This window comes from Ahaetulla prasina, chromosome 2 (assembly GCF_028640845.1).
Source record: "Ahaetulla prasina isolate Xishuangbanna chromosome 2, ASM2864084v1, whole genome shotgun sequence".
Lineage (NCBI taxonomy): Eukaryota > Metazoa > Chordata > Lepidosauria > Squamata > Colubridae > Ahaetulla > Ahaetulla prasina.
The window spans coordinates 19394613-19533040 of record NC_080540.1 but is presented as its reverse complement, the minus strand read 5'-3'; the positions used below and the strand labels follow the sequence as shown (position 1 = coordinate 19533040).

The following is a 138428-nucleotide window of genomic DNA, read 5'->3' as shown; positions in this document are numbered from 1 at the left end:
GAATTCGGGGCGCAGACAGCAAGAAGGCGAGTCCATCAGCGCATACATGGCCGCCCTGAGGAAAGCCTCAAAACATTGCGAGTACCGAGACTTGGATGAGGCATTGCTGGAGCAACTCATCCAGCGGGGTCAGGGACATCCGTTTGCGGGCGGCTGCTGTCTAAAAGCAACCTAACGCTGGCAAACGCCTTGGGCGAAGCCAGGGCTCACGAGATGTCTACCCAAGCGGCGGAAACCCTACAAAAGCAGGTCACACCAACGGCTGGTGCGAAATCAACCCGGTCCACAATGAAGAGGTCCAGGCCGAATCGGACGGTGAGGAGGAGGAAGAGTCTTCCACACGGGAGGCGGAGAAAGGCGACCGAGGTGACTGCGCGAGTTGCGGAGGGCAACACCAACGACAACAATGCAGATTTAAGGATGCAACTTGTCGGCGATGCGAAAGGAAGGGCACCTAGCACAGGTCTGTCGAGCTCCCCAACCTTCCGCCAAAAATTCAAACCGGCCAATCAGAGCGCGGGGAGCGGCTAAGCGGCCCGAGTGGTCAGTTTAAAAAGGCGCGGTTGAATCAGACTGTCGTGAGAGTGGGTCACGCATCAACACGCCTAGAAAAAAATCTTTACAAAGGCAAAGATTGAGGGGTGCCGTGCCGATTGGAGGTGGACACGGCTCATCGATCACGATCATGTCCTGGGACACTCTCGTGAGAGCCTTACCCGCCATCGCAAAGCGCAAGCTGCAACCACAGAAATTAAAGGTACAAGACTACCAAGGGAATCGCATCCCTGTTCGAGGGTAACGTCCGTCCACGTCAGTATGGACAATACAAGAAAACTCTGCCCATCACCATCGTCGATGGGACCCTGCCAAGCTTGTTGGGACTGGACTGGTTCCGAGCATTGGGCATGGGAGTGACTGGAATCTTCAGAAAGCGAAGTCGACCTCAAAGATGCACTCGTGAAAGAATTTGGGGACGTTTTCAGAGACTGCCTGGGCAAGTACACGGGACCCCTATCTCTTTAACTTAGACCCCAAGTTGCCCCTATCCGCCTAAAGGCTAGGAGGGTCCCGTTAGCCCTAAAGCCCAGGATTGACCGGGAACTGGACAAGCTAGTAAACCAGGAATTCTAGTGCCAGTTGACCATGCTAAGTGGGAGACCCTATAGTCACCCCAGTCAAACCGGACGGGTCGGTCCGGTTGCGCTGACTACAAGGCAACGCTTAACAAAGCGTTGCAAAGAGTGCTTACCCGTCCCAGTGGTACAGCACTTACTGCACTCAATGGGGCAAGGGCAAGTTTTGCCAAGCTAGACTTGGCCCAAGCCTATCAACAGCTGCCCGTAGATAGCAGCACAGCGAGCGCAGACAATTGTGACTCACAGAGGGGCTTTTAAGTGTACCCGATTACAGTTTGGGGTTAGTGTGGCTCCAGGGTTATTTCAGAACCTAATGGGCGGCTATTGCAGGGCCTACCAGGGTGGTACCATACTTTGACGATGTACTGGTATCCGCTGAAAACCTAGAGGAATTAGGGGTAAGGCTGCGAAAAGTTTTGGGCATTTTCCGGTCTGCGGTCTCACGGTTAAACTAAACAAATGCCAGATCGGGGTTGAGTCTGTGGAATTCCTGGGCTACGGATAGACAGGAAGGATTCACCCACTGAGAGCAAGGTTCGGGCCATCAGGAAGGCCCCGGTTCCAAAGAACAAAGCGGAGTTACAGGCATTCTTAGGTCTGGTCAACTTCTCGCAGTATTCTTAAGGAATAAGGCAACCGTAGCCGAGCCGCTGCATAAATTACTAGCAAAGACGGCTGCATGGTCTTGGGGAAAGGCGGAAGCTAGGGCATTCGAAGGGGTAAAGAATCTCCTAACGAGTGATAGCCTCCTTATCCAATACAATGGCACGCTGCCATTAGTGTTAAGCTGCGATGCATCTCCCTATGGGGTGGGGGCTGTGCTCAGCCACCGGTTACCAAATGGCACAGAAGCCCCTATTGCATACTACTCCCGAACCATGTCATCAACTGAAAGGAATTATAGCCAGCTTGATAAGGAAGCCTTGGCTATAGTCTCAGGAGTAAAGAAATTCCATGAGTATGTATTTGGTCGTGATTTTGAAATCATCACGGACCATAGACCTTTGCTAGGTCTGCTGGCAGGCGACCGCCCAACGCCTGTGGCACTTTCGCCAAGACTGACCCGATGGACTATCTTCCTGGCAGCGTATTCTTACAAACTACTACACCGGCCAGGAAAGGAATTAGGGCATGCAGACGCCCTGAGCAGATGCCCGTTACCAGAGACTATCGAAGACCCCACTCCGGGGATACCAGTTCTGCTAATTGACTCTTTGGACTCTGGCCCAGTCACATCCAAAGAGGTGGCTCGGGCTTCGTATAAGGACATTACAATAAGAACTGTGATTGGTTGGGTACAAAGAGGTTGGCCCGCTGCGAGCGGTTTAAAGAGTTTGTAAAAACCGTGGGCAACTCGCGGGCCAAGGGGGGGGCCTGCTAGGGGGGGATCGAGTGGTGATCCCAGAGAAATTGAGAAAAAAGGTATTGGATCTCCTTCACGAAGGCCACCCAGGGATCGTGAGAATGAAGGGTCTAGCGAGAAGCTATGTGTGGTGGCCCTTAATGGACTCGGAGATTGCTGAAAGGGTAGGAAATGCCAGGCCTGCCAGGAGTCAGACCGCTACTAGCGGCCCGATTCGGGAATGGGAGAGACCCCAGGGCCCTGGTCTAGGATCCATATCGATTTTGCGGCCCTTCCACGGCCAAACCTTTCTGGTAGTAGTCGATGCCTACTCCAAATGGCTGGAAATCATTCTCATGAGATCCATGACAGCCGAGGCCGTGATTTCAGTCCTCGGCACCTATTTGTAACCCACGGGTTGCCCGACACGTTAGTCTCCGATAACGGCCCGCAATTCACGGCAACCCAGTTTGAGGGTACTTGGCAGAGGAGGGCATCCGACATGTCCTCTCGGCGCCTTTCCACCCTGCGACGACGGCCTTGCAGAGCGTTTCGTTCGGGCGCAAAGAAGCATTGTCCAGAATCAGGCCAGGCGATTGGCAAACAAAAATTGATACATATTTAGCAGTCCAACACAGAACCCCCTGTGTCACAACTGGCCGCAGCCCGGCCGAGCTATTAATGGGTCGGAAGCTTAGGTGCCCATTAGACCGTTTAAACCCAAACTACACACCAGACGGTTACAAAGGGGCACACAGTAAAACAAGAGGTATGGCAACAGGCGACCTAGTGTGGGCACACAACTACAGCGAGGGCCCAACCTGGTTAGCAGGAACAATCCTAGAAATAACAGGACCAAAGTCATATCTAATAGAGTTGGAAGACGGCCGGGTATGGAAGCGCCACATAGACCAGATAAGAAAGCGCATAACAAGCAATACAGAATCAGGCGAAACATGCCCTGACTATTCATTGTTAGAATCCGCAACTAACACAAACCCGGGGCTAACGCAGGACTTATCTGAATTCCAGGAGGTCCAGCGACGCCAACCGGTGCCTCCTGAAGACAGCAGGGAAAACTCCACAAATAATCCAGGGCCGGATGGCCTAGAGGAGGAGCTGAGAGGAACGAACAGTCCCTTCGGCCAGCTCGACTCACTCCCAGAGAATGAATTGCGCAGGTCTGAAAGAGTCAGGAGACGCCCAGTCTACTTGCGTGATTACGTTGAGAAATAACATGTAAAAATTATGTAAATATTGGCAAAGTGTTTTCTGGGAGGGAAGGAGTGTAATGTATCTTTAAAAGTTTTGGCGGGAAAATAGCACGTTGCTGATTGGTTGAAGCCACCGGCTGTACTGTATATAAGGAGAGGTTTTTCCCAGCCCGGGTTGCTGGGTTCACCATATAGTAAAGAGCTGTTGTCACTATCCTGGTCTCCTGCCTCGTTATTGCCCGAATCTAACATCAAGGACTACCCATACACACATCAAAGTATTAGAATATCTCTTCCAAACCTTTCGTGGCTGTTCTATCGCGGCTAGTCTGTTTCTTCACTGTTTGTTCCTTTGCTGTTGATGATTGATCCTAAAAAGCAGAAGTTATCTCTCACTTTGATGCCTTCACTGTCAGAAATTGAGTTGCTGTGTTCCTTAAGGTGAACACAATTTCTCCCACCAAAATTATTTGTTGCGTGAAACTCAGTTGATTACATGTAACATTAGGCAACTGAGCAGTGGTGGGATTCAAATAATTTAACAACCGGTTCTCTGCCCTAATGACCGCTGGTTGGGCATGGCCATGGTGGGCGTGGGCATGGCCAGGGGTGTGAGAGGCAGCACTCGGCCTCCTGCACCCCCCTGGGAGCAAAACTGGGCTGCCCCCCCTGTGCCCCGTTTTGGGCCTAGGAGGCCTCCCTGAAGCCTCCTGGAAGCGAAAACGGGCCGTGGGGGGGGCACCGCACCTCTCCCCATGCCCCATTTTGGGCCCAGTAGGCTTCCCTGGAGTTACCTGGGAGCCAAAATCGGGCACATGGGGACTCCTGGAAGGAGTGGGGAGGGGAGGGGCCAGCGAGCCTTTGCCCATTTAACTGTCAAGGTTCCAGAAAAACCTCTTCTGCATAAAAAAAACTCAGAAGCCATTGTTTTCCAGAGTTCTTTACTAGCATGAGGAAACTGGCACACGATGAGTGAAATTCCAAAACTGAATTTCCGGATTCTTTTCCCAGTTATACAAACCCCAAGAGTCCCACCCCCCTGACCCCTTTGATGGTCACATGGTCCCACGTTCTCCCAGTTCATTCGAATATCTTCTCGCCACTCTTCCTGCAGATGTGAACACCATCCGACCTTGACCGCTTGAAGAATGTTACCATACCCCTCAGCCCCCCTTCCTCCCCTCAGGGGAAAAATGTGGCAGCGTCTGGAACCCTAAAGTCAAATATGGTTTCCAGGCCTGACATTAACTTTACCTTTGCCTTCAGTTGCAGTGGTGGGATTCAGCCAGTTCAGGCAATTTAACTAGGTCTAGCCGTTCGGAAGCTGATCGGACACTAGTGAAGTCCTATACTAGGACTTACCTAGTGGCACTGAGGGAAGCGAGGCGTAGCTACGCCTCCTCCCTCATTGCATCGGCAGATAACCGCCCAGCCGCCCTGTTCCGGGTGACTCGCTCCCTCCTACATCAGGGGGAGCGGGATGACCCGTTGCAGGGACGTGCTGAGGAGTTTAACGGTTATCTATCGATAAAATCGTTCAACCGGGATGGTCTGGACCAAGATTGCGGTGACGGGTGAGATGCTCGAGGTGGTCTTGGCGATATTGTTTGGGATGAGTTTGACCCTGTGGCTCCGAGGACATGGACAGGTTGTTGGGTAGGCTGAATGCCACCACGTGTTTACTGGACCCGTGCCCTCCTGGCTGGTGCTGGCCACTCGGGAGGTGACACGAGGCTGGCTCCAGGCGATTACGATCGCTTCTTTGGTGGAGGTGTCTTCCGGCCGCCTTGAAAGAGGCGGTGGTGAGGCCCCTCCTTAAGCCTTCCTGGACCCGGCTGTTTTAGGTAATTATCGTCCGGTCTCAACCTTAAGCGGCGAAGGTTGTAGAGAGTATGGTGGCATATCAGTTTCCCTTACACCTGGATGAAACTGTCTATCTAGACCCGTTCCAGTCCGGTTTCCGGCCCGGTTACAGCACGGAGACGGCTTTGGTCGCGTTGGTGGATGATCTCTGGGGGGCCAGGGATAGGGGTTGTTCCTCTGCCCTGGTCCTATTAGACCTCTCAGCGGCTTTCGATACCATCGACCATGGTATCCTGCTGCGCCGGTTGGAGGGATTGGGAGTGGGAGGCACCGTTTATCGGTGGTTCTCCTCCTATCTCTCCGACCGGTCGCAGTCGGTGTTGACAGGGGGGCAGAGGTCGGCCCCGAGGCGCCTCACTTGTGGGGTGCCGCAGGGGTCGATCCTCTCGCCCCTACTGTTTAACATCTACATGAAGCCGCTGGGTGAGATCATCAGTGGTTTCGGTGTGAAGTACCAGCTGTATGCGGATGACACCCAGCTGTACTTTTCTACGCACCACCCCAACGAAGCTATCGAAGTGCTGTCCCGGTGTCTGGAGGCCGTACGGGTCTGGATGGGGAGAAACAGGCTCAAGCTCAATCCCGCCAAGACAGAGTGGCTGTGGATGCCGGCATCCCGGTACAGTCAGCTAAATCCGCGGCTGACCATCGGTGGCGAGTCAGTGGCCCCGATGGAGAGGGTTCGCAACTTAGGCGTCCTCCTGGATGAACGGCTGTCTCTAGAAGATCATTTGACGGCCGTCTCCAGGAGAGCGTTCTACCAGGTTCGCCTGGTACGCCAGTTGCGCCTTTCTGGACCGGGATGCCTATGCACGGTCACCCACGCACTCGTGACGTCTCGCCTGGATTACTGCAATGCTCTCTACATGGGGCTCCTTGAAGGGCATCCGAGGCTGCAGTTAGTCCAGAATGCGGCTGCGCGGTGATAGATGGAGCCCTCGTGGCTCCGTATAACACCCATCCTGCAGACTGCACTGGCTGCCTGTGGCCTTCGGGTGCGCTTCAAGGTTTTGGTGACCACCTTTAAAGCGCTCCATGGCATAGGGCCGGGTTATTCACGGGACCGCCTGCTGCTACCGAATACCTCTCACCGACCCGTGCGCTCTCACAGAGAGGGACTCCTCAGGGTGCCGTCAGCGAGGCAATGTCGCCCAGGGGAAGGGCCTTCTCTGTGGGGGCTCCCACCCTCTGGAATGAACTGCCCCCAGGACTTCGACAGCTTTCGGACCTTCGGACCTTCCGCCGCGAGCTTAAAACATATCTATTTAATTGCGCAGGACTGAGTTAGATTTTAGTTTGTGGGTTTTATCTTGGGTTTTAATTTTTATATTTTTAATTAAGGCTCTTGAATAAGTTTTTTAATTGTTTTTAGAATTGTATTTATTGTATTTTTTGTTTTTTAAATGCCTGTAAACCGCCCTGAGTCCTTTGGGAGATAGGGCGGTATATAAATATAAACAATAAATAAATAAATAAATAAATAAATAAATAAACTGACCTGAACTGGCTGAATCCCACCACTGCAACTGAAGGCAAAGGTAGTGACTTTGTAAGGCAAGAAGTGAGAGATGCATGGTATGGCCCCAACACTGCAGAAGTCTCCAATACGTCTTTGTTTCACCCACCCCCTGGGGTCTGGGAGGTGGCCGGAGTCAGGCAAGTATTATCCTAGGATTGCTTTTCTCACACGTCTTTTGTCTTGCCAGTTGGTAGCACCTTTTTGCTGAGAGTCTTTGTGGGTAAAAACAAAACAAAACATGAAACAGCCAAATGAATTTTCTGATACTAATCAAATTGAAAAAGAACTTGAATTTCTGTTCAATTTGATGTTTGATGTTTTTAAAAAGCCAATCTGATATTCTGTTTTTCTTTCACAAACATTTGTGGTTTTTTTTTATATACACGAGCATATGCTTTAAATAAAAATAAGCATTAACCAGAATGCCATTTTGCCGTCTTTGAAAACAAACCATGCTGTGTGCTCAGATATGAGAGAAAGCGTACAGTACAACGAAAGATGTATTTTAATAAGCCATGTGACTCAAAAGTCAAACTGTTCTCACTGTTTGCATGATGGAGCGGATCCAGTTGCAGAAGCTGCCAATAAAAAGCTCCTTGAAGTCTGGCAAGCGCCAGCAAATTAGCAAACACAACAGTTTATCTGAATCCAAGATTGTAAACCAGAGACTTAAATGAGATCCAATAAAATCAAGTAAAATACAGCATGTAGACGCCATACAAACTAAGCAGCAGCAAACCAGTCATCAGAGTTGGAAATAGTGTGAATTAATATATAATTAGAATGCAACTCAATGCAATTGAAAAGCCTGGGAAAATAAAAAGATCTTGTTGTTGTCGCGAAGTCATGTCCGACCCATCGCAACCGCATGGACAACGTTCCTCCAGGCTTTCCTGTCCTCTACCATCCTCTGGAGTCCATTTAAACTCATGCCTACTGCTTCAGTGACTCCATCCAGCCACCTTGTTCTCTGTCGTCCCCTTCTTCTTTTGCCCTCAATCTTTCCCAGCATTAGGCTCTTCTCCAGTGAGTCCTTCTTTCTCATTAGGTGGCCAAAGTATTTCAGTTTCATCTTCAGGATCTGGCCTTCTAAAGAGCAGTCAGGGTTGATCTCCTCTAGGACTGACTTGTTTGTTCGCCTTGCAGTCCAAGGGACTCGCAGGAGTCTTCTCCAGCACCAGAGTTCAAAGGCCTCAATTCTTTGGCGCTCAGCCTTTCTTATGGTCCAACCTTTACAGCCATACATTGCAACTGGGAAAACCATAGCTTTGACTATACGCACTTTGGTTGGCAGGGTGATGTCTCTGCTTTTTAATACGCTGTCTAGATTTGCCATAGCTTTCCTCCCCAGGAGCAAGCGTCTTTTAATTTCTTGGCTGCAGTCCCCATGTGTGATGATCTTGGAGCCCAGGAAAATAAAATCTGTCACTACCTCCATTTCTTCACCATCTATCTGCCAGGAATTGAGAGGGCCGGATGCCATGATCTTAGTTTTCTTAATGTTGAGTTTCAAGCCAACTTTTGCACTCTCCTCCTTCAAGATCTTGACTTGATGCCAAAATGATGCTAATATTGGTGCCAGTCATGCCTGACAGGGGAAGGAATTCCATAAATGACAAGTTTATTCTGGCTTCTGTTTATCTAGGGCAGGGGTGTCAAACTTGATTTCATTGAGGGCCGCATCAGGGTTGTGTTTGACCTTGGAGGCCCAGGATGGGCATGGCCAGGGTGACCATGGCCAGCTCGATGTCACTCATGAAGGGGGCGCTTGTGGTGGCCGAAGAGCAATAACGGGCTCCCGAGCTCTATTTTCAGCTGCAACTGCCTCCTACAATCCTCTACCAATAAAAACAGAGCGGGGGGGTGGGGGTGTGCACATGTTTTTCCTGGCAGAGGCACCGCATGCTGGTCCTTTGCTATTTCCAGGACAGCACTGCAGGCCAGATCTAAGCACCCCGCGGGCCGGATCCTCTTAGAGTCAGACAGCATAGCAATATTTGTAATAAATTAGTAACATCAAACAGGCAGCAAGTAGTCAAGATCATTTGGCGGCCACCTCCAAGAGGGCCTTCCACCAAGTGCGCTTGGTGCGCCAGTTGCGCCCCTTTCTTGACCGGGATGCCTTATGCACGGTCACTCATGCCCTTGTCACTTCCCGCTTGGACTATTGCAATGCTCTCTACATGGGGCTGCCCTTGAAGTGCACCCGGAGGCTGCAGCTAGTCCAGAATGCAGCTGCGCGGGTAATAGTGGGGGCAACTCGTTGCTCCCATGTAACACCACTCCTGCGCAGTCTGCACTGGCTTCCTGTGGTCTTTCGGGTGCGCTTCAAGATTTTGGTTACCACCTTTAAAGCGCTCCATGGCTTAGGACCCGGGTACTTACGGGACCGCCTGCTGTTACCTTGTGCCTCCCACCGACCCGTACGCTCACACAGAGAGGGTCTTCTCAGGGTGCCGTCCGCCAAGCAATGTCGGCTGGCGGCCCCCAGGGGAAGGGCCTTCTCTGTTGGAGCTCCTACGCTCTGGAATGAACTTCCCCCCGGTTTACGTCAAGTGCCTGATCTTCGGACCTTTCGGCGTGAGCTGAAAACGCACCTATTTATTCAAGCGGGACTGGATTGAAATTTTATTGGGGTATTTATGTTTTAATATTTTAAATGGTTTTAAAATTTCGGCCACATTATAATATTTCTTTTTAACTTCTTTTTAATGTTTATATATTGAATTTTTACTTGGCTGTACACCGCCCTGAGTCCTCTGGGAGAAGGGCGGTATAAAAATCGAAATAAATAAATAAATAAATAAATAAATAAAATAGGGAACACCTTATCTAACACTGCACCTGTTAACAGCGGTGTCCTCCAAGGCAGCATTTTAGCACCCACACTTTTTATACTTTATATAAATGACCTATGCGATCATATTATAAGCAACTGCGTTCTCTTTGCGGATGATGTTAAACTATTCAACACCACTGACAATGCTGCTACTCTACAAAAAGACCTTGACTATGTGTCAGAATGGTCAAACAATTGGCAACTCCAAATCTCAGCCAACAAATGCTCTGTTTTACAGATTGGCAAAAAAAATTCAGAACACAAAATACAAGCTGGACGGATACGACCTAACAGATGACTCTCACTCTGTCAAAGACCTTGGAGAACTAATCTCAAATGATCTAAGTGCCAGAGCTCACTGTAACAGCATTGCTAAAAAAGTATTGAGTTGTTAATCTAATCTTGCGAAGCTTCTTTTCCGGGAATATTGAACTGCAAACCAGGGCATACAAAACTCTTGCCAGACCAATTCTTGAATACAGCTCATCTGTCTGGAACCCACACTGCATTTTGGACATTAATACAATTGAACAAGTCCAGAGATATTTCACAAGAAGAGTCCTCCACTCCTCTGCTTGCAACAAAATACCTTATGGCATCAGATTTGAAATTTTGGGCTTAGAGAACTTAGAACTTTGCCGTCTTCGGTCTGACCTAAGCATAGTACATAAAATCATCGGCCACAATGTCCTACCAGCCAATGAATACTTCAGCTTCAACCAAAACAATACAAGAGCACACAATAGATACAAACTCATGGTAAACTGATCCAAACTAGACTGCAGAAAATACAACTTCAGTAACAGAGTTGCCAACGCCTGGAATGCACTACCTGACTCTGTGGTTTCTTCACCAAACCCCCAAAACTTTAACCTGAGACTGTCTACTGTTGACCTCACCCCATTCGTAAGAGGTCTGTAAGAGGCATGCATAAGCACACCAGCTTGTGCCTACTGTCCCCGTCCTAATGTTTTCTTTTATTCGTATCCTTTACATGTATTTATAATTATGTTTACCTGTATCTTTCATAAAATACATACAGATGGACTGCCATCTGTCAAAAATGGTTTAGGGTCTGCTTGGGCAGGGGGTTGGACTAGATGATCTGTAAGGTCCCTTCCAACTCTGTTAATCTGTATCTATTGAATATTATTTGACATACCTTGCATATATTATCTCTTAATTTAAATGCACATGTGATGTATGATTTAGTATGTAGCAGGAAATATGTAGAAGGTGAAGGAAAGGGTGTAACCTCATTGTACCTTAGCCAATGGGGAATGAGGAGGCACATGGCGGCCGGGGCAAGGTTGTATAAAGAAGGAATAGTTTTGATTTGGAACTCTGGAGAAAACAAAGCTTTGATAGCTTCTCTCCCCACTTGTTGCAATAAATGAAACAAAAGGACTCCACTTGGCTGGTTATTAGTCAGGCGAGCTTGCCTCCGGTCACAAAAGAAAGTGGCCAGGAGCACATAATAATACTGAGATTTATAGAATGATACAAAATGTTATAATTTCAGAAATATTAAAGGAACTCTTTGAAAAATAGCAGCTGAAATTGGTAACTAAAATATCAACAGAAATCCTTTTTTAATTTCATCCCCCTTTTCCCCTTTGGTCACTGGGATGATGAAGTTTTCCATCTAGGTGGCTGTTAAAATAGTCCTTGATTGGTGAATTCAGCTGCTTTCTTTCCCATCCCAGCCTCACCAAGAAAACAAGCACCTTTGGTGGAGATGTTCTTTGAGGTCTGGTAGGAAAGAAAGATAAGGATTTTGCAGCTCTTCCAGTCAGTGGGACATCTGACTCCATTACTGTCATTTCTGATGATCAAACTAAATGATGGATTGTTGATTTCTTACTCAAGGCACCATCATCCAAGAGATACCCTCATATCCTACCATATCCACTGCGTCCTGTTTAAAGGGTGGTTCCCCCTTACCAGAAATTTGCATTATAATAACCACCCCAATGAAGCTATTGAAGTGCTGTCCCGGTGTTTGGAAGCCGTATGGGTCTGGATGGGGAGAAACAGGCTCAAGCTCAATCCTTCCAAGACAGAGTGGCTGTGGATGCCGGCATCCCGGTACAGTCAGCTGAGTCCTCGGCTGACTGTTGGGGGCGAGTCACTGGCCCCGATGGAGAGGGTGCGCAATCTGGGCGTTCTCCTGGATGAACGGCTATCTTTTGAAGACCATTTGACGGCCGTCTCCAGGAGAGCTTTCCACCAGGTTCGCCTGGTGCGCCAGTTGCGCCCCTTTCTAGACCGGGATGCCTTATGCACGGTCACTCACGCCCTCGTGACGTCTCGCCTGGATTACTGCAATGCTCTCTACATGGGGCTCCCCTTGAGGGGCATCCGGAGGCTTCAGTTAGTCCAGAATGCGGCTGCGTGGGTGATAGAGGGAGCCCCTCGTGGCTCCCGTGTTACACCTATCCTGCGCAGACTGCACTGGCTACCTGTGGCCTTCCGGGTGCGCTTCAAGGTGCTGGTGACAATCTTTAAAGCGCTCCATGGCATAGGGCCGGGCTATTTACGGGACCGCCTACTGCTACCAAATACCTCTCACCGACCCGTGCGCTCTCACAGAGAGGGACTCCTCAGGGTGCCGTCAGCTAGGCAGTGCCGTCTGGCGACACCCAGGGGAAGGGCCTTCTCTGTGGGGTGTTCCACCCTCTGGAACGAACTCCCTCCAGGACTTCGTCAACTTCCGGACCTCCGAACCTTTCGTCGCGAGCTTAAAACACACTTATTCATCTGCGCGGGACTGGATTAGATTTTAAAGTTATGGGTTTTAAGGGGTTTTTATTATTTATACTATTTTAAATTTGGGCAATAGAATAAGTTTTTTAATTGTTGTTTTTAATTTGTATTTTTATGTATTTTAACTGCCTGTGAACTGCCCTGAGTCCTTAGGGAGATAGGGCGGTATATAAATTTGAAAAATAAATAAATAAATAAATAAATAATAAGAATCCCACAAAGCCTGAAATAAGTGGGAGAAAGTTGCGGCAGCTTTTGCATAGGATAACGTTATATACCAAACTCGATTGCAAAAAATATGACTTCAGCAACAGAGTGGTCAATGCCTGGAACTGGAACAATCTGGACAACCTTCAGTTGTGGGGACCCCAACTCCCAGAATTCCCCAGCCAGCAGGGAAATCCTCCAGACATGTCCTTCTTTTGCTGAACATTTAGTGACCTTCCCCAGGATGGATGGGATACTTTGCTCATTCTGCTCCACCACTCTACAGTGTCTGTCTCACGTATCCAGTCCCCAGGCCTTGCGAACGCAGAAACGAACAAGCTCTGCAAACGGTTGGTACTTTTTTATTCAAGCCTGAGGCCTGGTGCACATGAATGTTTGACAGTTGCAAAGTGAGCGCTGAGAGCTAACAGCTCCCAGCACTCTATTTATAGGCAAGACCATGTCCCGCCTCACCTCCCAGGTACTGGCGTCAGCATTATTTCTTCTCAGCAGTCCATCATCTGGTGTCTGCACTTCCGGACTCCTTCCGCCAATCAGTTGGGCTTCAGAGGGCCGCCAGTCAGCTGTGTGGGTAGCTGGGAAAATTTATTTATTTATTTATTTATTATTTAGATTTTTATAACGCCCTTCTCCCGAAGGACTCAGTGCGGTGTACAGCCAGATTAAAACAATAATATACAAAATTAAAATAACAATTAAAATACATATTCAAAAGATGGCCAAAAATTAAAACCGTCGAATTGACCTATACTAAAATACCCCAATTTAAAATTATTAAAAATTCAGAAATTTGAAAATTTAAAAATCAAGCCAGTCCCGCTTGGATAAACAGATATGTTTTCAATTCATGGCGAAAGGTCCAAAGGTCAGGTAATTGGCGTAAACCAGGGGGAAGTTCGTTCCAGAGGGTAGGTGCTCCAACAGAGAAGCCGATGCTACCCCAGCCGAGCACTTCGTCACTGGTCAGGTTGTTGCTGTGCCGTTATTCCCTCTATTGCGGTGGCTTATGCTTTCCCCCCTCTCCCCCCGCCAGGTATGGCAAGCCATTTGGGGCTTGACAGTCTGTTTATGTCTCACTATTCCTGAATGGACTCTTCCGTTTTCTCTTAATGCTACTGAAGCCAGGAACACACATCACCTGAAGGCATGTTGAGTCTCACTTCTTTCAAGTCCTCTTCAGAACTCACCCTTTCTGTGAAGTCTTTGGCACAATCCTTTCATCCATTCTGGAGCCTCACCAAACAATTTGTGCATTCAATTAGATCCTGCCCGGGAGGCAAGTAGGAAAATCCAGTTGGAGACTATCTAGGCTGGGAAAATGAAAGGCCTCTGAAATGATGTGGTGACAAACTACTTCCATCTCATTGCCAAGAAAATAGCTTGAATGTGTCCAAGAATTTCCCAGTGTCAAGTTTGACATGAAAACTTTACTTAATTTTTTTTCTAGCAAAAGGCACTTTGGAATATTCCCTTTTTTTTCTCCTCCCCATTTTATTTCTCTTCTTTTTAATCATTTTAATTTTTTACCTACATCAATTATAGCTGGAGCTTTCCTCTTGTTCTTTGTAAAGACTTAACTTACCTTCCTCCTCCTATTTTCCCTACAATAACAACCCCAGGAAGTTGAAAAATTGGGCTGAGAGATAGTGACTGGCCCAAGATCATGGCTAAGGGAAAACTAGAACTCACTGTCTCCCAGTTTCTAGCCTAGTGCCCTAACCACTGGCTAATAGTACTATTCAAACAAAGTTTGCTGCTGAATGTAAAACCCTAGTTATAAAGTTATAAATCCCTATTTGTAAAGTTACCAGGCCCATAATTATTTCTGTTGGATACTTAGTGACATTCTTAGTATCAAAACTACCCTGAGCCAGTGGTGGGTTTCAAATTTTTTTACTACCGGTTCTGTGAGTGTGGCTTGGTGTGCGTGGCATGGCTTGGTGTGCATGGCAGGGGAAGGATACTGTAAAATTTCCATTCCCAGCCCACTCCAAGGGAAAGGTACTGTAAAATCTCCATTCCCTCCCCACTCCAGGGGAAGGTTACTGCAAAATCCTCATTTCCTCTCGATGAGCTGGAACTCGGGAGGCAGAGAATAGATAGGGGTGGGGCCAGTCAGAGGTGGTATTTACCAGTTTTCTAAACTACTCAGAATTTCTGCTACCGGTTCTCCAGAGCTGGTCAGAACCTGCTGAAACCCACCTCTGCCCTGAGCCTAGTTTGCTTAAACTCAGTTCAAAATAGGTCTAGGTAAAATTCTGGGAGATAAAATTTGCAAAAGCTTCATGAGCTTCTGAAGAATGGTTGAGGTGGATAGAATTATCCCCACCTTCTTCCTTTTCCACATGATTATATACCTTTAGGGTTGCATGCAGTGGTGAAATCCAAATTTTTTTACTACCAGTTCTGTGGGTGTGGCTTGGTGGGCGTGATATGGCTTGGTGGGTGTGGCAGGGGAAAGCTACTACAAAATCTCCATTCCCTCCCCACTCCAAGGGAAGGATACTGCAAAATCCCCATTCCCACTCCACTCCTGGGGGAAGGATATTGCAAAATCTCCATTCCCACCCCACTTTGGGGCCAGCCAGAGGTGGTATTTGCCAGTTCTCCAAACTATTCAAAATTTCCACTACCGGTTCTCTGAATTGCTCAAAATTTCCACTACTGGTTCTCCAGAACCTGTCAGAACCTGCTGGATTTCACAGCTGGATTTCAGTTTGCTAGGTGAGTTTTCTCCTCTTCATTGCCTCTCTGTCCGGTTCATTTTCTGCCTGTCTTAAACCTATACATTGCACAGGAGTAGTGCTAGAAAATGCATAGAGTGATAATTCTCAGAATAGGATCCATCAATCTGGTGCTCTCCAGATATGTGCTACTCTAGATCAGGGGTCTCCAACCTTGGCAACTTTAAGTCTTGTAGACTTCAACTCCCAGAATACCTCAGCCAGCAAAGCTGGCTGAGGAATTCTGGGAATTGAAGTCCACAAGTCTTAAAGTTGCCAAGGTTGGAGACCCTTGATCTAGATCAGCAGCCCCAATCTTTTTGGCACCAGGGACCAGTTTCATGGAAGACAATTTTCCCATGGACTAGGGTTGGGGGAGGAGGAGTGTGCAACCTAGATCCCTTGCATGCACAGTTTACAGTAGGGTTTGCACTTCTATGCGAATATAATGCCTGATGATCTGAGGTACAGCTACTGCTGGGGAGCGGTACTCACCACCACTCACCTCCAGCTGTGCAACCAAGTTACTAACAGGCCACGGGACTGGTACCCATCCATGGCCCGGCGGTTGGGGACCCCTGCTCTAGATTGAATTCCAAGCTAGTGTTATTTTGTAGGATTCCTGGAGTTGAGATCCTGATGTATCTGGAGAGTACCCATTTAGAGAAGCCTGCCTGAAAGGTTCTCTGAGGATTACAGTATCTCATTAAAACTTTTTCAAAACACTCTGTGGTTAGACACTGTTTGCAACTCATTTGGGACTCATCAAGAAACTTTCTGCCATTAAAAATTTGAAGATATTTTTGTGGTTCTATAATTGTGGTTCTATAATTGCCAATAACTATCAGTGTTAATATAAAACACGGCCCCCTTCAGGTACCATTTCCCAGCAGAGAAAAACTAATGAGAGCCATTGTGCCAGGATAAAACATTTAAAACAATTGAGATATAATGATGACTGGGGATCAGACCTCCTTAGATGATACTTCTCTCCTTAGTCATTCAAATTTTCTATGAACACAAATTGCCAAAAAAAAAGAAATAGCTCAGGAGATTCAACATAGGGTATTTCGGAATTTCAAACCTAATCAACACAAATGGCTGCATATTTAACAGAAGAAAATTTATTCATGGCTTCCATGACAGCCTTGGACCTGACCCAGTTAGTTAATGGTTCCACTCACATCGGGGGAAACACTCTGGATCTGATTTTTGTCTCTGGACAGTGGTTGAATGATCTAGAATTAGGGGAGTTAGTCATCAAACCCCTGTCATGGTCAGATCATTCGCTCCTTCAACTCAACATTCGAACTGCCAACCCCCACCGCAGGGAGATGGAGCCGACTAGTTGGTTCCGTCCCAGGCACCAGATGGACCCGGAAAGGTTTCTCATGGAGCCATTTCCTGAGGAGTTAGCTCACGGCTCGACTGAAGAACTAGTGGCTGCCTGGGAAAGAGCGGCCGCTGAGGCTTTGGATTGCATTGTGCCTTTGCGGCCTCTGACCCGGCGCCAATCTCGACTGGCTCCTTGGTATTCTGAGGAGCTGAGAGGGATGAAGTGCTGGAAAAGATGCCTAGAGAGCAGTTGGAGGGCCAGTCGTTCCGAATCCGACCGGACACTAGTAAGGTCTCATATTCAGACCTACTTAATGGCGATAAGAGCGGCAAAACGTGAGTATTTTTCCGCTCTTATTGCATCGGCAGAGAATCGCCCAGCCGCCCTGTTTAGGGTGACCCGCTCCCTCCTCCATCTGAGAGCACAGGAGGACCCCTTGCAAGGGTGTGCTGAGGATTTTGGACAATATCTGCACGATAAAATCGCTCAGATTCGGGATGGTCTGGACTCTGACTGGGTGGATTTGGGCGGGGGCTGTGCGGGTCTGGATGGAGAGAAACAGGCTTCAACTCAACCCTTCCAAGTCTGAGTGGCTATGGATGCCGGCGTCCCGATATAGCCAGCTAACGCCATCGCTGGCTGTTGGGGGTGAGTCATTGGGAGTCAGTCATTGGCAATCTAGGCGTCCTCCTGGATGTACGGCTGTCTTTAGAAGAGCATATGATGGCCATTGCCAGGGGGGCTTTTTATCAGGTTCGCCTGATACGCCAGTTGCTTCCCTTTCTGGACTGGGATTCTTTATGCATGGTCACTCACGCTCTCGTCACTTCCCGCCTGGACTACTGTAACGCTCTCTACATGGGGCTCCCCTTGAAGAGCACCCAGAGGCTCCAACTGGTTCAGAATGCGGCTGCGCGGGTAATAGTGGGAACAACCCGAGGCTCCCATGTAACACCTGTCCTGCGCGAGCTGCACTGGCTTCCGGTGGTCTTCCGGGTGCAATTCAAGGTGTTGGTTATCACCTTTAAAGCACTCCATGGCATAGGACCGGGTTATTTACGAGACTGCCTGCTACTACCAATAGCCTCCCATCAACCCGTGCGCTCCCATAGAGGGGGTCTCCTGAGGGTGCCATCGGTCAAACAATGTAGACTGGCACCCCCCCAGGGGGAGACCCTTCTCTGTGGGGGCTCCTGCCCTTTGGAATGAGCTGCCTCCGAGGATATGTCAACTGCCTGATCTCCGGACCTTTCGCCGCAAGCTAAAGACCTTTCTATTTTATTTATTTATTTATTATTTAAACTTTTATACTGCCCTTCTCCCGAAGGACTCAGGGCGGTGTACAGCCTACATTAAAACAGTTAAATATACAAACTTAAAATAACAATTAAAAAACTTATTCAATAAAGGCCGAAATTAAAACCGTCAAATTGACCATATTAAAATACCCAATAAAATTATTAAAATTGAAAAAAATTTAAAAATTTAAAAATTTAAAATTCAGGCCAGTCCCGCTTGGATAAATAGATAGGTTTTCAATTCCCGGCGAAAGGTCCGAAGGTCGGGTAATTGGCGTAAACCGGGGGGAAGTTTGTTCCAGAGAGTAGGTGCTCCCACAGAGAAGGCCCTTCCTCTGGGGGCCGCCAGCCGACATTGCTTGGTGGACGGCACCCTGAGAAGACCCTCTCTGTGAGAGCGCACGGGTCGGTGGGAGGCATGAGGGAACAGCAGGCGGTCCCGTAAGTACCCGGGCCCTAAGCCATGGAGCGCTTTAAAGGTAGTAACCAGCACCTTTATTTTATCGTGCAGGGCTGGCTTAATGAAGTTTTTGTTGGAGTTTTATTATAGTCTTATATTCCTTCAGTTTTTAATTTAAGTAGTTTTTATATGTTTTTTAACTTTTCTGAGTTGTGTTTTTACCCTGGTTGTAAACCGCCCTGAGTCCTTCGGGAGAAGGGCAGTATATAAATAAAATTAAATAAATAAATAAATAAATAAATAAATAAATTTGAGGTGAGCTGAAGTTAGTCCTTTCTCCCTGTGCTGTTCCTTGGAGCCCTTCCTTGAAGTTGCTGGGAGTTTTTTCCCATCTCTCAGAGGGGTTAGCCACAGCTTTATGAGCTGACCAATTGAATGGCATCATCCGTCTAATTTCCTGAATCAAAATAAGGGAAACTTTGAAAACAAACCTATTGCAAAATCCCCATTCCCACCCCACTCTGAGGCCAGCTAGAGGTGGTATTTGCCTGTTCTCCGAACTGCTCAAAATTTCCGCTACCGGTTCTCCAGAACCTGTCAGAACCTACTGGATTTCACCCCTGATCCTAACTCCATCTCTGATCAGCCCACCTTCTTCAGCCCAGCATCTTAGCTCTTCCAGGTCAGCAGTGCTCCAGAAGATTTAAGGACACTCATGCAATTATAGCCAATCTGAGAAGGCAACAATGGATCAGGATAGTAGATTATATATGCATTTTCAGTGAGGAGAAAGTGGACAAATAAAGGAATATTCCTGCCTATTTCTCACCCTGTGATGAAAGTTGCTATAGAGTAAAGTTGTCATAGATTCCCAGGGCACTAGGACTCAACATGAACAATTAGCAACAAACTAGACATTTCCCTCCAGAGTCCAGTAGAGCCCTTGAAACTGTTTGCAAAGCCTCACCCAGGAAGGATAGTGTGTGTGTGTGGGTGTGTGTCAGAAAAATGACAGGAACAATGATTAAACAGTAGAAGGAAATGATGTGCAAAAGTTTGGATCAGCAAACAAAGGAGTACATTTCAAACGGTATCAGAAAATTGCTATTGAACTGTATGATGGAACAAATTTCTGTACAGCCTTTTGCAGCACAAGATGCAAGGTTAAGGATGGTAGGCAACCCTCACACACAAACACTTCATTTGTTTGCTTCTCTTCTTATTAAAGGTCTACACACACAACTGCACTCAATTCTGGATAAAATGTTTAAAATGTTTTTGGCCACCACACCCAATTTAGACCAACCCCGAGAGGACTGGGGCATTTTTGTCCTCTTATGGACTTTCTATCCAGTCTACTTTCCTTTACCATAAATTTTATTCCAAACATTGGCGCACAAAAAAACAACAACCACCTACAAGTGAACCCAACAGGCCTATGTAATCCTGCTCCATTGCTCAGAAGTATTATCCCTCTTTATCTCTCAATTGAAGTGCCACCATGGAGTGACTGTAGCATTGCCAATATATGGTAGGTAACCCACCCACTGCCCAGAAGCTTTCCTGCTTCATCTGAACAAAGTAGTCTTGGATTTGGCATTCAGGACTTTCAGTACATTAGAATCATAGGGCTGGAAGAGTCCTTAGAGGTTTTCTAGTAGTTAGGGAAGAGTTCAGCACTCCTGCTGGGATTGCCTTGGTTGAGTCTGCTAAGGGGCTCATGGTGAACATGTTCATAGTACCTGCATCTCAACTTCTTATGGCCCCAAACACATGGTAGGTCACTGTCTGAATTTTGTTCCGACCTAGGATCCCTTAAAAAGCAGGAAGCAGAGTCTTGATCCGGGCAAAACCTCTTTTACTGTCATTCAAGGGGGCTCCCCTTGAAGAGCACCCGGAGACTTCAGCTAGTCCAGAATGCGGCTGCGTGGGTTATTGAGGGAGCGGTTCGGAGCTCCCACGTAACACCTATCCTGTGCAGACTGCACTGGCTACCTGTTGTTTTCCGGGTGCGCTTCAAGGTATTGAAGGTATTTAAAGCACTCCATGGCTTAGGACCGGGCTACTTACGGGACCGTCTACTGCCGGCCTCTATCTCCCAGCGTCCGGTGCGTTCCCACAGAGAGGGACTCCTCAGGGTGCCGTCAGCCAGCAAAGCAGGAAGTCAAAGCAAGCTTTTTTTTTTCTTCAGTAGCTGAAGAAAGCATAGTGTTGCCAGACCGAAAAAGCAGTAATTATAGATAAGTGAGGAGGGGGCATTGGGTGGGCATGGGTGGGGGCTCTTGTAAGTGGGGGCTGTTAAAAAGGGAGTTTAAAAGCCTGCTAGGATCAGGAAACTCCTCTGGGATTGCCAGAGGAAAAAAAGTTTTAAAGTCAGCTCCTCTGACGATCTCAGCTGAAGTTCCCTCATAGCAGCCCAGAACCTCTTAAAATAATTGTTTTAACATGTAGAAAACATGTTTTTTTTAAGGTTCTGGTGATGAGGAACTCAGCTGGGATGGCCAGAGGAGCCTTTTAAAGCCCCCGCTTTCCTTTTTTTCCCCTTCGGCTGAAGAGGTTTTTTTTAAAAAAAACTTTTAAAGTGTTCTGATGATCTCTGCTCAGCCCCGCGATCATCAGAGGGTTGTTTTTTTTTTTTTTACTTTTAAAGGTATATTTTCGGCTGAAGAAAAACTTTTAAAAGTAAAAAAAAACAAACCACAACCTCTGCTGATGGTGCGGCTCAGCAGAGGCAGGAGGGCGGGGCCAGGGATTTTTGCTACCGGTCCTCCGAACCAGCAGCTCCCATCGCTACCTAATCGGGAGAGCCAGTGCGAACCGGGAGCATTTCACCCCTGGTATGTCCTCTTGATCAAATTAGATTTCTTTCTGCTACCTGTAAAATTTAGGATATCAGTCACTATTCCCCTCTATAGAAGGGTGGACTAATTAGACTGGTCCTGTGCCAAGTACTGGAGGATTCCAATAAGTTTCAGGAATCCCTGGAAAGGAGAACTTTCCAGTCAGTATGGCTGATACTCAGGGTGAGCATTTGGCTTCTAGCGATCTACATAGCAGATGAAATTGTTGTTTAACTGTCTTTATGCCTTCAGCTCCTTCCAACGATGGTCTTCTTCGTCTTCCAACAGAACAGAACAGAATAACAGGATTGGAAGACTTTGGAGGTCTTCTAGTCTAACCCCCTGCTTAGGCAGGAAACCCTATATCATTTCAGACAAATGGTTATCTAATCTCTTCTTAAAAACTTCCAGTGTTGGAGCAACCACAACTTCTGCAGGCAAGTTGTTCCACTGATTAATTGTTCTAACTGTCAGGAAATTTCTCCTTAGTTCTAAATTGCTTCTTTCCTTGATCAGTTTCCACCCATTGCTTTTTGTTCTACTCTCAGGTGCTTTGGAGAATAGTTTGACTCCCTCTTCTTTGTGGCAACCCCTGAGATATTGGAACACTGCTATCATGTCTCCCCTAGTCCTTCTTTTTATTAAACTAGACATACTGAGTTCCTGCAACCATTCTTCATATGTTTTAGCCTCCAGTCCCCTAATCATCTTTGTTGCTCTTCTCTGCACTTTTTCTAAGGTCTCCACATTTTTTTTACATCGTGGTGACCAAAACTGAATGCAATATTCCAAGTGTGGCCTTACCAAGGCATTATAAAGTGGTATTATTCCCTTCCTTTTCACCCATTTACTATCACTTTATATATTTCTTTAACACTTTCTTTGTGTGAATCAATTGCTTCAATGTTCTTCTTCTATACTGATCACTCAATTTATATTCAGCCCAGATTGATCCTATCACTTGTACCACAGACATTTCTGATGTTCTCTATTTGCAGCACAATACATTTTTTTGTGCATACTGTATATATTTATATTATAAGCAAAAGTGTGCAACAACTATATTATTTGATATAATGAAAGGGAACAATAGGACAGGAACGGTAGGCACTTTTGTGCTCTTATGCACGCCCCTTATAGTCCTCTTAGGAATGGGGTGAGATCAATAGTAGACAGTTTTTGGTTGAAGTTTTTGGGATTTTGAGAAGAGACCACAGAGTCAGGTAGTGCGTTCCAAGCGTTAACAACTCTGTTACAGAAGTCATATTTGCTACAATCAAGATTGAAGCAGTTAACATTAAGTTTGAATCTATTGTTTGCTCTTGTATTATTGCGATTGAAGCTGAAGTAGTCTTTAACAGGAAGGACATTGCAATAGATGATTCTGTGTGTTAAACACAGGTCTTGTCGGAGTCGGCAGAGTTCTAAGTTTTCTAATCCCAGGATTTCAAGTCTGGTGGCATAAGGTATTTTGTTGTTTTCAGAGGAGCGGAGAACTCTTCTTGTAAAATATTTCTGGACGTGTTCAATTGTATTAATGTCAGAGATGTGGTATGGGTTCCAGACAGGTGAGCTGTATTCAAGAATAGGTCTAGCAAATGTTTTGTATGCTCTGGTTAGTAGTGTAGAGTTTTTGGAAAAGAAGCTGCGTAAAATTAGGTTTACAACTCTTAGAGCCTTTTTTGCTATGTAGTTGCATAGCCCTCATTTCCATCTACAAACAGGTCTTCTCATTAGTAGCCCTATAAATTTGGGATGCTCCCTCCAATGAACTATAATTAGTGCTCTCTTCATTGTTTTGTAATACCAAAGATATATTATTCTCCTGAGCATTTTAATAGTATATACATCTGATGCTGTAGATTTTTTTTACATTTTATTGCTACTTTTATATTTTTCATTAATTGCTTACATTGGGCAACAAAGATTGTACTTCTTGAACACTGTTGGGAGTATCTTGTAGATTTTTGGCTGCTAAGCATAAAAATACGTAACCTGTCATGGACCATTTTATAAAAATCTAAAAATCATATGGGAACCAAATATCTGAGATATCAAGAGACACCGTCGACACATGATGGAAGTGTGTTGTCCACAATAATTACTGCAGGTTCGAGCCCGGCCCAAGGTTGACTCAGCCTTCCACCCTTTATAAGGTAGGTAAAATGAGGACCCAGATTGTTGGGGGGGCAATAAGTTGACTTTGTAAAAAAAAATATACAAATAGAATGAGACTATTGCACTGTATACACTGTAAGCCGCCCTGAGTCTTTGGAGAAGGGCGGGGTATAAATGTAAACAAAAATAAAAATAAAAAAAATAAGCTAAGCTAAGCAGATTTCAGAAAGTAAATTCTTACTGTCGGTTTTAGGGACTTATATACTCTTTCATTTACACAGTCATGTGTAGTGCTGTGATATCTAGATATGTTAAAATTTTATTATGAAGAAAGAGAAAGAGAGGTGGACTCAAAACTGCTGGAAGAATAACAGATAAAGAGTCCAAATCCACCTTTGAATTATGTATTTATTTCTTCTTGATTAGTCTTTGGAGAGCTTTATGTACCTCTTTGTTCCTTAGACTGTAGATCAATGGGTTAAGCATGGTGGTGACAAAGATATAGAAAAGGGATATCAGCTTGACTTCAACACTGGAGGAAGTAGAGCGAGGCTGCATTAAACTGAAGATGGCTGTGCCGAAGAAGAGCCAGACCACCATCAAGTGGGAGGAACAAGTGTTGAAGGCCCTCTTCCTGCCCTCAGCCGAGCGAATCCTGAGCACTGCAGTGACTATATAGCCATAAGAGACCGTGATGAGACTAACTGGTACTATAAGCAACACCACACTGCCAGAAAGCACCAAAGCCTCATTAAGCGAAGTGTCAACACAAGCCAATTTAAGAAAGGCAGGGAGCTCACAGAAAAAATGATCCACTCGATTTCGCCCACACAATGGAAGCCTAAGACTCATCACTGTATGAATTAGTGAATGGCTGAAGCCGCTTATCCAGGAGACAGCAGCCATTGTGAAACACACAGAGTGGCTCATAGTGGTAGTGTAGCACAGTGGGTGACAGATGGCAGCATAGCGATCATAGGCCATGACAGACAACAAAATGCACTCCACGGAGCCCAGAGCAACACCAATGTATAACTCAGCCACACAGGCAGCATAAGGGATGGTCTTCCTTGCTCTCCAGAAGTTCACCAGCATCTGTGGCCCAACGCTGGTGGTGAAGCAGATGTCAAGGAAGGAAAGGTTGCTGAGGAAGAAATACATGGGGGTATGGAGCCCTGGATCTAGTCTTGATACCACAATGATGGTCGTGTTTCCAAAAAGTGTCATCAGGTAGAATGCCAGGATTAAGACAAATAGCAACATCTCCATGCGTGGCCGGTCTCCCACTCCCAGCAAGATGAATTCTCCTTCATAGCTTTGGTTACTATTTTCCCATGAGGTTTCCATGTTGACTGTCTATACACATTAGAACAAGTAATGACACACAGAAGAAATTCAGTTCAAACAACTGACTGAATCTATCATGATCAATTGATTCCCATGTTTGAAGTGCTGCTTGAATTTTGTCCCCAATAATCTAAACTAAATCTTAATTAGTGTGCTCTATGAAAATGATTGGAGGTCCATATCCATTGGCACTTCTTTCTCTTCAACTCATGCCTTAGACCAGGGGTGTCCAAACTTGACAACTTTAAGACTTCTGGACTTCAAGTCCCAGAATTCCTCAGCCAGCTTTGCTTTCAGAATTCCTCAGCCAGCTTTGAATTCTAGGAGTTGAAGTCCATAAGTCTTAAAGTTGCCAAGTTTGGACACCCCTGCCTTAGACCACAAGGAAATAATACCCTATAGAATGGAGACTTAATTTTTTTAACCCCATCTAGGTTTTTTTGTCTATTCCCTGCTCTTTATCTAAAAGATTGATAATATAAGGTCATTCCTTCTGTACATTCTGCCCAGCTCTCCTGATTAGATCTAGTTAAAGATAAAGGTTTTTCCTGTCCAAAGGTTCCCCTGTCATGTATGACTCTAGGGGGCAGTGTTCATTTCTGTTTCTTAACCGAGGGAGCCAGCGGTTGTCCAAAGACATTTCTGTGATCATATGACCACCATGACTGTATGCCGAGACACACAGAATGCTGTTACCTTCCCACTGCAATGGTACCTGTTCATTTACTCGCATTTGCATTCTTTCAGACTGCTAGGTGGGAAGGAGCTGGGGCAAGGATGGGAGTTCAACTCATCATGCAGCGCTTGGTCTTGAACCTCGGCTGTCAGCTTTCCAGCTGACAATTTCAGTGTCTTTAACCACTGAGCCATCATGCCCACCACAGGATGTAGTTAGGAAGATGCCAATCTTTCCCTTTTCATATAATGAATTTCCTGTTAGTACATTTCCTTCCTTTACTAATGATACAAAACCTGCTCCTCTAATCCTTGTTCAGTTAGTAGCCACTGTCAAAGACCATCAGCAACATTATATACCAAACAACATTATCAATATCAATATCAGCAACATTATATACCAAACTCGATTGCAAAAAATATGACTTCAGCAACAGAGTGGTCAATGCCTGGAACGCACTACCTGACTCTAGTTTCATCCCAAAACCCCCCAAATTTTAACCTTAGACTGGCTCCTGTTGACCTCATCCCATTCCTAAGAGGTCTGTAAGGGGTGTGCCTACTGTCCCTGTCCTAATTTTCCCTTTAATTGTATACATTTTTTGTATTCAATTTCATGCTTATACTTATATATATTATCCAATACGTACTAGACAAATAAATAAATAAATAAATAAATAAAATAAATAAATAATACCTCCGTTAACCCCAAAAAGGATATTATATTTGTGAATGTAAAACAGAATCCTACTCTGTGCAAAGTCAATATTATAATTATAGGCAGAAAATCTTAATTCTGGCTACAGAAACATTGGACAGCATAACACAACGAATAGTCAATGAACATCAAACACTGCCTGCAGCCTGCCAGAATCCTTTTACCAGTCCCAGAATGGGTAGGGTCCAATATTTTGGCTACGGAAAGACAGAAAACTGCAGCAAAATTTAGTGTGTAGGAGAGGAGAAATGCAAGAACACTCCAGTCTCCCTCTCTGCCCTTTTCTCTTGACTATTCAACATCCTTGCCTGTCCAATGTCTGACAAATCTCTATTCATATTCTTTATGCGTTTAGAATATTTACAGACCCCTCACATCCTGGACATAAACTGTTTCAACTCCTACTCTCAAAATAATGCTATAGGGCACTGCACACCAGAACAACTAGACACAAGAACAGTTTTTCCCCGAACGCCATCATTCTGCTAAACAAATAAGTCCCTCAACTGTCAATCTAAATCTGCACTAATATTAATCTTCTCATTGTTCCCATCACCCATCTCCTTCCATTTATGACTGTATGACTGTAACTTTGTTGGTTGTATCTTTACGATTTATATTGATATTGATTGTTTCCTGATTCACATTCATATTTCACCTCCTGTTCAGGAGTTCAAATCCCTTGTATGTAGTGTCCCTTCCTCCTTTCTTTCCCACAAGAAGCAACCAGTGAAGTAAGTTGACCTGAAAGAGAAAGAGAGAGAGAGGAAGAGGGACAGATTTGACAACAAGCAGTGGGACACAGCTAATCAAATCTTATTTTTCCATATAGAGAAACCCCACATAATTAAGATATAGTTGAATCTGTTTGGAGATTGGCATTGCAGTCAATTTAACCAAGTATAAATCTTACTGACTATCTTATTTAGTAATTACATATTAATCCCCCCCCACCAACCCTGCACACTTAAATAAAACAACAGAAGCCAGATCGATGATTTTAGGCAATTGGTTTATATGTCGGGGAACTCTGGAAAAATATTAATTAGGAAGGAATGATTCGTACGATAGGTATGATTTGATTGTGATTAAATTCTAATTAACTTTTTGGTTGGTCCTTTCCCCTTTTGATATTAATGCATAATTTTTGAAATAAAAAATTGACACAGTTTAATCTGAATATTTCTTAGCTTCTATGTTTTTGTGCACACTTCCTACATACAAAGTTTTCCACAATAAAATAATTTTCACTATACAGATTTTTGAAATATATATTTTTATACACACATCCCCTTAGAATGATGTCTCTGTATTGTTCTCTGTGTATATGTGTAATTATGCATGAGTAAAAACCGTATCACAGTATATGGATTTTATTGTTTAGCTGCATTCCAGCTTGCATACAAGTTGGGAACTATAAATTCCCCAATTTTATATTAAAATACAAATCAAATTAACTTCTTCCTTATTACTAGCACAAATGTTAGTGTTTGTAAAGAAATATGCCCCAAAAGGTAATATTTTATAATGAGCAAACTCAAAAATCATGTTGAAAATTTGGATCAGATGACCCACATTAAGAACTGAGAGATTTTTACTGTAGCTTAGGCTCACCTTTGGTGAAGTCAGCTGTAATCAATGAAAACCTAGGTTACAATATATTTCCTAATCAACATTCACTTACTTCATATATATACATATATAACAAGGACTCCTTCACGGATTACTACCTTGTCTATGAGGCAATGAGCTATGCCATGCAGGGACACCCAAAATGGACAGGTCATAGCAGAGAGTTCTGACAAAACGTGATCCACTGGAGAAGGAAATGGCAACCCACTCCAGTATCTTTGCCATGAAAACCCCATGGACAGTACAAAAAGGAAAAAGAGGAACGTTGTCCATGGGGTCACAATGGGTCGGACATGACTTCGCAACTAACAACAAAATGTAACAGGGAAGGATCGTATCAAATATATCTATTCATCTATAGAGATATAGATATAGATACACACACACATACTATATAAGAAGTTGTAACCCCAAAGCACTCTACTATCTAACCTCACCTGTGTCTGGGTAAGAGAAATGTTGTTACCGCTTGACTCATCCAGATGTGTTGGCTTGGAGCATTTTGGATACCTGTATGATCTCAGGTAAGAATCTCTCATTCTTACTTTTTCTATTTATGAAGAATCAGCCTCTATTCAAGGAGTAGATAACATATTTTCAGACCAAAATAGTTCTATTGGAGAATCTGTGAATGGACTTTTGTACTCTAGAGGTTGGGCTGAAAGGTGGGAACAGGTGACAGATTAATGGGGAGGGGAAACCCCCAAAAAGGAGACCAGAAAGAGACACCCCGGAAACTAGATGCAAGTTAAGAGAAATATTTTGATAGGAACAGAGTCCGAGGAAGTAAGTAAGACATGAAATGGGTTGACATGAATGCAGGTTGAGGCAATGAGCAACATGAAAATAGTCAGACTGAATAGTCCATAGAATCCCACAGGGCTTAATCTCAGGCAAATGGAGATAGCATTGCAACAATAATTTCAGAACGATTTTACACTTGATCCTGTAGGGAAAGAAAGCTAAATGCAAAGATGAATGCATTTTTCTGTTTAAAGGAAAAGGGAGATAAATTACAGCGGAGAGACAGCAATAAAAAGGAAGGGAAACCTTGCTGGTTGAGTATTGGGTGTGTGTATGTGTTGGGAATCCAAAGAGATGGAAAAGAAAGAAGGCAAAGTCTCCCTCCACCCAAATGCTTGTCAGCTCACCTTCTTCAGACAGGCATTTTGGCTCATCCAGGTGTTCCAAAATATTTAGATATCATGCAGACACACAATAATCAATCTGTGAAGGCAAGAAATGGAGCAGGATGATAGATTTTATAGGCATTTTCTGGGAGGGAGAGGAGAAAGGGAGGACTATTCCTGGCCTATTTCTCACCATTTATTGTAAAATGCTATAGAGTAAAGTTGTCATAGCTTCCCAGGGCACCAGGACTCAAGATGAACAATTAGCGGCAAGCAAGACATTTCTCTCCAGAGTCCAGCAAAACCCTTGAAACCATTTGCAAGGCTCACCCAGGAAGGATAGAGGGGGGGTCAGAAAAGTGACAGGAGCAAAGATGCAGGAGTGGGAGGAAGTGATGTGCAAAAGTTTGGATCAGCAAGCAAAGGAGTAACTTTCAAATAGTGTCAGGAATGTTTGTTTGATATTGCAGGAAATGTGGAATGGAACAAATTTATGTGCAGCCTTTAGAGCACAAGATGCCAGGTTAAGGATGATGGGCTAAATACACACACAGAGAGACAGACAGACAGACAGACAGACAGACAGACGGATATACATAGAGAGAGAGAGACACACACACTTAAATTGTTTGCTTCTGTTTTTATTAATGTTGTACATACACATCTATATGTGATTCCGGATAGAACATCTAGAAGTCTTTGGCCATCACACCCAATCTAGACCAATCATGAGGGGATCAGGGCACCTATGTCCTCTCCATGGACTCTCCATCCAGTCTACATTCTTTTGCCACAAATTGTATTCCAAATGTTGGCAGCATTGCAAAAAAACCGCAAGTGAACCCAGTGGGCCTATATACCGTATATACTCGAGTATAAGCCGAGTTTTTCAGCACGTTTTTTGTGCTGAAAAGCGCCCCCTCGGCTTATACTCGAGTCTACGTCTTGATGTACTTCGGGAACCCCGCACAGGAGACGCCAAAGAGGCGGCGAGATCGTCCGGCGGGATTTGCCCAAGGCTGAGCAGTTCGCCGCGCGGACCTGAGCCAAGCCGGTCCCAGTCCAGCCGAACGGTGAAAGCGACATGCCGAGCGCCGCTCCGCTTTCACCGTTCGCTGACTGGGACCGCTTGGCTCGGTCCGCAGTAACTCCGCCAGGCTGTGCCGCGAAGAAACCATTTAAAAGCCCCGCCAGGGCTTTCTTCCTCCGTGCTTCAAGTTGGGCTTTTAAATGGTTTCTTCGCGGCACAGCCTGGCGGGAGTTACTGCGGACCCGAGCTGCCGGTCGCAGTCCAGCCGAACGGTGAAAGCGACATGCCGGCGCCGCTCCGCTTTCACCGCTCGCTGACTGGGACCGCTTGGCTCGGTCCGCAGTAACTCCGCCAGGCTGTGCCGCGAAGAAACCATTTAAAAGCCCCGCCAGGGCTTTCTTCTTCCTCCGTGCTTCAGAAGTTGGGCTTTTAAATGGTTTCTTCGGCACAGCCTGGCGGGAGTTACTGCGACCCGAGCCAAGCGGTCGCAGTCCAGCCGAACGGTGAAAGCGACATGCCGGCGCCGCTCCGCTTTCACCGTTCGCTGACTGGGACCGCTTGGCTCGGTCCGCAGTAACTCCGCCAGGCTGTGCGCGAAGAAACCATTTAAAAGCCCCGCCAGGGCTTTCTTTCTTCCTCCGTGCTTCAGAAGTTGGGCTTTTAAATGGTTTCTTCGGCACAGCCTGGCGGGAGTTACTGCGGACCCGAGCCAAGCCGGTCGCAGTCCAGCCGAACGGTGAAAGCGGAGTGGCGCCGGCATGTCGCTTTCACCGTTCGGCTGGACTGCGACGCTTGGCTCGCGGGCGGGCGGGGAGCCGACTTTGGCCCTTTAGCAAGGAGGAAGGTGGGAGGAAGCGGAGCTGCCGGCTGTGGCGCTCCGCTCGGAGCCGCCGCCGCCGCCGCCTGGAAGAGAGGAGGTGACCTTCACGCGGAGAGGGTGGGGATGGGGGTTGAGGCGTGCAAGAGGAGCGGCGTGGAGGAAGAGGAGGAGGCGACGCCCGCCGACAGCGCGGCTTCTAAGATCAGCCCACGCTCCGAAGAGGAAAGGAGCGAGTGGGTGGGTGGCTGGGACGAGACCCCACCACAAACACACACACAGCCGGTCGGACGGCGGTTCCTTTCTCTGCTCTCTCGCTCTGCGTCAAGGCGCTGGAAGGGGCGGAGAGCGAAACAGCAGCAGGAGCAGCCGGCGCTTGCCGCTTCCTCCTCCTCCTCCTCCTCCTCCTTTGTGGCGGGCTGCTTCCAAGTCTGGAAATCTGTTTTGGGAAGTGGTGGTGCAGCGGCAGTTCAGCCCTGTCGGCCGGGGAAGGAGGCGGTGGATCAGATTCTCGCGCCACACCGAAGTCGGCTGGAAAGCTTGCTGCTTCTTCTTCTTTTTTGCTTCCCTCCCCCCCCCACCCCTCTTTTCGGCTCTCTTGCAACGTTGCTGCAGCTCCTCGGCTCCTTTTCCCGGCGCCCCAGAAGGCTCGAGCCTCTGCTGCCGATTGAATACTAAAATAAAATAAAAGCGGAGAAGAGCAGGCGCCGCTTTTGGTGTCCGCGTCCCTGTCGCCGCCCGGCAGGGCAGCGTTTAAAAAGGCGGGGAGTTGAAAAGAGGCTGCCTCTTGGGTTACCTCAACATCCATTCCAGAGCCGCTAAAGGCGGCTGCTTGGCCCGCCCTGGTTGAGGCAGGCACAAAAAAGGTCCCTGGTGACCCAGAATTCATCCTAGCCCCATTGACTGGCCTTTGACTCGATAGGATTTAGCTGGCGGATTGTTAAACAGCGCACCTTTCTTCTGGGGAGAAGTCACTCTAATAAATATTGGGAGGTGTTTTCAAGGAAACATAGGGTCCACCTTCTGCCCACAAGAAATGTAGGAAATGCCACCATTCCCAGCCTTCTGAGCACATCAGCTTATCCTGGCAGAGGATGAGGAAAGTCGCATTTCAAAGCCTTTGGAAATCACCAGCTTGGAAAAAGCTAAATTATGTAGGGCTATTCAGCTACAACTTCGTGTTTAGGTTTTGTCTTTTGAAGCGAGATAATGATAGCTAGCTAGCTAGCTAATTAGATAGATAGATAGATAGATAGATAGATAGATAGATAGATAGATAGATAGATAGATAGATAGATAGATAGATAGATAGATTAGAAAGAAAACAGAACAAAAAAACAGAATAATAGAGTTGGAAGGGACCTTGGAGGTCTTCTAGTCTAACCCCTGCTTACGCAGGAAACCTTATACCACTTCAAATGCTTATCCAATATCTTCTTAAAAACTTCCAGTGTTAGAGCATTCACAACTTCTGGAGGCAAGTTGTTCCACTGGTTAATTGTTCTAACTGTCAGGAAATTTCTCCTTAGTTCTAGGTTGCTTCTCTCCTTGATTAGTTTCCACCCATGCTTCTTGTCCTGCCCTCAGGTGCTTTGGAGAATAGTTTGATTCCCCCTTCTTTGTGGCAGCCCTGAGATATTGGAATGTTCCTATCATGTCACCCCTAAACTAGACATACCCAGTTCACATGCCCGTGAGGCGTCTTGCTTGCATGTCACACACACGCACCGCTCGCTGGGAAAAAAAAAGGATGGAAGGAAGGAAGGAAGGAAGGATGGATTGATGGATGGGCGACCGCTTTGAGCGCAACCCTTCTCCCGCAACTAAGGGGGTCAATGTTTTCCCCAATCCTAGGGTGTGGGAAACAGTCATTCTTTCTTCCCCTAGTCTCTCCGAGATCGCACTGCAGCGCCCATCATCCCCAGCCGGCAATCTGAGCTCGTGCCATCGATGTGGTCCTTGAACTTCCCCCTCCTTGTTTCTAACCCAGCCTAGGATGGCCGGCGTGGAGGGTATGGTGGTGGTAAAACGACCAGGAGAAAGCTTTCGCTCTTTTTGAGAGGTCCTCTTGGAAGGCTGCCTTGGAAAGGGAAAGTGGGGAGGGGGCAGAGATTTCTCCCTCAAAGGTCCCCTTGGAAGGCTGGGTTGGAAAGGGAAAGTGGGGAGGGGGCAGAGATTTCTTCCTCTCGGGTCCCCTTGGAAGGCTGGGTTGGAAAGGGAAAGTGGGGAGGGGGCAGAGATTTCTTCCTCGGGTCCTTCTAGAGTCCTTGAGAAACTGATATCATACAAGGTTAATAAATTATACTCCTCCTCCTCATTGATGAGTTTTTCATCCTGAAATTGATTGAAACATTGTACCATCATATGCTGCCATAGTATAGTGTTAACAACATCTGTAAAGATGATATATGAGCATGACACTAAGTTTTTTCTATATTTCCCCCTTTATTGAAAAACTTCCATCATGCTTCTTTCTGAAAACAAAGGTCATTATAATATACCTCATTATATATTTGATTTGATGATATTTCAGTTAATAAATACCATTTAAGGTGTTAAGCTTCCTTTCTTTTTCAGCAGCAAAGTGAATTACAACTTTAAAGAACTTTATTACTTTATATTCATTTATTTTAAGTATAGATTTTAGATTTTTAAACAAATATGTTTAGAGCTTTTATATCTTTCAAGTTATTCAAATTATCCCTCAGCAGGTATATAATGGCATCCAATTCCAATATCATGTTGGGGCTTTTGAGCAAGGGAGGAGGAGGCGAGCACCACCTTCGCTGGCATTCCGGGATTTCCCTTTGTTTAGAGCTGGGAATCCTCCTTCTTACTTTTCTATTTATGAAGAATCAGCCTCTATTCAAGGAGTAGATAACATATTTTCAGACCAAAATAGTTCTATTGGAGAATCTGTGAATGGACTTTTGTACTCTAGAGGTTGGGCTGAAAGGTGGGAACAGGTGACAGATTAATGGGGAGGGGAAACCCCCAAAAAGGAGACCAGAAAGAGACACCCCGGAAACTAGATGCAAGTTAAGAGAAATATTTTGATAGGAACAGAGTCCGAGGAAGTAAGTAAGACATGAAATGGGTTGACATGAATGCAGGTTGAGGCAATGAGCAACATGAAAATAGTCAGACTGAATAGTCCATAGAATCCCACAGGGCTTAATCTCAGGCAAATGGAGATAGCATTGCAACAATAATTTCAGAACCATTTTACACTTGATCCTGTAGGGAAAGAAAGCTAAATGCAAAGATGAATGCATTTTTCTGTTTAAAGGAAAAGGGAGATAAATTACAGCGGAGAGACAGCAATAAAAAGGAAGGGAAACCTTGCTGGTTGAGTATTGGGTGTGTGTATGTGTTGGGAATCCAAAGAGATGGAAAAGAAAGAAGGCAAAGTCTCCCTCCACCCAAATGCTTGTCAGCTCACCTTCTTCAGACAGGCATTTTGGCTCATCCAGGTGTTCCAAAATATTTAGATATCATGCAGACACACAATAATCAATCTGTGAAGGCAAGAAATGGAGCAGGATGATAGATTTTATAGGCATTTTCTGGGAGGGAGACTATTCCTGGCCTATTTCTCACCATTTATTGTAAAATGCTATACAGTAAAGTTGTCATAGCTTCCCAGGGCACCAGGACTCAAGATGAACAATTAGCGGCAAGCAAGACATTTCTCTCCAGAGTCCAGCAAAACCCTTGAAACCATTTGCAAGGCTCACCCAGGAAGGATAGAGGGGGGGGGGGTCAGAAAAGTGACAGGAGCAAAGATGCAGGAGTGGGAGGAAGTGATGTGCAAAAGTTTGGATCAGCAAGCAAAGGAGTAACTTTCAAATAGTGTCAGGAATGTTTGTTTGATATTGCAGGAAATGTGGAATGGAACAAATTTATGTGCAGCCTTTAGAGCACAAGATGCCAGGTTAAGGATGATGGGCTAAATACACACACAGAGAGACAGACAGACAGACAGACAGACAGACAGACATAGAGAGAGAGAGAGAGAGACACACACACACACACACACACACACACTTAAATTGTTTGCTTCTGTTTTTATTAATGTTGTACATACACATCTATATGTGATTCCGGATAGAACATCTAGAAGTCTTTGGCCATCACACCCAATCTAGACCAATCATGAGGGGATCAGGGCACCTATGTCCTCTCCATGGACTCTCCATCCAGTCTACATTCTTTTGCCACAAATTGTATTCCAAATGTTGGCAGCATTGCAAAAAAACCGCAAGTGAACCCAGTGGGCCTATATAATCCTGCTCCATTGCTCAGAAGTATTGTCCCTCTTTCTATTTACATTGGCCCCTCAACTGCCTTGGTTGAGTCTGCTAAAGGGTTCATGGCTGCCATGTCATAGTATCTATATCTCAACTTGTTAGGGACCCAAATCCATGGGAGGTCACTCTCTGGATTTGGATTCTTCTACTACATAAGAATATAATTTTAATATTGTGGGTTTTTAATGGGCTTTTAACAGGGGTTTTTATCTTTTTGTAATTTTCTTATTTAATATTTTTAATCATACAGCATTTAAATTAGATTTTTAAACTTGGTATTGTATTTTAAAATTTTTTGGATTATTGTTGTTTTATCTGCTGTACACCGCCCTGAGTCTTCAGAGAAGGGCGGTATAAAAATGTGAATAAATAAATAAATAAATAATATTCTATATATTATATTTTCCATCTCAGGATATTATCTCCTTGGGAAAAAGAGGGAAGATTCTGAACATCATGTTGCTACTCATTTATATATCTCTTTCACAGTTATCTTTACACACCCTCTTTGTGTGAATAAATTGCCTAAATGTTCTTCCTATAAATGGTCACCCAATTTATATTCAGTCTAGGTTGATCCTATCAATTGTTTTACCACAGACATTTCTGGCGTTCTGCATTTGCACCACATTCAACTTTGTGTTTATAGTGTAGTGTTTTTGGAAAAGAAGCTACGCAAGATTAGGTTTACAACTCTTAAGAGTCTTTTTTGCTATGTAGTTGCAGTGGGCTTTGGCACTTAGATCATTTGATATGAAAACTCCAAGGTCTTTAACAGGGTGGGGGTCATCTATAAGGTAATGTCCATCAAGCATGTACTTAGTGTTTGGGTTCTTTTTTCCAATATGTAAGACTGAGCATTTGCTGGTTGAGATTTGGAGTTGCCAAGTTTTAGACCAAGCGGTTAGAAGATCAAGGTCTTTTTGAATGGTAGATGTATTGCCGGTGGTGTTAAATAGTTTGACATCATCAGCAAAGAGAACACAATTAGTTGAGATATGGGCACAAAGATCATTTATGTATAGCATGAAGAGTGTTGGTCCAAGAATGCTACCTTGAGGAACGCCACTCTTGACAGGAACAGGATTTGATAGAGCATTGCCTATTTTAACCACTTGTTGTCTGTTAGACAGAAAAGCAGATATCCAATTGTGAAATCCAATTTCATAAAATATTTCATGAAGTGTTAAAATCAATACATTTAATTTCAAAACATCCCCAGCTTCATTTTCTAATAGCAAGTAGGATAGTCCTGCTTTATGTCAAATAAATGTCAAGTGTTAAATTTTTGGAGCCTACAGACACCATGGAAGGGCTTTTATATATATATATAGGAATCCTCAAAGCTATGGATTTTATAATAGTCCTCAAAAACCCATGATGGGAATGTCATGGTCTACCTAAAGGGAAAGTTTGGGAACTGTTCTTGTATGGGGAGAAAATCATGAACAAATTGTTCTTTTAGATTCAGGATATAGAAATTCAGGATACAGAAATTGCATTCTTTGACAAAGTGACAAAATTAGTAGACCAGAGGAATACTGTCGATATAATTTACTTGGACTTCAGTAAAGCATTTGATAAAGTAGATCATAACCTACTACTAGATAAAGTAGAAAAATGTGGGTTAGACAGCACCACCATCAGATGGATTCGTAACTGGCTGACCAACCGCACTCAACGTGTAGTCCTCAACGGAACTACATCCACATGGAGGGAAGTATGCAGTGGAATACCCCAAGGCTCTGTTTTAGGCCCAGTACTCTTCAATATCTTCATCAATGATTTGGACGAGGGGATAGATGGGGAACTCATCAAATTTGCAGATGACACCAAGCTGGCAGGAATAGCCAACACTCCAGAAGATAGGCTCAAATTACAGAAAGATCTTGATAGACTTGAACATTGGGCGCTATCTAACAAAATGAAATTCAACAGCGAAAAAAGTAAGGTTCTACATTTAGGCAAAAAACCCAAAATGCACAGGTACCGTATATGTGGTACCTTGCTCAATAGTAGTACCTGTGAGAGGGATCTTGGAGTCCTAATGGACAACCATTTAGATATGAGCCAGCAGTGTGCAGCAGCTGCTAAAAAAGCCAACACAGTTCTGGGCTGCATAAACAGAGGGATAGAATCAAGAGCATGTGAAGTGTTAGAGCCATTTTATAATGCCTTGGTAAGGCCACACTTGGAATAATGCATTCAGTTTTGGTCGCCACGATGTAAAAAAGATGCTGAGACTCTAGAAAGAGTGCAGAGAAGAGCAACAAAGATGATTAGGGGACTGGAGGCTAAAACATATGAAGAACGATTGCAGGAACTGGGTATGTCTAGTTTAATGAAAAGAAGGACTAAGGGAGACATGATAGCAGTGTTCCAATATCTCAGGGGCTGCCACAGAGAAGTGGGAGTCGGGCTGTTCTCCAAAGCACCTGAGGGTAGAACAAGAAGCAATGGGTGGAAACTGATCAAGGAAAGAAGCAACTTAGAACTAAGGAGAAATTTCCTGACAGTTAGAACAATTAATAAGTGGAACGACTTGCCTGCAGAAGTTGTGAATGCTCCAACACTGGAAATTTTTAAGAAAATGTTGGATAACCATCTGTCTGAGATGATGTAGGGTTTCCTGCCTGGGCAGGGGGTTGGACTAGAAGGCCTCCAAGGTCCCTTCCAACTCTGTTGTTATTATAAATATTCTAGAAGGATGGAAAAATCATAATGCATAGAGCATTTGCAAGGGTGGAATAATATCAATTCAAATTCTCTTTAAAAGAAAACAGTAAGAACTTCAGAAGATGCCTTTTCCACAGAAGCAAAAAAACTCTGAGATATCAAGGGACACAGTTGACACAAGGTGGAAGTGTACTCTTTAATTTACAGTCTTGTGGTATCACTATATGTTACAATTGTATCATGACAAAAAGAAAGGTACAATCAAAACCACTTAAAGAATAACAAATAAGGAGTATTCCCGTTGAACCGTCAAAGGCAGCTTCGAATTGTGTGTTTATTTCTTCTTGATTAGTCTTTTGAGAGCTTTATGTACCTCTTTGTTCCTCAGAGTGTAGATCAGTGGATTAAGCATGGTGGTGACAAAGGTCTAGAAAAGGGAAATCATCTTGCCTTCATCACGGGAGGCGGAAGAGTGAAGCAGCAGATAATCAAAGGTGGCTGTTCCATAGAAGAGCCAGACCACCAACAAGTGGGAGGAACAAGTGTTGAAGGCATTCTTCCTGCCCTCAGCCGAAGGGATCCTAATCACTGCAGCTGCTGTATAGCCATAAGAGATTGTGATGAGACTAACCGGTGTTAGAAGAAACACCACACTACCAGACAGCATCAAAGTTTCATTAAGTGAAGTGTTAACACAGGCCAGTTTAAGAAAGGCAGGGAGCTCACAAAAGAAATGATCCACTTGATTCTGCCCACACAATGGAAGCCTAAGAATCATTACCATATGAACTAAACAAACTAACGCTTGGTCTAAAACTTGGCAACTCCAAATCTCAATCAGCAAATGCTCAGTCTTACATATTGGAAAAAAGAACCCAAACACTAAGTACATGCTTGATGGACATGACCCACACCCTGTTAAAGACCTTGGAGTTTTCATATCAAATGATCTAAGTGCCAAAGTCCACTGCAACTACATAGCAAAAAAGGCTCTAAGAGTTGTAAACCTAATCTTGCGTAGCTTCTTTTCCAAAAACTCTATACTACTAACAAGAGCTTATAAAACATTTGCTAGGCCAATCCTTGAATACAGCTTGCCTGTCTGGAACCCATACCACATTTCTGACATCAATGAATGTGTCCAGAAATATTTTAAAAGAAGAGTTTTCCACTCCTCTGAAAACAACAAAATACCTTATGCCACCAGACTTGTAATCCTAGGCTTAGAAAATTTAGAACTCCGTTGCCTTCGACAAGACCTATGTTTAACTCATAGAATCATCTACTGTAATGTCCTTCCTGTTAAAGACTATTTCAGCTTTAATTGCAATAATACAAGAGCAACCAATAGATTTAAACTCAATGTTAACCGCTTTAATCTAAATTGCAGAAAATATGACTTCTGTAACAGAATCATCAGTGCTTGGAACATTTTACCTGACACTCTGGTCTCTTCCCATAATCCCAAAAGCTTTAACCAAAAACTTTCTACTATTGACCTCACCCCATTCCTAAGACGACCATAAGGGGCGTGCATAAGCGCACAAATGTGCCTACCGTTCCTGTCCTATTGTTTCTCTTTTTCTTCATATATATATATATATATATATATATATATATATATATATATATATATATATATATATATATATATATATATATATATATATATATGTTTATATACTATATAATCTTTTGTGTGATGCTTATGTATATTGTTGTGACAAATAAATAAATAAATAATGAGACACTGAAGCCACTTATCCAGGAGACAGCAGTCATCATGAAACACAGAGAGTGGCTCATAATGGTAGTGTAGCACAGTGGATTATAGATGGCGGCATAGCGGTCATAGGCCATGGCAGACAACAAAATACTCTCCGTTTCACTCCCTGGCTTGTTACATCTTCTTCCTGTTAAAGACTATTTCAGCTTTAATTGCAATAATACAAGAGCAACCAATAGATTTAAACTCAATGTTAACTGCTTTAATCTAAATTGCAGAAAATATGACTTCTGTAACAGAATCATCTACTGTAATGTCCTTCCTGTTAAAGACTATTTCAGCTTTAATTGCAATAATACAAGAGCAACCAATAGATTTAAACTCAATGTTAACTGCTTTAATCTAAATTGCAGAAAATATGACTTCTGTAACAGAATCATCTACTGTAATGTCCTTCCTGTTAAAGACTATTTCAGCTTTAATTGCAATAATACAAGAGCAACCAATAGATTTAAACTCAATGTTAACTGCTTTAATCTAAATTGCAGAAAATATGACTTCTGTAACAGAATCATCTACTGTAATGTCCTTCCTGTTAAAGACTATTTCAGCTTTAATTGCAATAATACAAGAGCAACCAATAGATTTAAACTCAATGTTAACTGCTTTAATCTAAATTGCAGAAAATATGACTTCTGTAACAGAATCATCAGTGCTTGGAACATTTTACCTGTCACTCTGGTCTCTTCCCATAATCCCAAAAGCTTTAACCAAAAACTTTCTACTATTGACCTCACCTCATTCCTAAGACGACCATAAGGGGCGTGCATAAGCGCACAAATGTGCCTACCGTTCCTGTCCTATTGTTTCTCTTTTTCTTCATATATATATATATATATATATATATATATATATATATATATATATATATATATATATATATATATATATATATATATATATATATGTTTATATACTATATAATCTTTTGTGTGATGCTTATGTATATTGTTGTGACAAATAAAAATAAATAAAAATAAATAAATAATGAGACACTGAAGCCACTTATCCAGGAGACAGCAGTCATCATGAAACACAGAGAGTGGCTCATAATGGTAGTGTAGCACAGTGGATGATAGATGGCGGCATAGCGGTCATAGGCCACGGCAGACAACAAAATACTCTCCGTTTCACTCCCTGGCTTGTTACATCTTCTTCCTGATATTTCTCAACCAGTTAAAAAAGGCAGTTTGTAACATGTCATGGAGAAAATTTATGTGATCACTAAGGGTGAGAATGCCTTGATGGTACATTATCAATTAGCCAGTTGATTAATTAGGGCATTCATCCTTTAGAATGGTATGGAATAGAATAGAATAGAATAGAATAGAATAGAATAGAATAGAATAGAATAGAATAGAATAGAATAGAATAGAATAGAATAGAATAGAATAGAATAGAATAGAATAGAATAGAATAGAATAGAACTTTTTATTGGCCAAGTGTGATTGGACACACAAGGAATTTGTCTTGGTGCATATGCCCTCAGTGTACATAAAAGAAAAGATACCTTCATCAAGAATCATAAGGTACAACACTTAATGATAGTCATAGGGTACAAATAAGCAATCAGGAAAAAATATGAATATAAATCATTAGGATACAAGCAACAAAGTTACAGTCATACAGTCCTAAGTGGAAGGAGATAGGTGATGGGAACGATGAGAAGATTAATAGTAGTGCAGATTTAGTAAATGGTTTGACAATGTTGAGGGAATTATTTGTTTATCAGAGTGATGGAGTTCGGGAAGAAACTGTTCTTGTGTCTAGTTGTACTGTTGTGCAGTGCTCTGTAGCGTCGTTTTCAGAGTAGGAATTGAAACAGTTTATGTCCAGGATGTGAGGAGTCTGTAAATATTTTCACAGCCCTCTTTTTGACTCGTGCATTAAACAGGTTCTCAATGGAAGGCAGGTTAGTACCAATTGTTTTTCCTGAAGTTCTAATTATTCTCTGAAGTCTATGTCTGTGTCAGCCTGCCCCAGATCAGTGTTTGAGAAAATAAAGACCCAACTCCATCATGTCTAGTTTAACAAAAAGAAGGACTAGGGGAGACATGATAGCTGTGTTCCAATATCTCAGGGGCTGCCACAAAGAAGAGGGAGTCGGGCTGTTCTCCAAAGCACCTGAGGGTAGAACAAGAAGCAATGGGTGGAAACTGATCAAAGAAAGAAGCAACTTAGAACTAAGGAGAAATTTCCTGACAGTTAGAACAATTAATAAGTGGAACGACTTGCCTTCAGAAGTTGTGAATGCTCCAACACTGGACATTTTTAAGAAAATGTTGGATAACCATCTGACTGAGATGGTGTAGGGTTTCCTGCCTGGGCAGGGGGTTGGACTAGAAGGCCTCCAAGGTCCCTTCCAACTCTGATGTTATGTTATATTATGTTATGTTATGTTATGTTATGTTATGTTATGTTATGTTATGTTATGTTATGTTATGTTATGTTATGTTATATTATATTATGTTATGTTATGTTATGTTATGTTATGTTATATTATGTTATGTTATATGTTATGTTATGTTATGTTATGTTATGTTATATTATATTATGTTATATTATGTTATATTATGTTATGTTATGTTATGTTATATTATGTTATGTTATATTATGTTATGTTATATTATGTTATGTTATATTATATTATGTTATATTATGTTATGTTATGTTATATTATATTATGTTATATTATGTTATGTTATATTATATTATGTTATGTTATGTTATGTTATGTTATATTATGTTATGTTATATTATATTATGTTATATTATATTATGTTATGTTATATTATATTATGTTATATTATGTTATGTTATATTATATTATGTTATATTATATTATGTTATGTTATATTATGTTATGTTATGTTATGTTATGTTATGTTATGTTATGTTATGTTATATTATATTATGTTATGTTATGTTATGTTATATTATATTATGTTATATTATGTTATATTATATTATGTTATATTATGTTATGTTATATTATATTATGTTATATTATGTTATGTTATATTATGTTATATGTTATGTGATGTGATGTTATGTTATGTTATATTATGTTATATTATGTTATATTATGTTATATTATGTTATATTATGTTATATTATGTTATATTATGTTATATTATGTTATGTTATGTTATGTTATATTATGTTATAGAATAGAATAGAATAGAATAGAATAGAATAGAATAGAATAGAATAGAACTTTTTATTGGCCAAGTGTGATTGGACACACAAGGAATTTGTCTTGGTGCATATGCCCTCAGTGTACATAAAAGAAAAGAAAAGATACCTTCATCAAGAATCATAAGGTACAACACTTAATGATAGTCATAGGGTACAAATAAGCAATCAGGAAACAATATGAATATAAATCATTAGGATACAAGCAACAAAGTTACAGTCATACAGTCCTAAGTGGAAGGAGATGGGTGATGGGAACGATGAGAAGATTAATAGTAGTGCAGATTTAGTAAATGGTTTGACAGTGTTGAGGGAATTATTTGTTTATCAGAGTGATGGAGTTCGGGAAGAAACTGTTCTTGTGTCTAGTTGTACTGTTGTGCAGTGCTCTGTAGCGTCGTTTTCAGAGTAGGAATTGAAACAGTTTATGTCCAGGATGTGAGGAGTCTGTAAATATTTTCACAGCCCTCTTTTTGACTCGTGCATTAAACGGGTTCTCAATGGAAGGCAGGTTAGTACCAATTGTTTTTCCTGAAGTTCTAATTATTCTCTGAAGTCTGTGTCTGTGTCAGCCTGCCCCAGATCAGTGTTTGAGAAAATAAAGACCCAACTCCATCATGTGTAGTTTAACAAAAAGAAGGACTAGGGGAGACATGATAGCAGTGTTCCAATATCTCAGGGGCTGCCACAAAGAAGAGGGAGTCGGGCTGTTCTCCAAAGCACCTGAGGGTAGAACAAGAAGCAATGGGTGGAAACTGATCAAAGAAAGAAGCAACTTAGAACTAAGGAGAAATTTCCTGACAGTTAGAACAATTAATAAGTGGAACGACTTGCCTTCAGAAGTTGTGAATGCTCCAACACTGGACATTTTTAAGAAAATGTTGGATAACCATCTGACTGAGATGGTGTAGGGTTTCCTGCCTGGGCAGGGGGTTGGACTAGAAGGCCTCCAAGGTCCCTTCCAACTCTGATGTTATGTTATGTTATGTTATGTTATGTTATGTTATGTTATGTTATGTTATGTTATGTTATGTTATGTTATGTTATGTTATGTTATGTTATGTTATGTTATGTTATGTTATGTTATGTTATGTTATGTTATGTTATGTTATGTTGAAGAAATTGGTAATTTATACCAGACAAGTCTGTATGCAGTACAAGCAAAGCTGGAACTGGAAGTAAATCAAAACCACAGAGTCATATTCTCTCCTGAACCCTCCCCCTACTAGAGGTCAATACAGTAATAGTCCAATGTCTTCTTCCTCCTCGGCCACGTGTAGTTTCACTTCTGATATTCTCCCTCTGTCAATCTTCTGGATGGAATGTGGAGCCAGCAGCTGCCGTTACATTCACGCGCCAAAACAATTCAAACATCTATTTTAAAAAGGCTTTTTCCCTCTCCCACACATGCAATGTCAGCCGACGCTGGAAACAGTGAAAAACCTCCCCCCTCCTCCATAAAGCATGTAAGACACTCAGTAGAGCAAACTTTTAACAAGGTAATAAAACAGTCAGATAATCTAGTAGGAGAAATACACTTAATTAAAGCGGAGGCTGACAGTCTGTCTTGTTGGGTTGCAGAACCAAACCAGACAGTTATAGAGGTGCAGATGGCAGACTCAATAATTCCTCTGTAGAACTGGATCAGTAGCTCCTTGGGCAGTTTGAGCTTTCTGAGTTGGCGCCAAACACATCATATCTCTTCAGCTCCATCCATTTACAATACTCAGCACAGATGGACCTTATTACTTCTTGTACCAATTTCTGACGTTCTCCATCTGCACCACATTCAATTTATCAGTATGTGTCTCTTGATGTAACCAACTCTCATTTCCATATCAGTATCTACAAACAGGCCTTCTCAACAGTATCCCATAAATTTGGGGTGTTCCCTCCAGTGAACTATAATTAGCGTTATCTTCATAGTCTTTTGATGCCGGACAAAGATATATTATTCTCATGGTCATTTTAATAGTATGCTAATTTTGCTGTGATTTTTTACCTTTTATTGCTACTTTCACTATTTTCATTGATTGCTTACAGTGGGCCACAAAGATTTTTTTTCTTGAATACTTTGGGATGTTTCTTATTGATTTCTGGCTGCTAATCATGAAAACAATCTGTAATTTAACCTATCATGTACCATTTCATATACATCTTCTGTTTTTACAGAATAGCAATGTACAATCTTTCATAGCTGTTGGCTATGCTGCTCACATGCCAGAAACATATGAAAACATGGAACTTTTCTTTTTTTTTTTTTCCCCCACTGGTTGACTGTCTTTTTTTTTTTTAATATTCAAAAAGTTTTACAGAAAATTTTTTCCCCCTTTCCCCCCCCTCCCCCCTCCCTTCACAACCCCCCTCCCCCCCCGACTTCCCGGAACGAGCACAAGGTATAGTTAAAAATAAAACAAACATATGCTAAAAAATTTTCGTCCCAACTTAATTATACCCCTACAATCATCAATTCCTAACTTCCCCCAAAAACAATCAAAAATAATACATCATAATCATTCAAAAACAGTCTGATAACTCTTAGTCTGATATCTACGTTGAATATAGTCAATCCATTTTTTCCATTCCTTTAAGTATCTTTCTTGCGTATTGTCTTTCAAAAAGGCTGATATCTTCGCCATCTCAGCCAAATTGGCAACTTTCAATATCCATTCTTCTATTGTAGGTACTTCTTTTTTATTCCAATATTGTCCTATTAGTAATCTTGCTGAACATGGAACTTTTCTTGAAGTGCATCCATTACACCTTGTAAAACTAGAATTTCTGTGAAGTTCTAAAAACGATGGTTCTGCTGCTTGGATCACAGCTTATATGTACCTAGTATTGTTGTTACATTTGCGAATGGGACAGCCATGCAAAAGAGTTGCATTACATTAAAAAGACAAAAATTGTTGTCCAGTGTTATTTCATTCTGTATTTTATTTATAATTGTTACAAACAACGCATGTAATTTCAAAGCACTTCCAGTTTTATTTTCTAATGCAAGCAGCGTAGACATAGTTCATATCAAATAAATTAAATGTCAATTGTTTACTTTTGGGGTCCTGTAGACACCACGGAAGAGCCATTATATACATATAGAATTCCCTAACAAGCCATTGCTGATTCTGGATTATATTAGATTCTATTACAGTCTTCAAAAACCGATTATGACAATCTCAGGGTTTACACAAAGGGAAAGTTTGGGAACTGGCCTCATGAGGGAAGAAAATCATAAGCAAACTCTTCTTCTTAGCTCAGGTATTTGTAGTAATATATATAATATAATAACAGAGTTGGAAGGGACCTTGGAGGCCTTCTAGTCCAACCCCCTGCCCAGGCAGGAAACCCTACACCATCTCAGACAGATGGTTATCCAACATTTTCTTAAAAATTTCCAGTGTTGGAGCATTCACAACTTCTGCAGGCAAGTGTCCAAGAAGGAAGGAAATGCAGACAGGATTTGGCCTAGCAAAGCCACAATGAAAATTTCAAGAACTTCAGAAGATGCCTTTTTCACAGGGAAATATCAAGGGACAGAGTTGAAAGAAGATGATAGTATATTATCCACAACATCCACAATTATCTGAAACCCATTTCAGAAAGTGATTTCTTATGGTTGGTTTTAGGGGTTGGCATACTTTTAATTTATTAGTCTTGCATAGTGTTATAGTATCAAGATAAATGGCATATTTATTTCGAAAAAAGAGAGAAAAGAAAGGAAGGTACATCCTCTAACCCTCACAGCTTCAACCTTAAGCTGTCTACTGCGGACCTCACCCCATTCCTAAGAGGTCCGTAAAGGGGGCGTGCATAAGTGCACCAGTGTGCCTACCGTCCCTGTCCTACTGTTCCCATTTATTTGTATTCATTTCTTTCGTTCATATCCATGTTTATATTTATATCTGCTATCTTGTACATGTTTGACAAACTAATAAATATTAAAAATCAAAAATACTGCAAAAAAAATTAACAAAGACCATTTCTGTGGAATCTTGAAATGCAGCTTTGAATGAGGTTTATTTCTTCTTGATTAGTCTTTCGAGAGCTTTATGTACTTCTTTGTTCCTCAGAGTGTAGATCAGTGGATTAAGCATGGTGGTGACAAAGGTATAGAAAAGGGAAATCATCTTGCGTCGATCACGGGAGGAGATGGACAGAGGCTGGAAATAATTGAAAATGGCTGTGCCATAGAAGAGCCAGACCACCATCAAGTGGGAGGAACAAGTGTTGAAGGCCTTCTTCCTGCCCTCAGCTGAACGGATTCTCACAACCGCAGCAGCTATATAGCCATAAGAGACCATGATGAGACTAACTGGAATTAGAAGAAACAATACGCTAGTAGAAAATATCACAACCTCATTCAGGGAAGTGTCAACACAAGCCAATTGAAGAAAGGCAGGGAGCTCACAAAAGAAATGATCTACCCGATTCTGTCCACACAGAGGAAGTCTAAGAGTCATCACTGTATGAAGTAGTGAGACACTGAAGCCGCTTACCCAGGAGACAGCAGCCATCATGAAGCACAGAGAGTGGCTCATAATCATAATGTAGCGCAGTGGATGACAGATGGCGGCATAGCGATCATAGGCCATGACAGCTAACAAAGTACACTCCGTGGATCCCAGAGCAAGAGAATTGTACAACTCAGCCACACAGCCACCATAAGTGATAGTCTTGCTTTTTCTCCAGAAGTTTATCAGCATGTGGGGCCCAAGGCTGGTTGTGAAGCAAAGATCAATGAAGGAAAGATTACTGAGGAAGAAATACATGGGGGTATGGAGCCCTGGATCTAGTCTTGACACAACGATGATAGTAGTGTTGCCCAGAAGTGTCATCATGTAGCAGACAAGAACAAGGGCAAAGAGCAACATCTCCAAGCATGGCCGGTCAGCCACTCCCAGCAAAATAAATTCTCCTTGGTAGCTTTGGTTACTGCTTTCCCACGAGGTTGCCATGTTCATTGTCTATACACGTTAGAACAAATAATGACATAAAAAAGAAATTCAGTACAGAATAGAACAGAGAGGAATCCAGAATCCAGATGAAAATGTTTGGAGGTGCACAATCTATAACCACAAGGGAGTAATTGTGTACAGATGACAAGTTAGAGATTTACCTGATCTACTTTGTTTATTAGTTAGTTTTATTTATTTATTAATTTTTTATGCTGCCCATCTCCCCTACAAGGTGGACAGCTTACAAGTTTCTCAGTTTTGTGCACTCTTTATCTAAAAAATTGATAAAACAAGGTAATTTCTTTTTGTATAACTGGTCTAACTCTCCAGATACAATGTAGTTAGGTAGGTGCTCTGCTTTCCCTTTTCATTCAATGAATTTCCTGCACATTAATTTACTTCCTTTTCTAACTACAAAAAATCCTGCTCTCCTAATCCTTGTTCAGTTAGATAGCCACAAATATTTCCACCTCCATTAAATTTAAAAAGCTTGTTATATCTGTGAATATAAAGAAGAATCCTACTGTGCAAGAAGTGAATATGCTCTTTATAGGGCAGAACACCTTCCCTCATTAGGTGGTATAATACAAATGAATAGTTTCTGGAACAGTTTCAACATATACCAATTCTCAAATACAGCTCATCTGTCTGGAACCCACACTGCGTATCGAACATTAATACAATTGAACAAGTCCAGAGATATTTCACAAGAAGAGTCCTCCACACCTCTGCTAACAACAGAATACCTTATGCCACCAGACATGAAATTTTGGTCTTAGAAAATTTAGAACTTCACCATCTTTGGTCTGACCTAAGCATAGTACATAAGCCCTGAGTCTTCGGAGAAGGGCGGTATAAAAATTTGAAAAATAAATAAATAAATAAAGTTATCTGCTACAATGTCCTACTTGTCAAGAATACTTCAGCTTCAACCACAACAATACACGAGCAAACAATAGATACAAACTCAAGGTAAACTGCTCTAAACTGGATTGCAGAAAATCTGACTTCAGCAACAGAGTGGTCAATGCCCGGAATGCACTACCTGACTCTGTGGTTTCTTCCCTAAACCCCAAAAACTTGAACATAGACTGTCTACTGTTGACCTCACCCCATTCCTAAGATGTCTGTAAGGGGCATGCATAAGAGCACCAACGTGCCTACCGCCCCTGTCCTACTGTCCCTATTTATTCATATCCATTTCATATGTTCATAATCATGTTTATATTTATATCTGTTATCCTATACATGCTTGACAAATAAATAAAAATAAAAAATAAAATATCTGTTATATCTAAGAGGTCGAAAAGAGACACGCTTGTAGCAGAAATCATGTGCAATCAGTAAAAATGACGAACATCAAAGACTGCCCACAATCTGCCAGAATCCTTTTTCCAGCCCCAGAATTGGTGGAGTCAAAAATTTTGGCTATAATTTTTATAGACTTTTTTAAAAAAGATAAGTGACAAACTGTCATCTCAATCCATGGATCTTTGGTTTACCTTATCTTAAAGGACCCAGATCATTGGGTGGGTGGGTGTCATATGTTGACTCTGTAAACCAGCTAGAAAGGGTTATAAAGCACTGTGAAGCGGTATATAAGTCTAAGTGCTATTGCTATCTTAAACAAAAAGCCCTTAAACTGGGGCCACAGTTATCATTTTGCCTCTAAAAGATCATCCTGATTGTGCATGATCTCCAACTAAACAACATTTAGCTTAGAACGTTCTTTGGGAACAACTCCCTCTATGCAGGAAAATTATACTGGACATACTAAAACGTATGTCCTTTGTTTCTCTCATGGATACAGTCTATGAATTCCCAGATAGTTGGAGTCCACTAGGCAGTGCAGAATTTGTTTGTGGCAAGACTAAAAAGTAAGGCAAGACTGGTTGACATAGGTGTCCAATTTTGTGCAAAGGGGTGAACTTTTGTGGAAGGTCACAAAAGTTTGACCCTGACCCAAGCTCAAGAACTATATGCAGTCTAGAGTGATGGATGTTGCCCATCTCTGTCTTTTAACTGAGAATGAGCAAGGATGAATGTCCTGATTAATCAATTGACAGCTTGATTATGTGCCATCAAGGCATTCCTACTCTTAGCAATCATTTGACAACTTGGAACAGAGTCTAGCAGACATTAAGACCCAGAAGAATTAAAACATTTATTGTAGCTTCAGCTGACATTTGGTGAAGTCAGCTGTAATCAACAAAAAGCTAAGTTTCAGTATATTTTATTGTCAATATTCATTCATTTTTAGAAAATATTCAAATATTCTAAAATGAAGAAATTCTATACCTTAAAAAAGGAGTAATCATCATAGATGATTAAATAGATAGGAGAGAGAGAGACAGAATAGCTATCTAGCTATCTAGCTAGATACATAGATACATAGATACATAGGTAGCTAGCTAGCTAGCTAGATAACATATAATCTTCTTCCCTGTTAACTATACACACACACACACACACACACACACACACATATTTTATAACTAACTACAGCCCCCAAACACTCCATTCCACAACCTTACCTGTGTCTGTGTAAGAGAAATGTTGCTACGTCTTGGCTCATCCTCATGTATGGCTTGGAGGGTCTTAGATGGACATATGATTTGAAGTAAGAATTTCTGTAACTCTTTTTCTACTACATAGGAAGAACCAGCCTTTATTCAAAGAGCAGATGACACCTTTTCAGGCCAAAATAGTTCTCATTGGAGCATCTCAGAATGGATATTTCTATTCCAGAGACTAGAGGTTGGGCTGAAAGATGGGGACAGAAGATCAATTAGTGGGGACTTGAAAGTTGAAACCCTATGAAACTGAATGCAAGCTGAGAACAGTGTATGAGGAAGAAAGGAAGATATAAAAAGAAAGGTTGGGGCAATGAGCAATATGAAAATAGTCAGTCTGAATAGTCCACAGGGCTTAATCTCAAGCAAATGGAGCTAACATTGCAGCAACAATTTCAGGACTATTTTTCACTTGATCTTGTAAAGAAAGTTAAAAGCAAAGTTAATGCGTCTTTCTGTTGAAAGAAAAAGGGAGAGAAATTACAGTGGAGAGACGGTAATAAGAAGGAAGCAGAAACTGTGCTATTGAACATTTGGAGTGCTCATCTTGGCATCTTGGCTCTTCCAAGTCAGCAGTGCTCCAGAATACTTACATATGTCACACAGACAACACAAAATAATCAACCTGAGAAAGCAAGGAGTGAAGCAGCACAGTAGATTTTTTTTAGGCGGAGAGTGAGAAGAAGGAGAAATTCTTGCCAATTTATTATCTGTTGGTGAAAATTGCTATAGAATAAAGTTGTTACAGATTCCCAGGGCACCAGGACTCAAGATGAACAATTAGTGGCAAAGAAAATACTTCCCTCCAGAGTCCAGCAAAACCCTTGAAACCATTTCCAATGACTCACCCAGGAAGAATAGAAGGAGTCAGATAAGTGTCAGGAGATGCAGGAATGGGAGGAAGAGATGTGCAAAAAGTCTGGATCAGTAAATTTCAAGTGGGGTCAGAAATTATTTTTGCTATTAAAGGAAGTTACGATAGAACAAATTTCTGTTTAGCCTTTATAGCACAATGTGTCAGGTCAATGTGGTGGGCAACATACACATACACAGACACACACACAAACACACATTTCAGTGGTTTGCTTCTGTTTTCATTAATGTTGTATGCACAAACCCACATGAAATTCCAGATAGAGCTTCTTGAACATCTTTGGCTACCACACCCAATCTAGACCAACCACAAGGGGATCAGAGCATCTAAAAAAAAAATCTAAAAAAAGCATCTCAACCAGAAAATGCTCAGTCTTACATATTGGGAAAAAGAACCCAAACACTAAGTACAAGCTTGATGGACATTACCTTACAGATGACCCCCATCCTGTTAAAGACCTTGGAGTTTTCATATCAAATGATCTAAGTGCCAAAGCCCACTGCACCTACATAGCAAAAAAAGGCTCTAAGAGTTGTAAACCTAATTTTGCGTAGCTTCTTTTCCAAAAACTCTACACTACTAACCAGAGCATACAAAACATTTGCTAGACCTATTCTTGAATACAGCTCACCTGTCTGGAACCCATACCACATCTCTGACATTAATACAATTGAACGCGTCCAGAAATATTTTACAAGAGTTCTCCGCTCCTCTGAAAACAACAAAATACCTTATGCCACCAGACTTGAAATCCTGGGATTAGAAAACTTAGAACTCCGCCGACTCCGAGAAGACCTGTGTTTAACATACAGAATCATCTATTGCAATGTCCTTCCTGTAAAAGACTACTTCAGCTTCAATCGCAATAATACAAGAGCAAACAATAGATTCAAACTTAATGTTAACTGCTTCAATCTTGATTGCAGAAAATTTGACTTCTGTAACAGAGTTGTTAACGCTTGGAATTCACTACCTGACTCTGTAGTCTCTTCTCAAAATCCCAAAAACCTCAACCAAAAACTGTCTACTATTGAGCTCACCCCATTCCTAAGAGGACTATAAGGGGCGTGCATAAGAGCACAAAAGTGCCTACCGTTCCTGTCCTATTGTTCCCTTTCATTATATCAAATTAATATAGTTGTTGCATACTTTTGCTTATATATATGTTCATATGGTGTGTTGTTGTTTTATGTCAATGTTTGCATATACTGTTGTGACAAAATAAAATAAATAAATAAAAAATCTCCTCAATGGACTTTCCATCCAGTCTGCATTCCTCTACCCCACATTTTATTTCAAATGTTGGCAGCATTGCAAAAAAACACTTTCTCTCTCCATTCAAGTGTCACTATGGAGTGACTGTATCTTTAGCATTGCCAAGAAATGGTAGGCAACTCACTAAGAGCCAGCTGCTTTCTTACTTTATCTGATCAAAGAGATCTTGGATTTGGCATTGGGGGATCCTAAAATTTTAATTCTGGAAGTCTTCAGCACCCATGTTCAATACATTTGTGTGTGTGTGTGTGTGTGTGTGTGTGTGTGTGTGTGTGTGTGTGTGTAGCAGTCATTATTATTCTCTGCAGAGTGGTGGACCAATACTGGTCACTCAATTTATGTTCAGTCCAGGTGTCAGGGTTCCAAGTAACACCCCCAACCAATGATGACTCCCAGACCAGAAGTTCCTCAAAGTTCCATTTTATTAGAGATGTCATATTAGCACATCTGGGAAAACCTGAATCTGAAAGCTCCCAGGTTTTCCCCACCCAAAGGAAAGTCGAAGTCCCTTCCCCTGCACCCACATGTCCATCACATGATCCAATCAATCCACCGTCCCAACTAGAGATGTCTCCCAGTCACGCCACTCCAGGTGCAGGCTGAACGTCCTTGACTCTCAGAGAAAATAATGTTGTTATGGCTAAATACTTCTACCAACTCCATTCAAAGCCTCCTCCCAGTTTCTGCCACTAAGTGTGGCAGCCCTGAAGACCCAAAAGAAAAGGTGGCCTCCAGGGCTGACACCAGATTGATTCTGTCACTTGTTGTACCCCACCAATCCTGACATTCTCCATCCCCACCACATTCAATTTATCTGTGTGTATTTCTTGACATAACCAACTTCCTTTCCACATCACTGTCTACAAACAGGCCTTCTCATTGGTAGCCCCATAAATTTGGATGCTCTCTCCAGTGTACTATAGCTAGTGCTCTCTTCATTGTTTTTTTTTTAAATTCCAGACAATAGTCTCCTTAGTATTTTAATATTATACTGGTGTTGCTGTGATTTTTTAATTCTTTATTGCTGCTTTCACTTTTTTCATTGGTTGCAGATTTCATTCTATATTTTTTCTGCATTTCAAAAAATATTTCATTAAGGGTTATAACCAACAGATGTAATTTCAAAACATTTCTAATTTTATTTTCTAATGGCAAACAGCACAGACATGTTTTACTTCAAATCAATTAAAATGTCAACTGTTTATGCTCTGTAGACATCATGGAAGGGCATTTGCAGGGGTGAAATCCAGCAGGTTCTGACAGGTTCTGACAACTGGTAGCGGAAATTTTGAGTAGTTCAGAGAACTGGCAAATACCACCTCTGGCTGGCCTCAGAGTGGGGTGGGAATGGAGATTTTGCAATATCCTTCCCCTGCCATGCCCACCAAGCCATGGCCACAGAACCAGTAGGAAAAAAAAATAGATTTGACCACTGGGCATTTGTATATATGGAATCCCCAAAAACTGTGTTGCTGACTCTGAATTGTAATATTGTCCTCAAATACTCATGATAATAATGTGATGTGATGAAGAAAATCATGATCAAATTCTTCTTTTATGTTCACGTATTAGGAGTGTCCAAAAAGAATGGAAAAGTCACAATGTGACAGTTAACATCTGTTCAAATTCTCATTAAAAGAAAACAGTAAGAACTTCAGAAGAAGCCTTTTTCATAGGGTAACAAAACCTCTGACATATTAAGGGACAGAGTTGACACAAGATCTGTGTTAGCCAAGACAGGTTAATCACATTTGAGAAAATAAGTTATGATTATTGGTTGGGGGGGGTTATACTCTTTAATTTACAGTCTTGTGTATTACTGTGGCACCAAGACATGTTACATGTTTATTATGAAAAAGAGAGAGAAAAGAAAATACAATAAAAAGTCCCATAAGAATAACAAATAAAGAGCATTTCTGTTGAATCTTGAAATGCAGCTTCCAACCATGGGTTAGTTCTTCTTCATTAGTCTGTGGAGAGCTTTATGCACCTCTTTGTTCCTCAGAGTATAAATCAATGGATTAAGCATGGTGGTGACAAAGGTATAGAACAGGGAAATCATCTTGCGTCTATCATGGGAAGAAGTGGACAAAGGCTGGAGATAACTGAAGATGGCTGTGCCATAGAAGAGCCAGACCACCGTCAAGTGGGAGGAACAAGTGTTGAAGGCCCTCTTCCTGCCCTCAGCCGAGCGGATCCTCAGTACCGCAGCAGCTATATAGCCATAAGAGACTGTGATGAGAATAACTGGTACTAGGAGGAACACCACACTAGTACAAAACATCACAATTTCATTAAGTGAAGTGTCAACACAAGGCAGTTTAAGAAAGGCAGGGAGCTCACAAAACAAATGATCCACTTGATTCCGTCCACACAATGGAAGCCTAAGAATCATCACGGTATGAACTAGTGAGTTGCTGAAGCCGCTTACCCAGGAGACAGCAGCCATCGTGAGAACGACTCATAATGGTAGTGTAGCGCAGTGGATGACAGATGGCAGCATAGCGATCATAGGCCATGGCAGCCAACAAAATACACTCTATGGAGCCCAGAGCAAGGGAGATGTAGAGCTCAGCCACACAGCCACTGTAAGTGATAGTTTTGTTTTTTCTCCAGAAATTCACCAGCATGTGGGGCCCAAGGCTGGTGGTGAAGCAGAGGTCAAGGAAGGAAAGGTTGCTGAGGAAGAAATACATGGGGGTATGGAGCCCTGGATCTAGTCTCGAGACCACAATGATGGTTGTATTGCCCAGGAGGGTCATCAAGTAGCAGGCCAGGACAAGGGCAAACAAGGACATCTCTAACCGTGGCCGGTCAGCCACTCCCAGTAAGATGAATTCTCCTTGGAAGCTTTCGTTTTCCCATGAGATTTCCCTGTTCATTGTCTATACACATTATAACAAGTAAAGGCACACAAAGGAATCTGGTTCTAAAAACTGACAGCAATCCATCATGATCAATTGATTCCCATATTTGAAGTGGAGCTTGAATTTTGTCCTTAGTAATCTGCATTAAAGTTAATTAGTGCACTCTATGAAAATGATTGGTGGCCCACATTCATTGTTACTGCTTTCTCAACCATCTCATGCCTCAACAACAACAAAGGAATTATAGTATATGGATGGAAACTTAAAGGTTTACTCCATTGACTTTCTTGATTATTGCTTGCTTTTTATTGAAAAGACAGCTAAAATAAGGTCATACCTGACAGTTGCTACGGTTGTATCAGAAACAACATATAATCAATATAAATGCTGAACATCAAACAGTCTGCTGGAATTCCTTTTCCAGTCCCAGATTGGATATGGTCAAAAAAAATGGTGATTATTTTTAAAGGCTATTTTGAATGATAAGACTCTAATTGTCACCTCAAGTAATTGATCTTATGCCTAAGTCTCCCTCGTCATAAGATCAGTGGCTTAAAGCAATTTATCATTTAAAAAAGCCCTTAAAATTAAAATATAAATAAGACAACAGTACCCTAGTTTGTGAACTTAGGAATTTCATCAATGGAGAAGATGAAGAAAGTTTATCTCATCCCTACTATTTGCAAGATTTGTAAGATTTTTGCAGTTGCTGTTTTGCCTTTAAATGATCATCCTGATCATGCACATTCCCCAACTGCATAAAGGACTATAACAATATTTAGACCTTTCTTTGAAAACAATCTCCCCTGCCCAGGAAAATTAAGGATTGTATTGTGAATAGACTAGACTAGACTAGACTAGACTAGACTAGACTAGACTAGACTAGACTAGAATAGAATAGAATAGAATAACAGAGTTGGAAGGGACCTTGGAGGTCTTCTAGTCCAATCCCCTGCTAAGGCAGGAAACCCTACACCACTTCAGACAAATGGTTATCCAACATCTTCTTAAAAACTTCCAGTGTTGGAGCATTCACAACTTATGCAGGCAAGTTGTTCCATTGATTAATTGTTCTAACTGAAAGAAAATTTCTCCAGAAATTTCTCCTTCTAAAAAGTCCTTCCATTGCCCACCATCCAGTCAGAGCCAAAAAAGCTTCTTGAATGAGAAGCAAAACATCTTCAAAGAAAAACAAGAAAGTCCCATTGTCTCTTTTAAAAGCAATTTATATCCCCTGTTCTTCTCGTGGATACAGTCTATGAATTCCCAGATAATAAGTAACATTGAGCAGTGCTGATCCTTTTTGGGACACGACTAAACAGATTGGCCAAGTCTGGTTGACTTGGGAGTCCAATTTTGTGCAATGGAGCTGGGATTTCTTGAGATGGTGGAAGATCAAAACTCTAAGCCTTACTCTGACCTACCCTCAAGAATCTAGGGTTGATGGAAGTTGCCCATCTCTGTCTTCTAACTGAACGGGCAAGGATGAATATCCTGATTAATCAATTGGTTGATTGATAATGTGCTCAGTATAGATTTTGTACTCAGTATGCTACAAATACCTTTTTTAAAATTGATTGAAAAGACCAAGAAGAAGGTGTAATAAGTCAGGGAAGGGAATGCTTTCCAACCATTTCAGATGACTCCAAGACTACAAACAAACATATAAATTTCTACCTGCCTTTTGTTCAGCAAAGGAAAGGGACATGATCCTCAATTCTGGAAGCCACAGATAAATCTCAGCACCCGATAATTTTATTAGGATTTCAGGCATTAAATATACAAAGCTCTGTGAGTCAACCACATCCTTCATTTCCATCACCATTTCCAAGACACCGTCATCTGTCTTGTACACGTAGGTTTTTCTAGAAGCCTCCTTCAAGTTTCTATATAATAGTGAAAAAAGATGTCCCAATTAGGTCTGTTCTGCTGGATTTTCTCCCCATCTGCAACACAGCTATTCCTTTATTCAGGTATTCCTTTATTTAATCACATTTATACCCCACTAAAATCTGGAGAAGCAAAAACGCTTACTGAAGTGCTTCTTGGCAAATGAAGGAAAGTTTCAGGAAAAGAGGAGAAAAAATGTCATCTCCTATCCCACAATAATTACATCCACAAGGAATTAAGGAAGACAGGAGCAAAAGAAAATCAAGTTCCTGCAGGTTTAACAGTGAAGGAGTTCCAGCAGATATAGAATCAAAGAAAGAGAAAATAAGAATAAGATACAGATCAGATGCATAGTTTAATAAAGTGTGGAGACTGGCAATGTACTGTGTAGATGCCTTAAATCAGGTACATCCTATAGTATTTTATATTTTTTGCAGAAAGAACATCTAATTCTGCTTCATAATCCTATCATCTTAATAAAAAAGAAAATAAACCTCCTTAAACCTTAAATGATAGCTGTGTTCCAATATCTCAGGGGCTCCCACGAAGAAGAGGGAGTCAAGCTATTCTCCAAAGCATCTGAGGGTAGGAGAAGAAGCAATGGGTGGAAATTAATCAAGGAGAGAAGCAACCTAGAACTAAGGAATTTGTAGGGTTTCCTGCCTAAACAGGGGGTTGGACTAGAAGACCTCCAAGGTTCCTTCCAACTCTGTTATTCTATCCTATCCTATCCTATCCTATCCTATCCTAAACTAAACTAAACTAAACTAAACTAAACTAAACTAAACTAAACTAAACTAAACTAAACTAAACTAAACTAAACTAAACTAAACTAAACTGGAAAAACAGCACTGAGGTTAATAAATATAGGCAAGCAGTTTATACTGAGGAAACATTGGAATTGTATTCATTAGAAATGGATGTGTGGGTCAGGTTCAGCTATGATCAATTTCTCATTAACTCTTAAAGTTTGTCCCTTTCCAATTTGATATCACTTTCTCATTCTGGTAAAATCCAAATTATAAAAAAATTACACTTTTTAGTATTTCTTATACTTGCAATTCTGTGCTCATTTTCTATAATTTTCCATCATACAATTGTAAGTATTAACATTTTTTTACAAAATATATATTCCTATACAAGTTTCCCCTTAAAATTGATATTTATATAAACATGCTTATGTATGTATGTGCATAGTTAGAAACCACTTCACAGTTTGTGGATTTCATTATGTAACTGCATTCTATTTTGTATATTAATTTGAGATTAGTATTTCCCAAATCAATACAAATTAAACAAACGTCTTCTTTATTTTTAGGACTACTATCAAGGCTTGTCAGGAAATATGTCTAACGTAAAGTGACATTTCACGATGAACAGATACCTTCAACAATCACTTTAGCAACTTTGAGTGGATTCTAGCAGAGATTAGGATACAGGCCTCTGACTGAAGAACTAGGATGTTTAATAAATTTGGCTATAACCAGTGGTGGGATTCCGCCAGTTCGCACCACTTTGGGAGAACCGGTTGTTAGCTTTCTGAGCAGTTTGGCAAACTGGTTGTTAGAAGAAATCATTAGGGCAGAGAACCGGTTGATAAATGACTTGAATCCCACCACTGGCTATAACCAATGAATATTTATATGCAACACACAGTATTTCATGATCAAATGAAACAATGAAAAACATTCAAGGGAGTTCTAAAAAGAATAAAATCTATACCTTCATCTTGGTTCTTCCAGATCAGTGGTGTTCCAGAATATTTACAGATATCTCACAAACACATGCCGTAATAATCAATCTGATAAGAGAAGTGGAGCAGGATGATAGAATCATAGAACTGGAAAGGATTTTGGAGGTCTTCTCATCCAACCTCCTGCCCAAGACAGGAGTCCTTTTCCCATCCCAGACAAACAGTTGTCCAATTTGTTCTTGAAAACCTCCAGCAACAGAGCACTCCCAACTTCAGGAGGCAAGCTGTTCATTGATTCATTGTTCTCACTGTTTTATAAATATTTTCAAGGACAAGGAGGAAGAAGAAGACGACAGATTATTCCTGCCTACCTCTAACCACTTGGTGAAAGTTGTTGTAATGTTGTCACAGACAGATGGAACAATTAGGAGCAAACAAGACATCACTCCCCAGAGTCCAGCAAAGCCCAAGAGCTCCTTTTTTTTGCAAAGCTCACCCAAGAAAGGATAGATAACATCAGAGAAGTGGTAGGAGCAATGATGTTGGAATGGAAGGAAAAGACCTGCAAATCTTTGGTTTGGATCACAGCGGAGGACTTCTCAAATGGCATCAGAAAATTGTATTTGCTATTCACAGAAATATTATGATGGGGTAAATGTGTATGCAGCCTTCGTAGCACAAGGTGCTACGTCAACAGTTGTAAACAACACACCCCCATAGACATTTTAATTGCTCTCTTATGTTTGTATTAAATTTATGCCCACATATTTACATGCAATTATGGGTAGCACATTTCTAGAAGCATATTGACACAGTAATTCGAAAGATGGTGCAAGAAATCGAAGGCAAGCTAAAGGAATTTGGTTGTTCGGCCTGGGAAAAAGAAACCCAAGACTTAGAGGAGACCAGACCAGATTCATATACATTAATATAATATATAATATAACAACAGAGTTGGAAGGGACCTTGGAGGCCTTCTAGTCCAACCCCCTGCCCAGGCTGGAAACCCTGCACCATCTCAGTCAGATGGTTATCCAACATTTTCTTAAAAATTTCCAGTGTTGGAGCATTCACAACTTCTGCAGGCAAGTCGTTCCACTTATTAATTGTTCTAACTGTCAGGAAATTTCTCCTTAGTTCTAAATTGCTTCTTTCCTTGATCAGTTTCCACCCATTGCTTCTTGTTCTACCTTCAGGTGCTTTGGAGAACAGCCCGACTCCCTCTTCTTCGTGGCAACTCCTGAGATATTGGAACACTGCTATCATGTCTCCCCTAGTCCTTCTTTTTATTAAACTAGACATACCTAGTTCCTGCAACTGTTCTTCATATGTTCTAGCCTCCAGTCCCCTAATCATCTTTGTTGCTCTTCTCTGCACTCTTTCTAGAGTCTCAACATCTTTTTTACATCAAAACTGGCGACCAAAACTGGATGCAATATTCCAAGTGTGGCCTTACCAAGGCATTATAAAGTGGCACTAACACTTCATGTGATCTTGATTCTATCCCTCTGTTTATGCAGCCCAGAATTGTGTTGGCTTTTTTAGCAGCTGCTGCACACTGCTGGCTCATATCTAAATGGTTATCCACTAGGACTCCTAGATCCCTCTCACAGGTACTACTATTGAGCAAGGTACCACATATACGGTACCTGTGCATTTTTTTTTTTTTTGCTAAATGTAGAACCTTACTTTTTTCACTGTTGAATTTCATTTTGTTAGATAGCGCCCAATGCTCTAGTCTGTCAAGATCTTTCTGTAACTTGAGCCTATCTTCTGGAGTGTTGGCTATTCCTGCCAGCTTGGTGTCATCTGCAAATTTGATGAGTTCCCCATCTATAGGGAGCCCTATGGAAGATTGCCAATAACTATTTTCCAATGCCACAAAAACTAAAACTTTGTTGCTTAATGTTATGTTTGGGTATTGACGAGGCAGGAGACCAGGTTAGTGACAACAGCTCTTTAATATAGTGTGACCCAGCAAAACTCTGGAGAAAAACCTCTCCTTATATACACTTCAGCCTGGGGCTGCATCCAATCAGAAACGAGATATTTCCCGCCTAAAACTCCCGCCAAAACTTACAGTAATACATTACACTCCTTCCCTCCCAGAAGGCACTTTGCCAATATTTGCATATTACTTCTCTACGTAGTCCTGCAGGTACGTGGGGCGTCTCCTGACTCTCCCGGACCTGCGCAGTTCACTTTCTGGAGTTGAGTCGAGCTTGCCGGAGGGACTTTTTGTTCCTCTGAGCTCCTCCTCCCGGCCATCCGGCCCTGGATTATTCGCCGGCTCGGACCTGCTGTCCTCTAGAGGGACCGGAGGGTGTCGCTGGACCTCGCCTGACTCAGATAAGTCTCTGTTTGGTTCTTTGCTTACGCTTTCTGTTTGTTCTTGGCGCGGTCAGCTGTGGGGTTAATTAAATCATAGTCAGGGCTGTTCTCGCCTAATTCTGCCTTATCGCTCAATCTGTTTCTTAATTGATCTATGTGGCGCCTCCAGATTCTGCCATCGTCTAGTTCCACTAGATAAGATTTGGGGCCCGTTTGTCTATGACTATCCCCTCTTCCAGTTAGGGCCGTCGCTGTAATTATGTGCCCACACTGAGTCTCCTATGTTTAACTCTCGGATTCTATCTGGTTTTGTTTTGAACCCGTCCTGTACGTAGTTGGTGTAGCCGGTCTAGCGGGCACCGTAGCTTCCGCCCATTAATAGCTCGGCTGGGCTGCGGCGGTGGCCACACAGGGGTCCTGTGTTGGACGGTTAGGAATGCGTCGATTTGTGCCTGCCAATCGCCGGGCCGCTTCGTGATAGCGCTTCTTTCGCACTCGGACAAAGCGTTCAGCAAGGCCGTTCGGCGCAGGGTGGAACGGCGCTGAGAGGGCATGTCGGATGCCCTCTTCAGCCAGGTACCCTTCAAATAATGCTGCGGTGAACTGTGGGCGTTATCGGACACGAGGGTGTCCGGTAGCCCGTCGTGGCGAAAAGGTGTTTTAGTGCTGATATGACAGCTCCCGCGGTTGTGGATTTCATTAGGATGATCTCCAGCCATTTGGAGAATGCATCCACCACAATTAGAAATGTTTGGCCGTGGAAGGGGCCGGCAAAATCAATGTGTATGCGGGACCAAGGGCCTTGGGGTTTCTCCCACTCCAACACTGGGGCCGTGGTGGTAGTGGTCTGGATTCCTGACATACTTGGCATCGGCCAACCCTGTCACTGATTTCCCTGTCCATTAGGGGCCACCAGACATAGCTCCTAGCCAAACCCTTCATCCTCACAATTCCTGGGTGACCCTCATGCAGGAGTTCCAGAACTTTTCCCCTCAGTTTCTCGGGGACTACCACCCTATCCCCCCAGAGCAGGCACCCCTTGCACAGACAATTCCCTTTTTCTTTACAAATTCCTTGAAGCGTTAAGCCCGCGCAGCGGCCATCCCTTGAACCCAACTGATTACAGTTCTTAAAACAACGTCCCGGTAGGAGGCCGAGCCACTTCCTGCGATGTGACTGGCCCCGAGTCCAAGAGTCAATTAGTAGAACGGGTGTGCCGGGGGTGGGGTCCTCGATTTCCCCTGGCCATGGGCATCCGCTCAATGCGCCCGCATGCCCCAGCTCCTTTCCAGGCCGATGCTGCAGCTTGTAGGAGTATGCGGTCAAAAAAATAGTCCATCTGGTCAGTCTGGGTGAGAGTGCTACTGGCGTTGGGCGGTCGCCAGCCAGTAACCCCAATAGCGGTCTGTGATCAGTGACAATTTCAAATCTCTCCCAAAAACGTATTCGTGAAATTTTTCACCCCTGACACTATTGCGAGCCTCCTATCTAGCTGGCTGTAATTCCTCTCAGCCGGGACATCGTTCGTGAATAGAACGCTATAGGGGCTTCAGTGCCGTTTGGGAGTCTGTGGCTAAGTACAGCTCCTACTCCATAGGGGACGCATCACAAACCAATACTAACGGCAGTCTGTTGTTGTATTGTATTAACAGGCTATCGCTTGATAGCAAACTTTTACTGCCTCAAATGCCCTATTCTCTGACTTCCCCACGACCAAGCAGTGTTTTTCCAAGCAATTTATGCAGCGGTTCAGCAACGGTTGCCTTGTCTTTTAAAAACACGGCGTAAAGTTTACCAGACCCAGGAAAGCCTGGAGTTCTGTCTTGTTTTTGGGTGCTGGGGCTCTCTTTATCGCCTTGACTTTGCTCTCAGTGGGGTGAATCCTTTTTGTCTATTCTATAGCCCAAAATTCAACAGATTCGACCCCTATCTGACACTTGCTTGCTTTGACTTTTAATCCTGCCGACCTAAAATGGCCAAAACTTTCCTTAATCGCTTCCCAGTTCTCTTAAATCTTCCCTGATACCAACACATCATCGAAATAGTACGACTCCGGTAACCCTTGTAGGAGCCGCTCCATCAAATTTTGGAATAGCCCGGGCCACACTCACCCGAACTGTAACGGGTGCACTTAAAGGCACCCGTGCGTTACAATGGTCTGGGCCTCAGCTGTGCTAGCATCTACGGGTAGCTGTTGGTACGCTTGTGCCAAGTCTAATTTGGCGAAAACTTGTCCGTGCCTAGTGAGTGCAATAAGTGTTGCACTACTGGAACTGGGTAGGCGCTCTTTGCAATGCTTTGTTCAAGGTAGCCTTGTAATCAGCGCAAATTCTTATGGACCCGTCTGGTTTTATAGGGTGACGATTGGCGTCTCCCATTTGGCATGGTCAACTGGCACTAGTATCCCCTGGCTGACTAATTTATCTAACTCTTTGTCGATTTTAGGTTTGAGTGCAAAGGAACCCTCCTTGCCTTTAACCTAATGGGAGCTATTTGGGGGTCTAAATTGAAGGAGATAGGGGTCCCCTTGTACTTGCCTAAGCGGTCCTCGAATCGTCTGCAATTCCTCCAGTAGGCGTTTGCAGGTTGCATCCGCTCCGGTGGACGCCAGTCACCCCCATTCCCAACGCCCGGAACCAGTCTAGCCCCAGCAAGCTTGGCAAGGTTCCCTCGACTAACGTGATGGGCAGGGTCTTTTCGTATGTCCCGTACTTGACCTCGACGGTCGTTGTCCCTCGAACAGGGATGCGGTTGCCCTGGTAATCCTGCACCCGGAGCCGTTGTTTCTGTAGCTTGCGCTTTGCGATGTGCGGCAAGGCTTTCACAAAAGTGTCCCAGGACATGATTGTGATAGCTGATCCTGTGTCTACTTCCAGTCGGCACGGTACGCCTTCAATTGTCGGGTTTGTGAAGATCTTTTCTTCGATGCGGGTAGCTGCGTGGTCTATGGTAACAGTCATTCGGTTTGACTTCGCGCTCTTTCTTTCCTGGCCAATCGCGGGTCGCCTCGCCGATCTCGCGCTCTGATTGGCTGGTTTGAAATTTCGGCGGGAATGTGGGGTTTGCATCTCTGACTCAGAGCCGCTCTGATTGGCCGATTTGAATTTTCGGCGGGAAGGTTGGGGTGCTCGGCAGACTTGAGCCAGGTGCCCCTTCCTTTCACACCGCCGGCAAATGGCGTCCCTGAACTTACATCTTTGGCGCTGATGTCGCCCCCCGCAACTTCCGCATTCCTCCGGGTCTTCCCTTGTCGATTTTCCGGTGTAGTGGACTTCTTCCTCCTCTTCGCTGGTTGACTCACGATAGGTTTCTTCGTGGTGGACTGTGCTCGGCTTTGCGCCCGCCATCGGCGTGAGTCGCTTTTGTAAGGTGTCTGCTGCATGGTTGGACATCTCATGGGCTCTGGCTTCGTCCAGGGCGTTTGCCAATGTCAGGTTGCTCTTGGCTAGCAACCGTCTCCTCAAACGGATGTCTCTGACCCCCCGTATAAGTTGTTCCAGCAGCTCTTCGTCCAGATCGCGGTACTCGCAATGCTTGGAGGCTTGTCTCAGGGCTGCCATGTAGTCGCTGATAGACTCGCCTTCTTGTTGCCTGCCCTCCCCAAACTCGTACCGTCGATCGTATTTGGACGGGGCTGGTGCGTAGTGATTCTTCAGGAGGGTCTGAAGGGTCTGCCACGATACGGAGTGTAGCGGTGTTGGCTCCGCTAGGGCTTCTGCGACGGCGATGACTGCTGACCCACAGTGGCTTATGAAGTAAGCCCGTTTGCGGTTGTCGGAGACTCCCTGTAGCTCGTTTGCCTCCAGGAAACTTTCGAAACGGGTCATATATATTCCCCATGTCTCCTGGGCAGGGTCAAACGGAGTGGGTGGCGTGTAGCCGGTCATCGCTGCATTCGCCGTCACCTTGCTGGGTTTGATTCTCGTAGTGAGTTCAGCTCTGTTCTGGTGCTCTGCCTCAAGATCCCACCTTCGTCGCCAATGTTATGTTTGGGTATTGACGAGGCAGGAGACCAGGTTAGTGACAACAGCTCTTTAATATAGTGTGACCCAGCAAAACTCTGGAGAAAAACCTCTCCTTATATACACTTCAGCCTGAGGCTGCATCCAATCAGAAACGAGATATTTCCCGCCTAAAACTCCCGCCAAAACTTACAGTAATACATTACACTTTTATCCTTATGATTTATGTTCATATTGTTTCCTGATTGCTTATTTGTACCCGATGACTATCATTAAGTGTTGTACCTTAGAATTCTTGATGAATGTATTTTTTCTTTTATGTACACTGAGAGCATATGCACCAAAGAAAAATTCCTTGTGTGTCCAATCACACTTGGCCAATAAAAAATTCTATTCTATTCTAAAACCAGAAACAATGGGTACAAATTGCAACTGTAGATTTCATTCAAATACAAGTCTCTCTTTTCCCAGACAGTTATTTTGAGGCATGCTATCATTATGAGCCACTCTCTTTGTATCACAATGGCTGCTCTCTCCTGAGGAAGTGGCTTCAGCAATTCAGTAGTACGAACAATGTTGACTCTTAGTCTTCCATGTTGTGGGCAGAACCAGATAGACAAGGGGTCTCAACCTTGGCAACTTTAAGCCTGGAGGACTTCAACTCCCAGAATTCCCCAGCCAGCAAAGCTGGCTGGGGCATTCTGGGAGTTGAAGTCCTCCAGGCTTAAAGTTGTCAAGGTTGGAAACCCCTGAGATAGACCACTTTTTCTGTGAGGTACCAGCCTTAATCAAATTGGCCTATGTGGACACCTCTTGTTAACAAGGCAGAGCTCTTCGCCTCAAGTGTCAACTAAATGTCAACCGCTTCAAACTTGATTGCAGAAAATATGACTTCTGTAACAGAGTTGTTAATGCTTGGAACTCATTACCTGACTCCATAGTCTCTTCTCAAAATCCCAAAATCTTCAACCAAAAATTGTCTACTATTGACCTCACCCCATTCCTAAGAGGACTATAAGGGGCGTGCATAAGAGCACAATAGTGCCTACCATTCCTGTCCTATTGTTCCCTTCATTATATCAAATTAATATAGTTGATGCATATTTTTTTGCTTATATATATATATATATATATATTTTCTTCAAGATATGTTGTTTTATCTATGACAATTGTTTGTGTATACTGTTGTGACAAAAAGAAATTTAAAAAAAAAGTGTGATGTTCCTTCTACCACTTCTGGGTCTGATCACAATTTCTTATAGCTATATTGTGGCTGCTCTGCTGAGGATTCAGTCAGCTGAATGGACACAGAAGGCTTTCAACACCTGTGTCTCCCACTTGATGGTGGGGTCACTCTTCTATGGCTCAGCCATCTCTAGTTATCTCCAACCTGTGTCCAAGTACTCCAGTGATGCAGGCAAGATGATTTCCCTCTTCTATATCTTTGCAACCAGCATGCTTAATCCACTGATCTACACTCTGAGGAACAAAGTGGTACATAAAGCCACCTGAAGAATAATGAAGTTCAAGAATAGAGAAGATCAATAATGAAAGTGAAAGACTAATGAAGGTCATTTATTAGTTATTCAACAGACCAAGAACAATACTTTTAACAAAAGCTCATTCTTTGTACTGGTGCATTTTGTTTAGGCCAAAAAAACAAAATGCACCAGTACCGTATATGTGGTACCTTGCTCAATAGTAGTACCTGTGAGAGGGATCTTGGAGTCCTAGTGGATAACCATCTAGATACGAGCCAGCAGTGTGCAGCAGCTGTTAAAAAAGCCAACACAGTTCTGGGCTGCATAAACAGAGGGATAGAATCAAGATCACGTGAAGTGCTAGTACCACTTTATAATGCCTTGGTAAGGCCACACTTGGAATATTGCATCCAGTTTTGGTCGCCACGATGTAAAAAAGATGTTGAGACTCTAGAAAGAGTGCAGAGAAGAGCAACAAAGATGATTAGGGGACTGGAGGATAAAACATATGAAGAACGGTTGCAGGAACTGGGTATGTCTAGTTTAACAAAAAGAAGGACTAGGGGAGACATGATAGCAATGTTCCAATATCTCAGGGGCTGCCACAGAGAAGTGGGAGTTGGGCTGTTCTCCAGAGCACCTGAGGGTAGAACAAGAAGCAATGGGTGGAAACTGATCAAGGAAAGAAGCAACTTAGAACTAAGGAGAAAGTATGTATATTGAAAGAATGTATATTGGTGACAGAAGGTCTTTGAGTGGAATATCCTCTCCAAGATAATGAACTCAGCAATTCATGCTATTGCTGCTGGTAGTGCTTTAAATTGAATGCTGTAAAAGAATAAAATAGACAGGTTATTGTTGGAAAGGTACTTAGTTTAATAAACCCTACCTTTAGCAATGTTTGATTAGTGAAAAGATGAGACATAAGTAAAAAAAATATATCTAGAGTTTATGCATGGAAATAAAATAAATTTGTGCAATCCTTTGGAAGAAGTGTATTAAAACACACTAGAGTGCAAATGCAGCACACATCTGCAACTCATGTATTTTTCAAACAGCTGTTGGGAGGTTTCCATTATACTTTTTCAGATCCATACTCCTTTTTTACATTTCTTAAAAATTAAATCCAAACAACAACAGAGAGAATACACACAATTAGTCTTTGGATATTGATAATGGGGATCTTTAGTTTACTATTTGTAGTAGACATACTCAAAATGAATGTAATACCCATACTACTTTGTATTTTGCCTGGAATTTGCATGGATTACTGAGGGAGATGGGGGTTATGAAATAAGAAAATAGATAGATAGATAGATAGATAGATAGATAGATAGATAGATAGATAGATAGATAGATAGATAGATAGATAGATAGATAGATAGCACTATATTGTTTTGTTCATTTCTAAGGGATTCTTCAGTTCTGAAGATATCTTTGAAAAAGATGCAGAGGTTGGTTTCCTGAATCTCGAATTGTGCTATTGTGCATAGAATAGAATAGAATAGAATAGAATAGAATAGAATAGAATAGAATAGAATAGAATTTTTTATTGGCCAAGTGTGATTGGACACACAAGGAATTTGTCTTGGTGCATATGCTCTCAGTGTACATAAAAGAAAAGATACGTTCATCAAGGTGCAACATTTACAACACAAATGATGGTCAATATATCAATATAAATCATAAGGATTGCCAGCAACATAGTTACAGTCATAAGTGGAAAGAGATTGGTGATGGGAATGATGAGAAGATTAATAGTAGTGCAGATTTAGTAAATAGTTTGACAGTGTTGAGGGAATTAATTGTTTAGCAGAGTGATGGCCTTCGGGAAAAAATACTATTCTGACCAATAACAACTTTTGGAAAGTTTCACGATGTAAATTGTCTTTACAATAAATGGTGCGCCATACACCTATGAAAAATGTAGGATAGGGTATTCTCTGCATTATGGGCTCCAATCTGACCCCTTTATCTTCATTTTGTTGCCCCGTTCAAACGTCTCTGGTTCTCGGAGACTGCTTAGACAAGTCCCTGCATGGGGTTTTTTGGAGCAAGCTTTTTCAGATACTTGATTGGAAACAAACTTTGCAGGCTTATATATGAACGCAGCCCCTATCAGGAAAAAAAAATGAGTAGAAAACTCATCACTAGAGGAAAAGGGAATTCTTGTATGGACAGTCTAGCCCTTTTTTCTTTTTCTACTGCTCTTGAAAGCAGTAGAAAAGCCGCTCTGCGCTTCCGAGCTTGTCTCCCCAGGAAATCAATGGTGCATTCTTTCTGAGACCGCACGTGGAGTTACATTTAGAAGGCGGCGACACTTTATAAATGGGTAGAGAGCAAAGGTATTATTATGATTTTTATTATCGATTATAATGATTATGATTCGAGCGTTTGGACTTTATAAGGTACAATCACGAGCTCCTCCGCTGAACTGTTAACATACATTACACCTAAGTTTGCAGGGTAGAAAGTGCATGAAAACTTAAATTGCTCGATTTTTTTCAGCTCAAAGCGACCCTAGTGAGAATTCGCATTCGCAGGAATCCTGTTCTTTTCAAAAACTCAACCTTTCTTCACGTGTCAACTTTTCTTCACGTGTCTCTTACTGCTGGACTTGGAGGGAATTGGATCCCAATCCCCATTATTCTCAGGCGGTGGAGCCACATTAATGTGCTGGCCAGAAATGACGCGGATCGTCACCCAGCACAGGGGTCTCCAACCTTGGCAACTTTAAGATTTGTGGACTTCAATTCTGGGAGTTGAAGTCCACAAGTCTTAAAATTGCCAAGGTTGGAGACCCCTGATCCAGCACACCGAAGAGCTTCCAAACTGGAGAAAACTGAAGTAGATCGTGTGCTTCTTTTGGTGACTAAGACCGCGAAATGCCAAGGCAGACACCCCTTTTCGTCACATTGATAAGAAACTTCATCGAGAGGCTAGTTCGCATTTTTATTTTTCTGCGGACGAATTAAGCAGCGTTTGTCCAAGTTTAGTATATGGAAAAAAGAGTGGAATGTATGACTCTGGAATGGTGGTTGAATTTCAACTTCTATTAGTCCTGGTCACTATGGCCAATGGTGATCTATCATTTGGGAACGTTTTTATTTGTTTCTGCCTTAAATTATATGTCAAAATGTCTTTATTCCAGTACAGTATTAAAGTTTTGGAAAAGTAAGACAGATCCATGTTAAACTAGTTAGGATTAAACAGCACCTTGGAATATTTTTTTGAAAAAGGGCTAACAGAGTTCATATAACTGCATTGTATACAGTAATTCTCCCACTATTTACTCCAGTTTTTCTCTCTCTACACTTTTTGGGTTTAAAGTTATATAGAAAGAGAGCCATCCCTATTTATTTGACAAAAAAGCAGACCCAAAATTAATTATTTTAATATTAGAGCTGATAATGAATGATTGATTAGGAAAAGTGGCTTTTCCATGTAAGGTGAAAAAACACCAGCTTGTCAATCAGAAAAAGATCAAATATTTCAAGTGGCTCTCAAAAGCTTTTATTCTTAAGGCAAGGGATGAGTAATTATTCTGGGATCACTTTTGATTTTTATGATCATGTGTATGTATTTTTTTTCCCTATATAGCCTCTGCTTTACAGAATTTAATTATGGAACAAGGAAGTTCCTGCTTTGAGTCAGAACTTGATTTTTGTCCTGAGTGTGGTACTGTCCTGCCCCTGCCAGGTATCCAAGATAAGGTGATATGTCCCTGTTGCTCTTTCAACATTGATGTGAAAGGTAAGTTCTGTTTTGTAAGTGTATATTTTACAGGAGAATTCCAATTCATAGGTATCAAATTCTAAACATACTTTTCATTGCTCTTTTATTAGAAGAAATTGGTAATTACTTCTATCTTTCCCATCTGAGTTCAGTTATTTAATACTATTGGAAGAAATATGCAGGTTCAGTTCCAAGCCGGGAGAAAGGCACTGGAAATAAGATGGAGGCTGATTGGAAAGAAAGGTTCCCTTTATTGATGAAGCAGAACCACAAGCTACACATGATTCTGGGACAGCTGATAAAATGGACTTTAGAGTGGGTGGGTTTTATACCTTCTGGATTCCTATGGGGTCATGTAGGGGTCATGGCTGGCTCTAGAGGCAAAAGGGGAAATGTAAATCCTAGGTGTTTGTCTGAGTTAATTTTGTCAACCTGATTGTGTTGCTTATTGTGTTGCTTATCTGAAGTTTCTGCCTGACCCTGTCTTTCTGAATGGGTTACCAGTTCTGCATTTCTATAAGCTGACCTCAGTTTCTGCTTGGGGCAGGGAAACTGGGACTGGTTTCTGCTTCCCTTAAGGTTTTTTCCGTTTCTCCTTTAGGGGAAATATTCTAGCCTGCCTTTTTAATATTCCCCAAAATATTGCATTCTTGGGGGAGGGGCCTTCCCGCAATACTTTCACCATATATTTCTGCACTTGAAGCAATGAATGGAATCTCAGTTTAATGCACCATTAGTGGGTGGGGTGTCTATTACTGTAATGTATTACATTTAAATTGGACAAGTGTATCCTTTATAACTAGAGTATGTCATTTCATAAAGAACCCAATCTTTGAAAACAACAAAAAAAGGTACAAAAAGTGGTACCCTTGATTTAGAAAATTAATTGTCAGAGAAAAGTCGTAATTTAATCCCTTTCCTGACATGCTAGAGTTGTTTGAAATAACAAAGCTTTAGTGAACATGTGTTCCATTCCAAATTGTGAGAATATAAGGAACATTAGATGAAATATAAAACCAGTTTGGTATAGAGCTTAAGGCACCAGGCTAAAAATCGGGAGACTGTGAGTTCTAGTCCTGCCTTAGGCATGATGCCAGCTTAGTGACCTCAGTCCACTCCCTTTTTCTCAGCCTTAGGAAGAAGACAAAGGCAACACTGAAATCTTGCCTTAAAAAATTGCAGAGACTTGTCTAGGTAATTACCAAGAGTCAACAATGACTTAAAAGCACAAAAAAGAAAAAAAGAAATTGACAAGGTTGAATTAATGAGCACTTTAATCATTCTTCATACATCTTTTTTTCTTTGCACAGATTTTGAAAAGAGAATCATCCGTACATCAATCACATTCAACAAGATAGATTCCTCTTCTTTGACTGCAGAAGAAGGAAAAGAAGTGAAGGGTCCACTGGTGAGTGAATGAGAAGACTAGTTATTGGTTCCATTAAGCATCGTAGGCATGATGGTGTCAATAGGCAAATGATGTAAATTGCATAATTTGTGACAGTTTGCTTTATTTGCATAATTATGTCACCTTTGCATATGCCATCTGGGTCACCTTGTGGTGACATCGCAAATAACAGACACCGCTGGGCCCCCATCAAACATTTAAAATAGGCTTTGACTATATTTTCTGGAAACAGTTTTGGAAATAGTCGATCAATCTGGAATAGCTGCAGAGAAGGAAAATGAACACAAAAGTAGAAATGAATTCCTTTGTGAAGAAGTCAAGTGAGGTTCACATGTTTACCCTTGAGGAAAGACTAACTTTGTTCTTAGATTTTTAAAAATTGCATGCAGGACAGGAGTGAAATGCTCTCAGTTCGGATCAGATCACCTGATCTGGTAGTGATGGCAGCGGGTGGTTTGGAGACCTGGTAGCAAAAATCCCTGCCCCAACTCCATGCCCAGCTGAGCCGCGTGATCATCAGAGGTTGTGTTTTTTTACTTTTAAAAGCATTTTTTCTTTGGCGGAAAAAATGCTTTTAAAAGTAAAAAAAAAAAGCCTCTGACAATCGCACAGCTCAGCTGGGATCGTCAGAGCTTTTAAAAGCATTTTGTTTACCTCTTCAGCCGAAGAAGGTTTAGAAAAAATGCTTTTAAAAGTAAAAAAAAAAGTTGGCCATGCCCACCCAGTCACATTACCCCCCCCACCAAGCCACACCCATAGAACCGGTAGTAACAAATTTTACATTTCACCACTGATGCAGGATATATAAATTAGATATAAACTTGTATAAGGGCATCTGCAGCTTGTACTCCTAGCCAAGGACTTACAGGCATAAGTCCTCAATTACATTTTAAGGATTCTGCCATACCAACTTTAGAAGGTTTACTGAAGGCTTATTTTGTTCATTTCAATCTTTTCAGATTGACAGAAAATGTCCTCAGTGTGGGCATGAGGGCATGGCCTACCATACCCGACAGATGAGATCTGCAGATGAAGGACAGACAGTTTTCTACACCTGCATCCAATGCAAGTAAGAGCTTGTATATTGCCCCTCTCCATCTGCTTATGGTGATGAGATGTTTTACATTACGTCGCATTTGTTTTGTCCCAGCTATATTGTTTTCTTGTTACAGGACCAGAGGTAGGTTTCAGCAGGTTCTGACCAGTTCTGGAGAACCGGTAGTGGAAATTTTGAGTAGTTCGGAGAACTGGTAGCAAAAATTCTGACTGGCCCAGCCCCCGTCTATTCTCTGCCTCCCAAGTCCCAGCTGATCGGGAGGAAATGGGGATTTTGCAGTAACTTTCCCCTGGAGTGGGGTGGGAATGGAGATTTTACAGTATCCTTTTCAAACCACACCCACCAAGCCATGCCATGCCCACCAAGCCATGCCACGCCCACCAAGCCACGCCCACAGAACCGGTAGTAAAAAAATTTGAAACCCACCCCTGTACAGGACTCAACATTAAATGTTAGGATTAGCCCTTAAGACCATACTCTATTTAGGATTTGTGTATTTTACTATTTTTATTCAGGGGTTATCTAAATCTATACAAGTCTCCCCAAGAATGTGAAACCGTCTTTTCTGGACTACCAGCAGAAGCTGTGATTGTGGTACTAAAGGCAGAGGTTTTTCTGTGGTAGCCTCACACCTGATGATACTCTGTGAGGGAAATATATCTGAGTTCCAGGAGGACTTTAAAGACTTGATTTAATTTACAATTCATTTTAGCACATGTAGTCCTCACTTAATGACAGTAAAGCAGCCGTAAAGCGCAATGTCATATGACCATGACCCTTAGTCAGAGGTGCTAAACTCAATTTTAATGAGGGCCGCATCAGGGTTCTGTTTGACTTCTGGGGGCTGGGGTGGGCGTGGCCAGGATGGGCGTGGTCAGCTCGATGTCACTAGTGTCGGGGGCGCCTGTGGCGGCCTGAGCACTCTGCCAACAAAAATGGAGGTGAGGAAGGCCGCATGCAGCCCTCACAAACTTCGTTTTTGCTGGCAGAGGCACCACAGGCTGGTCCTTTGCTGTTTCCAGTGGGCCAGATCCAGCCCCCGGGCCTTGAGTTTGACACCCCTGCTTTTAGTGATGGAAATTCCAGCACTCCTTGTTGCTGTCATTAAGCAAATCATTGCAGATAATATAGCAGGAGCTTCAAGAGGTTGCCATTTGCAACCTCCTGCTGGCTTTCCCATCAACTATGCTTGTAGGAAGCCAGCAAAAAAAGATTGCAAATGGTGATCAGGTGACCGTGGGATGCTGGGATATCATAATTGGAGCTGAGCACCAAGACCCACATTTGCAGCACCACCATAGGAAGATTGCATACACCGCAAGTATGATGACTGATCGTAACTACCATTCTTGTTCATCTCCAGTACCCATCTGAGTTCTTTTCAAAGATAAGTATTAGGGATACCATTTGATGATGGCTCCAGATTTTTCTGTAAAATAGGTCTCAGATGAGTCTTCATTCTCTTGCCTATTCTGCTTCCGGGTTCATCTAACTTGTCAGGTTATTTAGATTACGTATAAAACAAGTGGGAGAGTTATACCGATGTTACAACATTAATTGCTGTCTGTAAAATGACTGTACATGAGTCAGTAATTGATCCAGCATACGTTTTTAATCCGGTGTCAGCAATTCCATGGACCTATAATACAACTCAGAGTATTTACGCTGTTTATTCTTTAAATTCTAGGTTCCAGGAGAAAGAAGACTCTTAATTACCTTTGTCAAAACGTGTGGAAGACAGTACTTAAAACTCCAGTCGTGACAGAAAAGCCTTTTTGGATTTTTATGAAGAGACTGTAACGTTCTTAGGTCCTTTAGAAGCATCCTGTTTAAATTGGATGACTGGCAACTGGTGACCAATTTGCACAGTTCAAATGAAAATGGAAAAAGCAAAAAGATAAATGGCCTTGCAGAACTTCAAAATTCCTTTTTCTCAACTGTTTGGATGAGTGAAAGAACAGTAATCAAAACATGTGCTGAGTTCCAAGGTTCTCTTTATTGCTGCTGTTATGTGTATTTATTTCCCTATAAATTTATGTTTTTATTGAATTTTACTGGTTCCTCCTACTACTATAAGCTTCTGAGTTTTTCACAGGACAAGACACAAGAGAGATCTTCCTCTCTCCTTTGAATATGTTATGATTTTATTCATGCAGCTGTGAATTCTGTTTCAAAATGGAGTAAGAGGAGTCTGTGTGGGTGGTTGCTTAGCAATGCAATTATATGAATTCCTCATAATTCTATATTTTGCAAAATGATCTAATTCTTCTGCTTTGGGAAATTGATGTGAGACTACATTAGCAAGCAAGTGATCATGATAAGAATAATTTGTAGTCTTTCTTGGGTTCCTTTTGGCCCTGCCACCAGACATGATGAAGAAGCTATGCAAATTTTCTGATTTTTGTTAATGTGGGTCTCAACACTACCTCCCCTTCAAAGAGATGCGGCTGCTTGTATAGTTTTTAGATATTGTACTAACTATAGAGGAATAGGAGGCACTATTCAATCACTTTTGCCTTTATTGGGGCTTTTCAGGCAGTCTGTATCCTACATACTCGATGTTTGAAGTCCAATCTTTTAATAGGATTTGAACCCATAGGCTTTGTGACTTAAGTTATCTTGGCCTGGCTGTCAGTAGCCTACAGGAAAGGTAATTTTATAGAAGCCATTCAATTAATGCCTTCCTTTTCTTACATGCCTTCATATTAGCAAGTTTTCTGATTTGGGACATGTAGGTTCAAATCCTGTTAAGCAGTTGAACATAGCCCGTAGAACAGGGGTCACCAACCTTTCAGACCTCAGGGACCACCAAATTCATAATTTTAAATCCCGCGGACCACTAATATGATTTTTTTAAAAAGATAAATAGTATTTAGTGCAGTATAAAAAATGCAAATAATCTTTCTGTGGACCACCAAAAATTTCTTGTGGACCACCAGTGGTCCATGGACCACCAGTCCATGGACCACTGCCATAGAACATAGCATGAGATTGTCTAGCCTAAATAATCCCAGTAACAACCAAACTTGTTGCATAGTGACTCCTACTGGTCGGTAGCTAACATAACATCAACACTTGAAGATTTGAAAATGGTGTGAAGAGGCTTTGCTGAAGTTCATTGCGGTTGGATAGTGTAACACTGATAGCAACCTTCACTTTTTGAATCTTTGTGTCCTGATTCCTTAGTATCTCATATTATAGTGCTATCTTCTATTACTCTGCCCCTTGGGTTTCCAAAATGTGAGTTCTTGATCGTATGCAATACGACACAGAATACTGGGAATTGGCTTATATATTGAAAAGTGACAGGGTTATTTTATTCCAATTCTTCTCCAATACATGGGCTTACCTCATACCACTCTAATTGGGAGGGAGGACAGAAGTATGCTCTTTGGTGGTGTTGCATAATTTGGTCATTTGGGGAGGTGGGCATCTTTTTAATTCGACCCATGCACTAAAGTGAATGCAACACATTACTATTTCTGACAAATATCTGAACTACAGTTACCGGACTGATAAAGCAGTTTCCTAGTAGAATCTTGAAAAGGCCATTAAAGTCTTGCTTGTTTAAAGTTTGGACTAGCTAGCTGGGAAATAGTTGGAAATCATAGTTGGAAATACAGGTCTCAAATATTGTAGGAAATGGGTGATCAGCTATTAATGGGGGAAAGTAGTTTGAATTTCAAGTCAGCAATTTGCCTGTAACTACTGGCTTGAAGTATTAAAATATTGAAAACTACAATGATACCACCAAAGAAAATTGTCACTTATTCCAAGATAGGTATAAATACTATATAAATATCTGGTGACACTTCACACATCAAAGTTAAGGGATCTTCTGTCAAGGATTGCCTGCATTTTGAGATTCCGTAAGTGCTTCATACCATCTTAAAACAACACAGATTCTTGGTGCTGTATGAAGATTGTCCCTAGAAAAAAGTTATTTAGTGGACGATTTGGAAACTTACTCTAATGCAAAGGGATCTAATCAGAAACTAGCATCTTAATCCTAAAGCATATTTAGGCAGCAGCCCTAGAGAAGCTAGTGCTTAAGGGGGCAGCTTTTATGTTTGCATAAACTGACATTGATCCTATAGTTTTTTTTATTCCAATTATGAATAGAATAGAATAGGAATAGAATTCTTTATTAGCCAAGTGTGATTGGACACAGGTCAGGTAGATATCAGGCTACAATGTGAGAATTTGAAATTCTTTGATACTTCTAGGTTAAACTAGATAGACTTAGTGGTGAAAAGTCTTCTTTAACATTTTAACCCTTTAATAAACATTATGAAGTTGGATTTGGTGAGTCAGCATTTCTAAGCCTGGAACAGACATTTTAAAAGGCTATATGGGATTCTTTGTCATCAAATTCCAGACAATGCCCTTTAATAGAACTCGGCTGTTCTAATGTATTTTTTCGTCAAACAAAAATTACAAGTTCAAACAAAGTAAGAAAATAAAAATGAGGCAGGCTCCCATAGGGACCTCTTCATATGGAGTGAGGGTTCACGGAAGTTAACCTACAATTAAAGCTGCAACAGCTGAATCAGATAAAATACTCCAGACTTCGACAACCCCATTATACAAAAATCGAATTTTTTACAATCGAGTTTCTATGGTCATTCTCCGGTCAACAAAAGTCCGTCTTTTCGTCCAATCCAAAACTAGGATTGTTTCATGCAGGTGATCATAGAGTAACAGAGTTGGAAGGGACCTTGTAGGTCATCTAGTCAAACCCCCCCGCCCAAGCAGGAGACCCTACATCATTTCTGACAAGAAGGCAGTCCATCATCTTCTGAACCAAGCCCCGCCACCACAAGAGCGGTAGGAAAACTGGGAACCGCTGGAAGGAAACCTCCCCGCTCTTAACGCGCTCAGCCGATCCCTTTTAATTTTTTCCCCCGCACACCGGAAGTGAGTCTGGAATCTCCACGGGGACCGGTTAAAGCCACGCACATGCGCCGGAAGTAGGAAGTGGGGTTGGAAAACGACGGCCGCTGCCGCTGCGAGGGAGAGGCGGTGACTGCTGCAGCGTGAGGGTGGGTGCTGCGGCTGAACAGGCGCCGGGAGCTGACCTGAGGCCGGGTCGAGCCCTGGAGCGTGGGGGCTCCACGGATATTCTTCCCTCCCGGCAAGCAGCTCCATCCGCGGCCGGGCTCTCCCGGCATCTTCGCCGCAGCATGGCCGAGTCCGCTTCTAGCGTGGGAGCGACCACGACCGTCACCGAGACGGAGGTGACTGAGCCGGTGAGAAAAGGGCCGGGGGCGGGGAGGGCTGTGGGGGGGGTGGGGGTGGCGGAGGTGCAGCCGGCGTCATGGCAACCATGATGACGATGGAGGAGAAGGAGGAGCCCCGCCCCGCGGAGCCTCGGCGCTTGTGGTTGCCGTGGCAACCACGAAGCGGGTGGGTGGGTCGGTGGGCTTCGGTGGCGGCGAGCAGGGCCGCGGCGAACGGGCCTGTGATGGAAGGGAAGGCTTGCGACCTCTTGGGCGGCCAATGGCTTTAAGTAGCGGAGGGCAGGTCTTTTGTCAGGTAGCTGAAGGTCTTGGGTCCCAGGGAGGGAGGGAGAGCGAGGCTGCCCACCCCCATCCCCAAAGGGGTCTAATTGAGGTTTTAAATTTGTATTTAAAAGTTTTAGGGCATCAATTGAATTTAACTGTCTATTCTTTTAGCTGTTTATATGTATTATATGTTTTCTGTTGTTTTTTGGCTGTGAACCGCCCTGAGTCTTTCGGGAGATGGGCGGTATACAAATATAATAAATAATAATAATAATAATAATAATAATAATAATAATAATAATAATTCCTGGAAACGGCTGGTTGCAGGCGGGAATCGAGACCCGATCCATATGTGAAAAGAGCCCCGTCCCCTTTGAATCTTTTAAATTGGGTGTTCGCTTTAAAAAACGGAGCAGATTTGGAAATAGAGGCTTCTGTCTCAAGATTATGAATTAGCGCTAGCAATAAGTCTGTAGAGATTCTCAGTCATCCAGGGGATGGTTGTCCCAAACGTGCTTTTTCAGGAGACAACTGACCCACTCGTCACTGGACAATTCAACAATTCCGTTTTAATGTCCCAATGGTGCTTTTTTAGGAGGCAACTGGACTTTCTGGGGTTTTTTGTTGTTGTTGTTGTTTTTTTGTCTTTTGAAGACGTTTTGCTTCTCATCCAAGAAGCTTCTTCAGCTCTGACAGGAATAGTGAGGAATGGAAGGATTTATATTCCTTGCAGACAGCTGCTCAGTTGCATCCTTTTAGAGGAACGTTAAAAGCCTTGGAGGTTTATCTGTGTCCTCAGGGTCTCTACAGGCTTTTAGAATACAGATTACAGACTGAGAATCTCTTTTAGTTATACAATTTGGGATGAACGCCCTTTTGAATGGTGTGGGAGTAGGAATGGATTTCCAGAGGGAAAAAAATTGCAGGCTACAGGAGCCATTTGCACTACTCAGGTGACCTTGAGGATACAGGGTGCTTCAATGACCAGCTATCTTGCAAGCAATATAAATCCTTCCATTCCCCACTATCCTGTCAGAGCTGAAGAAGCTTCTTGGATGAGAAACAAAATGTCTTCAAAGAAAAAACAACAAAGTCCATTTGCCTCCTGAAAAAGCACCTTTGGGATAGCGCTAGCGCTTAAGACTTGTATACCGCTTCACAAAGGTTGGCAGCCCTCTAAGTGGTTTTACAGAGTCTGTTTTGCTCCCCCCACCCCAATCTGGGTCCTCATTTTACTCACCTCCAAAGGGTGGTTTGAGTGCTTCCCAAGCTAAGAATTCATATGTGCTAAAGACGTCCAAAATGAATTGGATTGATTTGAAGTTCTCTGATTCAGGGAACCATTTGATCAAATTGTTTTTTGTTTTTTTGTTTTTATTGAAAAAGTTTTACAACAAAAATTTTTTAAAAAAATTATCTCCCCCCCCTTTGCCCTCCCCCCTCCCCTTCCCCCTTCCACCCTCCCCCCCAGGGACTTCCCAGAGCAAAATACAGGGTATAATATCTAACAAACATATGCTAAAATACTACAAAAACCATAACCCATATCCCTTCTCCTCCATTGATCCCTTAACTCCCCTTTCCCCTTTTAAACAAATACACAAATACAATACATTTCATTTGATCAAATTGTTGTTTGAATTTAGAAACAAATTCCATGATAAACTTAATTCAGAGATTCAGCTGAGCCCCGATGAACTGAATTGCAAAAAAGAGGAGGTTTACAGGCCTATTGATCAGAAGCTAGACCTTTAGTGTTGCTAGTGCAATCAGACTTATTTTAGGGATGTATTATTTTTTTAAAAACATTTTTAACATTTATCAACTGCCTTCGAAGACATTATTTGATGTTTACTTCTACCTTGGATATTGCAAGAGGCTGAAAAAATTTGGGTCATGATCACCTAGAGCACCTATAGTATTTTTTCAATTATAGATAGTCCTTGACTTAGAATCTGCCACTTATTGACCAAGTTACAACAGACCTACCTTGGGCTTATTTATGGTTATTTGTAGTGTCCTGAGTCACATGACATTGGTTTTGCTGAAAACCAGCACTTCCTCCCTCCTTTCTTTCTTTCTTTCTTTCATTCTTTCTTTCATTCTTTCTTTTTTTCTTTCTTTCTTTCTTTCTTTCTTTCTTTCTTTCTCTCTTTCTTTCTTTCTTTCTTTTCCTTAATTGCAAAATTGTGCCCATAGCAAACCATTGGTTTGCTTAATGACCAGGGCCAAGAAGATTGTAAAATCAGCCATTGGTCATGTGAGAATTATTTGACAGAGTCAATTCACAACTTACAGCCATGATGGGCAGGTTCCATTATAGTTGTAAATCAAGGGTTGGCTATGAAGCTCAAAGGATAGCTTGGGCACTTTTTTGAAAATTTTGGATGATTGATTCATCTATTGAATAGATGTATCATATCAAGCATTTATATCATTTAACTTTTCTTTATATTAAGATAACAGTATTTTGTTTTAGGAAAAAACATTGTGCTAAATGCCCTGGTGTGATTGTGAGTGGCTATAATATTAAAGTGCCACATTGTGTTGTAACAGTGCTGCCCATTTAAATGTTTTTCTATTAATGCTCTTCATAAAACCTAAGAGCTCTTATATAGAATTCAATTAAGTCTTGGGTTCTCTACTGACAGCTCATATTTCTGCCCTAGAACCTATTAAAATATAAAATCTAATTGTTTCAATGTATAATGAAATGTTTCATCTCTTATGCAAGTTAATGGCATAAGATATTGTGGTATAGGTAGGGTTTGATCAGAAAAGCAGCAGCAATTAAACTTTGAAGTTGTCCTCAGAACTGTTTGGAGTTGTCATTACTGGCAAAAATAAAGAGGTTTTTTTTTTCCTCGGGTACAGCTATGTAGAAAGTATTCCGCAGAATTGAAAATCAAGCTGTTGTATATTGAATGAGAAATTCTTTGATTATCCATTTATCAAACTCTCTTCCCTTCTGTCCTCTTCTCAGGAAAATCGTAGTCTCACTATCAAATTAAGAAAACGAAAGCCATCCAAGAAGGTGGAATGGTCAAGTGATACAGTGGACAATGAGCACTTGGGACGGAGATCTTCCAAATGTGAGCTCTGACCTTCTCTATCATTGTTTCTTAAAATTCTTCCTCCTTACTTGTATTTCTCCTGCTGTGAGTGCATCATCCAGTGTGCACTAATTGAGGCTAACTCATTTTTTACATTTTCTTAATCCATCCCTTTCTCAGAGTACATCTAGATTGTTGACTTTAGGGTTACTCTTAAGTATTCTTAAAGGCCGTATGACTCTTCTGTAGATTGGTCACCTTCTAGCATACGATATCAGAACGCAAGCATAGGTAATGAAATCAAATTCCACAGTGTACTGACAAACTAGTGGAAATAGGGGAATAATCCCTGGGAAAATATGTGGAGTCCTGTATCATCATATATGCTGGCCCATACTGGTCCTCTTCTGGGAAGCCACTTGCTATAATGGACATGTTCCATGATTGGTTTTTGATGTTTAGAAAATGATAAGCTTTGGGGACACCAGGTTACTTATGACATTGTAGCCTGGAGAGGATACTAATTGCCTCAATTAACCATAGGTACTTAACGGTGCATATTGGAAATTTGATGAGAAAGCATCTTGAGGTGATCACAGGAGGATAGATAGATGGTTATACTGTAACCATAAGTGAATTAACTGGAGAGATGCTATTTGTCCTATTACTAATTACTCCCTGCAGTTCCCTAGCCAAATAAATGAACAAGAATAATTGCTACATAATTCAAACATGATGTAGTCTCTCTACTTTTCCTTGGTGGGTTGGGTATAAAGAGGCTAAGAACTTGCTGTATTGCTTCCAGCCTGGCACCAACGTGTGTCAGAAAAGTGAATTTTTTGCTCCTGACTATGCTGATCTGACCCCTATAAATTCATATGGGATAGAGAGAAATGTTTGAAGAAAGTCTGCATAGTCCTTTCATTTTCTAAAAGTAAGAATTGTTGGTAGATGAGCAAGTGACTATTCTTTTGTCCCCTCTTCCTTTGCTGTAATTGCTGTTGAATTGTTGTATTTCTGTGCTTCTCTCTCTCATGTTTTCTTCCTTCTGTTCTTCCCTGTCTGCCATTTCCTTCAATTCCTTTTCTTCATGCATCCAATATTTCCACTTTGTATATTTCACTCATTTTGCACTTTATTAAACACTGTCCCATTCCATATCAACGCACACTTTTCTCCGTGTTCACAATGTCTCTTTATTCCCCCTTTGTTCTTTTTTGTTGTTGTTGTTCCACCTTCTTTTTTATGTCCGCGATATATTGTCTCCAAGTCCTTTTTACCTTCCCTTCTTGCCATTCCTCTCCACTTCTTCCCTTTTCTCAACACAGGCTGCTGCATCTACGAGAAGCCCCGGGCTTTTGATGAGAGCTCAACAGAAAGCGAAGATGAGGACGATGAAGGTTGCGGCAATGCCCATTGCATCCGAGGCCACAAGAAAAGCCAGCGGGGGAAGGCACAGTCTAAAGCAGGAGACGCTGGCCCAAAGGAGAACAACTGCAAGAAGGTGGAGCTACCTGACCAAAACCATGCAGGGGCCATGCAGCACTGAACCATATTTGGCCGTGGGGCAGAGAAGGAGCTCCTCAACTCTCCCCCAAAGGAGGACTGACACTGCCCCAACTGAGGCGAGGGATGAAAAGAAGGGAAGGCCTATACCTCCAGGTCTCAGCTGTCTTGTGCTGGTGCTGCCTTGACTGTGGGTAAAGGGGAGGGAGGGGTGGGAGGGCACGCACACCCAGCTCCACGCCTGTCTTGTGTCAGTGCTGCTACTGTTGTCTCTATCCGTCTGTGGCTGGGGAGTCTGTCTGGTGCCACCCATTCTCTCACCCTGCCCAACGAGGAATGTATTGACAGGACCTTCTTGGGTACTGTGGCTGATTCCCCACCCCCCCACCCCCGCCCTGCAATTTAATTAAATATTTGTTATCAATGATGAATATGACGGGGAGTGGGTCTGCTTTGAGAAGAGCAGTGCTAGAGCTTCGACCAAGATCTTTTCTCCTTCCCCTTGTCTTCCTCGGTATCTCTGGTTTCTTCCTTTATTGCAAGCTCCTTTCCCATTGGTCTTTTTTTCTTTTTTTTTAGCTCTGTGTAAGAAACCTACAATCCACTCGGTTCATCCTTGCTTGCATTCTTCTTGTGCGCTGAGCCTGCATCACTTTCACTATCGGCCCCACTGCCTCCCACCTGCAGACTCACTCATGCAAAATCACTCGACATAAAGCTGCCTTAAAGATGCAGTCATCGGGTCTCACCACTCTCTTAAGCTCCTAGTTTCTGGAAAAGGGTAGGTGTCGAGGCCACCTCATCCCTGATACACGACAATCTCCACTTACCTTCTTAAAAGGACACTCCCCCCCCCGTGATTTTTTTTAAACAATTTCTTATATAAACGTCTGTAAGAATTCTTAGTAGTGGGATATGAAAGGAATGGGTGCAAAGGACACCTTGTGGTTGGAAACCTTGTGAGTCTTATTGATTTGGGCTTGAAAGAGGTAAAAGGGGTGAATGTTTTATGCAAAGGCACAGGCTGATGTATGGACTCAAAAAAAAAAAAAGGAAATTGGGCTCAATCTGAAAACCTATGATTGATGAAATCCCCGTGGTCACCTTGCACAATCCCTGTATATTCCATTGCTTGGGCAGAATTTCATATTAAATACGACCTTTCCTGAAACCACATGGGACTCAGCGGGAGCCTGAGGAATGGGACCTTCCATTGCATGAATATTTGATTATTCTGTCTACCTGTGGTTGGATGTGGGAGAAGAGACAATTGCACATTCTCAAAATCTTTCTCTTTCCTCTGTGTGCTTATTTTAAGCACCCTGCTGATTAAAAAAAAAAAAATCACATTCCACAAGAAATGTTCACAGCACTGTAACCTTTTGGACAGGCAAGCAGACTTGAGCTCAGTTTAGTGAGCCTTACAGCAGGCATGTTTCTCAGCAGCCACGATGAACTACTTTTTTTTCAGAAATTAAAGCTGAAGGTGCGTGATCATTCTCAGTGGAAACCTTTAAAATATAGGAATAACAATCCTGCTCATTAGTGAGGCTTAACCCCGTTAATTTTTGCATCACTTATTTGCCGAAGTGGGTGCTTGGCTTAAGGAGAAGTCTTGTGCAGGAAAGTTTGGGTTTCAGAGAAGCCTCTTGTATTTTGCGTTCTCAACTAGGTAAAATTTGGATTACAAAATAACAGAAGAAGGCTGGACCTCCTGGCATTTTGTGATAAACCTCGTACTTAGCCACTATTTTTAGGCAAGTTGCATGGCACAATTTGGTCAATATTGTACCTGCTTGAGCTTATGGACTTCATTATGTGCTCTTTGCTCCCCCCCCCCCCTGCAATGCACAGAGACAATACAAACTGTACAGATATAGAAATCTGAGCAGGTTATATAGCTTCTATAGTATTACTGTCTTTTTTTCCCCACCAAAGAAGTAAGATATGTGTTTGCTCATAATCAGTTGGCAAAATAGATTGTGCCTCCATGACTGGCATATTTCATAGCTAACATGTTGTAAAACAGGACATTGGATGGGAGAGTTCAGTAGGACTGGCCCAGCAAACACAAGAATTGCTATTTCAAATACGTTTACAGGAAAGCACATAATTGGGCAAAATGACTGGGAGGTCATTTAGACCAGGGGTCTCCAACCTTGGTCCCTTTAAGACTTGTGGACTTCAACTCCCAGAGTCCCTCAGCCAGCAAAGCTGGCTGAGGAACTCTGGGAGTTGAACTCCACAAGTCTTAAAGGGACCAAGGTTGGAGACCCCTGATTTAGACAATTTCTTGTTGGCCTTGTTGGAAAATAGAATGTTCATATTTTTAAAAAACATTAAAATTTATAGTATAGATTCATACATTTGAACTAAAGTCTTGGCTTCCTGGATCCCTGCAGTACGTGGTGCTGAATTTAAGCAACAGCACCATCTCAATGCGAGGCACTACAGAGTGTCAAATTTTGCATATGACATATTTGTTTCAATTTTTCATACGGCAATTTAATTCTAGTTCATTCAATATAAGTCAAGCTTGGCAGATAAACAAGCTGCCTACGTATTTCTGAGGATGGTGGCCTTAAATAAATTAAATGGCTTAACAGAAATTGCATGCACTGTATTGTAGAAAATCGGTAAGCATTAACGTTAGGAGATCAGAAACTCACTCAAAGGAGTTTTCCAGCCCTCTTGTAAGCCGCCTTACACTTTCAAATTTAACAATTTAAGATTTTGCTTGAAACCCTGAGAGTTGGGATTTTTTTTAAAAAACATTCCTGAAGTAGCTCTAATCTAAAGTACATTACCATGAATGGCCACCCAACGTCACTGGTTATTTGGATAACCCATTGTTTTGATGATTTTGCCACAACTCTCTCTGTTGCTGGGAAATGCTGGGTGTTGTAGTCCTAACGCTTGGAAGGCACCCTGTTTTGAAAAGCTAATGCCAGACTGTCAAGCTCTTGCATCCTGAAGTGCTGAGCCTGTGCCAAAGTTAATGGTTTGAATACTTAAATTGTATGGATTTCGCTGGTTGACATGTCAGATTTGTGTTCCTTTGGGATGTTTGGAATTGTGGGAAAGCTGCCTTGAGCTTTATGGAGAAGCAGACTATAAATATACTGAAGAATAAAATATCTGTTCAATGAATAAGATATAAAGTTCTTAAATGGATGTCCGTCCGAATATAATGCTTTTTATCTTGATCTGGTAACTAAGGTTTTAAACCTTTTCCTAAGTTAAAGGTGTGGAGTCTGATTCTCAGCAGTATCTGGTCCCACAGTATGAAGCTCCCTGTGTTTCTGAGAAGTCACCAGCAATCCACTGGAAGATTCTTGCCTTACCCCTGTTCTAGCAGTATTGCAGATGCTCCTATTTTAAGTTTGTGCATTTCAGCCAGGAAAATGTTAGTTTGTTTTCCCCATCCCACATGGCATTAGGAAAAATCTGTAGTTTACTCACAGGCCACAAATTTTGTAAGTACAAAACCAGTGGTGGGATTCAGCCAGTTTGCACCACTTCGGGAGAACTGGTTGTTAACTGTCTGAGCAGTTTGGCAAACTGGTTGTTGGAAGAAATCATTAGGGCAGAGAACCGGCTACTTACGGGACCGCCTGCTGTTACCTTATGCCTCCCACCGACCCGTACGCTCTCACAGAGAGGGCCTTCTCAGGGTGCCGTCCGCCAAACAATGTCAGCTGGCGGCCCCCAGGGGTAGGGCCTTCTCTGTTGGAGCTCCTACGCTTTGGAACGAACTTCCCCCTGGTTTACGTCAGGTGCCTGATCTTAGGACTTTTCGCCGTGAGCTGAAAACGCACCTATTTATTCAAGCGGGGCTGGCTTAAAAGTTTTATTAATTTTATTGGGGTTATTTATATTTTAGGGTTTTAAATTGTTTTAAATTTTGGCCATCTTGAAATATGTTTGGTTTTAGTCGTGTTTTAATTGTGTATATTGTGGATTTTATTTGGCTTTACACCGCCCTGAGTCCTTCGGGAGAAGGGCGGTATAAAAATCTAATAAAATAAAATAAATAAAATAAATAAATAATATTAAATTACTTGAATCCCACCACTGTACAAAACCCCCAAAAGCAAAAACCTCCAGCACAAATATGAAAAAGATTCATCTTATTATTTTTGTAGACCAAAAGGGGGAGCAAGGTCACCAAAGAAGCATAGTTCTAAAGGAGAATTTTACAAGCATGTAGAGAGCAAAGCTATACATTGCTGGGATAAATGTGTTAAAACACGAGTTTGTTGAATAATTCATTGCTTCTTGGTTCCTTCACAGCCCAAGCGAAAACCAGAGAAGGCACATTATGGGATAATACCTTGTGTAGGCCTCTCTAGAGACTCTTATTAAGATACCGCTGCTGGCATCGGAAGCAGCACAGTCCTGAAAAATTAATTATTGGAGACCACATATCCTGCTTAAAACCTTAAAATACGTGTTTTCTAAGAAAGAAAGTTGGGCTGGATAATTTTTGTTGTGCTGTTGCGTTTTTATAATGTGGCAGGTATTTCAGTCTCTGGGGCCAACTTTTCTGTTGACCTCTTCGGTTTTGGGCCTGGTGCTGCTTATAAACAGCTGGGTGTGAATTTTGCTCCTTTAAGAATCTGAAAGGTAATATAAATTCCGCCTCAAGCATAAAGGTCTGTTTGCATAATTGATTCTACAATGGCTGACTTGCCCAATTCTGGGATTAGTCTTGTCGGAAAGCAAAAGCTACGCAGTCATCATATATAGCTCTCTTTTGAACAAAATATACTGTAGGTTTTGCAGCGATCCAACTTAACATTGCCACGAAACCGCTCAATTTTAACCGTGGCGGGTTGTGCTTTTTTCTCTTTTCCTTTTTTTCTGGTGTTTCTTCCCTTCTTCACAGGGAGGCATGATCATAGCAGCCGATTGATGTCAGCTGCTCTTTACTGTTACATAGATTTCAGAATGGCAGGACAACGACATTTAACTCAAAATGCCGCAGAGGATGCAAATATCTCGATGCTACCCAGCCTCTCTTTTGCCAGATCATTATTTATCCATCAGGTGGAGGCAGGCAAGGGGGCCAATTGTAACGAATAACATCATTATTACTCAAGATCAAAATTACAAAGCCTTGCCTGCCATTTCTTTTCTCTCATCAGCCACTCCCCTAGGCGATACACAAGCTTAAAGCTACGTTGTAAGGGGTAAATCCCACTAAATAAAAATGCAGGCTTTGGGGCACACATAGAAAAAGATTTGGCTGCCAACGAAAGCCTAGATCAGCTAGGTAGAGATCAGTCATTGAGCAAAAGGTCTCCAAATTGTTTGAGGGAACAATAGGACTGCAGGCTGTCCCTAGGTTTCTGTTCACTGCTTGGGCGTCTTTCAAAATTAATGCTGTGGGTGGACTCTTTCTATTTAAACCGGGCCTGTTCCTGTTGCTTTAAGATGAACCTGCAGACATTTACCAGCTGATCCTTCCCCTTTCTGTATCTTGCAAATCCTGGGCTCAAATTAAAATGATAAATGATGAGGCTCCCGAGTTTGTTCAAATTCATGACAGTTCAGTACAAGAGAATTGTTGGTGTGGGGAGAATCTTTCTTTTGAGCAGATGCAAACACAGAACTCTAGTAGTGTGCCTGTTATTTCTGGTTGTCAGATACAGGAACAAAGATTAAAAAGAAATAATTAAAAACTGGGAGGAACATTTTTCCTGTGAGACTTCAAAGTGTTTATTAGCCCTTTCCAACCTTTTTTTTTTTTTTGTTCCATGTTCTTGATAGAGTGCTCTGCTCTGGCTCCAGGTGAATTCCTTTTGTTTTCCTATCTTTTAATAAAATAGTACTTTTAACGGCTACAAAAACTACTGCTGAAGTGTTTACCTGCCTAGGTAATATAAGACTATCCTACTCTCATCCATGGGATTTTTAGATTAGGCTAATCATACCTGACCAACGAAACTCCAGCCTTCCTGTTTCTCTGCTGCCATCTGATGGTTATCCAGATTCCTGCCTCCCAAATACACTAGTACAGATAGTCCTTGACTTATGTCCTGTCACTTAGTGACAGACTTCGTTAGGGGCTCTTACGACCATGGTCACAGGGCCACACTCTGGGCACTTAGCAACCTGGCTGCGTGTACAGTCATTTGAAGTGTCCTGCGGTTCTGTGACGCATGTTTTATGTTTTTTTCCCCCCTGAAATTTACTTCCAGTTTTTGGCAAAACTAGCCCATTGCAAACCATTGGTTCATTTACCCACATCGTTTGCTCAACGGCCGCCACAAAAGTTGTAAAATCAGATCAGGCTAACGGGTGACCCTGATTTTTGACACTCACGATTTTATAACTGTAATAAGCAGGCTCCATTAGCCATAACTCAAGGACTACGTGTGATACTTTAGGAACAGAACTGTTGTTTAAAATGACAAGAGCCCCCCTCCACCCCCCACCCGAAATGGGAGGAAAAGCAGTAGCGGTGGTTTCAAGAGAAATCTTCAGTGTTTTGCACAAGTGACGCTTTTGTGTTCTCCAAGAAAGCCTCCATGCCAACATAGGATGGAAATTGGCTGTGCTACAGTAATCAGGTTGTCATCTGCCTTAAAATATATCATTCCCGCATGTTGAGGCAGAGAGACCATACTCGTGTAGGAACAATTAAATAGGTATTTGAGCAGGCCCCAACTTCTGGGATGTTATCTGAAGCTAGGCTTTGCCTGAAGGGCCTTTTAGCAATGCATCATAACTGGAGGAGAAGGTGAATTTGTTACAGGAGGTTTTCTACTTGTTTTCCTGCCCTTGAAAGTGATCTAAGGTCAAGGCTCCCTGAAGTTGAGCTCATTGCCTCTTGACTCTATGGGCGCATTCGTGTGGTTTGCCTTGGAAGGATGTTTTAGTCATTGTTGCTGCTTTCTTATTGAACGTAGGTTTAGCCTCTAGCCTTGGGGTTTCTAGTGGTCTCCCATCCAAGTATTAACCTGGCCTGACCCTGCTGATCTTTCTGGAGTTAGTCAAGGTTGATTAAGTGCTGCCACTATCTGCTGTGCTTCCCCATATTTAATAGATCACAACTCCCATAAACAGCAGGCATTTGCTTCTGCGGACCAGTAGTCCCTCCGTAAATATGCATAAATCCAGCTGGTTAAACAGTTGGTCTCTAAAACAGTTTCATTTATGCCTTAGGTTTAACCCCAGCCCCGTACCGTTGACATGTCAAGATGGCGATGGTAAATCAAATCTATTGATTGGCTTCACGCATTCTATTAAACCATATTCTTTTTTAATGAAGATTTCTTAAATATGACACAAATGACTAGGTTCACGGTGTTAAGCCACGGTCACACCAGACGCATACTGGCTTGGCTCAACTGCAGAATTACAAGTGAACTGAAACAATTCCATATTTACGTAGCTCTGTAGAATGAACACCTGCTTTGTGTCTTTCTTCATCTCCCCAGTTTTAGCAGTTAAAAATTTGTTAAAAATGTTTAAAATGATTGATCAGCTTTCTAGAAGAACTCCAGTTGTGTTTAGCAACAGCAGCGTCAGGTTGGACCTGTGGCTTTCCTAAAGGAATTGTGAAAATGTTTTGGTAGCTGCTGCTAGAAATACCAGAGGTGGCGATGAAGGAAAAAAACAGTGTTTGCACAATCAGAGAAAGTACTGCTCTCCTTTTCCAGCCCCATTTTTGTAGCCTAGTCCCGATTCCCATTTTTACTATCGGTAGTCCTCAACATAACCACCACGATTGGGACTGGAACTTCTGTCACTAAGTGAAAATTTGCAAACTTTTTGCTGTGATCCTTAAGCAAATCACCCAGTCGTTAAGCAAACCCCTTGTTGGAAGCCAGCTAGGAAAATCACAGATGGCATCCATGTGATCCCAGGACACTGCCAACCATCATAACTGGTGGCCACATCCCAAAATTTTGATCACTGTGACTGTGGCGATGCTGCAATGTAAGTGCAAGGACTGATTGCAAGTCACTTTTTTCACTAGACAAACAGTTGTAAGTTCAAGGACTACCCGTATTGTGTCCCTATTAGAAAAGCCGGAGCACTCCAAAGATGGCAACATCTCATCTAATCATTGTTTTGGATTTCTGACCTCCTGTATTGTCCTGCAGATTGATTTATTGTCCACATTTTTACTGTGCGCAGCCTAGAGCAGTGATGGCGAATCTTTCGGCACCGAGTGCTGAAAAGGGAGCGTTTTGCATGCGTGCTTGTCAGGGCCGTGACCAGGAAGAAGAGCTGCCCCGGGGGCATGCACATGCCCGATAAGGTACGTTCAGTTTCTGGTGCACGCTTGCTGGCCAACAAGTCTTCTGGTTACTGCCGCACATGCGCACACGCCGATCAGCTGGCTGGCGCACATGCTCACGTCGGAAAATGGAAGACCTGCTCCTCTGGTTTCCTGCATTGCCACGCGCACAAAGGCCAGATGATCATCGCATGTGCATGCGCGCCAGAAACCCAGAAGAGGAACGGGCGATGCCGCGCGTGCCAGGTGACAGTTCCATGTGCTGCTTTGGGCACGCGTGCCATAGGTTCGCCATCACAGGCCTAGAGCCTCTTGATGGCTTACATCAAGGATGGTATGTCCTGCACAGTTGATATCGGAAGAAGGAGGAAGAAGCAAATCATTCAAATGCTGTACAAGGATCGACTCCAAGGTTTACACTTTCAATTATTATTGTTGAAAATTCCAACCCAACATCTCCTGCAAGAAGATGCCCCAGTTGCTATAGCAGTCAGGCTTCTGATTCACTCTTGGTTTTACATTCAATCCAGTGCCATGAAAGACCCGAATACATTTATAGTCAAGCACAAATTAAAAATCACTCGATTATAGATAAGATAAAAACAATCCAGTATTAACTGTGTGATGGTGGTGCAGTCTCCTTATTCATGCATTTGGTATCATTCAGCAGGGGAACAAGAAAACACGTTAATTCATTTTAAAATAAAAAAGGCAAACAAAGGTAGAACACTTTGCTTTTCAGCCTTCTCTAAGCGGTTTAAAGAGTCAGCAAATTGCCTCCAACAACCTGGGCCCTCATTTTACCCACCTCAGAAGGATGGAAGGCTTAGTCAGGCACAGTCCCCCTGGCTGTGGGAATGCAGAGTTAGCCTGCAATACTCCATTCTAGCCACTATGCCACCACTTTCTGGCTCAACTGTATAGAAACTGGTTGACATCAGTGACATTTCTTTCCCCCCAAGTCCTGATGTTTCCACCTCTTGGTGGTTTAAGGAATGATTGTACAGTGATCTTCAGCAAATGTGATTTCATGCTGCTTAATCATCGGCATAGAATGGGTTTGTGAATCATACTCAGCTGGTATTTGTTCTTGTTTGCTGAACGAGCCACTGAAGCCTGGTTTGCACATTCTGTTAAACAACAAGGTTACCACTAGTCCACATTGTGGCGCCCTTGGTGTACCAAAGTATGGAACAGCTTTACACACCTGGGGTGGTGGGTGCTCAATTGCTGGAGACCCTCAAGAAAAGATTAGACAGCCATTTGGTTAGGTTAGTACAAGGTCTCCTGCTATGAGTAGGTTTAGAACAGGGCTCTCCAACCTTGGCAACTTTAAGACTTGTGGACTTCAACTCCCAGAGTTCCTCAGCCAGCTTTGCTGGCAGAGGAACTCTGGGAGTTGAAGTCCACAAGTCTTAAAGTTGCCAAGGTTGGAGGCCCCTGGTTTAGAAGACCTCCAAGGACCTCCCTCCCAGCCCTGTGATTCTATGAATGCAGAAGGCGGAAACACCGTTTCCATCAGGAAAAAAGATGAAGGAAAGTGACCAGTGAAATGAATTCCGGGAGTGAAATGGTAGACAACTAACTCAAGAAGCTCAACCAAAGAAAGGTCCACTCTCTCCCCTCAACTCTGACCCAGGAGACCTTAACGTGGAGTTTCCACCTGCCCTGTGTTAGAAGGTCAAAAAAATATTGGCCACAATATTCTGTTAGTTTACAGAAAAACTATACATTTTACAGCTTTTCGCTGATTGGGACTGCTCCTGGTAGCTGTGGCAATGATGCATTGGTTGCCACGCAGATTTGGTAAAATTGCATTATGCACCTCTCTGTGTTCTGGAAGATTGTTGCTCCAATGCCTTAGTTTCCTATCCTTGTCTGACATCAATTCCCCCCTCTCCAGATTAATTTTCATTCTAGATTCAGCAGCAGCCTAAAAAACAAAACCCCACAAGCTTCCTTCTGTCATGTCGCCCATATCTAGTGACATCTGGAGGAGGTGGAAAAGGATTTTTCCAGAGTGTTGATTAGAGCTTCGAAGTCTTTGCCTTAAAGTAAAGGCATTCCCATCCAAAAAAATCTGATCTGCTCAGTTATGGATGGAACTAGAGGCAACTTCAATCCTGAAATCTGGTTCTACTGTTAAGGTTCTGTTGAAGGTGGATATGAAGAAATGAAGTCCAGATGTTTCCAGGCATCGACAAAGGGACATTTTTCTCAATGTATCCAGAATTCAGGACTGGCAGCCACGTTAACTTCTCCAATCCCTTCCAGGCAGTGGGTTTTGGAAACCAGAGAAAGTCACTTGGAAGAGCTCTGGTTGACTATTCAGGTGAAAATGGGTGGTGCAGGTATCCAAACATTAGCTATGTAGAGGAAAAAAGAAAGTATAAATCAGAAAGAATGGAAATGGCAACATTCACACAATTGTTTTGTACCAATGTCTTAGTGGAGAATCAGAGGCTGTTTATAGGAGAAGTTGCCCTTTGGCATGTAAGCGTCAATCATCCCCTGCTAACTTGCAATTGCATCCAGGTGAAGCTTGGTTAATGTTAACCTTGTTTTGTTTTTTAGTAGCTTAGTGTTATGGTTCAATATATTGTGCTCTTGTGATATCACTTGGCATTCACAGGACTAAACAGCCACTCCCCAGCCCAAGTAATACACATCACACACATTTCAAGCAGAAAGAGATGAGAAGAAGAGCTGGTCGATGTATCACAATACATTGTATATGTCAGGCCTTGTATAGCCAAATAACCCCCCCATAATTTCTCCCTATCCATGTGGGAAAGCTTTTGTTATTTTGGAAATTGTAATCAAATGTTCGAATAAGAAAAAAAAAACCAGAAGCTGTGAGCTGAAATGGAGGCATGGGAGAAAGACAATTCAAAATCAAACTCTGATTAAAACTGGAATACGTAGGAAGAAAGACTTTTCAGGTGCTGTAACAAATTGACACAGAGGTAATACCTCTTCAAAATTACCCATTCTCTAGAGGAGCAGGGGGAAAAAATAAGAACTGCACTTAAGTTTGTTTTTTTTTGTGTGTGTTTATTTAAATCTAATTTGTTTCTGGTATCTACTGTCTCAATCACTATGTGTTTTTATGCCACTTGGAATCTTTTTCATCAGCTTTATTTATTCATGCCACTTGGCTTACATCCTGCCTGCAATCATTCACTGATTGTGACAGGCTTACATTCCAATTATGTGTAAACAAGGTTAAAATAACAAATGATACGAATAAGAAATATAAGTAATAATATATTCTTATGTTGAGGAGTTGTGTCCTATATATTCCGCTTAGATCATTTTCCCTCCAAGGCCTGTTGAAATAGCCAGGATTAACAGCTTTTATGTATGAACAAATACAGTCGTTCTCTATTTTGATTTTCCTCGTCACTGAATGCTTTGTGAGTAAGTACTCAAGGTTAAAAAGCAGTGCTGACATTCCCTCCCTTTTTAAAACAAGTTGGATTCATTTTGAGATTGGATTTTCCCCAACAAAGCAGAGGAAGCTTGATTTTTCTAGCTCCAATCTAAATGTTACAATTTTTCCCACTTTTTTTTTGTCAGCTGTGAGGGTCTCTTTCTCTCACATACAGGTAGTCCTCATTTAGCAACCAAAAATAGGACGGCCTAAGGGAAACCATAACTGTGCTAATGATGTTACTTCAACTTTCCTATTCTTTACAGACTTGTGAAGGTCACAAATGGGAGGACCGGTTTACATTGTTATCACCATCATAGCTGCAAATAGTTGCTAATCAATTTGGTCATTAAAGGAGGACTACCTGTATTAGACAACCATTTGTCTCAAATGCTATAGCCCAGGGAGTTGGGCTACAAGATCTCCAAGGTCTCTTATAACTCTATAAGATTGAGGGGTGGGAGATGCAAGGTCCTGCCTTCTGTAGAAGATAGGTAATAATGGCAAGAACTTCTGATTTGCTTGTCTATGGAGATTCTCAGTCATCCAGGCCATGGTTGCCCCAAAGATGCTTTTTTTCAAGAGACAACTGGACTTTCTGGTTTTTCTTTGAAGACGTTTCACTTCTCATCTAAGAAGCTTCTTGCAGAGAGCTGGTCATTTGCATCTTTTTAGAGAGTCATTAAGGCCACCTGGAGGTTTATCTGAGTCATCAGGTGTCACCTGAGTGGTGCAAATGGGTGTGGAGCCTTCTTGGAACTGTTCCAAGGACTGTGTTGTGGATTGGAGATAGACAATGTTGTCGCATCCCACCTTTTCTGTTAAGAGAAGGCTGTTCAATTTTGACGGAGATGGCCTCTTTGACCCCTCTTTCAAACCAGCGTTCCTCTCTGTCCAAATCCTTCCATTCCTCATCATCCAGTCAGAGCTGAAGAAGCTTCTTGGATGAGAAGCGAAACATTTTCAAAGAAAAACCAGAAAGTCCAGTTGCTTCTTGAAAAAGCACCTTTGGGAAATTTTGACTTGCTTATTAAAGCAAGTGAGGGTAGGATTTACAGACCCAGAATGTAATGTATTACTGTAAGTTTTGGCGGGAGTTTTAGGCGGGAAATATCTCGGTTCTGATTGGATGCAGCCTCAGGCTGAAGTGTATATAAGGAGAGGTTTTTCTCCAGAGTTTTGCTGGGTCACACTATATTAAAGAGCTGTTGTCACTAACCTGGTCTCCTGCCTCGTCAATACCCAAACTTAACATTGGCGACGAGGATGGGATCTTGAGGCAGAGCACCAGAACAGAGCTGAACTCACTACGAGAATCAAACCCAGCAAGGTGACGGCCATTGCAGCGATGACCGGCTACACGCCACCCACTCCGTTTGACCCTGCCCAGGAGACATGGGGAATATATATGACCCGTTTGAAAGTTTCCTGGAGGCAAGCGAGCTACAGGAGTCTCCGACAACCGCAAACGGGCTTACTTCATAAGCCACTGTGGGTCAGCAGTCATCGCCGTCGCAGAAGCCCTAGCGGAGCCAACACCGCTACACTCCGTGTCGTGGCAGACCCTTCAGACCCTCCTGAAGAATCACTACGCACCAGCCCGTCCAAATCGTTCGACGATGCGAGTTTGGGGCGCAGGCAACAAGAAGGCGAGTCTATCAGCGACTACATGGCAGCCCTGAGACAAGCCTCCAAGCATTGCAGTACCGCGATCTGGACGAAGAGCTGCTGGAACAACTTATACGGGGGGTCAGAGACATCCGTTTGAGGAGACGGTTGCTAGCCAAGAGCAACCTGACATTGGCAAACGCTCTGGACGAAGCCAGAGCCCATGAGATGTCCAACCATGCAGCAGACACCTTACAAAAGCGACTCACGCCAATGGCGGGCGCAAAGCCGAGCACAGTCCACCACGAAGAAACCTATCGTGAGTCAACCAGCGAAGAGGAGGAAGAAGTCCACTACACCGGAAAATCGACAAGGAAGACCCGGAGGAATGCGGAAGTTGCGGGGCGACATCAGCGCCAAAGATGTAAGTTCAGGGCGCCATTTGCGGCGGTGTGAAAGGAAGGGCACCTGGCTCAAGTCTGCCGAGCACCCCAACCTTCCGCCGAAAATTCAAATCGGCCAATCAGAGCGGCTCTGAGTCAGAGATGCAAACCCCACATTCCGCCGAAATTTCAAACCAGCCAATCAGGCGCGAGATCGGCGAGGCGACCCGCGATTGGCCAGGAAAGAAAGAGCGAAGTCAAACCGAATGACTGTTACCATAGACCACGCAGCTACCCGCATCGAAGAAAAGATCTTCACAAACCCGACAATTGAAGGCGTACCGTGCCGACTGGAAGTAGACACAGGATCAGCTATCACAATCATGTCCTGGGACACTTTTGTGAAAGCCTTGCCACACATCGCAAAGCGCAAGCTACAGAAACAACGGCTCCGGGTGCAGGATTACCAGGGCAACCGCATCCCTGTTCGAGGACAACGACCGTCGAGGTCAAGTACGGGACATACGAAAAGACCCTGCCCATCACGTTAGTCGAGGAACCTTGCCAAGCTTGCTGGGGCTAGACTGGTTCCGGGCGTTGGGAATGGGGTGACTGGCGTCCACCGAGCGGATGCAACCTGCAAACGCCCTAATGGAGGAATTCGCAGGCGTATTCGAGGACCGTTTAGGCAAGTACAAGGGACCCCTATCTCCTTCAATTTAGACCCCAAATAGCTCCCATTAGGTTAAAGGCAAGGAGGGTTCCTTTTGCACTCAAACCTAAAATCGACAAAGAGTTAGATAAATTAGTCAGCCAGGGATACTAGTGCCAGTTGACCATGCCAAATGGGAGACGCCAATCGTCACCCTATAAAACCAGACGGGTCCATAAGAATTTGCGCTGATTACAAGGCTACCTTGAACAAAGCATTGCAAAAGAGCGCCTACCCAGTTCCAGTAGTGCAACACTTATTGCACTCACTAGGCACGGACAAGTTTTCGCCAAATTAGACTTGGCACAAGCGTACCAACAGCTACCCGTAGATGCTAGCACAGCTGAGGCCCAGACCATTGTAACGCACCGGGTGCCTTTAAGTGCACCCGGTTACAGTTCGGGTGAGTGTGGCCCGGGCTATTCCAAAATTTGATGGAGCGGCTCCTACAAGGGTTACCGAGTCGTACCCTATTTCGATGATGTGTTGGTATCAGGGAAGATTTAAGAGAACTGGGAAGCGATTAAGGAAAGTTTTGGCCATTTTAGGTCGGCAGGATTAAAAGTCAAAGCAAGCAAGTGTCAGATAGGGGTCGAATCTGTTGAATTTTGGGCTATAGAATAGACAAAAAGGGATTCACCCACTGAGAGCAAAGTCAAGGCGATAAAGAGAGCCCCAGCACCCAAAAACAAGACAGAACTCCAGGCTTTCCTGGGTCTGGTAAACTTTTACGCCGTGTTTTTAAAAGACAAGGCAACCGTTGCTGAACCGCTGCATAAATTGCTTGGAAAAAACACTGTTTGGTCGTGGGGGAAGTCAGAGAATAGGGCATTTGAGGCAGTAAAAGTTTGCTATCAAGCGATAGCCTGTTAATACAATACAACAACAGACTGCCGTTAGTATTGGTTTGTGATCGTCCCCTATGGAGTAGGAGCTGTACTTAGCCACAGACTCCCAAACGGCACTGAAGCCCCTATAGCGTTCTATTCACGAACGATGTCCCGGCTGAAAGGAATTACAGCCAGCTAGATAGGGAGGCTCTCGCAATAGTGTCAGGGTGAAAAATTTCACGAATACGCTTTTGGGCGTGATTTGAAATTGTTACTGATCACAGACCGCTATTGGGGTTACTGGCTGGCGACCGACCAACGCCAGTAGCACTCTCACCTAGACTGACCAGATGGACTATTATTTGACCGCATACTCCTACAAGCTGCAGCATCGGCCTGGAAAGGAGCTGGGGCATGCGGACGCATTGAGCAGATGCCCATTGCCAGGGGAAATCGAGGACCCCACCCCGGGCACACCCGTTCTACTAATTGACTCTTTGGACTCGGGGCCAGTCACATCGCAGGAAGTGGCTCGGGCCTCCTACCGGGACGTTGTTTTAAGGACTGTAATCAGTTGGGTTCAAAGGGGATGGCCCGCTCCGCGAACGTTTCAAGGAATTTGTAAAGAAAAAAGGGGAATTGTCTGTGCAAGGGGGGTGCCTGCTCTGGGGGGATAGGGTGGTAGTTCCAGAGAAGCTGAGAAAAAAAGTTCTGGAACTCCTGCATGAGGGTCACCCAGGAATTGTAAGGATGAAGGGTTTGGCTAGGAGCTATGTCTGGTGGCCCCTAATGGACAGGGAAATCAGTGACAGGGTTGGACGATGCCAAGTATGTCAGGAATCCAGACCACTACCACCTACGGCCCCAGTTTTGGAGTGGGAGAAACCCCAAGGCCCTTGGTCCCGCATACACATTGATTTTGCCGGCCCCTTCCACGGCCAAACATTTCTAATTGTGGTGGATGCATTCTCCAAATGGCTGGAGATCATCCTAATGAAATCCACAACCGCGGGAGCTGTCATCTCAGCACTAAAACACCTTTTCGCCACGCACGGGCTACCGGACACCCTCGTGTCCGATAACGGCCCACAGTTCACCGCAGCATTATTTGAAGGGTACCTGGCTGAAGAGGGCATCCGACATGCCCTCTCAGCGCCGTTCCACCCTGCGTCGAACGGCCTTGCTGAACGCTTTGTCCGAGTGCGAAGAAGCGCTATCACGGCGGCCCGGCGATTGGCAGGCACAAATCGACGATTCCTAACCGTCAACACAGGACCCCTGTGTGGCCACCGCCGCAGCCCAGCCGAGCTATTAATGGGCGGAAGCTACGGTGCCCGCTAGACCGGCTACACCGAACTACGTACAGGACGGGTTCAAAACAAAACCAGATAGAATCCGAGAGTTAAACATAGGAGACTCAGTGTGGGCACATAATTACAGCGACGGCCCTAACTGGAAGAGGGGATAGTCATAGACAAACGGGCCCCAAATCTTATCTAGTGGAACTAGACGATGGCAGAATCTGGAGGCGCCACATAGATCAATTAAGAAACAGATTGAGCGATAAGGCAGAATTAGGCGAGAACAGCCCTGACTATGATTTAATTAACCCCACAGCTGACCGCCAAGAACAAACAGAAAGCGTAAGCAAAGAACCAAACAGAGACTTATCTGAGTCAGGCGAGGTCCAGCGACACCCTCCGGTCCCTCTAGAGGACAGCAGGTCCGAGCCGGCGAATAATCCAGGGCGGATGGCGGGAGGAGGAGCTCAGAGGAACGAAAAGTCCCTCCGGCAAGCTCGACTCAACTCCAGAAAGTGAACTGCGCAGGTCCGGGAGAGTCAGAAGACGCCCCACGTACCTGCAGGACTACGTAGAGAAGTAATATGCAAATATTGGCAAAGTGCCTTCTGGGAGGGAAGGAGTGTAATGTATTACTGTAAGTTTTGGCGGGAGTTTTAGGCGGGAAATATCTCGGTTCTGATTGGATGCAGCCTCAGGCTGAAGTGTATATAAGGAGAGGTTTTTCTCCAGAGTTTTGCTGGGTCACACTATATTAAAGAGCTGTTGTCACTAACCTGGTCTCCTGCCTCGTCAATACCCAAACTTAACACAGAATATCTCTAGAAAATGAGTGTTCAATCCTCCAATATTTCAACCTATGGATCCAGCTCTGCTACCATGTGTCCAGACCCAGTACATTGTTCAATTTAGAATGCAAATGGAAATCAGTTGTAGGGATTCAGTCTTTGCAAGTAGTAAATAAATCTTGTTTATCAATATTTCCACAAAGACCACAAAGATTTTTTAAAAAGCAGGATATTATAGATTTTAACTTTGCTTGTTAAATAAAATAGGTGGGCGATGATGTGAAATCTTTCTGCTGGAGACCTGGAGAACACTTTTTCTCAGTTGAGGGAGTCATAACCACATCAATTTTTGTTTTTACAAATAGCTATGCTACCTGAAAGTGGCGGGGTTATGATCTAATAGTATCTAAGGACTCAAAAATTATTGTTGATAATACTGAGTTACACAGATGAACAGTTTGGCAGGATATCAAGCACTTCCTATAAACAGTTGTCCAAAACTGTAAAAGAAACCCTTCCAGAATGGGTTCACATATAGCTAAACAATTATGTGAATTGTTTTTGTTTTGTTTTAATCATTGGTTGTAATGGTATGTGAGAATGACCTCGGAAGACAGAAGAAAGAAACACTATTTAGACAACAGTCTGATATATTGATCATCAATTGTGTTGTAAATGTTGTACCTTGATGAACGTATCTTTTCTTTTATGTACACTGAGAGCATATGCACCAAGACAAATTCCTTGTGTGTCCAATCACACTTGGCCAATAAAAATTCTATTCTATTCTGTTCTATAAACAATGTCTGAGTTCGAAGGAGAAGTGGGGATGGAGAAAGCATTCTCCCTACTTTTGGAGAGAAAAGTAAGAGAGTAGAGAGGTACTTTGAGATTTGCAAGCTTCTGTTGCTATAACCTTACAATAAAGATAGCATTCCTGTTTGAACTACCCCAAAGGACTGACATGACTTTTGATAATCTCAAAAGTAGCTCTTCCTCCCTCCCTTACTTTTATTTTCCCTGGATTCAGATTTCATTTGAGGGGTCCTTAGTATTCTCTGAGCTTTTTATTTATTTATTTTATTTTGTCAAGCATGTATAAGATAACACAAATATATGTTTGTGTTATATATGTTTGTGTTGTGGTGTTCTAGTAAAATGAATAAAAATTTTGGATAATAAAAAAAAGATAACAGATGTAAGTATAAACATGATTATGAATACATGAAATGGATATGAATAAATGGGGACAATAGGACAAGGACGGTAGGCACGTTGGTGCGCATGTACAGACCTCTTAGGAATGGGGTGAGGTCCACAGTAGACAATCTAAGGTTAAAGTTATGGGGATTTGGGGATGAAACCACAGAGTCAGGTAGTCCATTCCAGGCATTGACCACTCTGTTGCTGAAGTCGTATTTTCTGCAGTCAAGTTTGGAGCGGTTTACCTTAAGTTTGTATCTATTGTGTGCTCATGTATTGTTGCGGTTGAAGCTGAAGTAGTCATTGACAGGTAAGATGTTGTAGCAGATAATTTTGTGTATTACGCTTAGGTCAGACGAAGGCAGCGTAGTTCTAAGTTGTCTAAGCCCAAATTTCAAGTCTGGTGGCATAAGGTATTCTGTTGCAAGCAGAGGAGTGGGGTACTTTTCTCGTTAAATATCTCTGGACTCGCTCAATTGTACTAATGTCCGATATGCAGTGCGGATTCCAGACAGATGAGCTGTATTCAAGAATTGGTCTACTAGCAAATGCTTTGTATGCTCTAGTTAGCAGTACAATATTACCAGAGAAGAAGCTATGCAAAATTAGATTAACAACTCTTAATGCCTTTTTGGCGATGTTATTACAGTGGGCTTTGGCACTTAGATCATTAGAGATGAGTACTCCAAGGACCTTGACAGAGTGAGAGTCATCTACGAGGTCGTATCTGCCCAGCTTGTATTTTGTGTTCTGATTTATTTATTTTTTTGCCAATGTGTAAGACAGCATTTGTTGGTTGACCTTGGTTGTTTTCTTGCAAGAAAACAGCTCAGAGAGCACTAAAGATCCCTCATTTCAACCACAAGCTACAAATATTCTCCTTTATACTGTAGGTATCAGATTTCATTTATCAGACTTCATTTATCAGACCATTGTCGAGGCTGCAATTCTTTCTCCCGTCTCCCACAGTCATTTTCACCTTACATTTAGTGTGATGTATGAATACAGCCGTTATGACTTGTAAGCTGTGTTCTATGCCTTGCTTGTTGTGTCAAATATTCATTAAACCTTATTAAGCAAATTACAGCTTATATATGATGCATGAATCAGATCTACCCTGGCATAAGAATCACCTAACTGTAGAGAAGGTTACCAGTTTCTGCATGAATCAACTTGCTTTAAATATGATTTATAAAATAAGCCGTACTTACCATGCCTTAAACCAGGGGTCTCCAACCTTGGCAACTTTAGCTGGCTGAGGAACTCTGGGAGTTGAAGTGCACAAGTCTTAAAGTTGCCAAGGTTGGAGACCCCTGCCTTAAACCATAAATCAACCATAAATCATTAAACCATAAATCATTGTTTGCAAAGCACAATAGCTGAGCTCCCACATCATGCTTAGCCAGCACCAACAAACCATGTGATATCTTAGCACAATGTGTGAATCCTGCCTAATGTCAGTAATAGGTCATTGGGTTTGGATACAGACCATTCCAGATTCTGCCTCTGGAAACTCGTTTGAGAAAAATCCCATGTGATGGGGAAATGATATTTTCGGAGTCACCTGAACCGCGAGATGGGCAGCAAATGAATTTGATGAAGAAACTATGGAATGCATGAATCAATCCCGAGCCCTGCAGTTTTCAGTTAGAGAAAAAGTCTGACCTGTTTTAAAGCAGCTTTGTTTGTTCTTTCCGTGTTGCATTCACTATTCTGGCCTTGCTTCTTTCCAGCCATCAGTCTTCGGGCAGGAGGGTTTTGCCATGTCACCATAACTATGTGAGACATCATGGAATAATTCAGAGACGGCAAAATTACTTACATTCAAAATGGAGGTGTGCCCGCTGGGTTTGGCCTTCTCCACTGAAAAGTATCCTCAGAAAACCCACACAAAATTTCTGGGAGGGTGTGTAAATCTTTTTCTCACATTTTTTTTTACTATAACACTTTTTATGAAATATGTTTTTAGAAAATATCCTAGAGATTCATGAAATACCGGCTTCAAATGCTCACCATTTGGGAAGTATAAATAAGTGTGGTATGCAGAATATAAAAATTTTTTAGATTTAAATTCACAGAAAATAAAGGAAACGAGACAATTTTAACACTTGGAGCCTAGAAAATAACTGGTGGAAACGCCTTATGGCCATTTCTTCACCATTAATTTGTAAATGCCACAGGGTCATCCAGCCATCCTTATAGCGAGATTTTTTTAAAAAACCCACACCTTCATTTTTTATTACATTGGTACAGCATGTAAGATGATACTGTATAAATAATTAGTAATGAAAAAGCCTATTACTACAGTATCAGTATTTCAAGATCATGAACAACCTTGCTTATCTCTGCTGGATTCTTGACCATTTTTTTTATTTAAGAAACACATCTACTGTGAAATAAGTTTCACCAAGTTCAGAAGGACATATTCCTAAATAAGGTGATAAGGATTCCACAAAAATCTTTTTAACTAGATATGATACTTCATTTAAGCTCTGTCCCACAATTCCATTTTTTTTTTGTTTTTTTTTGTTTACATTTATACCCCGCCCTTCTCCGAAGACTCAGGGCGGCTTACAGTGTATAAGGCAATAGTCTCATTCTATTTGTATATTTTTACAAAGTCAACTTATTGCCCCCCCAACAATCTGGGTCCTCATTTTACCTACCTTATAAAGGATGGAAGGCTGAGTCAACCTTGGGCCGGGCTTGAACCTGCAGTAATTGCAGGCTTTGTGTTCTTAATAACAGGCCTTACCAGCCTGAGCTATCCGGCCCCTTTTTTTGCGGTGGTGACTGCCATAAGACCCTAGAACATAGGCAACCCTACGGGCTGGGTGTATACATTTGGTTACAGCCACAATTTAGGCTAATTGTATGAATCTGCAACAGTGGTGAAATGTAAAATTTGTTACTACCGGTTCTGTGGGCGTGGCTTGGTGGTTGTGGGGTAATGTGACTGGGTAGGTGTGGCCATTTTTTTTTTAATTTTTAAAAGCATTTTTTCTGCAACCTCTTCGGCTAAAGAGGTTGTAGAAAAATGCTTTTAAAAGCCTCTGACGATCCCAGCTGAACCCGCGCGATCATCAGAGGCTTTATTTTTTTACTTTTAAAAGCATTTTTTTGGCCAAAGAAAAAATGCTTTTAAAAGTTAAAAAAAAAACCTCTGATGATCGCACGGTTCAGCTGGGCACGTGGGGTGGAGGGGGCAGAGATTTTTGCTACCGGTTCTCTGAACCACCCGCCACCATCGCTACCAGATCAGGTGATCTGAACAAGGAGCATTTCACCCCTAAGTTCCTCAAGAGTTGGCTACATCATCAGACTTGGTTGGGGAGGTGAGGTTCCCAGAGGATGGGAAAGTTCTAGCAATGGCTCCCTGTCTGTGGCTAATATTATTTCCTGGTCTTGAGCTTTTTACAGTTTTTTAATAATGGATGTTTTGATATATTTATAGGTTTTCTTTTTTAATTACCTGTTGAACACCACCCAGAGTCACACTCTTGTGAGATGGGTGGCTGTACAAAGATGGGGAAAAAAATCAATAAAATAAAGGAATCCGTTTGATGAGATTCAAGTTTTCCCTTCATACATCATGGACCACATACATCAATTCAGGGATGTGGGGGTGGTGGTGTTTAAGCCTGATTGATGCTTTTGTAAGGTGTTTTGTTTTTTTTCAAAAGAAGAAGAAGGAGTGACTCACCAGCTGCAGAATTCTCGGAAGCTTTCCTAGGAAGAGACAAGTAAAGAAGTTAGCATTAGACAGGTAGGATAATAAGGATTATTTTTGCACACCTGTTGATGATGTCAGGCAAAGACAAATGTAGAGCTCACGGGCAGATTTTTTTGGCCGACAATAGCTTCCCTTATCTGCTATATTAACAATAATAACAACAGAGTTGGAAGGGACCTTGGAGGCCTTCTAGTCCAACCTCCTGCCCAGGCAGGATACCCTACACCATCTCAGACAGATGGTTATCCAACATTTTCTTAAAAATTTCCAGTGTTGAGCATTCACAACTTCTGCAGGCAAATCGTTCCACTTATTAAGTGTTCTAACTGTCAGGAAATTTCTCCTTAGTTCTAAGTTGCTTCTTTCCTTGATCATATTCAACCAGAGCTTCCCTTCTATCAAGACAGTTGCATTGTCTTTGCAAAAGATGGGGGTGGGGTGGGGAAAGATGATGTAGAGCAACTGCTGTTCAAACATATTGAAAGGTGAAAACCAGCAGCACAAGTTAGAATAGCAATAACAGTAGCAATAGCCCTTAGACTTATATACCGCTTCACAGTGCTTTACAGCCCTCTCTAAGCAGTTTACAAAGTCAGCATATTGCCCCCAACAATCTGGGTCCTCATTTTTACCGACCTTGGAAGGATGGAAGGCTGAGTCAACTTTGAGCCGGTGAGACTTGAACTGCCGAACTTCAGGCAGCCATAGTCAGCAGAAGTAGCCTGCAGTACTGCATTCTAACCACTGCGCCACCACGGCTCATCATAATAACATGATGGTCAATGCATAGTACAGAGATTGAAAGTGTTGGACTAGGATTGGAAAGACTCGGGTTTAACCCCTCCTCAACTGCAGAAGATAAGCCCCATCTCTCACCCCAACGGCCAAGCGGGGTGAAGATATCAGATGGAGTGGGGAGATCAAGTCTCTCCTCATGGAAGCTCCCCAGAAGGATGGACCAATCACTCAAGCTCAACCCACCTCATTTCACTGGGCTATTGTGGGAACCATATACTTTTTCTTTGTAAACTGCCCAGAGTCACTTAGTGAGATAGGTGCTGTATAAATTTGATTATTAAGTAAATAAATAATAAGTACTTCTGGCGGACAGGCAGGAATCTAACAAATGCTTACTAAGTTGGTAGCCTTATTAATAGTAAATAGACAAACTCGTAAAGGAGGAAAGAGCTAAGTGATGACAGAAACTGTGTGAAATATATCCACGAACAGCAGAAATACCTCCAAGCAAAAGTTCTTCCTTCAACACTCAGCAAATCTCACTGGTATACAAGTTGGCTACTGAATGGAATTAGGTTACCAGATAAGATGCGTGTTTGACATGAAAGATCATAGTTGCATTCTTACACAAAGCCTTTTTAAACTTCCCAACTAGGCTGGGAACTTAATTCCCAAACCATTTGCAGAGCAGTAATTGGAGAAAGCTGGTCTAGCATAATTTTAAGCAGCAATTTTCAGGTTAGAGTAAGGTCAGAAGTGCCCTAGTCCTGTCTGCTTTCTAGTATGGAAAAGCTGGAGAGAATCCAAGCTGGAATTGGTAAAAGCTGGAAAGAGTCTGTTTCTTGAGCTCTTCATGGAAAGATCCATTCTCCAATCTATACTCTAGCAGTCCTTGGTGTTGTCTCAGCTTGATTGGTTTCTTATAGAGTTTTCCTTACCCAAATTGGGCACCTGTTAGTCCTGGAAGCCATCTTTTACTTTGGATCTTCAGGGCTGCCACATTTAGTGTGTGGGAAACTGAGAGAGGGGATTGTATGGAGTGGAGTGATATCTAGCCATAATAACAATCTTTTCTCTGGGAGTCAAGGACATTCAGCCTGCACCTGGAGTGGGGTGACTGGGAGGCATCTCCAATTGGGACAGTGGATTGATTGGACCATGTGATGGACATGTGGGTGCACGGGAAGGGACTTCCATTTTCTTTTGGGTGAGGAAAACTTGGAAGCTTTCAGATTTGGGTTTTCCCAGATGTGCCAATATGACATCTCTAATAAAATGGATCTTTGAGGAACTTCTGGCCTCTGAGCCTTCTTTTATTGGGGGTGTTACTTGGATCCCTGGCAGTAACATCATCAGTGCTAGTAAACAGTCAGGTTTGTTGCTCTCAATTTATATTCTAGTGGCTTGCCTGTCAGTGCTGGTGGAGGTGGTCTTAGATTCTTTGATTGGGTTGTTGGCTTGGATGGCAGTTCCTTGATTGAGGTATTATTTACTTGGTTGTTGGTCTGATGTTAATCTTGGAGTTGTTAATCTATACCAGTGATGGCTAACCTTTTTGCCATCACGTGCCAAAAGCGGGGGGAGCGCAGGGGGAGTGTACGCATGTGCCCACACCCATAATTCAATGCCCCCATGCCCTGCCCCCCACTTGTGCACCCACCCACCCCGCTCCGCCCGCTTTTGGCACACAACGGCAAAAAGGTTACCAGTGGACCTGGTAGGCCCATTTTTCACCCTCCCCAGGCTCCAGAGGCTTTCTTGGAGCCTGGGGAGGGCGAAAGTGGCCTTCCCGATCCCTGGAGGCCCTCCAGACACCAGAAACGGCCCATTTCCCCACTTCTGGTGGGCCCGAAAGGCCTGAAAACCAGCTGGCTGGCATGCGCATGTGCGCTGGAGCTGCGCTAGAGCAATGCTTGCGTGCTTACAAATATGGCTCTGTGTGCCATCTGTGGCATGTGTGCCACAGGTTCGCCATCATGGATCTATACTCATGAGAATGCTGATTGCTGGTGGGGAGGTGTTTTGGTTTTTTTGTTCCCACCCTTTTTTTTACTGTTTTGCACAGTATGTGGATGATGTTTTTCTTTGTGACTATCGATGGCCAATTTGTCAGAGTGCCAGGCTGCCAGGAATTCTCTAGTATTTGGGGACTTGGTTTGGTCTAGGATGGTTACGGTTTCCCAGTTGAAAGTGGGGTTAAGTCTGTCCATATGTTATGAAACTTTTAAAAAATAATTTTTTATTTCCATTTTTCAACATCATATTTATGTACAAACTATTATCCATCATTAATCATTAATTTTTATTTATTACTGATTCAGGCCTGCCCGACTGCCACTTCCTTACTACACAACCTCCCTCTCTACCCTCTACTACTTTCCCATCCTTCATCCCCTTCACTTTACTACTTCCTCTCCTCCTTCTCCACTCCTCCCTTCTTCCACCCTATCTAACCCTCTTATTCCCCTCCTTCTCTACACTTTCCTACCTACTTTCTTCCCTCCTTCTACTCCTCTCTCCTTTTCTTCCTGAAATGGCAGTCGAGCATCCCCAATATCATTTTAAATTTTTTAATTTCATATCTTCAAAAATTACTGTACATTAATAATCAGTCCATGTATCACTTGTTGATTCATTTTCCCCCCCTTCCCCCCCTCCTCCCCCTTCCCCCCCCCAGACTTCCCAGAGCAAATACCGGGTATTATAACCAACAATCACAAGCTAAAGTATACAAAATATACATAACCTCCCACCTTAAAAAAATTTAAAACTATAGATCCCCTCACAATAAAAATAAAAAGATAGGAAAGAATAATTAAAAAAAAAGAAAAGAAAAGAAACAATACCAACTTCACATATTACTTCTTCTTACAGTCCATTTTTAAAATTAATCCATCTTCTCAAATTCAATTTTTTTTTCCACTTGTATATTCCTTCAAATTTCATAAGTCCATTTCTCAAATTACAGTCCATCTTCTTGAACTCAAATTTTTATCACTTATATATTTCTTCAATTGCCATAACATTTAATGTCCATTCTTCTTACAGTCCATTTTAAAAATTAGTCCATCTTCTAAAGTTCAAATTTTTTTTTGAATAATATGGAACTTTGAGCAACTTCTGGCCTCTGAGTTTCTTTTATTGAGGGTGTTACTTGGGACCCTGGAAGTAACATCATCAGTGCTAGTAAACAGTCAGGTTTGCTGCTCTCAATTTATATTCTAGTGGCTTGCCTGTCAGTGCTGGTGGAGGTGGTCTTAGATTCTTTGATTGGGTTGTTGGCTTGTATGGCAGTTCCTTGATTGAGGTATTATTTACTTGGTTGTTGGTTTGATGTTAATTTTGGAGTTGTTAATCTATACCAGTGATGGCTAACCTTTTTGCCATCACGTGCCAGCGCAGGGGGAGTGTACGCATGTGCCCACACCCATAATTCAATGCCCCCATGCCCTGCCCCCCACTTGTGCACCCACCCACCCCGCTCCTCCCGCTTTTGGCATACAACGGCAAAAAGGTTACCAGTGGACCTGGTAGGCCCGTTTTCCACCCTCCCCAGGCCCCAGAGGATTTCTTGGAGCCTGGGAGGCAATAACCTTCGATCCCTGGAGGCCCTCCAGACACCAGAAACGGCCCATTTCCCCACTTCTGGTGGGCCCGAAAGGCCTGAAAACCAGCTGGCTGGCATGCGCATGCGCGCTGGAGCTGCGCTAGAGCAATGCTTGCGTGCTTACAAATATGGCTCCGTGTGCCATCTGTGGCACGTGTGCCACAGGTTCGCCATCATGGATCTATACTCATGAGAATGCTGATTGCTGGTGGGGAGGTGTTTTGGTTTTTTTGTTCCCACCCTTTTTTTTACTGTTTTGCACAGTATGTGGATGATGTTTTTCTTTGTGACTATTGATGGCCCATTTGTCAGAGTGCCAGGCTGCCAGGAATTCTCTAGTATTTGGGGACTTGGTTTGGTCTAGGATAGTTACGGTTTCCCAGTTGAAAGTGGGGTTAAGTCTGTCCATATGCTATGAAATTAAAAAGTTGTCATCATGTCTTCTGACTGCTATTTCGTGGATGCGTTGTTAGTCTTCTGCTTGTTTGTCCTACATAGTGGCTGTTGCAGTGTTTACATTGTATATGATGATGACTCCTGTTTTTTCTTCTGTGGCTGCTGGGTCTTTTATTTTACTTTGTAAATTTAGGAGAGCTTTAGTTTGTGTGCTGCTGCTGATTCCGTGTAGTTATAATAGTCTGATGGTGGTTTATGAGATGTTTTGGGCAGTGTGTTACCCTTTTTACGGGTTGTGAGGTTTTGTTATATTGGGTTGATGACATCCATTTTGTTGGAAGATGTATAGATGATCAACTTCCTTTTTCTACTATTCAGAGTTGCTGCAATGTGTTTGTGTTCATCTAAATAGAGTTCTTAACAGCTTCTCTTGTGGGAGGTTGCGTTGTTACTTTGGAAGTGGAGCACTTAATTGATGTGGGTGGTTTTTTCGGTACACTTGTATTTCTAGTTTGCCTTCGTAGTCTCTGCTGATCAGGATATCCAGGAAGGGTAGTGAGTTGTTTTCTTCTTTCCTGGTGAATTGGATTTCTTTCAAGAGCTTGTTGGTGGTTTTGTGGGTGTTCTCTAATTGGTCCTTTTTGTATTATGGTGAAGGTGTCATTTACATATCTGATCCATATCTGGGTTGTATTTGTGGGAGTGTTATCAATTCCAGACATTGTACTATAACCTCCATTATGGGTCTTGAAAGCGGTGATCCCATAGGTATACCTTTGACTTGTTGATAGGTTTGTCCATCAAATTGAAAGAATGTGGTAAGGCAGATTTTCATAAGATCCATGATCCTGGATATTTCAATCTTTGTGTATTTGGTTAAGTTGGATGTGCCAAGGAGCCATGTTGTCATAGATTCTTTGGCTAATTCTGAGTCTATGGATGTGACAAGGGCTATGATATAAAATGAGACCATGTTTCCATCCTTAGCTACTGTCCCGTTTTTCATTCTTTGAAGGCACTGTAGTGGAGAGTTGATGGAGTGTTTGCTTCCCTTTGTGAGGATGATTCTCTAAACACTTCATTATAGCTTCCAAATTAACAAGAGCAGAGAAATTATTACAAATGAGGGAAGCTGAGTGACTTACAAATGGTCACTTACACTTTCCCCCAAGTCAGTCTAAGCTTACTTGTGCTTTGCAGTAAAATTTATTTATTAAACACATCTATATGGCCACTCAACCCACACATAGGTGACTCCTGGCAGCTTACGACATTAAAAATCACAACATAAAACCCCACTCTTTAGAGCCACCTTTTATAGCCCAGTTCAGTGTAGAACAGTGGTGGGATTCAAGTAATTTAACAGCCGGTTCTCTGCCCTAATGATTTCTTCCAACAACCAGTTTGCCAAACTGCTCAGAAAGTTAACAACCGGTTCTCCCGAAGTGGTGCGAACTGGCTGAATCCCACCACTGGTGTAGATGTGTTCAGTTCCTTTCATTGGTCCTGATTTATTTTACTTTTAGTTTTAAAAAAAGACCCTCTGGCAAGCAACTATCATAAATTCATGCCACTTGCCAAGCATCCGAATTTTAATCACATAACCATGGTGATGCTGCAACTGTCATAAGTGTGAAAAAAACACTTTTCAGTGCCGTTGTAACTTTCAGTGGTCATTAAATGTCCATTAAATGAAAGGCAAAGGCCAGATTAAAAAAAAATGGTAGACATTGTACACATTACAGCATGATGTTGGAATGCTTTGGATAAATTCGTCTGGATGACCTTACTATTTACCCTTCCTTATAAATCAGCATAGTAGCTATAATAAACAATTTGGCTTTCTGGGCCATAGGTTCCCGACTCTTCTTCCCCTGTTACCACCCATGATCAATTCAATTTGCTTACAAGGGGATTTGAAACATATCTGGAGGGTGGAGGCATCTCATAGGCTTGGTAATGAATGCAGCCCCCAATTGTATTGGGTCCGGGGTTCCAGTGGTGGGATTTTACCGGTTTGGAGCAGTTCGGGTGAACCGGTAGCTCTGAACGATTAGCTGGGAGCAAACCAGTTTGCCCCAACAATCAGATGGGCCCACCCTCCGGCCCATGCTATTCTCCTATCTTTATCTCCTCAGCTGATTCACGCAGCAGAGCCAATTGCCGTCCAAATCAGCTGCGTTACTTCTCCAAAGAAACGTCGAAATGAAGATTTTTTTAAACTGTGCATGTGTGCACGGCGTATATCAGGAGCAGGCACAAGTGAAGCACACGTGAAGCGCGCAATCACCGAACCGGTTGTTAAACCTGGCGGATCCCACCACTATGGAGATCGTATCTTTTATCACCGCAAAGGCCAAAGCACTTAGTTTTGAGTTGGCCTGCTGCAATGTGTGCCCTAAAATTTAGCTTTCAATCTGAGGTAAACAAGAAAGCCAGACTTGCCTATTGTGGAAATGCATAATGTGGTTGGTTTGTTTGGTTTGGGATCATTACATCATGCTATCTTAGGCACTGAGGTTTGTAAACCACGAATTATAGCCTAGTAGTGAAATTAGTCATAGCTAAACAAAACATGGTTTTGTGCTGTCAAAGCCCAGGCTAGAGGCTTGTAGGCATTTAATGTATGTTGTTAATTAAAAACAAAAAGTTAATTTTAGGGGTTTTTTTAGTTTTAGGACGTGTGGGTGATGAGCACCACAGCATGTGGGGCGGGTGGAACTAACACTTTCCATGACTATGGAGCTTCTCAATCATCCAGGTCTGAAGAACTGAAGAAGCTTCTTGAATGAGAAGCGAAATGTCTTCAAAGAAAAACAAAGTCCAGTTGCCTTTTGAGAAAGCACTTTTGGGATAACACTTTTCATCCTCTTCTTTGGTTCCAGAAATATATATCTTCTCCTTCTCCCAAAGCTTGTATCTACTCTATGAAAATAATTTTCAGCTTGCAAGGAATACTTGCTTCTTCTCCAATAGAGAATCCATCCTTAATCCTTTAAATCCTTTAAAATTTGCACAGCATTTGTAAATTCGAGCGATGCAGCATTTTCCACACCTGCCTGTCTGTGGAGGCACAGGGTTCCCACCTGTTGAATTTCTACCTGTCTTGGACCATGCCTGGCACAAAGCTTTGGCCCAGACTTGCGTGACTCAACTTGCTGATCTGGCATCCTAGGTGTTGTGCATTCCCGAGAATTGGGAAGGTCTGGCTGATACAAGGAGTAATGCCAGCCATGGCCTTGATCCACCTTACTTAATTTTTGGCTTCTGAGTGATCAGTCACTGAAAGGGCGGCACCCTTGAAATCCTTCCAATCAGCAATGCACGTGCCCAGCTTCAGCCGTCTCCTCCATTGTATCATACCATCTGCACCACTTTGCTCTTTCTGCAGGATCTTTCAACCATCCCTATGAAGTCATCTCCATCCAGCTCAGCTGCTAAGAATTCTGTATGTCAAGCATCTAAGTGTGTCTGAGTTCCTTATACTACTCACAAAATGATGCATTGGTTTAGGAAGCTGAAATGGAATGACTGGGGAATGAGAAGAAATACAGAATATGGAGGTGGTGATAATTCTCCATACCTAATTAGTACAAAACACCAGGGTGTGCGTACTTTGTGGCAAGGCGACAGCACTCCCTGTACTTAGGAGGTAGGCTAACATAATGACTGTTTTTCTCACTGCATGTGGCATTCTTTATTACACAAGAGTCCCACCCCCTCCCCAAATGTGCCTATCTAAAATGTTCTTGCTCATTGTAATAACTTCATGGATTCTGGGTACTATGCTGAAAATAGATGGCCAAATTAAAAAGTATTACCTGGGCAGCTGGACAGGTGGATGGACATAACCTCAGTTATAGGTCTGCCTTCCTAACTGAAAACAACTTCGCCAAGCGTACTTCAGATAATGCTACCATATCTGAATTGTAAAATCCAGGGGGCCTAAGAGACAGCAGCAAACACATCATCCTTGCCTTATAGTAGCCATAATGATTTCTGCAGTCTCTTTCTTTGAGGAACCTCAAACATGTAGGAGATGTCTCCGAAGCTGACCACAAAGGAAGAGGTCTCCAGGACAATTGTGCCACCTGATAGTAGATATGGTTTGTAAGAATCCCACTGGAGAAATCGAACTGTGGCTCTTTCATGTTTTCACCCACAATGGTGGTAGTGATCCCAGTAACTGAGTCTCTACTTAAAGGTTTGGCCAACAGCAATGTGGCAGATGGGAATCCCTGCCTATCATCATGCAGTAAATCTGTTCACCAGTTGGTGAACATAGACCATGTAGCTATTAGAAGTATACACTTGGCCAGATAATTGCACTGTAAGGTCCCAAAATATACCTGAGTCACCAGAATGCCAAAAAGAGAGTCTCAAGAGGAGGGTTGCAAAAAGAAGCAGATTTTATTTATGGCCAAAAACGAAATATTGGGTGGGACTATATCTAGAACATACAGATACAATGCATGTGAGGAGATAGCTGCACCTTGGGGAAGATATGGCGTCCTTTTTATACCCTCAGAGACTTCAGCTTAGTATCCAATTCTGGCCTCCTAGTTTAGGTTTTTGTGTATTACTTGTTGCCCTGCAAAGGAATAGAAGCCTCCCAATTAGCTTTATCTCTTCCTTGAGCATTCCTTTGTTCTCCCAATTCCTCATTTGGCCCCCTGATTCTGAAAGGAATGAGCTTACACAGATCAAAGGTGTAAGTCAGGGTGGAAATGTAAATTATCCCAAATGATGTCTGCAGTTTTAACTGAGATACCTACCGCGTTCTTAGATGGCACAAGAAAAACAGGAAGAAGATTGATATGGGTTCAGATCAAATGGCAGGGACATATGTTTGACAAATACCAGATACATGAAGGTAAAGGTAAAGATTCCCCTCGCACGTACGTGCTAGTCGTTACCGACTCTAGGGGGCGGTGCTCATCTCCGTTTCAAAGCCGAAGAGCCAGCGCTGTCCGAAGACATCTCCATGGTCATGTGGCCGGCATGACTCAACGCCAAAGGCGCACGGAACGTTGTTACCTTCCCACCAAAGGTGGTCCCTATTTTTTCTACTTGCATTTTTACGTGCTTTCGAAACTGCTAGGTTGGCAGAAGCTGGGACAAGTAACAGGAGCTCACCCCGTTACACGGCAGCACTTGGGATTCAAACCGCAAATACAAAGGCATATTTGTGTTACAGATACAAAGGTACAAATCGTTCAGCTTCAGGACGGGTTGGACCAAAATTGCGGTGACTCAGGTGAGACGCCCGAGGGTGGTCTTGGTGACATTGTTTGGGATGAGTTTGACCCTGTGGCTCCCGAGGACATGGACAGGTTGTTGGGTAGGTTGAATGCCACCACGTGTTTACTGGACCCGTGCCCCTCCTGGCTGGTGCTGGCCACTCAGGAGGTGACACGAGGCTGGCTCCAGGCGATTACGACCGCTTCTTTGGTGGAGGGTGTCTTTCCGGCCGCCTTGAAAGAGGCGGTGGTGAGGCCCCTCCTTAAGAAGCCTTCCCTGGACCCGGCTGTTTTAGGTAATTATCGTCCGGTCTCCAACCTTCGCTTCGCGGCGAAGGTTGTAGAGAGTATGGTGGCATTTCAGTTTCCCTGACACCTGGATGAAACTGTCTATCTAGACCCGTTCCAGTCCGGTTTCCGGCCCGGTTACAGCACGGAGACGGCTTTGGTCGCGTTGGTGGATGATCTCTGGAGGGCCAGGGATAGGGGTTGTTCCTCTGCCCTGGTCCTATTAGACCTCTCAGCGGCTTTCGATACCATCGACCATGGTATCCTGCTGCGCCGGTTGGAGGGATTGGGAGTGGGAGGCACCGTTTATCGGTGGTTCTCCTCCTATCTCTCCGCCCGGGCGCCGTCGGTGTTGGCAGGGGCAGAGGTCGGCCCGGGCGCCTCTCTTGTGGGTTGCCGCAGGGGTTGATCCTCTCGCCCCTTCTGTTTAACATCTACATGAAGCCGCTGGGTGAGATCATCAGTGGTTTCGGTGTGAGGTACCAGCTGTATGCGGATGACACCCAGCTGTACTTTTCCACACCGGACCACCCCAACGAAGCTATCGAAGTGCTGTCCCGGTGTCTGGGGGCCGTACGGGTCTGGATGGGGAGAAACAGGCTCAAGCTCAATCCTCCAAGACAGAGTGGCTGTGGATGCGACATCCCGGTACAGTCAGCTAAATCCGCGGCTGACCATCGGTGGCGAGTCATTGGCCCCGATGGAGAGGGTGCGCAACTTAGGCGTCCTCCTGGATGAACGGCTGTCTCTAGAAGATCATTTGACGGCCGTCTCCAGGAGAGCGTTCTACCAGGTTCGCCTGGTGCGCCAGTTGCGCCCCTTTCTGGACCGGGATGCCCTATGCACGGTCACTCACGCACTCGTGACGTCTCGCCTGGATTACTGCAATGCTCTCTACATGGGGCTCCCCTTGAAGGGCATCCGGAGGCTACAGTTAGTCCAGAAAGCGGCTGTGCGGGTGATAGAGGGAGCCCCTCGTGGCTCCCGCATAACACCCATCCTGCGCAGACTGCACTGGCTACCTGTGGCCTTCGGGGTGCGCTTCAAGGTTTTGGTGACCGCCTTTAAAGCGCTCCATGGCATAGGGCCGGGTTATTTCTGGGACCGCCTACTGCTACCAAATACCTCTCACCGACCCGTGCGCTCTCATAGAGAAGGACTCCTCAGGGTGCCGTCAGCGAGGCAATGTCGTCTGGCGACGCCCAGGGGAAGGGCCTTCTCTGTGGGGGCTCCCACCCTCTGGAACGAACTACCCCCCGGACTTCGTCAGCTTCCGGACCTTCGGACCTTCCGCCGCGAGCTTAAAACATACTTATTTAATTGCGCAGGATTGAGTTAGATTTTAAATTTATGTGTTTTAAATTGGGTTTTATTCCTATATTTTTAATTATTGGGCTTTTAGAATAAGTTTTTTAATTGTTTTTATATTGTATTTATGTGTTTTTTAAGTGCCTGTAAACCGCCCTGAGTCCTTCGGGAGATAGGGCGGTATATAAATATGATCAAATAAATAAATAAATAAATAAATATATGTGTGTTACACAAATACAAAGGCTATATATGTATTACAGGAACCCAATGGTTACAGAATAACAAGTTTCTACTAATTCTAGTATACCAGTATGTTATATTCTAGTATTATTTATTATAGGCTTATTACTGTTTCCCTTCAGCACCAAATTATAAATTTCAACCTATAACTTTTAAGGCTGTATGAAGGCCTGGCCCCTGTGATTAGTTTTTGGTTCAATATCAAGTAAATCTTCAATGCCAGATAAATCCAAAAAACTTGGTTGAGTCAACCATCATAAAGGTGATCTTGTATAAATGATCTGGTTGATCACTCTTAAAACAAAATACACATGAAGATAGGCTTTAGCCTGATTCAGCAAGGCATCTGGATCAGTTATGGTCTTATGAAACCCCTTGGCAATTTCAAGACCTTGAAATCCATCCTTGTTAGTTTATTTATTTTTATTTTTATTTTATTTGTTTATTTTATTTGTTTATTTTATTTTATTTTATAAAATTTATTGGCCACCCATCTTACCATAGGGTAATTCTGCGCGGCTTAAAGTTACATCTAAGTTCAAACATGAAAAATTAAAATCAAACATTAAAACCAAGGACACATAGGGAGGGCGGGGGCAGAGGGGAGGATAGTGGGATCTTTTGTTACTCGATCAGCCACCTCCATTGTGCTGTTCCCCCACATGGGCCCCAGGCCGACTGGCACAGCCATGTCTTTAGGCCCTTATGAAAAGAAAGAAGGGTTGGGTCCAGTGGTGGGGTTCAAATAATTTAACAACCGGTTCTCTGCCCTAATGATTTCTCCCAACAACCAGTTTGCCAAACTGCTCAGAAAGTTAACAACCGGTTCTCACGAAGTGGTGCGAACTGGCTGAATCCCATCACTGGTTGGGTCTTAGCAGCATTTACATTTATTTGATCAATTTTGGTAAGACAATCACTTGTTAAGATGGATATATCTATTGGGAGAAATATAGAGTGTTTTAATCCACTCTCTGTTCTTCATGACTTGGGCACAGCAACAGAGAGGCAGATTATAGGACTAGAAGATGAGAGGAACATACAAGAACTGGTCAGTTCTTACTTTCCCTACCGCTTCACAAATGTCAGCATGCATGTGCACGCTTCACTCACAAGCGCCCTATACATGCATGCGCACAGCTTTCAGCACATGCATTTTGCTGGCATGCGCGGCTTGCACACATGTGTGCAGCTTGAAAATGTGCCTAAATAGGACGGCATAGCACTGGGGTCGCTACCACTGGTTCGGGTGAACCAACTGAGTACCACCTCTGGAACTGGTGTTCCTCTATCTCCCACTACCCCTTGTTTCTAGATTGCAAGGTGACATCCTTTCACTCCCCCCGCCCTCCTTCCCACACAGCTCAGGGCAACACAAAATGGCTGCTTTTACACATTGTGGTGAGAGACGGGAGGTACCTTGATGAACGTATCTTTTCTTTTATGTACACTGAGAGCATATGCACCAAGACAAATTCCTTGTGTGTCCAATCACACTTGGCCAATAAAAACAAAAAAAACAAAAAAAACCACGAGGCTTAACATAGTCCCATAGCAACGCAAGATGATACCATCAAAATAGTGTGGGGGAAATGAGTTGAATTTCACTGAAGTTGGGTTGTTGTTTTTTTTCAATTCTGGTTTATTTCATAATTAAGGATGGAAATAGAAGAGATCTACAGATAATCAGGCTTCATTTATGGTGCAAACCCAGCCAATGGGATTTGTTTCTGATGACCCCATCTCAGTGTAATATGAAATTACACTTTAATATAAAAGTAAACTTTCTGAACTAGTAACAGTAACGGAGTTGGAAGGGAACTTGGAGGTCATCTAGTCCAACCCCATGCTCACACAGGACACCTGTACTAGGGATTCGGATCGCCAAATTGCCGACCTTTCTGATTGACAAGCTCAGTGTCTTAGCCACTTTCCCATTCCTGCTGTAAATTCAAATTCATATCTTGCTTGTACATCTTAAGTGTGTTACGAAGGGGCCATGCAGCAACTCATCTATTGCCAAAGTTTTCTTGTTTATCCTGCTGACTGTTATCACTGTTATCACTGCTTAATAAATTATAATGAAACACATATGATATCTTCTCCCTTAGACTGTTCAGAGGAAACAGATAAGATGTGATGATAGGTATTATCCCAAGGGAGGAAAGACAAAACTACAAGCTGGTTATTATTCAAAGGTGGTTTGTATAAACACCGGGGATCCAAAGAAAATCCTATCCATGAGTTCCACCAACTCATCATGTCTCTTTGGCAATAGAGATGCTCTACATGTAAACATCCAACAGGGCCTTCCCTACATGCGAAGATCTCCTCCTGATATTCCTTTTCAGGGTGGAACATGCTCATAAATAGGAACTAGAACACCTTTGGCCTATTTGGAGACTCTAATGAGACATATTATCATGCTGTGCTAAAGACTTATCATGTTAGATTTTTCAAAATCTTGTGCAGGAAGATAACTTTGCATGTGCACTGTTTGACTTACTGAAATTAGACACCATCGTGAGCTGGGATTGCTGATAATTTAAGCACCAAAACAGTTTTACTCGCAGGAGATGATGGTTCTCACAGTATGTATAGATGAGTCCAACCTGGTGCCCTCTTGAGGTATTGAAACTCCACTAGGATGCTCAGTGTAATGGAGTGTCAAGGTGTCTAGTAACAACTCCATTGTCACCTATCAGGCTCCCTGTTCACTTCACAGCTTACATGAAATAAAAGGGGGGTATAGCTGGTATAATGTAAAATACTAGCCTTCAGGAAAGCCATAGTTCCCAAAAGTCTCTCAATCCCCAAATGGGCCCTATAAGCTTAGCTCATAATAATGCTGGATAGCTATACTCCATGGCTGTATTTGGGAATGTGATTCTTGTTCAAAAAAGGATAAAAGCCAAGAAAGTTGATGGGGGATTGTCTTGTGGTTGGCTAGAGGCTACCAGGGTGGCAAGTATAATTCTGATAAATCAATGTTTTGCAAATAATTCCATTCCCAATAATAGGCCTTATAGGTAAGGGCTTCTACAGCATAACCTCAAAATTCCAGATACGCCTACTGAACCCCAAAATGTTGGGGACTCCTGCCATTCTCCTAATTTTCTATATTTACTATTTCTGTATTTTAAGTCTATGTGTCCAAATTCCCATTTTCCAATTTCTGTTTTCTGCCACTTGAGTTTGATCCAAGCGAGTTTGATCTGTTTTCATCTGTTCCCGGAATCTCCCGTCCCACCCTATCCTCTGCTGAACCTGAGTTCAGTCCATCTGTATAAATTCTATTCCATTCCTTTTTAAAAAGCAGCTGATACATTTGGCCTTCTTTGTCAAGAGATGGCCCCAAACCACTGAATCTATTCCACTCATCTGTCGGCAGGTGAGTGTTAGATATGTGGAACATCTCTAGAACAAACAACCTCATTGAGAAATTAGTCATTATCAGGAGGAATGCTAATCTTAGCTGAATTTTCAGTTTTCTGCACATGCTATTTTGTCAGACCTATTTTTTACCATCTATTTTCCCACTTTCTTTCTTTCTGTTGTCGACTTTTTGTCTTTCCCACCTCTAGGAGCTACAGGGAAACCCATCATGTTATTAACGTCAGAAACACCCCGATAGGATTCACATATTGTGCTGCACCATGGTTTGCTTAACTGAGGTTTGTTAAAAGCACAATTTTCTGGTGGTAAACCACAAATCATGGCTTACAAACCACAGTAATAGCATCCACACAATATGCTAAATCCAGATTCAACCAAACATGTGTGCAGCAGCTGTTAAAAAAGCCAACACAGTTCTGGGCTGCATAAACAGAGGGATAGAATCAAGATCACGTGAAGTGTTAGTGCCACTTTATAATGCCTTGGTAAGGCCACACTTGGAATATTGCAACCAGTTTTGGTCGCCACGATGTAAAAAAGATGTTGAGACTCTAGAAAGAGTGCAGAGAAGAGCAACAAAGATGATTAGGGGACTGGAGGATAAAACATATGAAGAACGTTTGCAGGAACTGGGTATGTCTAGTTTAACAAAAAGAAGGACTAGGGGAGACATGATAGCTGTGTTCCAATATCTCAGGGGCTGCCACAAAGAAGAGGGAGTCGGGCTGTTCTCCAAAGCACCTGAGGGTAGAACAAGAAGCAATGGGTGGAAACAGATCAAAGAAAGAAGCAACTTAGAACTAAGGAGAAATTTCCTGACAGTTAGAACAATTAATAAGTGGAACGACTTGCCTTCAGAAGTTGTGAATGCTCCAACACTGGAAATTTTTAAGAAAATGTTGGATAACCATCTGACTGAGATGGTGTAGGGTTTCCTGCCTGGGCAGGGGGTTGGACTAGAAGGCCTCCAAGGTCCCTTCCAACTCTGATGTTATGTTATGTTATGTTATGTGAAACCTACTAATAAGTCTCTCTTACCCAACTTAAAAGACCACTAGAGGGGAAGGGATGGCTGACACTTATGTAATTGGCAACATTCTTTTGGGTTGGTTTTGATCTAGTCAATACCTTCTACCTGACCTCATTCAAAGTGAGATTCCAGGGAGTTCACCTATCACCTTCTATATGCAAATGCCCCTGCCACGTATTAGCAGTTGGGGTGTTTGTACTTAGTAGCAAAATAATTTCAATAGGAAGTTGTGGAACCTCTTTATAAACCAGGATCTAAGGACAGGGATTTGGCAATGGGAAATTTCCATTTCTGCTACAATGGAGAGATTTGGAGTTCAATATATGGAGGGCAATTTGTTGTCCACCCCTGATCTAGGAAGGAAAAAGAAAAGAAAGTTTCCTTCGAATCAAGCTCAGGTAATGGGCAGTGCTTACAGATAAGGGGATACCCTTTAAAAAAAAATTAGCCACAGAGACCTGCAAAACACGTGGTAGAACCTCACTGCAAAACTGGTATTTTAAGACCCTTATCACAAATTAATTAAGGAAGCAATTTAGAAGGCCACAGAACTCCAAGACACTGGGTGGTGTACAACATTAAAAATAGTAAAAAAACAAGAAAAACAAGGGGGGATAACCCTTGTGCAACCAGATACAGAGTCCTACTAACAGATAAAATCCTATAAGAGGCTCAACACCCATCCCAACCCAAGGCCTGGGAAACAGCCAGGTTTTCAAGGACTTCTTAAACTATATCAAGATGGAAGCCTTACAGGGAGAGAATTTGTCATTTGAGGATATTATTTTAAAGAAGGTTATTCTTTTTTAAAAAATTAGCCACAGAGACCTGCAAAACACGTGGTAGAACCTCACTGCAAAACTGGTATTTTAAGACCCTTATCACAAATTAATTAAGGAAGCAATTTAGAAGGCCACAGAACTCCAAGACACTGGGTGGTGTACAACATTAAAAATAGTAAAAAAACAAGAAAAACAAGGGGGGATAACCCTTGTGCAACCAGATACAGAGTCCTACTAACAGATAAAATCCTATAAGAGGCTCAACACCCATCCCAACCCAAGGCCTGGGAAACAGCCAGGTTTTCAAGGACTTCTTAAACTATATCAAGATGGAAGCCTTACAGGGAGAGAATTTGTCATTTGAGGATATTATTTTAAAGAAGGTTATTCTTTTTTTAAAAAAAAAATTACACTGGTGTGTCATACTTTTTGGAGTCTTCATCTATTTTACGACCTATTATACCTGTTTTACTATCTTAAAACAGACAAAATGAAAACATTAGCAAAGATACCATGGAGTGGGAGGTGGACCCAGAAGCTACACAAAAGACCGCAAGAGATGCGTATAGTTTATGGCTGCCAATTCCAAGATTAGAAAAAGAACAGCACTGTTGTCAGTTTCACACTTTCTTAGAGCAGAATCCAATAGAAATCTAGATTCATAATATTTATTCTGTATAACTTTGGAAAGACTCCTTGTCCCTAAATATCTCCAAATTATATGCCTCAATTAACCTGTTCATTATTCCCATTTGGAGATTTAAAGAACAAAGAATTTAATGAAGAAACTGAGAATTAAGTGTAATGTGGAGGATAGCCCTTGGAGGCTAGGTTTCAAATCTCCTTCTAGGCATGAGGCAATCCTCTTATCCAACAAAATAGCTAGCTAAGCAACCTAGAATAAAGGATTTTTATGGCACCCTGAAACATGTTATAGCTGTTAATATGAAGGTATTGCGTTCTCAAGTTTTAAAGATGAATATTCAAAAGCAAGGCCTATTTATTACTTTGTTCTCAGCAAAAGGACAATGGGTGATATTATTCCTCTAGAAAGTGCAAGCTCTTACTGGCTCTTGGGACAACAGACTCCAAGGTTCAATAAACAGACTGGCTTTGGAGCTGCTTGTCCCACAGCATTGAAACTCCTTACAGAGCGGATCACAAAAATACAGAATACCAATAAATAATGATTACATAAATCAATGAAATAATGACCAAAATGCAGGCTAAACTGGAGCCAGGCAGGTGGCTTGACTTGTGTCCATGAAAGTCCTTCAGAAAGACAATCCTAGAGCCAGGATGGCTGAGTGAGAAGACAATGACAACATCCGGTCACCATCCCTAGCTTGCAACTCCTACCCTCACTTGCCTCTTCAGGTTTCCCTGATACTTAGTCTTCCTAGAACTGCAAGGTAGCTTTTTCTCCAGCTCCACCTTGGCCATGTAGGAGAAGGTGAAGCAAGAGGGGAGGAAGGATGTATGGATAGAGCAGATAAGATATAGCTGGTTTAACCAGGAGACAGTGAATCGGATGAAGGTTCTTTCCTTATAATTCAAGGTGATGGCCAGCAGGCTTTCTCTTTCCAATGGTCTTCTTTGCCATGTTCTGATTTTATTAAGCTTGTGATCAAGAATGTCTTTGTCTTGTCAGGTTGCCTCTTCTTTTTTAACCAGTCGATGCAAGTCGAAGGTTGCTAGGCCTTCCCTTTCAGGAAAAAGTAAATCCAAAGTAGAAATCAAGATGAAAGGATGTTGTAAATGAAACCTGAGTTGGCAAGCAAATTGAGCTCATCACCAATGCAAATGGACTGGTTACATCAGGGAACATGAATGAATAGCAGACTTTGCACATCCATAAATCCTTGCTGGGGCACATGCATATCCTTGTGCAAGAAAGCAAATCATTCTTTTAATTCTGCATGGTTGCAGCCTTGACTTCATACATTATGTTATGTATATAATATATTATATTATTAACAGAAGAAAGAACACTTGAACATGACTCTGGAAGGATTTAAACATAGATGTCCGTTTTGCCTTGTTTAAATATATTTTCTCCATTTTACTCTGGCAATCATGCCTCTTCTATTTACCTTCTTTTGTCTACTAATCTGTTTCTTCCATCTTCACTAACCGCAATGATTCTTGTTGATCTCTGTTCGTTCTTATTTTCACAACTGTAAAAGTGTTTTCCATTGAGGCATGCCTCTCAGATTGCAATCATATGAATAAATATAAGCCATGCCTCATTTCTGAGACACCTGCAGTTCTAGTTCAAGATCTTGTCTTGAGATATATTTAGTACTACTGCTCCATAAATGCCTATTCTACTCATTTCTTTTGCAACTTCTTGGTGGTATTTTCTTTCTAGGTGATCTATCGAAGGTAGTCCTAGCATTGCTAACCTCTTGCTTTCACCTTGTTCCTGGGCTTTCAACACCAGCAGGGTAACATTGATTTGTGAAAAATGTTGTAGCATTGGTAATTACTGGCCAGATCACAATCTCACATCACATCATGATTGTCACCTGACTGTCACATGACTTTACCAAAGAATCAACGTGAACTATGCTAAGAATGGAATATGCAGGGGGCTCAATGTGGACAGAGAAACATGCTTCCTTAAACAAGGACAAAGAAACTTGAGCTACTCTGAAGGAGTTGATTATCTCTGGAAGGCATTGGGTTGCCTATCCATCCACTAAAAGATTTTTTTTTTTTTAAAAAAGAGACTTGCTTAGTTCATTTCTATTCTACCTTTCTTCCAAGGAGCCCAGGCTGGCACCTATAGTCTTTGCCATTAGGTCATCTTAACTCCAAGAAACCAAATAATTTTCCTCCATTCCTTCTAAATCTGGCTTTGCTTTCCATAGTCTTAGTCATCCTTGAATCTTCTGCACGTAAAAGGACCAGTCCTAGGGAACGATCCTGACATCTTCTGCATGTAAAACAGGAGCACCAACATTAAGCTACAGTTTCTCCCAACCTTTGGAGAAAGAAAACTTCATCTGGTCTGTGCAGTCTCATGGGCTTCAGCAAAAATGGAATGTAGAAGAGAAAGGCCAACCCCTGCTCCTAACAGCATGTCTTCCCCATGTCATTAAATCCAGCTTCCAGGGAGGCCCACAAATAGTCAATTACTTTGTTAATTATTTCTCTTTGAAAAAAGTTTTTCCCCCAACTTTTTAATGTGGTAAATGGGTTGATAAATCAGGACCATGAAATTTGGTGGAAAAATAAGGTCAATCAAATGAGTACAATTTCAAATAAAACCAATAAAAAATAATTTTTTAAAAAATAGATCAAATGGAACCGCTAACCTTCAGAAATCACGAGATTTTTTGAGATTTTTAAGAAATCACTTGAGATTTTTAAGAAAAGACTGGACAGCCATTTGTCTGAAATGGTATAGGTCTGCTGCTTGAGCAGGGGGTTGGATTAGAAGACCTCCAAGGTCCCTTCCACCTCTATTCTGATTGATTGATTTGATCGATTGATTGATTGAGTAAATCCACTAATGTTTTGCCTTGTTATATTCAAGCAAGTCATCTTCATCATGATACCACCTCTGCTTTCCCTTAATGCCTTCCAGATGTGTGGATTATAAAGGGCAACACTGACTAGTAGATGATGGGACGGTGGTCCAACACATCTGGAGAGCATCAGGTGATGCATAATTATCTTGATGCATGTTTTCATTAGTATATCCATAAGAACAAATTCAGTTTTTGCATCACCATCCATGAAAGGAAATAAGAGACATGTTCATGATACTAACAAGAATCTAATTTTATGATCTCATTCACACGTAACCCAACAGGCAGAACACAACCCATTTCTTTTGGAGGCTTTCCTCTCCCCACCCCCCACCCCTGTATTCCAACAGGTTTTTTTTTAACAATATGGTGCTTTCAGATGTGATAAATACAATTTTGACCATCTCTAACCTTCATAGGATTTGCAGTTTCCATCATTTCCAAGCATATGAAATCACATATACCCGAAAAACCCCTGGCTGGGAAGATTTCTCCAAGTATTGGGACAACAGGCAGAGATTTCCCCGAACCCCACCCTTTTTGGCCCTGTTTTCCTTCCTACATTGAGTCTTGGTGCTGAGAAAAAGCTTCATAAACTAAATTATTTGTCTAATTTCCCATTGTTTAAAGGGATATAAACCTCTAAATTTCTGTGGCTGGCTTCATACCACATGAAGGAGAAGGCTCGAAGTAGAAATCGCGTTTGACTATAACAATTGAAATTGATTGTTTGCTGATTTGCTTATTTGTACCCTATAACTATCATTAGAATAGAATAGAATAGAATAGAATAGAATAGAATAGAATATTCTTGTGTGTCCAATCACACTTGGCCAATAAAAAATTCTATTCTATTCTATTCTATTCTATTCTATTCTATTCTATTCTATTCTATTCTATTCTATTCTATAGGCCATTGTAGCAAAACAATGAGAAAGAAAGCAAATTCTAGCAAATACCTCTGAAAAGTCTATTTCTCAGTATCCTTTTCAGATAAAATTATTCTGGTGTATACACTTATCTGAATACCACACACTGTATTTTCAATTTCCAAACATCACCAAACCCAAATGTAATGGGGAGGAATGCATATGGACAGTGGTGGGATTTAAGTAATTTAACAACCGGTTCTCTGCCCTCATGATTTCTTCCAACAACCAGTTTGCCAAACTGCTCAGAAAGTTAACAACCGGTTCTCCTGAAGTGGTGCGAAGTGGCTGAATCGCATCACTGCACATGGAGTGCACACTGTGTAAGATCAGAGCCCCTCTTGCTGACAAGGCAACTGAGCCCTTCCCCCACGACCTACCTTTTCTTTCTGGATGCTGGTTGTGGGTCTCCACCCTCCACGGCGGCGCTTGGACTTTGGGGCAAGGGGAACCTGGGCTGTCTTGGCATTGAGGTGTTGGGTGATCTTGACTTCTACGGCCAGCTTGACGTTGGTGCGGAGGTTCCGCCTCTCAAAGACTTTTTTGCACTGGGGGCAAGATATCACCCGAGGGCCATTTCCCTTCGCGGACTCCTCATCCCAGTAGCGAGTGATACAAGCTCGGCAATAGCTGTGGTCACAGTCGAGGATCACTGGGTCCTTAAAGTGACCCCTGCAGGCCGGGCAGATAGCCGCTCTCTGCAGCTCAGCCACCAGACCTTTGCTTTCCATGCTGCACGACTGTGTCATCCTTTGGCTTCTGTGTTCTGGTGTCAGCTCAGCATCTCATGCCTCTATATAGGCAGGGAGGAGACCAGAGGCAGGTTGGGGGAGGAGCCTCTATCCGGCAACAGGTAAACAGCCTTGCATAACCATCCAGTTCTTCCACTCTAGGGACTTGTGCCAAAACGTGGCAGGCAGGAACTGCCGCTGGGTTAGAAGACAAGTCTGTTTTGCTGTTAGAAAATATCACGCCGTGTGATAAGTTACGGCTGCGGGCAGGGTGGGGTGGTGCAGGGAATCGGGTTCATTTTGTTTTGATTTCTGACCACTGTGAGGGCCAGCTGATCTTCTCCCTGCATCCCAGAGTTTTGCAGGTCTGTTCCAGTCTGCTCCACCTATCTCAATTGCTCTGTCCTTAACATCGACTCTATGGCAAACCCTGTGCCTTCAAACGCTGCCGCTCCTGAGATCCATTCTGAAGCATTGAGAATGTGTCAAAAGCCCCTGTCCCCGGGGCTTGGTGCCCTTCAGATGTGTTGGGACGACAATTCCCAACGTTTCTAGACTCGCCAACATCTTCATTTATTGTAAGAACTATTTCTGAAAGGATTCTTCTTTTAACGGTTAGCTAACCAGCCCTTTGGTGAGAAGGTAACAGCGTTCCGTGCGCCTTTGGCGTTGAGTCATGCCGGCCACATGACCACGGAGATGTCTTTGGACAGCGCTGGCTCTTCGGCTTTGAAACGGAGATGAGCACCGCCCCCTAGAGTCGGCAACGACTAGCACGTATGTGCGAGGGGAACCTTTACCTTTACCTTTAACCAGCCCTCTTAGCTATTGGGCTTAGGGAAAACAGAAATGATCAGAGAAAAAAGAAAATTAGCAGAATGAAACTTCCTTTTTTTTCACCTGGAAGCCATGAATGATATGCTATAGAATTGTCTTCTGCAATCACTGTGGTTTCTGGGTGATGGGAGTTGTTTTGGAGGACAGGTAAAGACCCCAAAGCTCAAGGTTAACACTGTGTGTGTGTGTGTGTGTGTGTGTGTGTGTGTGTGTGTGTGTGTGTGTGTGTGTGTGAAATTACACTTCTGAAAAAATGTTGCGGCTACAGACTTCCCCATCAGGTAAAACTGCCCCTGATCAGTCAAGAAACAGAAGTGATGAGAATCGTGGCTACACCCTGCAGCGTAATCTGATATCGTTCTAGGAACATTTGATGGCACCACCAACAAGCCCCACCTAAGGTAGGTCTTCTCCCCTCCCTTGTCAAATTCTTGTGTTTCCCCCAGCCATTTGGCAGTTGCTGTATTGTTTGTTCTGCCTATAGTATGTTCTGAATTCAATAGTACAGCTGAAGAATATGCAATTCAGCAGTATGGAATTTTCTCTTTGGAACAAGAGCTCCTTAAAACCTTCTAGTGTTTTGCTCTTCACTTCCGTTTTCTGGCCTTTCTGGTTTCTGTTAGAAGCAACAAAGTCCTGCTCTTCTGAATCTGCTCCCTTCTTTGGCATTTCCTGCTCTTGAAATGTGGGTTCCATTTTTTTTTTCCTCTTATGCCTTGAACCCCTTTCCCAAATCTGCCCCCCCCCCCTTCCTATGATCCTCTTCTCAATATAGGTCGTCCTTGACTTATAAGCCACAGTTGGAACCAGAATTTTCATTGCTAAGCAAGGCACGTGTTCAGTGAGTCAGGCCTGATTTTATTACCATTCTGTGCCACGGTTGTTATGTGAATCACGAGGCTGCTAAGTGAATCACAAGCTCATTAAGTGAATCTAGATTCACCCAATAGACATGTCAGAAGCTAGCTGGGAAGGTTGCAAATGGTGCAACCATTGTCAATACACGTCAGTTGCAAAGCTCCCAAATTTTGGTCACGTGACTGTGGGGATGTTATGACAGTTGTAAGTTGGAAGACCAGTTAAGTCCCTTTTTTTCCAGTGACATTGTAACTTTGAACAGTCACTAAAGGAATGATTGTAAGTCGAGGGCTACCTATATCCCTTATGTTAACTTTAGCTGAGACATTGACTTCCCAGACTACCAAACCACAGTCGATTGGGTTTATTCTGATGGTAAAGGTTCGTTCTCTTGAGCTTGCGAACATTTCGTTACCAGACTAGGTAACATCTTCAGTGGCGTTTAGGGGAGGGTTTATTTTTTTTAAAATTTATTTATTTATTTTGTCACAACATTATATACCAGCACATACATTGGAAGGAAACTATAGGACAGGAACGGTAGGCACTTTTGTGCACTTATGCACGCCCCTTATAGTCCTCCTAGGAATGGGATGAGGTCAATGGTAGACAGTTTTTGGTTAAAGCTTTTGGGAATTTGAGAAGAGACCACAGAGTCAGGTAGTGTGTTCCAAGCATTAACAACTCTATTACAAAAGTCATATTTTCGGCAATCAAGATTGAAGCGGTTAACATTAAGTTTGAATCTATTGTTTGCTCTTGTATTATTGCGATTGAAGCTGAAGTAGTCTTTAACAGGAAGGACATTGCAATAGATGATTCTGTGTGTTAAACACAGGTCTTGCTGGAGTCAGCGGAGTTCTAAATTTTCTAATCCCAGGATTTCAAGTCTGGTGGTATAAGGTTTTTGTTGTTTACAGAGGAGCAGAGAACTCTTCTTGTAAAATATTTCTGGACGCGTTCAATTGTATTAATGTCAGAGATGTGGTATGGGTTCAAATTTTTGCTCAAATCCAGCTCTTGATTAGGGCTTCCCAACCTGGTTGCCCTCCAGATGAGTGAACTTCGAAACTCCCAGGATTCCTCAGCTGGGGAGTATTCTAGATATGTAAATCTGTTCATGGGGAGGGCAATCAAGTTAGGGAAGGCTGTTCTTGGTTCATCTTTGTTAGCGGTATTTTAGCTTTGGGGGTGGGACTTCCTATTCTTGCTGAGATTGATTGATTCTTGCTCTGATACGCATAAATATGCATAGAGGTTTTTGGCCTTCCTTGGGCCAGTTCTATCACAGGTAGCCCCTGTAATGTTATCTGACTTTTGGAGGGAAAATACTTGTTTATGATTGGCTGGTGCCTCAGCCAGAATAGTATATAAGGAGAGTTTCTCCTATGGTTTATTTGCTGGGTTCACACCATACAATAAAGAGCTGTTGTTGCACAAGACCTGTCTCCTGCCTCCTCAATCGCCCGATCCAACAGTCCCCAACTTGCAACCACAATTCAACCCAAAATTTCTCATTTGTTAAGTGAAGTTCGCCCCATGTTACCACCTTTCTCGCTACAGTTGTTAACTGAATCATCACAGTTGTTGAGTTGTAACACGGGTTGTTAAGTGAATCTGGCTTCCCTCTTGACTTTTTTTATCAGAAAGTCACAAAAGGAGATCACATGACCCCGGGACTTTGCAACCGTCATAAATATGAGGGAGCTGCCAAGTGTCTGAATTTTAGTCTTATGACCACGGGGATGCTGCAACAGTTGTAAAGTGTGAAAAATGGTCATAAGTCACTTTTTTTAGTGACTGTTGAACAGCTCATTAAATGAATTGTTGTAAGTCAAGGACTACCTGTATTTGGCAGCGTGACACTTTGCCTTCGGTGGCAATTGAGACATCCCCTCTGCTATTTCTTCTGAGTATTCACAGCATAGCGCTCACTCGTCCTTAAGCTAGTCTGCTGCCCTTAGGTAAAAAGAATTAGGCTTTCTCATCAGTCCTGCCAGCCCACTAAATTTCTACATATCATTGTTTCTCAACCTTATGACCTTTAAGCTGTGTGGACTTCAACTCCCAGAATCTGGCTGAGGAATTTTGGGAATTGAAATCCACACAGGTTAAAGTTCACAAGGTTGAGAAACTATATTCTACTGGAAGAAGATTATCCAGTAACATTGTATTGCTAACTAGGGCATACAAAACCTTTGCCAGACCAATTCTCAAATACAGCTTGTCTGCCTGGAATCCACACTGTATAACGGACATTAATACAATTGAGCGGATCCAGAGGTATTTCATGAGAAGAGTCCTCCACTCCTCTGCTCACAACAGAATACCTTATGCCAACAGGCTTGAAATTTTGGGCCTGGACAACGTGGAACTACACCGCCTACAGTCTGACCTAAGCACAGTACACAAAATTGTCTGCTACAATGTCCTACCTGTCAACACTACTTCAGCTTCAACCTCAATAACACTCGGGCAAACAATAAATACAAACTCAAGGTAAAACGCTCCAAACTCGATTGCAGAAAATACGATTTCAGCAATAGAGTGGTCAACGCCTGGAATGTTCTACCTGACTCCATTGTTACTTCCTCAAACCCCCCCAGCTTCAACCTTAAACTGTCTACCATTCCTAAGAGGTCCATAAACGGGGTGTGCATAAACACACCAGCATGCCTACCATCCCTGTCCTACTGTCCCCATTTATTGGTACTCATTTCCTGTGTTCGTGTCCATGTTTATACTTATACCTGTTATCTTGTACATGTTTGACCAAAAAAAATATACCATGTTATAGAACATAACTGTGTGATCCCAGATTTCTTTTCCTCCCACAATCAAACAGGAAGGGGAAGGGGAAGGGGAAGGAGAAGGAGAAGAAGAAGGAGAAGGGGAGTAAGAGAGGAGAGGAGAGAGGAAAGGAGAGGAGAGAAGGGAAGGGAAGGGAAGGGAAGAGAAGAGAAGAGAAGAGAAGAGAAGAGAAGAGAAGAGAAGAGAAGAGAAGAGAAGAGAAGAGAAGAGAAGAGAAGAGAGGCATTGGGAAGTTAGGAGGGATGGTTTCCAAATATCCCTGTTAGCAACTGGAATGCGTATACAGCGTTCATAACCAATCCATACCAACATTCAGCTCATTTAACATCCTGGCCCAGTGCTTGAGTGTGTGTGTGTGTGTGTGTGTCCGGTGGGGTTGGAGAGGAGCCAGGCCCACCCTGGCCCTCCAGAGAATCAAAGGATTGTCCCCATCCTGAGATCAGGACCCTTTTGACTTTCCAGAAAATAATATGCTTTTTCCGCCAGATGTCAGCCCAGGAAATTAGACATGCTTAGTATAGGTGTGGTTTGTGTTGTGAGTTGGTTATATGGTGCCTCAGTTACTGTGTTATTATTTCAATTGTATTCGTTGTTTTGTTTATAGACGTTTTATTATCTTGTTTTCTTGTGAACTGTGAATTGTTGTTGAGACGCCCAGAGTTATGCACGTACAATGGGCAGCCATATAAACTGTGTAAGTTTTTCCAATCCAAGAAATAGTACAGACTTATACCAATCTCACTTCATGTATATTTAAATTTAATTAGTTTAAATTATATACAGACGTGCATTTTCCCTTCTGTTACAAATTCAACTCTAGAAGCCTTTAACAAAGCTGTTAAAAGGCCACACAAGGATCCTCGGGTTGTATTCCTCTTGGGTGCACAGCAGTGGTGGGTTTCACATTGTGCTACTACCGGTTCACCGCCTGCGCATATGCTCAGTTCACACGCACGCCTGCCTTCCACACATGTGCCCAGCGTTCTGTGCATGCACTTTGCTCGCACGCACGCCTTCCACAGATGCGCCCAGCCTCAAAAATATGCCTAAATAGGATGGTATAGAGCCGAGGTGGGTGGGCAGACCCACCCGCGATTTCCGCTGCCAGTTTCGGTGAACCGGTCTGAACCAGTTGAACACCTCTGGCATATATTGATTGTCCATAAACAGAGATCAGGCAAGGTTCTACAGATTAATATGCTATGTGAAGCATCATGGAACAAAAGAACTAGAGACTTGTTTCATCCCTCTCCTAATGTTATCCCGCTCCATGGCTTAGGGCCCGGGTACTTACGGGACCGCCTGCTGTTACCTCATGCCTCTCACCGACCCATACGCTCTCACAGAGAGGGTCTTCTCAGGGTGCCGTCCGCCAAACAGTGTCGGCTGGCGGCCCCCAGGGGCAGGGCCTTCTCTGTGGGAGCTCCTACACTCTGGAACGAACTTCCTCCTGGACTACGTCAAGTGCCTGATCTTCGGACCTTTCGCCGTGAGCTGAAAACGCATTTATTTATTCAAGCGGGACTGGCTTAATATTTTTAATATTTTTAAATTTTTAACTGGGGTTTTATTATTTTAGGGTTCATAATTTTAAATTTTAAATTTTTAAATGTTGGCCATTTTTTCTAATATGCTCGGTTTTAAATTGTTGTTTTAATTGTATATTTTTGTGTTTTTTATCTTTTGGCTGTAGATAAGTCCTGAGTCCTTTGGGAGAAGGGCGATATAAAAATTTAATAAATAAAATAAATATATAAAATAAATAAAAAGCCTTTGTGTTCATGGAAAAGTTTAAAAGCCACATACATGTAGTCTTCAACTTACAACCACAATTGAGCCCAAAATTTCTGCTGTTAAGCGAGACACTTGTTAAGTGAGCTTTACCCCATTTTATGATTTTTCTTGCCCCATTTGTTAAGCGAATCACTGCAGTTGTTAAGTTAGTAACACGGCTGTTAAGTGAATCTGGCTTCCTCACTGACTTTGCTTGTCAGAAGTTCACAAATGACCCCAGGACACTGCAACCGCCATAAATATGAGCCAGTTGCCAAGCGACTGAATTTTGATCACCTGGCCACGAGGATGCTACGGCGGTCATAAGTGTGAAAAACGGCCATAAGTCACTTTTTTCAGTGTCTGTTGTAACTTCCAACAGTCACTAAAAGAGTGGTTGTAAGTCAAGGATTACCTAATATGTTTGAAATCTCAGATTTGGTTAAGGAACTTTAATGGTATGTGGGAATCACTTTAGGAAACAAGGCAATGAGACACAGACAAGGGAACAATCAAATAATAGGTAACTTAGCCCACAGGAGGAATGTGGATGGGGTAAGATAAGAAGCTCAGGTGAGACCCTCTCTACTTTTGGGGTGCTGTAAAGGCAGTTCAGCAGTTCGAATCCCTAGTGCTGCATAACGATTCAAATCCCTAGTGCCGAGTGAGCTCCCGTTACTTGTCCCAGCTTCTTCCAACCTAGCAGTTCGAAAGCACGTAAAAAATGCAAGTAGAAAAATAGGGACCACCTTTGGTACGAAGGTAACAGCGTTCCGTGCACCTTTGGCGTTTAGTCATGCCGGCCACGTGACCACGGAGATGTCTTCAGACAGCGCTGGCTCTTCGGCTTTGAAACAGAGATGAGCACACCACCCCCTAGAGTCGGGAACGACTAGCACATACGTGCAAGGGAAACCTTTACCTTTAAAGGTGAAGGGTGTGTGGGGAGAAAAGTAATTTGAAATTGCAAGATTGCAAAATTCCCTTAATGTAACCTTATAGCAAAGTAGAATTTGTTGATCTGATTGTGTTTTCAGTCTAGTCTACCTAGTAAGGCTGACAGAAATTGATTATTCATTACTTTGAGTGAAGGCCGTTTATAAGTCATTCTGTGTTGCCCACTCAATCCCTGGAGGATTTGTTTCTCACCTGCTTGGCGATGCATACTGACCCACAAACTAATGGCATTTTATTACATCTTTATTTATGGTCAAAGACCAGTCATTAAAAATATTTCAAATACTGCAAATTAAAAGCCTGAAACAATTAATAATGTAAGGAAGGCACAAAAAAAAACTCCCAACATCTAGCAGCGAAGAGCTATTGATAAGAATTTTGCTACCTTCTTGGAAGTATCTGGAAATTGGTCACTTAAAAGGAGAGTGGTCACGCCTCAATCATAAGAACAATTAAATTTTCTAACAATTGATATTTGAATTCTGTTATCCATGGAAGATACAATGGGCACGTCAACAGGGCATGTCATACAGATTCAGTTTCTATATTGGGATATATATATAGGTCTGGTTTGGATAAGGAAGGCTGATATATAGGTAGTCCTTGACTTACAACCGGTTGCTTAATAACCATTTGAAGTTACAACAGACCCCCAAAAGGTACTTATGATCGGAGTTCAAATTCTGATAGCTACCCCTTTCCCCTGGTGGTCACTTAACCACATTTTGGCCACTCAGCAACTGGCCTACATTTGCAACTGTTTGCAGTGTCGTCCATCACATGATTGCAATTTATGACCTGCTGAAAACTGGTCTTTACTTCAGCAAAAACGCCCCCGAGTGAAAAATAAGTTCACTTAATTGTGGATTCATTTAACAATTATGGTGATTCACTTAATGACTGCCACAAAAAAGTCATAAAATTGGGTCAGTCACATGATGACTTGCTTTGGGACTGTCACGACTTAGGCTCCATCATGGTCGTAAGTTGAGGATTCCCTGTATCTGCCTACCATCATTCTAAGGTTAAGGCATCAATATGAGTCAGAGAGAAAAGGCTTTTATTTGGGAAATGTAAAATGTTGGGAAAGTATCTTGAGGTTTTCCAGGAGGAGGGAGAGATCTTGCTTTAACAGGGATGGGAAGCTTCAAATGCCTTGGTTCCGGATCCCTAGCTTAACTTTAGCCCAGATTTTTTCAAAGTCAATATTGCCAGAAGGCAAATGCTGACTTTAGATTTCAGTGTCTGCTCTTCATCACTTAAAACACAGGAGCTCCAAGTAACTCACCGACCCTTGAACTTCAGTTCTTGAACAAATCATGAAATTGCCCTGTATGGTTGAAGAAAAGATGATACCAGTAGCTAAATTGACTGCTTTGATTAAAGAAAAAAAACAACACAATTACTTCTGTTTCTACTTGGAAACCGTTTCTGGACTTTGTGCTTGAGGTAGGGGAGGAAAATGAAGCTTTGATTTTGGGTTTTACCAGTTAGATAGGTTTGTTGTTATAGAAATGGTTACTTTATACTACTATGTAAAAGTAAAAAAGTTAAGATTTGATGCTATTATATACTTTCCCCTTCCCTTCTCTCTCCCTTATATCCTACTATTTTCTTTTGTATTTTTTTGTATTTTATATTATAAACGAATTAAAAAGAAATGATGATAGCCCGGCCAACTTTTGACAGACTTGGAAGAGACTGTGACTCAGGCATCGTAAAAGATTCCTGCTTGCTGAGTGACGTGTCAACTTCTTGCACTATTGTGACATAAGTCTGAAGCGCCTTGCTTCGTGGCACACTGAAACCATGTCCACAGTGGCATCACCTTCCCAGAAAGCTACAATCTCTTGCTATGTTCCATAGGCCACCACTGGCAGGTTTCTTGTTCCTTTCCCTTTGCCGTGCATTAGCTCAAACATGGGTTGTGCATTACACAATAAAAAAAAGAAAAAGTATTTTTTTTGTAGGCTGATCTTGCCAGCCATTATGTCATCCTAACATCACAGTTGTTATCTCAACAGGCCAAGAAGGACATAAACAAATGGTAGGGAGGACACATTATCTGTTTCTTGGCATCCACAACAAAAATTGCTGGGAACAACAGCAAAAAAAAAAAAAAGTATTTAGGCCTACGTACATATGAAATTACTTTTTCCAGCAAGAGAAAGACTGGCTTGATTAAAGGAGTAGATCTAATTGAGGAGTAGAAGATTGTTAAATTTGGAGGCACACAATCTTAGATATAGTGGAAACTCCAGTCACGACCGTAATCTGTTCCAGGACTTCGACCACAACCCGATCTGGTCATGACCGGAAGCAAGACTAACTGCGCATGCACGTACAACAACAACAACAACAAAAATGGTGCGGAAGTAGAAATTGTTGCGGCAGGGAAAATCGCCACGGCTATGTTTGATCGCCACCCGAGGATGTGTTCATGACCAGAGTGAAACTTTTAGCAGATTTTGTGGTCGGCACCCAATTTGGTTGTGGTCAGAAGCATTCGTGACCCAAGGTTCTACTTTTCTACAGAAGCCTCCCTGCCCGACCCCCCCACCACCACCTTTTGGGTGCCAGGCCCCAATTCTGTTCAAGAAGGTTTTTCCACAGACTGGGGTGGGGGGATGGTTTCACGTGTTGCCTGGACCAGTTGTGGGTTTCAATTTCATTTGCTACAGGCTTGCATGCGCAGAGATGTCCGGACAGGTGGGCGGAGCCTCCCACCGCCACTGCTACTGGTTCGCCCGATCCGGGGTGAACCGGTAGCAACCCACCACTGACCTAGACCTCATGAGTGCATGAATGGGGCTTCACTAGATTGCATGGGCCGGTTCCTGCCCAGTGCTGGTTGACATCCCAGGGGTAGAGGACCCCTATTCTACAGGGGTATCATATCTGGTGTGATAAAATAAATCTCGGTTTTAAGGATCATTATGTGAGAGTTGCTCTATTTAAAACCTGAAATAAATACAAGAAAAGGTTGTTTCTGAAATTCTCAGGGTAATACCTCAACTCAATAAGTTTTTCACAATAGCCATGAAAAATGGTCAAATTATGAGGATTTCCTGATGTTTCTAAGTGGGAACCCTATACTTAAGACTAGGGTGCAGTTAAGTACAGAAGGTATAAATTTGACCTGGTTTGCCTATGCATAAATAAAGGCACAATTTGAAAATGACATGAAACAAGGAGGTATAGGAGGGAGTAAGCCTCATTTGAAGTACATGTAAAGATGACAAACATGTAATTGCAAGAATGTATAAACCGCTGTTAAAATATGATACAGACGCTTCACAAGTTAAAGAACGTATTATTACATGGATTACATTTGAGGCACAGTACTGACATGGATATTTGAGGAAAGTGTGGAATAGCTATAAAAGACTGTTTTTTTCAATAGCAATGTTTTTTTAAGCATATTTTTATTTTCAAAACAACAGGAGTGTTCAGCGTAGGACCACAATTGAGCCCAGAATTTCTGTTGCTAAGTGAAACATTTATTAATTTATTAATGTAATATTAAGTGAATTTTGTCCCTTTTTTACAATCTTGCCACAGTTGTTAAGTGAATCATTGCAGCTGTTAAGTTAGTAACACAGTTGTTAAGTGAATCTGGCTTCC

At 42.6% G+C, this 138428-nt stretch overlaps 6 protein-coding genes and 2 pseudogenes across 8 annotated transcripts; 3 read left to right on the top strand and 5 right to left on the bottom strand.

Moving 5' to 3' along the window:
- Nucleotides 1-24030: 24030 nt before the first annotated feature.
- On the bottom strand, nucleotides 24031-24969 carry LOC131191212 (olfactory receptor 2G3-like). The gene has a single exon (XM_058169113.1). The coding sequence runs from the start codon at nucleotides 24967-24969 to the stop codon at nucleotides 24031-24033; it is 939 nt and encodes a 312-aa protein (XP_058025096.1).
- A 13322-nt stretch (nucleotides 24970-38291) lies between these two features.
- LOC131190403 (olfactory receptor 2B2-like) lies at nucleotides 38292-44968 on the bottom strand (annotated as a pseudogene).
- Nucleotides 44969-46954: 1986 nt separating this feature from the next.
- On the bottom strand, nucleotides 46955-47893 carry LOC131191213 (olfactory receptor 2G3-like). The gene has a single exon (XM_058169114.1). The coding sequence runs from the start codon at nucleotides 47891-47893 to the stop codon at nucleotides 46955-46957; it is 939 nt and encodes a 312-aa protein (XP_058025097.1).
- Nucleotides 47894-54566: 6673 nt separating this feature from the next.
- On the bottom strand, nucleotides 54567-55497 carry LOC131191214 (olfactory receptor 2G3-like). The gene is given in 2 exon segments (XM_058169116.1): nucleotides 54567-55068; nucleotides 55070-55497. Coding segments are annotated over 2 exon segments (930 nt in total).
- A 10383-nt stretch (nucleotides 55498-65880) lies between these two features.
- Nucleotides 65881-66935, top strand: LOC131191221 (olfactory receptor 2B2-like; annotated as a pseudogene).
- A 2098-nt stretch (nucleotides 66936-69033) lies between these two features.
- On the top strand, nucleotides 69034-75037 carry POLR1H (RNA polymerase I subunit H). 3 transcript variants are annotated; one of them, XM_058169125.1, is made up of 5 exons: nucleotides 69034-69184; nucleotides 70440-70592; nucleotides 71885-71982; nucleotides 72942-73047; nucleotides 74727-75037. In XM_058169125.1, exons 2-5 carry the CDS (start codon nucleotides 70463-70465, stop codon nucleotides 74837-74839), a joined length of 447 nt encoding a protein of 148 aa, XP_058025108.1. In that variant the 5' UTR covers nucleotides 69034-69184; nucleotides 70440-70462; the 3' UTR covers nucleotides 74840-75037. The 3 variants fall into 3 exon arrangements, with proteins under 3 accessions (XP_058025108.1, XP_058025109.1, XP_058025110.1); XM_058169126.1 differs by having other exon boundaries at nucleotides 72942-73051; XM_058169127.1 differs by lacking the exons at nucleotides 69034-69184; nucleotides 70440-70592 and adding an exon at nucleotides 70603-70893.
- Nucleotides 75038-77995: 2958 nt separating this feature from the next.
- Nucleotides 77996-84163, top strand: PPP1R11 (protein phosphatase 1 regulatory inhibitor subunit 11). The gene is made up of 3 exons (XM_058169129.1): nucleotides 77996-78288; nucleotides 81527-81635; nucleotides 82925-84163. Exons 1-3 carry the CDS (start codon nucleotides 78223-78225, stop codon nucleotides 83143-83145), a joined length of 396 nt encoding a protein of 131 aa, XP_058025112.1. The 5' UTR covers nucleotides 77996-78222; the 3' UTR covers nucleotides 83146-84163.
- Nucleotides 84164-90347: 6184 nt separating this feature from the next.
- Nucleotides 90348-127774, bottom strand: LOC131191218 (RING finger protein 39-like). The gene is made up of 4 exons (XM_058169124.1): nucleotides 127218-127774; nucleotides 105315-105340; nucleotides 103277-103386; nucleotides 90348-93719 (listed from the first exon to the last, which is right to left on the bottom strand). Exons 1-3 carry the CDS (start codon nucleotides 127584-127586, stop codon nucleotides 103320-103322), a joined length of 462 nt encoding a protein of 153 aa, XP_058025107.1. The 5' UTR covers nucleotides 127587-127774; the 3' UTR covers nucleotides 90348-93719; nucleotides 103277-103319.
- Nucleotides 127775-138428: the final 10654 nt, after the last annotated feature.

Excerpts from the sequence above, each read along its gene's own strand:
- LOC131191212 (XM_058169113.1), bottom strand. The coding sequence starts at position 24,969 with ATGGAAACCTCATGGGAAAATAGTAACCAAAGCTATGAAGGAGAATTC.
- LOC131191213 (XM_058169114.1), bottom strand. The coding sequence starts at position 47,893 with ATGGCAACCTCGTGGGAAAGCAGTAACCAAAGCTACCAAGGAGAATTT.
- POLR1H (XM_058169125.1), top strand. The coding sequence starts at position 70,463 with ATGGAACAAGGAAGTTCCTGCTTTGAGTCAGAACTTGATTTTTGTCCT. Across the intron at positions 70,593-71,884 it reads TTTCAACATTGATGTGAAAG|ATTTTGAAAAGAGAATCATC; the intron begins GTAAGTTCTGTT and ends TTCTTTGCACAG. Across the intron at positions 73,048-74,726 it reads TTTCTACACCTGCATCCAAT|GTTCCAGGAGAAAGAAGACT; the intron begins GCAAGTAAGAGC and ends TTTAAATTCTAG.
- PPP1R11 (XM_058169129.1), top strand. The coding sequence starts at position 78,223 with ATGGCCGAGTCCGCTTCTAGCGTGGGAGCGACCACGACCGTCACCGAG. Across the intron at positions 78,289-81,526 it reads AGACGGAGGTGACTGAGCCG|GAAAATCGTAGTCTCACTAT; the intron begins GTGAGAAAAGGG and ends TCCTCTTCTCAG. Across the intron at positions 81,636-82,924 it reads GGGACGGAGATCTTCCAAAT|GCTGCTGCATCTACGAGAAG; the intron begins GTGAGCTCTGAC and ends TTCTCAACACAG.
- LOC131191218 (XM_058169124.1), bottom strand. The coding sequence starts at position 127,586 with ATGACACAGTCGTGCAGCATGGAAAGCAAAGGTCTGGTGGCTGAGCTG. Across the intron at positions 105,341-127,217 it reads CCAGCATCCAGAAAGAAAAG|GAAAGCTTCCGAGAATTCTG; the intron begins GTAGGTCGTGGG and ends GTCTCTTCCTAG. Across the intron at positions 103,387-105,314 it reads TTCCGAGAATTCTGCAGCTG|TTATGGTGACATGGCAAAAC; the intron begins GTGAGTCACTCC and ends TGTCTCACATAG.